The sequence below is a fragment of the Chanodichthys erythropterus genome, chromosome 17 (assembly GCF_024489055.1).
Source record: "Chanodichthys erythropterus isolate Z2021 chromosome 17, ASM2448905v1, whole genome shotgun sequence".
Taxonomy (NCBI): Eukaryota; Metazoa; Chordata; class Actinopteri; order Cypriniformes; family Xenocyprididae; genus Chanodichthys; species Chanodichthys erythropterus.
This window is the reverse complement of record NC_090237.1, coordinates 25882381-26017500: the sequence shown is the minus strand read 5'-3', so window position 1 is coordinate 26017500 and position 135120 is coordinate 25882381. Positions and strand designations below refer to the sequence as shown.

Here is a 135120-nt window from a genome sequence, read left to right as displayed (position 1 = left end):
TCTTCTTTAGTACTTCTTAAGATGATCTAAGAACATTTAAGTGTACTCAACTGTGCTATTTTGAGACACCATGAAATATGAACTAAAATGAACTTTTAATATACTATCTCTATATTTAAAAATGTATTTAGTTACCACTTATAGTACACTTGAACCCATAGTGTACTATATGTGGTAACTTAATAGAGCACTTTAAGTACATTATTGAAATGTACTTTTTTTCACCTGGGAACCCCTGGTAAACTAATTGCATGAGATTGCTGTTTGATGTCATTAAAGGATTTTTTTTATTGCAACCTTCCCAAACAATTGTGGTTATATTGGTGAGGTCTGTTCATAGTTTGAGATTTTCTGGCCCCAAGATCAAGTAGCATCTGTATTTCTCCAACTATGATCTTTACAGTTTGTTTGGCGACTCAAACCATCCTCCTCAGTGCTTGTGCGGCCAATATAGACACGCATCCTCTTCCAGGTAGATTGTTACCATCTCCAGTTGATTTAAAGGGGACCTCTAATGCCCCTTTTACAGGATGTAATAATAAAGTCCCCAGAATGTCTCAAAATACCCCACAGATCATTTATTATAGCTTGTCAAATTTGCACCTATTTGTGTGTGAGCAAAAACACACTGTTTTTGTGTGTGTTCCCTTAAATGCAAATGGGCTGCTGCTCCCGACCCACTTTCCAGAAGAGGGCGGAGCTTTAACAGCTCGTGCTTTGGTTGCTCTACAACAGGGATGGACAACTCCGGTCCTGGAGGGCCTGTATCCAGCAGAGTTTAGCTCCAACCCTAATCAAACACACCTGAACCAGCTAATCAAGGTCTTTAGGATTAGTAGAAAGTTATAGGCAAGTGAGTTTTTATCAGGGATGGAGATAAACTCTGCAGGACACTGGCCCTCCAGGACCGGAGTTGTTCATCTCTGCTCTACAACAACAAAGCTGGAGAATCTCACGCAGCCAAAATGACAATTGTCAGTAACGGTGTTCAGCCTTACATTGTTCAAACCGGAGTCGGACACTGATAGTGGATAAATTAATGTAGTTGCTGTGGAGTTGATTCAACTCCTCGACTAGCATGTGCCGTCATGTTAATCTTGTGTGCAAATCCAGCATTGAATTGACCCTCGTTTGTGTAGCAGTCAGTATAATAAAGTGCCACCACTATTATCTTATAGCCATTTCATGATTTGTGCAGCTCAACAAACTTTTGTCACACATTATTACTGTATTCTCGGGTCTTTCCCACAGTAATGGATGACTATAGGAATTTAGCCTGTGTGTCACTTCATATTTAGAGCCCAGTGAAACAGGAAGACTTGACTTCACAAGTGTTCCTGATCACTAAGGTGAACTTAAAAATATAGATATGAACGGGATTATACTTGTTAGATTTTTACTCATTAGAATTTGTAGGGGTGCCAATAATTGTGTTATTTATATTTTGGAGAAAAACATTTAATTTATTCCACATTTATATTTTTTTATGTTAATTTAATGTTAATTTTTGGAATATTTTGAATGAAAGATTAAGAGACGAAATGGCATAAACAAATGTTCATAGTCAGTTTTGCTCATATTTACCAATATTTGTGGAGCCCACTATATAGTGTTGGTGTTGAAAAATATGGCCACGCCTATAAAAATTGAATGAATAGATTGACCAAAAATGAAAATCTGGTCATCATTTACTCATCTTCATGTTGTTCCAAACCCATATTTCTTTTTAAAAAATACATAAAAGCATACATTTTCCAAAACTTCAAAATCCTTAATAGCTTTTTGATAGTGTTATTTTTTATTGTAATTTTATTGTAATGTTATGTGCTTTTGTCATATATATATATATATACAGTACAGTCCAAAAGTTTGGAACCACTAAGATTTTTATTGTTTTTAAAAGAAGTTTTGTCTGCTCACCAAGGCTACATTTATTTAATTAAAAATACAGTAAAATAAGTAATATTGTGAAATATTATTACAATTTAAAATAACTGTTTTCTATTTGAATATATTTCACAAAGTAATTTATTCCTGTGATGCAAAGCTGAATTTTCAGCATTGTTACTCCAGTCTTCAGTGTCACATGATCCTTCAGAAATCATTCTAATATGCTGATCTACTGCTCAATAAACATTTAATGTGTACAATTGTACAAAATATTTGTGTACAATATTTTTTTCAGGATTATTTGATGAACAGAAAGTTCAAAAGAACAGTGTTTATCTGAAATCTAATCTTTTGTAACATTATAAATGTCTTTACTGCCACTTTTGATTGATTTAATGCATCCTTGCTGAATAAAAGTATTAATTTCTTTAATTTCTTCTCAAAAAAATAACGGTAGTGTATAATGCTACAGAAGCTTTGTATTTCAGATAAATGCTGTTCTTTTGAACTTTCTATTCATCAAGGAATCCTGAAAAAAAAAAAGTACACAACTGTTTTCAACATTGAAAATAATCATAAATGTTTATTGAGCAGCAAATCAGCATATTAGAATGATTTCTGAAGGATCATGTGACACTGAAGACTGGAGTAATGATGCTGAAAATTCAGCTTTGCATCACAGGAAAAAATTACTTTGTCAAATATATTTAAATAGAAAATAGTTATTTTAAATTGTAATAATATTTCACAATATTACTGTTTTTTACTGTATTTTTAATTAAATAAATGTAGCCTTGGTGAGCAGACCAAACTTCTTTTAAAAACATTAAAAATCTTAGTGGTTCCAAACTTTTGGACTGTACTAATATATATATATATATATATATATATATATAATTTATTTATTTATTTATTTATTATTGCCATTTAGGTTTAATTTATTTTCATTTCAGTTTTAGTTTTTATTTCTAGTCATTGCCAAGGATGAAATTTTTTATTTTTGTTTAGTTTCTTTTTTTAAAGCTAATATTTATATTTTATTTTATTTCAGCTTTATTTCATTTAACAGAAATGTTTTTAATAGTTTTAGTTAATTATTATAACCCTCATAAAAAGCAAACACATTTTTAAGATATTTAAACTGTTATTAAATGAAAATATTGCCATCTATCATAGCTCAACATGAAGGTAAATAAATGATGACCATTTTTAATTTGGGGTGAATTACACTTTTATACCTCTTTAAGATTAATATGATCTATGATTGATTGATTGAGATTTACTATGCACCATTTACAGTTAAAACATGTGAGCTGAACATACTCAAAAATGTTTTTGTAGGAGCACAAGTCAAAAATTTTAGTGCTAGAGGAGCATATCTCCAAAGCCAAGTTAAACTACTCCAGCACCTTGCGCCAACTGGAGCAGATCAGCGAGGAGATCCATGCCCAGAGGGAGAAGGAGCAACCAAAGAACGGACCAATCAAAACATGCGGTGGACGGAGCTCTCCTGTTGGAGCAGAGACAATCAGCAACACTGGTACCGAAGGCGGAGCCTGTGGAGGCTACCCGAGACCAAGCGATTGGGTGGATGGGAAAGAAGGCGTGACTAATACCAGAGGGTGGGTGGAGACGCATCAAAACTCCAGGTGGGCGGACATGGGAAGAGCTGAGGTGACGAGATCTGGTTCAGACTCTCTTTCCATCGTCAGCTTCCGGACCATCATCTCCGATCTTGAAAAGTGCGACTCTGTCGAACACCTCGGTCATCTCAGCAGTGACGTCAGTCTCTCAGGGGAGGAGGGGGAGAGAGACAAGATGGAGGATGATAAAAACTGTCAAAAAAATCTTGACATTTCAGAGGAGTTTCTCAAACAACACATGAGAAGTGTCAGTTTATAAGCGCTTCCATGAATAATGTTCATTCTTATGTTTTCCTTACATGAGGAGCTTGTTTCTTGACTGACAGAGCAACTCTTTATTATTATTTATTGTTGAGCATTTTTATCAGTACTTGAAAAGAAGACAAAAGAGAATAATAATAATTATCATTATTATTTTGAATTATTTTTTTACCCAACCCTTACATGAGAAGTTGTTGTCCTGTTTGAGTATCTCAAATAAAGTGGTAAAAGACTGACAATATTTGCAAGGCTAGTAACCCTGCATAAAATACAATATATATTTTTTTTCATCCTAATAAGCAACTAATATTTTTCTATGCAAATGTATAAAACCGTGTCTTATACGCACGCTCGTATTATTATAGTCTCTATAGCTGACATAATGATCAAATGAGGCTTGTCGGATTTTACTGACTGCTGATTAACTTTAGTTCACTTACTGACATAATCACTCTTTAAAGGTAAAATGGCATTAGCTAATGAGCTCTAAAATGTCACTGATTTTTTTTCTCAAGTTATTTTAAAATTGATTTTCTTTTTAATGTATTAGTCCCATGCTGACTTTGAAATGGTGGTTTACTGTAGACTGCAATATATTTCAAATCAAATCCTATAGTTCTTAATGCTTGCATGAAGTTTGCTTTATGTTCGTCTTGTTTGCATTAGTGCACTCTGATCTTTTCATCAGAAGAAACATCGATTCGACAGAAGTACAGGTTTTGTGCAGTTGGAGAAATGAAGTGATTTTTATTCTCAGTGCAGGGTTTGTAAAACACCTGCCGCTGAACATTTGATGTTTTGCTGTTTAAGACAATCACTTTTCTATATTTCAGAATTTATTTTCATTTAATGAATTTCAGGTGTTTTTCATTCAGTGTGCTTTATACATCTTGGCTAACTCTCAGTGTGAGCATTGATATTATTGTCTTTAACTAGTGTTCTGTGTGAAGATGTGCACAGTGGTGACATTTGTGGCGTTTGATGGAACAATAAATGTATATTTATGAATTCATATTAAGTTTTTTTTGTGGGGGTAGGGGGGATTTTAATGTCTTCCTTTTTTAAAGGCAAGTCGGAAACAGATATTAAAATCATGTTTGCAGAATATATACATATACATACTGTACCTGTCAAAAGTTTGGAAAATTATTATTTTTTTTATGATTTTGAAATGCACACTATGCTCACCAAGGCTACATTTATTTAATTCAAAATAAAGTAAAAACAGTAATATTGCAAAATATTTTTACAAATTAAAATAACTGTTTTCTACGGAAGAGGATTAGGGCCAAGCAATAATAATAAAAATAAAATCATCTCGAGATTAAAGTTGTTAAATTTTGAGAAAAAAAGTTGTTAAATTTTGAGAAAAAAAGTCTAAATAAAATGTTGAGAATAAACTCATTAAATTACGAGAAAAAAGTCGTTAAATTATGAGAACAAATTCGTTAAATTATGAGAAAAATGACGTTGAATTTCGAGAAAAAAGTCGTAAAATTTTGAGAAGAAAGTCGAAATAAAATGTTGAGAATAAACTCATTAAATTTACGAGAAAAAAGTCGTTAAATTATGAGAACAAATTTGTAATTTAACAAATTTGTTCTCGTAATTTAACGACTTTTTTTCTCGTAATTTAACAACTTTAATCTCAAGATGGTTTTATTTTTTTATTATTGCTTGGCCCTAATCCTCTTCCGTAGTTTTCTATTTGAATATATTTTAAAATGTGATTTATTCCTGTGATCAAAGCTGAATTTTCAGCATCATTACTCCAGTCTTTACTGTCACATGATCCTTTAGAGATCATTCTGATATGATGATTTGCTGCTCAAGAAACATTATTATTATCAATGTTGATACCAGTTGTGCTGCTTAACATTTTTGTGGGAATGGTGATACTTTTTCCAAGATTCTTTGATGAATAGAAAGTTCAATAAACGGCATTTATCTGTATTGTATTAAAGACTTTATTAAATAGAAAATGTTTGTAATATTATACATATCTTCAGTCAATTTAATTCCATTTAATGCATCCTTGATGAATAAACATTAATTTCTGTTTTTTAATCTTAACACAAATATTTGAATGGTATCTTAATTTCCACAAAAATATTAAGCAGCAAAACTGTTTTCAACATTGATAATAATCATAAATGTTTCTCGAGCAGCTAATCAGCATATCAGATTGATTTCTGAAGAATCATGTGACACTGAATACTGGAGTAATGATGCTGAAAATTCAGCTTTGTCATCAAAAAAATAAATTACATTTTAAAATATATTCAAATAGAAAAGCTATTTCATTTTGTAATATATATTTTTGCAATATTACTGTATTTTTGATTGAATAAATGCCATTTTCAGCAACGATTTACAATTGAAACATGGAATGTTTTACACTCCAGGCATATATACATATATATACCCTAGTGAAAAATACAGTTTAAAATATTTGGTATTTTTCTTACAAACACGTATCGTTTCACTTCAGAAGACATTGATTCAGCCATTGGGGTCATGTGGATTACTGTAGTCATTGCTGTGTACGTGCCGTTTGAAGCTTCGACTTTTAGGAACACATGAGTGTTTTCTCAGAGATTATTTATTTTTCTAAAAACTTTTGTTTGTGTTCATCTGAAGAGGGAAAGTCGTATACATCACGGATGGCAAGAGGGTAAAAGATGAGTAAACGGTGAGGATGTATTTCTGGGTGTACTGCATTTTCTTTTAATAAATACAGAATTTACAGAAAGAAAATAATACAGACATGATTCCTTCTTAAGGAATCTCCTGCTCTACTGTCTAAATAAAGGCAAAAATACTGAAAATAAAAATGAAGTGAGATGTCATGTAAACATCATTGTTCTATTGAACATAATAACATTCTCATCTCTGTATATCTCACTGGCAAAATACCTCAACCTCACACAGACACAGATATGGGCGTTTAGCTACAATATTGACATATCGTCCGTTAACAGGTGCAAACTCAAACGATTTTGTGCCTCCATCAGGAATGGCCTGAAGTACTGCAGCCCTGTGGATAAACACAGACAGAGAGAGACAGAGGCATGCTTTATCCAAATATTAACCATCATATTCAATACCACTGAATTTATGGGACAAGCCTCTACTGGACAGGACTGACAACAAATGCATAAACATGTATGAAAACTTACAGTTGATTGTTGTTGCCGTTGTTTACCAGGCTGTTGCCGATACGGATCAGAGCCCCCTCCAAATCATTATATCCATATGTAGTACGAATATTAACAGTGATGGTAACCTTTCTTATGTTGTAGGCTTTCTTCAAGTCCACTCTCCACCAGGATGGTGTGCCGAAATTGGTGAAAGTACATGACTCGTGTCTGGTATCTCTACTTCCATCTACAGCTTTTTGGGCAATACGTCCAACTTTTATGGAAGACTGGACAGCATTGGCACCAAGAGCAAGATTGCCTGTTTCCCATGAGAAAAAAAAGTAAAACAAAGAACATTTAAAAAACAAAGAACATTGTAAGCAATTATATATTACTAAAAGCAGTTTCAAAGTTAAATATACACTCACCCGGAACACAAGTGGGATCATATTCTGTTAATAAAAATTACAGTAATAAGTGTTATTCACTCATTAATATATACAGAAACAAATGAAATCACAGATGTTTCTTCTCTCTCCGTCTTTTACCTGCATAAACCTCAACCTCACACAAACTGAGAGCTCTATTCATCCCATGGAGAAAAATGTTGACGTATCGCCCCTCCGTAGGCCTAAAGTCATATGTTCTCGTGCCTCCAGGTGGGACGGCCCAGACCACTGCAACCCTGTGGACACGGAGACGTGAAGAAAACATACAGCGTCTCTTTGTGTTCTTTCTAACCAGGTTTTTGACTGAGTAAAAAGAAATTTTGTAAGCCTTTTCAACTGTGTGAATATTGTGAGAACTCAAGAGAGAGAGAACAATCCTTACAGCTGATTGTTGTTGCCGTTGTTTGTCAAACTGTTGCCGACACGGATCTCGGCGCCACTCGTCTCCAATCCACCATTAGTGATGATGATCCTTCTGATCTGGTAGACGTTCTTCAGGTCAACTCTCCACCAAGGGTAATTCTGAAGTGAAGTACGAGTGCACAACATTTCATCTGCATCTCTGTTTCCATCTACAGCTCCATTTGCCATTCCGTAGGAAGAGTATGTGGAAGATTGGACAGCACTGGCTCCAAGAGCAACATTTTCTAGAAATGATATAAAATTTCAAATGAAAAGCCATCAATAAACAGGCCTAAGCACTGTACAACCAAACAATTCCAGTTCATGACCTGATATCCACAATATAACCTGCCGTTATATGCCAATTAATCCAGTTAAAACCTAATCCTGTGTCGTAGCTCAGGCTTTGAGCTTTTAGTGACCAGCTATAAACTATGAATGCATTATGATAAACATGTACTTCAAGACATACTACATGGCGTCAGTAACAAATACACTTGTACAACCCTAAACGTACTTGTCAATGCAGCGTGACACAGTCCAGGCAGTAGAGAGACCAACAACATCACAAGTACATCCATCCTGAAACACAACACACACAACTGAACAGATTATTATTACACCTGCAATCATAATGTCAAATTAACCTCATTATGCCAATGTCATGTCTGTCTGCTGGTCATTAGAAATACATCTGGAACTCTAGTGAATGTGTGTGACGTGATGAATGTCATGATCAGACACAGCCCTTACCTGTCTCTCCTCAGGGTAAGTGTGCTCGAACACGGCCTGAATGATGGCGATACACACGTGTGGTTTCTTCTGTAATCGCGTGTAAGCGAACAGTACGTGTGGCGGATGTATTGCAAAATAACATAAACTGCTCAATAACACCCACTTCTGCTTCAAAATACGAGATAACATCTGCTTTTGTTGCATAACTTATTTTCTTATCTGCACATGCAGCTTCGTCTATTTCCCCAAACACTGGTGACATGCACGGAAATTAGAGTATTGCCAAATGATTCTTTGAAAAAGGAAACTTTTGTAACACTGTAAATGTCTTTACTTACAATTTTGATTCATGAAATTAATACTTTTATTATGCAAAGTATGTTATTTATTGGAAAGTAAACATACAATGACATGAGAACGCAGCAGACCAATCAACAATCAATCAATTAATACAACAATCTTACATTATTATTGTACGGTTGTTAAGTCTGACGTCACGTGGCAGCACTTCCGGGTCCAAACGCTCTATCTCATACCACAAGAAAACAACAAATGGTGCTAATATCAAAGACTAACATCAAGACATGTCACTCATGAGCTGCGTTCCATTCGACAGGGTCCCTACGCAGTGTTCACTGCTCCCTACTCCCTGAGCATGGTATATCAGTTGAAGTGGACCTCGCTGACAATAATCGTTCATTTGGAACGCCCTGCAAACGTCATCAAAGAAAGTCGACAGTGTCGCGGAGATTGATGACATAAATAAATAAATAGATATTTTAATTTACTTTCGAATTTAAAATCGACTTAAAGGAACACTCCACTTTTTTTGAAAATAGGCTCATTTTCCAACTCCCCTAGAGTTAAACAGTTGAGTTTTACCGTTTTCGAATCCATTCAGCCGATCTCCGGTTCTGGCGGTACCACTTTTAGCATAGCTTAGCATAGTTCATTGAATCTGATTAGACCGTTAGCATCGCACTTAAATATCAAAACTCTTTGGTCATTTTTAAGCGCGATGCTAACGGTCTGATCAGATTCAATGAACTATGCTAAGCTATGCTAAAAGTGGTACCGCCAGAACCGGAGATCGGCTGAATGGATTCGAAAACGGTAAAACTCAACTGTTTAACTCTAGGGAGTTGGAAAATGAGCCTATTTTCAAAAAAAGTGGAGTGTTCCTTTAACAGATTTGAAGCTGTAACTGTCATGCCATATGAAAATAAATTCTCATTTGGTTAACTGTATAAATGTATTCTTAATCCATGGTCTCCACGCGCAGCCGCATAAACACTCCTGAGGTAACATTAAATAAAATAAAATAAATGATAGAGCCTTAGCTGCTTTTCAACACTTTTACTTTGTCATGCCTATTCATACAATAAAATATACAAATGTAACACTCATCGCCATAACCATTCATACTTTCGTTCGTATAAAATGTATAAATACTCAAAACCAGAGAGCCGTTAAACTCTTTCAACGGATCTGCTTCGTCGTAGTTCTGAATGGTGACGTGGTGCGCAATGACAGTTGGTTAATTTTACCTCTCTACTTCCTGTGAAGTGATGTATCGATGTTCCCTTATTCCCTATGCCGTTCGCAGTGCCCTTCAAACTGAACACGTTCGCTCCCTTCGGAATGGAATCTCACTTAAGATGGCGAAATACCGTGTGAAGTCCACTTCGCAGTCCACTTACGGTCGAATGGAACGCACCTGTATTGTTTTGAATGGGAGAAAGTGTAACGCGCAATATGGCGGAATAAGTCCCGCCTTCTAAAGCCAAGAGCCAATCGCCGACTGGAAAAGTCATCGCGTCACTTTAGCGGCCGTTAGAATCACCGCGCACCTCCGAAGAGACCAGTGTTGCCAGATTGGGCGGGTTCCCGCCCAATTGGGCTCCTTTTGGTCACGTCCGACCGGAAAAAAATGCATTGGGCGGGTCTTTAAAATTTGGGCTGGTTTTTGATGCAACAGGCGGGTTTTTATTTTTGACTATAAACAGTATTCTTTATTATTTTTTTAATGAAAACTAACTATAAAATAAATTATATAATTTAGGATGACATTTAAATTAGGTATGGTTCAGGTTAGCCAATAAGGTTCAGGGGAATCCTGTCCAATCAGACTTCAAGCTTGATTGGCGGGTTGTTGTAGGCTAATTCGTTATATCGTCAAAACTGCATTATCATCATCAGTGATCATCATTCATCATCATCATCATGCCAAAGTGGGTTAAATATAAAAAGTCCTACAGAAAGGAATGGGAGAGCGGATAAGTCAACAATGCTGACTCATCTCTCATCTCCGCAGTAGTGGACGCGCCTATATACAAGTTTCATATGGATTACATAATCTGAGAATATTTATTTTCCATTTGAATTGGCTCGTTTAAAAGTAGACATTCCAAGCTATAGATATATTTCTTGTGTCTGTGAGGAAAGCAGCCTATACGATGAGTTTCGGTTCATGCTTGTTACGAGCTCAAGTTCACCGAGACCGAGATCAGAAAACGCATCCTGATTGCTTTCATTGTTTTACAAAAGCACAACGTTTTGCTGTTATTGTGAGTTTACAGAAATAAAAGTAGACCCTTTACATTTTGCATTACTCTTATCTATGACCAAAAATGTCGGAGTATTTTAAGTTAAGTGCAGTGATCACACCGGCGCCTCCATGTCATGCAGTAAACACGCTCTCCACACAAACACTTGGATATGCCAAATGCACATTTATCTATAGGCAAACATTAAAGAGAATGGACTAAAGTGGCGACTTACATGTTTCAAGTGATAAGCCATATTTGAGGTCGATAAATGATAGGTGAATGTTTGGATTTCCTGCAGTTAATGATCTGTGCCTCTAGGACTGCGTGACCTCGCCACTTCCTGTGGAGATTTTTTTTTTCTGCGACTAACCGATTAATAAAATCTTGGTCGACCAAGCCTCTTCAAGCTGACTAACGGTCGACTATTAGGGGGCAGCCCTACTAGTGACGATTCAGTGTATCATTCAGTCATTATTTTATTTAAAATTAAAAGAAGGAAAAAAAAACGAGAATTCATGTTGAATCGCCCTTTGGTCTATAAGTTAAATAATAATAATAATTTTAATAATGATAATATAAAAAAATTAATTAGTTGGTAATTAAGCACAAATTTGTAAGTAGCCTACTAATACAAAAAGAAAAGTATAATGAAATGATTTGAGAATTGGCCTATTAGAAAAGAACTGTAGTTCTGACAATAGTAGCACAAGAACAATAAAAAATGTTGTCCCCTTCTGAGGTTTCCGATGTAGACCTAGTGTTTTAATAAAATTATCATTTATATAAAAAAAAAAAAAAAAAAAAGATGCACTGGATATACTTGAGGCGAGCCTGGTGCTCTCCAATGTGCGATGTGTTAGTCTGGTTGTTTAATAATAATAATAAAAAAAATTGTGTGTTTTATTCTATAACAGTTTTAATAACAGTATGTATTTTGGGCAGGTATTTTTTGAAATGGGCGGGTTTTAAGCTGTAGTTGGGCTGGAAATCTTTAGTCCAATCTGGCAACACTGGAAGAGACGCGCATTTAGGTATGCGCATGCGCATTAGCTTGATCCAGCCTGAAAAAATAGTTTTTTTGTCATGATTCGAGCGTTTAGAAACTAAATTTATGAGCCGGTTGTTGTTAGATTTCATTTTTGATTTCAAATATGAAATTTAATCATAAGGTTGACGAACAGTTTTGGAGAATCTGATGTTTCCCCATTTAAAGAGATAGGAGCTGCATGATGCCCAGGATGCCCGAGAGGCGTTTCAAAGATGGCCGCCGAGTTGAGGCTTGGACCCGGAAACGGCGTTCCTTACGTCACGACTTAACAAGCCGATAACCTTTATTTTACCAGGAAAAGAAGCACATCGAGATTAAGAATCTCTTTTACAAGAGCGTCCTGGCCAAGAGTGACAGCAACACATCTCACGTGGGTTTAACAAATAACATCCATAAGTACATATTTAAATACATACATAACTGATCAAAACATCAAACCGTTGTTTCGGTCTCCAAATCATTTAGCATCACTTTAAAAATGTCCAGTGAAATCAACTCCTTAAGTTTCAATGTCAATTGCAAGTTATTCCAAGCAGAGGGAGCAGCAAATTTAAATGCCTTCTTCCCTAATTCAGTACGTACCACTGGAACAGACAGAAGGAAGAATTCCTGGGACCGAAGGCTATAGCTACCAACATGTTTTTTACTGATGTACATATGAAGATATGAAGGAAGTAGACCCAGAAAAGATTTATAAATAAAAATATGCCAGTGTTTTAGTCTACGGATGGACAAAGCAGACCATCCAACCCGAGCATACAACACACAATGATGAGTGAGGGATTTAAGATTTGTTACGAACCTTAATGCACCATGATAAACAGTGTCTAAAGCATGTAAACACTGAGAAGATGCATGCATAAATATAACATCACCATAGTCCAGGACAGGCATAAAAGCCTCTTTTTAGCCTCGAAGGAAAGGCAGGATTCATTCTAGAATAAAACCCAATTTCACTTTCAGTCTTTTCACCAATTGCTAAACATGAAGGCCAAAGGAGAGAGCATCATCAATTAAAATCCCGAGATACCTATACTGAGTCACAAACTCAATCTCTGAACCTTGGGAAGTAGTAACAGAAAGAAGATTATTAGGGATTGTTTTTGATTTAGAAAACAACATGAACTTTGTTTTATCAGCAGTTAAAACCAATTTCAGTTCAAGTAAGTAATGCTGAACAGTATTAAAAGCAAGCTGTAACTGAGAGAGAGCCAGAATGGGTGTGGATGCTGAACTATATATAACTGTATCATCAGCATAACAGTGAAAATTTGCATTATGAACATTTTGATCAATATTATTTATATATAGTGTAAATAGAAGTGGACCTAGGCCTGACCCCTGCGGCACACCTTTAGTTACATTGAGTGAACCGGAGATAAAACCTTCTGCCTGAACACATTGAGTTCTATTTGAAAGGTTTAAAGGTGCCCTAGAATCAGAATTTGAATTTACCTCGGCATATTTGAATAACAAGAGTTCAGTACATGGAAAAGACATACAGTGAGTTTCAAACTCCATTGTTTCCTCCTTCTTATATAAATCTCATTTGTTTAAAAGACTTCCGGAAAACACTCGGATCTCAACATAACACCGACTGTTACGTAACAGTCGGGATCATTAATATGTATGACCCCAATATTTGCATAATGCCAGCCCATTTGACGCATTAGACCAGGAAAGGCAGTATTAACGTCTGGATCTGTGCACAGACAAGGTAAGCAAGCAAGAACAGCAGTGAAAAATGGCAGATGGAGCAATAATAACTGACATGATCCATAAAAGCATGATATTTTTAGTGATATTTGTAAATTGTCTTTCTAAATGTTTCATTAGCATGTTGCTAATATACTGTTAAATGTGGTTAAAGTTACCATCGTTTATTACTGTATTCACGGAGACGAGAGTCGTTGCTATTTTCATTTTTAAACACTTGCAGACTGTATAATTCATAAACACAACTTCATTCTTTATAAATCTCTCCAACAGTGTAGAATTAGCCGTTAGCCACGGATCACAGCCTTAAACTCACACAGAATCAAACGTAACCATCAAAATAAACACTTTACTCACATAATTCGAAGCATGCATGCAGCATGCATGACGAACATCTTGTAAATATCCATTTGAGGGTTATATTAGCTGTGTGAACTTTGTAAATGCAATGTATAGTCGAGAGCTCGTGTGGCAGAGGAAGCGCATCTCTTAAAGGGGCCGTGCTGAAAAAATCAGTGCATAGTTAATGATGCCCCAAAATAGGCAGTTAAAAAAATTAATTAAAAAAAATCTATGGGGTATTTTGAGCTGAAACTTCACAGACACATTCAGGGGACACCTTAGACTTATATTACATCTTGTAAAAAAACAATCTAGGGCACCTTTAAACAGATTAAACCAATCAATAGCATGTTTAGATAATCCAATACTGACGAGTCGTTGCATCAGTAAGGTATGATCAACGGTGTCAAACACTTTCGATAGATCAATGAATAACGCTGTACAGTGTTTCTTGTTATCAACAGATTCAATAAAATCATTAAGTACTTTTAAGGCTGCCGTAGTTGTACTATGTTGTTTTCTAAAAACCAGATTGAAAATCGGAGAGAATATTATTAACAAAAAGAAAGTCCTTCAATTGTTTGTTGACAAATGTTTCAAGGACAGACAGCTTGGAAATGGGCCTGTAATTGTTTAGGTGTGTGGGATCTCCGCCTTTAAACAGGGGAAGAGCAAAAGCTGATTTCCATATAAGTGGAATTTCATTTGAGACAAGTGAATGATTAAAAATATGAGCCAGAGGTGGGGCAATAAAATCAGCTGCTAACTTTAAAAAAGTAAGGTTCCAATTTATCAGGACCTGCCGATTTTGAAACATCTAAAGATTTAAGGGCTTTGCGCACCTCAAAAATTTCAATTGGTGAAAAGCTGAATGATTGACTAAACACTACTCTCTGACTGAACAATAACAGGGTTTACATGAGCACCATTACTTGACTCAAACAAAAAACCTGAAGCTATGAAGTGTTCATTGAAACATTTTTACTTTGTCAATGATTGTATGAGAGCCCTTCTTAATACATGATGGAAGTTCTATACCTTTATTATTTTTTTTAAATAAGTGTACCAACACATAAACCCTAGTGAAAAAAAAATCTGTTTGTAATAAATGCTGGATTAAAAACAATCCAAGTTGGGTTGAAAATGGACAAACCCAGCGATTGGGTTGTTTTAACCCAGCGGTTGGGTTAAATGTTTGCCCAACCTGCTGGGTAGTTTTATTTAAACCAACTATTGTTCAAAAATTGCTATATGGCTAGCTTAAAATGAACCCAAAATAGTTGGGAAATTAAAAACCAGATGCAATTAGAGGCAACAATAATAGACAAAAGGTGAATGTTTATTAATAAGCTTTAATATTTTATTAATATAAATTTAATAGTTTATTAATTTATTAATTATTAATTTAGACTTTAAGTGTACCAATCTGTAGCATGCCACAAGTACATTTAGTTATTCTGAAGTACATACAAATACACTGTGCTTAAGTATATTATTTTTTCACTAGGGTATACACACACATGCTTTATCTACCAGCAAACGTCGTTCCTGATTTTAATAAACTGGCACCATCAGAACTGCAAGGGCAGAGAAGGTGAGCAGTCTCTCCTCTGATATGAAAGTGAAACTCCAGAAGATGACTAAAATAAGACACTTTGACTGTAATTTATTCTCTCTGAAGTCATCCCTGCAATCTTTCTCTGGAAACTTGTGCCATCTTGTCAGTTTTTACACGGCATCTGCTTACCTTCCCGACTCCTGAGCTGTTTAGATGCTGAAAAAGAAAGAGACAAAAATATTTCAAATGGTGCTGTTGCAAAATTCTTTTCCTTGCCCTGATCTGATTATGACTGGCCTTTTTCCTTTTCCTACCTTTTTAGAATTATATAACATATTTTATAGCTTTTCATAATGTATAAGTTTGGTTTATATTTCTTAACACAAGTAATGCATCTCAGTGCAGATTTTTTACTATTATGATACACTCTTTTTTGTGAGAATGTTTATAACCAATCAGATCCCGCCCCCCATTGACTACCATAGTATTTATTTTTCCTATTAAGGTAATCAATGGGGGGCGAGATCTGCTTGGTTACAAAACATTCTTCCAAATATCTTCCTTTGTATTCCGCAGAACAAAGAAATTCACACAGGTTTGGAACTATGTAATCGTGAGTAAATGAGGACAGAATTTTCATTTTTGGGTGAGCTATCCCTTTAAAGGATTAGTTCACTTTCGAATAAAAATGTCCTGATAATTTACTCACCCCCATGACATCCAAGATGTTCATGTCTTTCTTTCTTCAGTTGAGACGAAATTAAGGTTTTTGATGAAAACATTCCAGCATTTTTCTCCATATAGTGGACTTCAATGGACTCCAAACGGTTGAAGGTCAAAATGACAGTTTCAGTGCAGCTTCAAAGAGCTTTAAACAATACCAGACGAGGAATAAGGGTCTTATCTAGCAAAACGATTGGCCATCAAACACAAAATGATCCCTTTGCACGTGCTTCCGCTTTCCGTATTCTTCAAAACGCTTACGTTGTATGTCCTACGCCTTCCCTATTCTACTTGTGGAAAAAAACGAAACTGGCGCCGTGTTCATTTCGTAAGTAGAATAGGGAAGGCGTAGGACATACAGCGTAAACTTTTTTGAAGAATGCGGAAACCTGAAGTATGTTCAAGGTGATATTTTGTGTTTATAAAGCATACAGTTGTATTTTTTTCTAAAATGGCCGATCGATTCACTAGATAAGACCCTTATTCCTCGTCTGGTATCGTTTAAAGCCCTTTGAAGCTGCTCTGAAACTGTCATTTTGACCTTCAACCGTTTGGGGTCCATTGAAGTCCACTATATGGAGAATAATCCTGTAATGTTTTCATCAAAACCTTAATTTCGTCTCAATTGAAGAAAGAAAGACATGGACATTGGATGACATGGGGGTGAGTAAATTATCAGGAAAAATTTTATTTGAAAGTGAACTAATCCTTTAAGTTGAACCAGCAAGCAACTGTTTGCCATTTTGACTTTGTTGATTCTGTTGTGATGTCAGGATGAGTTTGTTCCTCATATTAAAATAATCAGTTATCCTTGTCATGTTTCATGTACCAAGTACACTCTTAAAAATAAAGGTTATTTATTGGCATCTTAGGAAAAGGTTCTTCACATTGTTCTTCACTAAGGAACAAATAACTGTTCACCCAAAAAATGATTTATTTTTCAGGGTGTAAAGTATTTTATATGATTTTGTTGATGTTTTTTAAATCACAGAACACATGAGATTATGGACATGCTATTAAAAACAATTTAAAACTAAGTAAATAAAGAGAACAATTCACATAGCACTAATCATTGTCTTATAGTAGTAAATAGGTAATTGTTACAATGAAGGCAATTTACATTTTTAAGGTTACTTGACATTTTAAGTTCATTCATTCAACTTACACCTCATTTCTTTTACAGTGAACATCGTCTTGAAAATAGACTCTCCAAAAGGATTCATCTCTTTTCAATTATTAAAGCACAAAGTATATAAATAGACGACTGTGCCCATAATGAATAGCTTGGCCTTAGAGGAACAGAAGACAATCCTGGAGGAAGGGAAAACTAATATAAAATTTATATCTAACTGTGTGTTTGCACATACGTATTCACTCCGCAAAGCACTTAGTAAACAATAGGTTCAAAAGGTGTTATATAAATAAATATCAATATTGTTTACTGAAATGAAAATGTGACTTTGATAAGAATAAAATTGTCTGCTACAGTACAATATAATAATTAATGTTTTTAAAACTGGTTATTAAAGAACAATATTTTATATATATATATTTAAATATATAAGTAATTTCAATCACTTTGAAACTATTGCAATCAATTAATTGATACATAATAAATACAAAATAGGGTAAATCATTCATATAAATATCTTTTTTTAATTATCCACATAACAATAACATTAAAAAGTCAAAATATTACAAAGTAAAGTATAGAGAGAGAGGAAAAATAATACAATATATTAGTTCACAGTTGTACACTGATTACAGAAGATGCCTCGTGATGCAAGGATGAAATGACGTATGCTGCGTTCCCGCGTTACGTCACAAGTAAGTGAGATTGAGGAGGGAGTGGAAAAAAAGAAGGAAGGAAGGAGGAAGGATGAGAGCTATGTAGATAATGTTACTCTATGTAGCCTGTGATTTACACCTGCGATGATCCAATGAAAAGCAATACAGACCCTTCTCTAAAAGCCATAAATCAGTCCTCAAATGTGATGCACAGATCATCGCGCTCATATGTGTGGATATTATCTTTAAACTCTCACTGAACGGGAATTGTGCTTCTTTTCTTCGGGTCGGTCCTGCTGGAGCTTCACCGGGCCTTTGCTGTGAGTAAAACACTTTCACATGATGTCTGCGCTCGAGTTTCGTTTGTGTTTTGCGTGGGTTTTATTTGAAGAAGTAGCTCACGGCTGTTTTTATCAGGCATATTTGACAGATATCTTTTGTTTTGACGAACCCCCCTCGAAGTATGCTTTGTACGGGACACAAAACTTCACAAACGGTGCGCTTAAAGGTGTAGACTACGCTGACGACATTCGCAGCCATGTTAATATGGAAACTTCAGGGAAGCATCATCCCCCAGACAACATGTATTTTTAGACCAGAAAACGTCGTGTTGTATAACACAGAAGGTTATTAGAATAATAAAGCAGTAGGAGTGCATCTTTATGGGGACTAGCTGAAAGTACCTGTCCGTGGTGCTGAAAATGTTTCGCCAAACGGGACCGTAACCCTTTCAGAAAACATTAACCGAGCCAAAATCACATTCATGACACTGTCTCAGTCTTGTAGAGATGTATTTTGACTGTTTAATATCTGAAATATAAGCTAAAGCTGACTGTATATTTGTGCAACAGTGGAAATGATTCGTTTTATAGACTAAAATTTGGGTGTCAAAACAAAGCATATCGTATAAAAAACATTCAAGCATATTTTTTTAGGTTTTGTCAAACAAAAAAAAAGAAAGAACATTCTTAAACCTAAACCTACACTGTAAAAAAAATCCAGTAAAATTTACGGTAAAAAACCAGCAGCTGTGGTTGCCAGAACTTTACCGTAAAAAATACAGTAGCAACGGAAAAAAAAATTCTGTAAAATTTACGGTAAAATAACGTATTTCATTAACTGATATAATGTTATAATGTTATAATATAATGTGATATAATGTTAATTTACCAACCTAATGAAGTACTAATATCTGTTTTGTACCTTTATAATACACTGACAGTCACCAAACACAGTGGTGATAAGAGTCACATGATGAATCAAAGTTCATCACAAGCAGATTTTCCACAAGCTGAGAAGGAGAACACTAATATATAGAAGGTGCACACAGTGTCATTCACACACACACTAAACACCATCATGGTAACATGCATGAAATTTTAAAAATGCAATAAACATTAATTTTACAATATTAGATGTAACATAAAACCCTAATGTACATAACGAATTAGAAAAAACTGAGAAAAGCTAAGAAGAAAGTTATTTCAACGAAAATATATCAAATGTAAAGTGTCACGCAGGGAATTGTGGGAATGTCAATTTACGGTTTTTCACTGTAAATTTTACAATGAATTGTTTTTTTTCATTTCCAAAAACTGTGAATTTAACAGTATTTTACTGTAAAATTACATTAAATGTACCATTAGATCTATTACAGTAAGTAGTACGGAAACTTTCTGTAAACCAATTGACAGTGTTTCACCGCAGCAGTCTTTTACTGTTAAAATCACGGTAATTTTTTACAGTGTAATCAAAACCAGAAGGAAAGTCTTGCTTAATGGTGTCATATAGAAATCAGCAAGATTTTTTTAAAATTCTATAGAAATTCCAATGAAATTCTATATTTAGCCTATCAAATATAAATTTACCAGGAACATCTCTCATTATCTGATGAAGATTTGGCATAACAGACACTCACATATTGAATAAGACAAAATAATAACCTAATAATAATGGTACTAACAATAGTAAATGATGAATTTATGAACCAGCGAAGAAGAGTATGGGGTCAATCATAAAAAACACCAACATTTGAGCATATTTTGAAAGTTTTTGTCGGAAAAATGAAGAACACTGTTAATATAAATCCAAACAACTGTTTTAACATAAGAAAAAAAACTTCCATAATGCTGGGTTAAAAACAACCCAAGTTGGGTTGAAAATGGACAAACTCAGCAATTGGGTTGTTTTAACCCAGCGGTTGGGTTAAATGTTTGCCCAACCTGCTGGGTAGTTTTATTTAACTCAACTATTGTTTAAAAATTACTGTATTGCTTAATTAAAATTAACCCAAAGTATGTTGAAAATGAATATTTATTAATGTTCAATGAATAATTATTAAACAATAAACATTTATGAAATTGCTTATTAATAAATTTATATTAATAAACTATAAAATTTATATTAATAAAATATTAAAGCTTATTAATAAACATTCACCTTTTGTCTATTATTGTTGTCTCTAATTGCATCTGGTTTTTAATTTCCCAACTATTTTGGGTTCATTTTAAGCTAGCCATATAGCAATTTTTAAACAATAGTTGGTTTAAATAAAACTACCCAGCAGGTTGGGCAAACATTTAACCCAACCACTTGGTTAAAACAACCCAATTGCTGGGTTTGTCCATTTTCAACCCAACTTTGGTTGTTTTTAACCCAGCATTTTTTAGAGTGTATTCACTCCCTAGAAAACATCACATTCATGCAAATGCCACAGTTGCATAAAGTCTCGAGTCTCATGAAATTTTGACCTTGTTTAAAAGTGCTATGTAAAAATATGAACTACAGGGACAATTAGGATAATCGAAAAAGCTGAAAATCTATTTGTTCAACAGTGCAATGCAAACTAATCATTGTTAGTGCATCCTATCCGTCCTTTGCATGTTTGGATTACTATAATCTCTGAACTCTGGATTTTCAAGTGTCGTGCTCCGCCGCTGTGCTGTACAGAATTAATGAGATGGAGTGCTGTGGAGACATGTTTAAAGTTTAACTGATCCCTCTGATCCTCACCTCCTGAATCATCTCCTGTCTCTTTCCCATGGAGTCTCTTTTCCCCTTACATCTCTCTCTGTCACTTCATCTATCTATGTATCTATGTATCTATGTATCTATCTATCTATCTATCTATCTATCTATCTATCTATCTATCTATCTATCTATCTATATATATATATATATATATATATATATATCTATCAAGTTACATTGACCTCTAGGTTGAAGTGTATTCAATACAGAAGTCAATATTGATGAAAGCGCTCTCTGTTCAATGCTTTGTGCTCTTGAAATGTCTTTATAAGAAGCTGTGTGTGTGTGTGCTTATGTTTGTGTTGCATGCTCTTGTTTGACCCACCCTGAATGTGCTTTTTCACTCTAAGTGTGGTTGAGGGAAAGCTCATAAAATCTTTACAGTGTAGGGACGGCAAACTGCCTCCATATTCCACGAATCCTCCTCCTCCTCCACGGCCGCGTGTGGTGTAATTAAATGAGACAGCAGGTTATTATTATGTTTAACACATCTGAATGCCAACAAGATCTTGTCATGCCACGAGCAGATTAATTGGGTTGAATAGAGCATGAATTGTGACCTGCTGAAATCAAGCATATTATTAGTCATCTCTCTTTCTCTTTCTCTCTCTCATTCTTGTTCAGATGCAGTAATGGAGCAGCTATTATTTCTAGTAATTTTCTACTTGCTTCCTACTCTCATCTCGTCCATACATAATTCAACGACCGGAGGTAATGTGTGTGTGTGTGGATGATGTCTGGTCCGTGCATGTTGAATTCAACCACAGAATGTCAAAAGTGGCCCACCTCTGTTGCTTTGTGAGATTAGAGGGCGTTCTGTTTAGATTCTGTAAACTGATGGATTTCAAACAGCGATCTGCCCTCAGTCCTCGTGGGATCATGTTCTGCCGGAACTATAGAAGGAAAAAATGGATTGCAATGTCACGTCTCCTTTTCTTTGCGAAAGCAATATATAGCCTACACAATCTTGGTGAATCAAAGCAATTCATTGTTATAGTACTCATTGTTATAGTCTCATGGGTTTACATATACCTTGCAAGTTTTGTAAAATGTGTGTGTATATATATATATATATATATATATATATATATATATATATATATACAATATATATATATATATATATATATATATATATATATATTGTATATATATATATATATATATATATATATATATATATATATATATATATATTGTATATACACAACAGTTCTGCCTTTTGCCGAGCTCATATTTATTTTCAATAAAAATGAAAATAATGTTCTAAAAGTGGAAATAATAAACTGTGAACAAGTGTTTAATAATATAAAAAGTATTTAATGGTGAAGGTGTAGGGAGGGTTTTTATTCTCCCAATAAGGCAGCATCATTTAATAATTTTAATAAAAATAATAATTTACACTCTATGATATTATTGCATGCATCCTGTTAATGTACAAAAATACTGAGGTGCAAATAGTATCTTCCAATCCTGGATCAACATCTTTGTTGATCCTGGAACAACATTAATCGTTTGCAAAATAAAAGTCTGTGTTTACGTAATAAATGTGTGTGTTCTGTGTATAATAATTATGTATATATAAATACACACACATACATGTATAAATTTCAGAAATATATGCATGTATAAATAAATATATATATTTAAATATATTGTATATTATATATAAATATACATATTTTATATATAAATATAAAATTTTTCTTAAATATACACATGTATGTGTGTGTATTTTTATATACATAATTATTATACACAGAACACACACATTTATTACGTAAACACAGACTTTTATTTTGCAAACGATTAATCGCGATTAATCATTGTGCAGCCCTACAACATTCCAGTCAATCGGTCAGATTTGAGGAACAAGTTTACCATTTATGTCAAGTTTAGGCTTGCAACCACGGTTAGGTGCTTCTACATCAACGTTATTCACCTATCTTTCCCCTCTGATTTTAGGGATAAGTTATAGGTAGACTGGAATGTTGTTCCAGGATCAACAAAATATGTTTTACTTTGCAAAATCACAGTGACCAAAGTGCAGATAGCATCTAATTACTATTTACTCTTATTGCAAAGAAGTGATACTTTTACATTGTAAATAGAATCTATTGCTATTTTCACCTAGTATAAATAACATATCACTAAGAAAATGTTTCTATAGACCCTTTTCACATTTCCAGGTTTCTCTGAAGCGGAAGTGGTCATAGTTGGGTTAACTTTTATAGTGGTGAATGAGAGACTTCATTAAATATATTTTTTGTGTTTCCATTTGCACAAATAGCAAAAGAAAAACTCCACAATAGTGTTTTTTCACAACTTTCAAAAGGATGGAAAAAATAGAGAGAGATTGAAAACGTCAGTCAGAATAGAGAAAGACATCATTTTTACAGTCATGATGACCGTTAAAATGCGTCATCACAGTCTGTGAAAAGGGACTATTTTCATTTAGTGTAAATAGCATCCAACTTGCATTATATTGCAATTTCAGCTAAAAACTTTTACTGTTCTCTTGAAGATAAAAGTCACCTACATGTTGGATGGCCTGAAGATGAGTAAATTAACTGCAAATTTTCATTTTTGGATGAATCATCCCTTTTAGGAACGAAACAAGCGACTGACGTTATGAGTGAGTCATTGAATTGTTCATGAATTGATTTTGTTCATTCCACACCAATTCATTCAGGAAGGAAACACCACTGATGTGTGTTTTTCAGAGAAGTTTGGATTATTGTGGGTTTGTTTAAAACTATTTTTGAAAATTGACACATACTGGCAATATTCTGTCTAAAATGCAAGTTCCTCTATTTTTAAGTTCACTGAATTGTGAACTAATGCCCCTTTCAGAAGATGTAATATAAGTCTCTAGTGTCCCCAGAATGTGTCTGTGAAGTTTCAGCTCAAAATACCCCACAGATCATTTACTATAGCTTGTCAAATTTACCCCTATTTGGGTGAGCAAAAACACATTTGTGTCCCTTTAAATGCAAATGAGCTGCTGCTCCCGGCCCCATTTCCAAAAGAGGGCGGAGCTTTAACAGCACTTTGGTTGCTCAACAACAACGAAGCTGGAGAATCTCACGCAGCCAAAATGAGGATTGTCAGTAACGGAGTTCAGCCTTACATTGTTCAAACCGGAGTCGGACACTTATTAAGAGACTCAGGAAGAAGTTACAACTTTGAGAATGCAACTGGTCGTTTCTGAATGGTTAGTGGATAAATTTATGTAGTTGCTGTGGAGTTGATTCAACTCATCGACTATCATGTGCTGTAATGTTAATCTTTTGTCCAAATCCAGCGTTGAATTGACCCTCATATGTGAAGCAGTCCGGCGTAAAATGACGGCATGATAACAACACTCTACTTTAACATCTCTTCTCTAAAGCAGCCCAACATGGCCTTACCCCCTTGTTGCGTGATTCCGGGGACAGGGTTTATGTAAATTTTGGGGTTAGTGATGTCACCAACTAGTGACGAAGCTCATTGTAGTTCCTACCAGCCGTTTGTTGTAGTCCTTAAGAAACAATTTCTGTAAAAGAAAATATCTCCCTTTGCTTTGAACTTTGAATGTCGTCACTTTGCAGATGTTGTTTATGCTCAAACAGCAACATTACACACTAACTAAAGTTAAAGGATTAGTTCACTTTCAAATTAAAATTTCCTTTAATTTACTCACCCCCGTGTCATCCAAGATGTCCATGTCCTTCTTTTTTCAGTCGAAAAGAAATGAAGGTTTTTGATGAAAACATTCCAGGATTATTCTCCTTATAGTGGACTTCAATGGACTCCAAATGGTTGAAGGTCAAAATTACAGTTTCAGTGCAGCTTCAAAGCGTTCTATACGATCCCAGATGAGGAATAAGGGTCTTATCTAGTGGAACAATCACTCTTTTCTAAAAAAAAATTAAAATTTTATACATTTTAACCATAAATGCTCATCTTGAACCAACCCTGCGTTCCATTCGGAAGGGCGTTCCATTCAAAGGGTTTACCCTCCGGAGTGAGAACTTTGAAGGGATGAAGGGTTTAGGGGTTAAAAAGCTCTTTTTTTTGGAACGCACTTCTGCATCATCTTAACGAGACAGTCACGGAGGATAGATTGTGAAAGCTGCACCTTTTGTTTAACGTTAGTTTATATATTTATTTATTTTTGGTTTATTGCACCATAATGTATGTTGTGTCTATGTATTTGAAACATTTGAATGGACTGATATGTACAATGTCATTTTGACCATAATAATGTACTAAATCTAACTCGTATAAATATTACAGTAGTATAGAAAAATATTATACATACATTTATAGGTAAAATCGAACTCCTAACCGCCTGTACCTATTCTGTGACGTCAAAGAACTTCCCTGTGCAAAAGGATCATGGGGGCCCGAAGTGTCCATCCGTTGTACCCTTCGAAATCCTTCATTCCGAAGGGCCCTTTGAAGTGGCCAGTTTTGAGCACTTTGGTTTGGAACGACCCTTCAAAATGACGGCCATGATTGTTTTCACTCCAAAGTGCCCTTCGGAGGGCGATATATCCCATTTGGAACGCACCGTAGCTCTCTTATTCTTCTTCTCTATTAGAATTCCAGCAGTGTAGACACTGCGTAGTGTATTACTGCCCTCCACAGGTCAAAGTTTGAACTAAATGTTATATACTTGCACTAGCATATTGTATATGACAATTTAGTTCAAACTTTGACCTGAGGAGGGCAGTAATACACTACGCAGTGTCTACACTGCTGGAATTCTAATAGAGAAAAAGAAAGATGCGTATTTATGGTTAAAATGTATAAAAAAAATTTTTTTTTTTTTTAGAAAATCACTGATGGTTTCTCTAGATAAGACCCTTATTTCTCGTCTGGGATCATGTAGAACACTTTGAAGCTGCACTGAAACTGTAATTTTGACCTTCAACCGTTTGGGGTCCATTGAAGTCCACTATATGGTGAATAATCCTGGAATGTTTTTATCAAAAACCTTAATTTCTTTTCGACCGAAGAAAGAAAGACATGGACATCTTGGATGACATGGGGGTGAGTAAATTATCAGGAAATTTAAATTTGAAAGTGAACTAATCCTTTAAAAAAGTGAAATCATAATCAACCGCCCCTTTAAACATTCTCCAAGCAGTATGAGCACTGTATTTTGATATGAGACAGTACCATTAAAGTCATTATGAACTATCAATGTGTTACAGTCTTGCAAGAGGACTCATATTTAATATTTCAGATGTAAATTTACCCAGAACATTAGTCATTCTCTCTATTCGTTTCATCCTCCCCCATCTCTCTTACTCTCTTTCAGGATGTGCAATCATTCGTCCCCCCAGAGATGGAGGGATACGCTACAGAGGACTGACTCAGGAACAGGTAAAACTCTACGGCAGCACATTAAACTGGCAGCCATAAACATCACTGTCAGTTCTGATGGGACTTTGACCCTTAGCAACATCTAATTCAATCTACAAATGTCTGTCTTTCTCTATCTCTGTAGATCCGCAGTGTGCAGATCTTGCCAGTAGACTATGAGATAGAATATATCTGTAGAGGAAGCAGAATTATTGTGGGGCCCAAGGTCCGAAAGTGCCTCCCCAATGGCACCTGGACTGACATAAACCAGCTCAGCAGATGCTGTAAGTGCCCTTGCTGTCCTGTTCTATTGATTAATATCTATATTTATTACACGGCTCTGTGGAATACTGATTCTGATTGGTCAATAACAGCATTCTGAGGTCAAAAGCATTTGTATAATGAACTAAACTCTATAATTGAACAATTTCACTTGTGTTATGTCTTGTATTGCTCCCTTTCTTCTCACATAATAAAATTACTGCAGATCAATACATCCATTTATTAATTTATTTAGTAAGTATCCATGTAGGGATAAAATGTAATTTATTAATGTGATGGAAAAGCTTCATGAAGAAATCCTGAGAAATGTATGAATTTACACAAAAATATTGTGCAGTGAAAGCTGTTTTCAATATTTAAAAAAATAAGTACCATTATTAAAATTTGAGCACCAAATTGGTATATTAGAATAATTTCTGTGCTATATTATTCAATTTAAAACCCTATAAAACAAATCATGTTTTATTTAAATGTAATTGTCTGTGTGTTGATGTGATAGTGGCATAACACTTTAAAGCTGTGTAATGTCAAGTTAATATAAATGTGCTAAAGGGGTGTCAGCATGTGCTTACGCTGTTGCTAAAATCCTCAGTATTGGTTTGCCCGCGATCCTGGATGTCTCTGGAGAACGGGAGGGCGATTCTGCAGCCCTCAGGACAACCAGTAGAGGGCACAGTTCTTCATTACAGCTGTCATGCTGGCTTTCTATTGGAGGGTTTCAATATCTCTCACTGCACCAAACTGGGCAAATGGGACTCACCTAAACCACTCTGTGTCTGTGAGTATATGATTTGAGTTAACTGTCAATCACACAAACACATTAATACAAACACCTTTTATTAATATGAATGATTAGTTTAACTTTATGTGGCTCTTGTTTTTTCCCCCTTATATTTGCACATCATCAGATGACAGTAACTATACAGGTAAGACATAAGATCATCTCAAAGAGTTGTTTAATTTCTCATGTGAGAGGTCACTTTTCCACGGACTCAAAATAATATTTTACATCCCATGATAATCTATTTATCACTTAATAGTCCACTTTAGTTTGCTTCAAATATGTAAAAATAGCAGAATGTAAAATGAGAATGTTAATGTTAATATGCTATATTTAAAAAAAGTCTTACCACAACTCTCAATGAGTGAAAATCTAAATAGTAATGCTTTATTTACCCACAAGGGGGCTGTATTTTACCATCAGTCTTGTGATTCTCCATTATTTTAGTGATATATACTGTCTGTATGTGTAGCACTAAAATAATTAAAATATTATATAGATTTATAAATTCATCTTGTTTCACCATCCAGAACATTTCTGTTCCTATGGTTATTGCTACTTTAAATATTTTATGCGAGAACTGTTGTTTTATGTGGATGTACTCCGTGATCCTGTTTATTTATAATTTGATAAACAACAAGATTTTTAGATAAAGTTCATATGCATATGTGAAAGTGACCCTTTAACTTGTCACCATTTTTTTTTCTTTTTTCTTTTTATATTTAAATGCCTCTGTACCTTCATTAGTTCTTTTGAATTGGCTATACAGTATAACAAAGACATTTTTGACGCTGTGGTGCTCTTTGTTCACTTTTGACTGAAAATTTTACGTTTTGTTTTTTATTTTTTATTTTTTATGTCATCGGATTGATGCTTGGTGTCATTTGTGGCACTTGCTATGTGAACAAAAAAAGGATCCACACACAACAAATAGGGCAAAGGCTCTCCAACTGTTTCGTTTGTTATACTTCGACAGACGTGCCACAAAAAGACGTGCAAAAAGATGCTACATTTTTTGAGAACTCTTCATAAGAGCCATATAACTGCGGATACACACCTGCATCCATTTAAAATGCACAATATTGCCGTAGACATCCTAATATCTATGCATGCAAAGTAACAAATTGTGGAAACAAATGGGTAATAATTATTGCATACACATCAAAATCCCCAGAGTTGAATCAACTCTGCTCAGAGTACATATGGTCCCTCTCTAAATAGTGTTAAAATAACACTGAAGCAGAGTTAAAGTTAATGAGATAATTAAGCAATTAATAAGGCTGTGACTGAAGTCACTTGTAGTTCTTGTGTTTCTCTTTTCTTCAGTGATTCTGCTTGTTAACAGCAGGTGTTCATCACTAATGCATAATCATTACTTAATTAATTGCTTAATTATCTCATTTACTATAACTTTGCTTCAGTGTTACTTTAACACTATTTAGAGAGGGACCATATGTACTCTGAGCAGAGTTGATTTAACTTTGTTGATTTTGCTGTGTAAATATTACTTAGTAGCATACAATTCCCTCAAAATATATCAATAAATATAAAATAATATTAAACAAGATTATATGATGTTTTTATATAAAAAAAAAGGTTACATTTGAGATGTTCTGCCACTTATGACTGCACTGTAAACCCTAACGCTCAAAATACTTAATTGGTTTGAGTAGGACAAACTTACAGTAAGTTGAACAAATTAGTTCAGTTAGATTAACAGTGTTGTGTATATAAGTGTCATATAGTGTTTTTTTTGCAAGATTAATGGTAAGGGAGATTTAGTAGAGATGATTCTCATCTTATTGATGAACAGGAATTGTGGTTTGCGAGTAAAGCTGCAAGTTCCTCCATTAACGTCAGCTGCCTTCGTAATAATCCTCTGAAACCTGCTATTGAAAATCGCTGCGCTGCATAAATTATAAATAGCCTATATATTAGGCAGTATCTTAGCAAAAGTGCATTTCTTCATGTTTTCTTCCATTCAAAAAGTTGCATCGTATATGACGTAAGCTTGCTCCGGCCTGGAACGTTTAGTGCCGTGTCACGTGTGAGTACAGGCCAGCGGGGGAGGGGGGACAATCGTGCTCGGGCTCGTTTCAAGGCAACCGTGCCTAATGTGAGACTGTGAGTACACCCTAAGTTACATTTTTTAAGTTGCTGTTCTCATTCAGAAAGGTCTACACTATGCTATTGTTAACATTATAAAATTAGCATTTTGGCATTTTCTGAATTTTCTTATTAGGGTTTACAGTGAAGTAAATAACTCATTTAATTTGAAAGAACTCAAAATAAAAAAGTTAATTAAATAAATCTTTATGTTATTTGCTATTAAAATGTATGAGTTCACTAACTCAGTACTTCAAGTTAACGCACATGAGTACACACTGCTTACTTAAAATTCGGAACATCATTACTCAAGAAATTTGATGTAACTGTTTACTTCAAATTTTTTGAGTTAGCCCAACTTATTCGGGTTTACAGTGTGGGAGAAGTATGAATGTAACCCCTAAATGAGAATTAAAGGCCTTAATGGAGGGCCATTCTCAATAGAAAGCATTTGATTGGTCAAAAATCTGTGTAGTGCAGGATGAGTCATCAATATTTGTTCTCTTTTCCCAGAAGATAAAAACTGTATATTTTAGACGTAGTATACAGTACAGTGTACCACTAAGATTTTTTATGTTTTTAAAAGAAGTTTGGTCTGCTCACCAAGGCTACATTTATTTAATAAAAAATACAGTAAAAAACAGTAATATTGTGAAATCTTATTACAATTTAAAATAACTGTTTTCTATTTGAATATATTTCACAAAGTAATTTATTCCTGTGAAGCATCGTTACTCCAGTCTTCAGTGTCACATGATCCTTCAGAAATCATTCTAATATGCTGATCTGCTGCTCAATAAACATTTATGATTATTTTTAATGTTGAAAACAGTTGTGTACTTTTTTTCAGGATTCCTTGATGAATAGAAAGTTCAAAAGAACAGCATTTATCTGAAATACAAAGCTTCTGTAGCATTATACAATACCGTTCAAAAGTTTGGGGTCAGTAAAAATTTTTTTTTTTTTTTTTTTTTAAAGAAATTAAAGAAATTAATACTTTTATTCAGCAAGGATGCATTAAATCAATCAAAAGTGGCAGTAAAGACATTTATAATGTTACAAAAGATTAGATTTCAGATAAACACTGTTCTTTTGAACTTTCTATTCATCAAATTATCCTGAAAAAAATATTGTACACAAATATTTTGTATAATTGTACACATTAAATGTTTATTGAGCAGTATATCAGCATATTAGAATGATTTCTGAAGGATCATGTGACACTGAAGACTGGAGTAACGATGCTGAAAATTCAGCTTTGCATCACAGGAATAAATTACTTTGTGAAATATATTCAAATAGAAAACAGTTATTTTAAATTGTAATAATATTTCACAATATTTTTAATTAAATAAATGTAGCCTTGGTGAGCAGACGAAACTTCTTTTAAAAACATTAAAAATCTTAGTGGTTCCAAACTTTTGGACTGTACTGTATATCTGAACTTGTCCATGTTTACACTAACATATCCAGTTGATGACTTAAAACATAACACACAAGATCCAAAAGATACTCATTTTGATAACATAGGGACTTGAAAAGTACTAGTATTCTATGTATATCCTAAATCCTATTTAAATGAGATCATATAAGTTGCATGCATAAAAATAATAAAGAATAAGCTAAATGAATAAGCTGTTTGCAATAGTTTTAAATGCAATGTAGTAGTAGGACTTCATGTTAACTCCCAGACTATTGAATCTCATTATAATTCTTCACGCTACCAGAGTCTCTCAGCATTAGACTCCTGCAAGCACTCTCTCATTCATCCATCCCTCCCTTTAATTGCCTTCCATTCCTCTCAATCCCTCTGTCCTTTATTTCATTTCCCTTCGTTTCTTTCAGCTCTGCTGATTTAGACTATCAAGCTACGCAAATGCGCTCGCTCTCTCTCTCTCTCGACTCCCTCTGTTAACTCACAGCTAGAGATCACCGCCTACTTAGTGCACTCTCAGCAGGCTGAAGATTAACACTCGGCCAGAGTGTGTAGATATATGTGTGTTTCTGCCCTGTGTTTATATGAATGTATATGAGGTTATGTGTGTATCTCAGCACAGTGTGTGATTATGTGTGTGTGCACAAAATCAAGCCTGTGTGTACGGGGTGGTGATTACATTGCTCTTACTGTGCTTGTTAAAGGATAATTCAGCATAAAGGTGACCTTTTGTTTGTCAGCCCCCTATAAACCCCTCTCTTGCTTTATGAACAAGAACATAAAACATCATTCTGGTTTATAAACATATTTAGTTATCACATAAACTAAAGGGTAATTATATATCATCACAGGAGGCTTCTCCAGGCTTTCTTTTATTAAATAACAACTAAAGATCAGGGATGAATAATTAATGACTGACATATGGAGAGAGCGGATTCAAAGGGAGCTCCAAATGTCACCGGAACGTCTCTGGTCCTGAAGTTCACGGTGGCTCAAGTCATGAATTTCAGCGCTACTCTGTTGTTTTAGAGTATTTAAAGTGAATAAGTGAATGCAGAGGGCTGTGGGGGCAACAAGAGTGACATACATGTTGTTTAAAGGGATACTCCACCGTTTTTTCATATTAAACTATGTTATCCCCTTAACTAAGACGAGTTGATACATACCTCTCTTGTCTCAGTGCGTGCACTAAATCGCTCTGTCTTGCGGCGAAACTTTGTTAGCACTTAGCTTAGCCCAGTTCATTCAATAGGGGCCAAGCAGAGAAGCTACCAAACACCTCCACGTTTTCCCTATTTAAATACAGTTACTCGAGTAGTGTAACTCGACCTAGGACGGTGACACAAAACAAAACGTTGCGCTTTTCTAAGCGTGTAACATGGATAACTATATTGTATGGCGGAATAATCCTGTAAAAGTCACGTTGGTTCTATTGACCGAAATGAGAGGGAGGAGGAGAGGGAGCGGGGGCCGGTGAGAGGACTTTTCACGAGTGAAGATATTACTGCGCCTAGTCAAAGTGCTCCCGAGCACTTGCTATGGTATTCCGCCATATAATATAGTTATCCATGTTACACGCTTAGAAAAGCGCAACGTTTTGTTTTGTGTCACCGTCCTAGGTCGAGTTACACTATTCGAGTAACTATATTTAAATAGGGAAAACGTGGAGGTGTTTGGTAGCTTCTCTGCTTGGCCCCTATTGAATGAACTGGGCTAAGCTAAGTGCTAACAAAGTTTCGCCGCAAGACAGAGCGATTTAGTGCACGCACTGAGACGAGAGAGGTATGTATCAACTCGTCTTAGTTAAGGGAATAACATAGTTTAATATGAAAAAACGGTGGAGTATCCCTTTAAAGTGTCATTATGGGCAAGTATGCAATTGCACTACAGATGAGATCGGATGGATGGATGGATGGATGGATGGATGGACAGACAGACAGATGGATAGGCAGATCCTGGTTGATTTAACTGATAATGAAATAATTGTATTTGATCACATACACCACATTCCAAATTATTGACATTAAGATTTCTGTACAATAAACATTCAGATTTTAGTTTTTCTAAAAAAAAATGTTTGTTTGTTTATTTATCCATGTCTTTTTAGATAACTAGTATCAATCTCAGACAAAATAATTTACCAGGTCTATGGAAACCCTACTTAGAGGTTGTTCCACATTATTAACCAAGTCACAGTTCTCATGCAATATGGAGAGGAAGAAAGATCTTTCTGAAGATGAAAAGCATGAAATGGTGCAATGTTGTGCAAAAGGCATGAAAACAACTAATATTGTGTGAAAACAGATAAAGGCTTATTAATGAAAGTTCACAAATCTTAAGATAATTTAATTAACTTGGATAAATAAAACAAACATTTTCTTAGAAAAAATAAAATCTGAATGTTTATTGTACTGAAATCTTACGGATATGTCACTTGTGTAATAATTTGGCATTCAGTGTATGTGCTCAAATGCATGTAAAAAAAAAAAAAAAAACCCATCTACAAGAATTTTCGGACACAATCGCCTGATTGTAATCAGTGTTGGGGGAAAGTTACTTTAAAGGTGAAATGTGTACATTTGAGGAGGATCTATTGACAGAAATGCAATATAATATACATAACTATGTTTTCAGTGGTTTATAAAGACCTTACATAATGAACTTTTATGTTTTATTACCTTTAGAACGAGCCATTTCTATCCCATACACCGTGGGTTTGTGGCGGCATGTTTCTACAGTAACCCTAAACGGACAAACTGCTACAGAGCGCGTTTGCTTGACTGGCTACTCTCTGCTGTCTCAGACAATGACATTTTTGTCCTGTGTTGGTCACAATAGCTTCTCTATATTGCAATTCACAACCTCACTGCTAGATGTCGCTAAAATTTACACACTGCACCTTTAAATGTAATGCATTACAATATTGCGTTACTCCCCAAAAAAGTAACTAATTGATTGATTGATTTACTTTATTAATCCCCAAAGGGGAAATTCAGTTGTCACAGCAGCACAACATACTACAATAAATACATTATTAACAAACACATATCAAACATATCAAACTCAGGTCATGATCACAATTGATTAAATAATCTCACAGCAGTTGGGAAAAAAAGACCTTCTGTAACGCTCCCTAGAGCAACATGGATAAATAAATCTGTTACTAAATGAACTGCACATAGCCCAACCATCCTTGCTTGCACAATTTCATCAACCGAGGGCAAAGAGCACCCTATAACTGAGCCTGACTTCCTAATCAGATTGTCAAGTCTGTTTTTGTCTCTCACAGAAATCCCCCCACCCCAACAAACCACAGCATAAAAAATAATAGAGGCTACTACGGTATCATAAAAAGTCCTTAACAGGATTCGACAAACCCCAAAAGATCTCAACTGTCTCAACAAGTGAACACGACTCTGGCTCTTTTTGTACAAGTAATTAATGTGGTCACACCAATCCAATTTATTATTTAAATAGACTCCCAGATATTTGTAGGATTTCACAATTTCAATATCCACACCCTCAATATTTATAGGAAGTACAGACTGCGTGTTCTTTCGGAAATCTATTATAATTTCTTTGGTTTTACTTGCATTAAGCTCAAGACAATTTAGCTTGCACCAATCAACAAAATTCATAATCAATTCTCTATATTCATCTTCATTATTATCAGTTATACACCCAACAACTGCAGTGTCATCTGAAAATTTCTGAAGATGACAACTAGCCGAATTAAACCGAAAATCAGATGTATATAAAGTAAATAAAAATGGAGCTAAGACCGTCCCTTGTGGAACCCCTGTACTACATCTCACAACATCAGACACACAATCCTGCAACCTGCTATCCTGAGTTGCTTAGTTACTTTTTATGGAAGGTAATGTGTTATGTTACTTCTGCATTACTTTTTCCCATCTGGGCTGGGCTGTTTGTTCATTTTTGCTTTTTAGTATTGTTGAATTGGATAATCAAAAGTCAGCAGCAAATACATTGCTTTATAAAGTGAGATTAAATACATGAAGTATATTTATATTATTCAACTTTATTGCAGGTTTGCAAAATATTCTGAGTTTGCATTTCACAGTTTTTATTAATTTTAAGGAATACTGAGTCTATTTTTGTGCAAGTGGGATGAGTAATTGTGTGCTCACATTTAGTGTAGAACTAGAATAACAATTGCCCTCGATTCCTCTCAACATGGGGACAGGAGAGCTGTCAGTCAATAAATGGGAAAAAAGAGCAACCTTTCGTTACTTATTTGAAAAAGTAACTCACCTATTTTGTCGTAAATATAAAAGTAATGAGTTACTTTAGTTTTAGTTACTTGGGAAAAGTAATCCGATTACATAGCCTAACTTACTTTACATCTAAGTGGCATTTCAATGTAATTTGTACAAATAACAATTTAGTTGTATGAATAAAAGAAATTCAAGTACAACTGACAAATGTTTTTATACAAGCATTTGAATTTGTCACTGTTGCGTAATATTTATATGTGCAGTTTACTTAATAATGTTTATTACTTAAGGTGAACACATTTAATGACTTAATTTATCTTATTAAATTAACTATTTGCTCTACAAAATTGCATTTAAAAATGAACTCATTGAACAAACTCAGATGAATTGAGAGCAGGAGATCTATCCTATAATCATGCGTATATGAGGCTCACTCTTCTGCATAATGGTAACCACAAAATTCAAAAACATTACAGAAACTCCACTAAATGTCCAACATAACTGAACATTAAACACTAACATAAACTAACAACATCTTTCACTTTACTGAAAAACACATAAAATACCACTTTAATCCCTACATTTTCTCTCCTAAGTCACTTGCAAAGCATGGAAACTATGGATCCACTGCCCAGTTTATGTCAACATTAATTTGTGTGTTTCACTCAGCAATGTTAAGTTGACTGACAAACACTTATTAAGTATCATTTTTAGTAGAAACAACTTAGTTAAATTAAGTTCATGTAGTTACATGAGTTTTTTAGGTAATGTGAACAAGGATGGTTTGAGTGAAACTAACAACAGTGAAAGTTCATTTTTTTGAGTGCTGATTGTAACAGGTAAGTAGATAGATAACTTAGAAAGAAAGAAAGAAAGAAAGAAAGAAAGAAAGAAAGAAAGAAAGAAAGAAAGAAAGAAAGAAAGAAAGAAAGAAAGAAAGAAAGAAAGAAAGAGGGATGGACGGATGAACAGGTAGATAGATTGCATGACTTTTGAAAATGATTCTGATTCAGTGAAAGTGATTCTGATTCAGAAGAGAGCGTTAACTTTAACCCCGCCCGCCTTCCTGCTATACAACAGTACTGTTCGTCTGTCAGTGGTTCAGTCAGTTCTCTGCTGTCTGCTCTGAGTACGGATCTCTGTGTGCTGCGTTTGGTGGTCAGTTTTCCCCCTCTCCTGCCGACGGATTAAAGGATTATGCCGCAGCACAATTGTTATTTTTCTATATTCTGATCAGATGCCGGGATAATATGCTCGACAGCTTAAAACTTAATCACGTTTCGCGAGCGGCGCGGTAAATAAAGCAACGCCAGAGGATTTGCGGAGCGCGTTCTGACCGACAATGTCGCTCAACGCCACCTGTTTTTCTCTCCTGTCGTGAACCATGAGCCTAGCTGTACTACAAACACACCGACTGTGAAAGGGAAAGAGACAGAGACAATAACTGCCCGATGGCGCATTTGTTTTTACCCAACAATGAAAGCGTGATTTCTGTAGTTCATGCTTTTACATATCTGGACAGTTGGTTAATCTTGAAGCGCTTTCTGTGACAGGACATTAATGATTTGGTGTCGGAGTCTAAACTATTGAGAAGATTCTAAAAGACTCCAAGATAAAGATTCTGAAGACTTTAAAGATTCTAAACCATTCTGAAGATTCTAAAGAATTCAAAGATTCTGAAAACTATATTCCTAAAGGTTCTGAAGACTGAAAGATTTTGGAAGACTTTAAAATATTCTGAAGGCTCTGGAAAGTCTAAAGATTCTGAAAGACTCGCAAGACTTGAGCTACAAGAACTGTACATTAAGACGATAAGAGCTCAGTGCTACTGATTCCAGCCATGAAATTATAACTACTGTAAACATATCAGTCCCAACTAGAGTCCAGCATTTTCATATTTTGACAAGGACTGACATTTGCGCGTCTAAATATTACTACTTTACGCTTAAAGTGTTTTTGCGCGTTCCAAACACAGAACCGTGTTTTACTTTAAACTGGACACGTCGCACGTGCTGACACTTTCAGCTTTGCAAGTTTAAGGCACAGTTTAAGTTCAGAACGTATAAATTTCGAATTGGATACTGATGGCATCCAAGGAGAGGATCCTGGGGAGAGTTTGGAGAAGCTTGGCTCTCCTTTACGCATTGCTTATCTTCCTCTCTTGGCCGTGTGCGGTTGCAGGCAAGAAGAAACTGTACATCGGAGCTCTGTTTCCCATGAGTGGAGGATGGCCCGGTGGTCAAGCGTGTCTCCCCGCAGCCCAGATGGCTTTAGATCTCGTGAACAACCGGAGCGACATTCTGCCGGACTACGAGCTGGAGCTCATTCATTACGACAGCATGGTAAGAACTGGCCAACACTTCACATTTACAATTTCCATATTATATGTATGTGTTTTCCTGATATATATATATATATATATATATATATATATATATATATATATATATATATATATATATATATATATATATATATATATAGCCTACATGTTTTGCTCAGCATTTAATCATATCATTTCATTCAAAATTGCAGTTGACATGAAAGCTTTTGTAACATTATACACTACCGTTCAAAAGTTTGGGGTCAGCCATTTTTTTAGGAAAGAAATTAAAGATATTACTACTTTTATTCTGCAAGGATGCATTAAATAGATCAAAAGTGACAGTAAAGACATTTATTTGTTACAAAAGGTTTTATTTCAAATAAATGCTTTTCTTTTGAACTTTCTATTCATCAAAGAATCCTGAAAAAAATCGCATCCAACTGTTTTCAACATTGATAATAATAATAAATGTTTCTTGAGCATCAAATCAACAATGATTCCTAAAGGATCATGTGACGCTGAAGACTGGAGTAATGATGCTGAAAATACAGCTTTGATCACAGGGATAAATTACATGTTAAAATATAGAAAACAGTTATTTTAAATTGTAATAATATTTCACAATATTGCTGTTTTCTTTTTGTATTTTTAATCAAATAAATGCGGCCTTTGTGAGCATAAGAGACTTCTTTTATATATATATGACACACACACATATATATATATATATATATATATATATATATATATATATATATATATATATATATATATTTGTGTGTATGTGTGTGTGTGTGTGTGTGTGTATATATGGGCCGTGTGTGTGTGTGTGTATTATGTAATTAATTTACCACCATGTGCTTACCTTGGAAATCATTTAGCACATTTTATGCAAACATTTTATACAATAGCATACAAGACAAGTAAGTTACTGAATACTTGCCAAAATATTCTAATATATGTCAGTAAATAGATAAACTTCTTATTCTATATACTTTCAATCTCCTAATATCAATGTCATTTTAACTAGTATATTTGCATTTTATCAGAAGTAGTGTTTTTCATCCATGTAGAATGAATAAATATTTTTCAAGGGCTTTTGCTACTTTAGTAAGAAGACATGTCGTTGCCCTCTTTACCGTCTGCTAATTTATTCAAATATTTCATGTTCAAGGACTGAAACAGAGATAAGTACCAGATGTTAATTGAAGATGGCATGAAATTATCAGTGTTTAGCAGGTGCTTCATTAATGTTGTGGCACTGATTGTATCTTGAGATTCAGGGGTTGGTGTCAAGTTGACATTGCAGTTGTTGGTACATTAATATTTCACAACTCACTGCACTTGGCTGTTATCAACAGCCTGTAAGGCTTCAGCTGCATAAAGTAATTTGACTTCCTAAAAATACTCCCAAATTCATGCACCATGAATGCTTATGTATGCCTTTAGCATTGCAGAGTTTTCGAAAGATCACCCCTAAAAGTGTATTCCTTATTCCTAAATACAGTTTTTTTTTTGTGCAATATGCATCAAGAGAAAATTTTTCTTACTTTTGTAAAAAGTTGGTTTCAGTTCTGTTAGCACCCATAGACGACCGCACTTTTAAATATGTCATAAGAGCTGGTTTGATATCTAAAATGTCCGATAGTAAATATGTGCAAGAATGTGCATTTGTGACGTCTCTCTTATCACTGCCAGTGAATACGTAGAACTTTCAGAAGTTCAAAGCGGGCCAGTTTAGTTTAGTTTGGTGTACTGAGCACCCCATATAGGTGAGGAAACAGTTAAAGAGTGCTCTAACTGGACAGAGATGTGTTGTATCATGGTTGTGATTGGTGAACCACACTCTGCATTGCAATCGCACTCAATATAGAGGAAGAATCAGGGAGAGGAGGGTTGGCATGGCAACAGCCACCAGTGAAACCACAGTTCAAACAAACTTGCATCCCTGTAGATCTTGTAAGGATAAGGAGGTTCTTCTGCAGACTCCTGTGTATTTGCAGTACCTGTCTGACCTCTCACGATTGAAAGGTTCTTACAGATGAATCATAACTATCTGTAAGATGTCAAGATAATCATCATCTTCCAAGTTAGTTCATTAAAACTCCTACTGGCTTAAGAAACCACGTCCACCTGTGATTCTCGTGCCGAATTTGACCCACATTGAAAAGCATTAAAAATCCATTAATGATTTGGATACAATGGGTGTATTTTTCTGATCCCAAAATGTGTTATGATAAAAAAATTATATTGATTAAGAGATACAGTAATTACATCTAGAGGGCCGTTTACACAACACCTTTTTGTGTGAACTGTGTAGAGATCATGTGTAGAGATTGTCTACAAGCTATCAATGGTCAGCTAAACAACTGTATTTAAACACACAATACACCATCGCATTATCCATGGATAACTTTTGAATCACTATAATGAATATAGCGTATGAATGATGAATAACGAATTTATGAATTCACTACGCTTGTGTTGTTTACATTACGTTATATGCACTCAGGCGCCTATTGCCAACAAAACAAACATTTGAAGCAGTTTTACTCACCACCTGCGGTTCCGACCGGGATCGTTATCGCTGGGACTGCTCTATTTTTCAGTTTCAAACGATCTGTTAATCCAGCACTGAACTGGGCCTTGTTTATGAAACCATAAGCGCCGATCCTGAGGGCTCGAGCAGCCACGGAAAAACATGCACTGTAAAAAATATCCCAGTAAAATGTACGGTAAAAAACCGGCAGCTGTGGTTGCCAGAACTTTACCGTAAAAAATACAGTAGCAACATAAAAAAAATCTGTTAGATTTACGGTAAAATAATTTCATTAACTGATATAATGTTAATTTACCAACCTAATGAAGTACTAATATCTGTTTTGTACCTTTATAATACACTGACAGTCACCAAACAAAGTGGTGATGAGAGTCACATGATGAATCAAAGTTCATCACAAGCAGATTTTCCACAAACTGAGAAGGAGAACACTAACGTATAGAAGGTGCACACAGTGTCATTCACACACACACTAAACACCATCATGGTAACATGCATGAAATTTTAAAAATGCAATAAACATTAATTTAACAATATTAGATGTAACATAAAACCCTAATGTACATAACTGATTAAAAAAAATGAGAAAAACTAAGAAGAAGCAGAGTTATTTCAACGAAAATATATCAAATGTGAAGTGTCACGCAGGGAATTGTGGGAATGTCAATTTACGTTTTTTCACTGTAAATTTTACAATGAACTGTTATTTTTCACTTCCAAAAACTGTGAATTTAACGGTATTTTACCGTAAAATTATATTAAATGTATGGTTAGATCTATTACAGTTATTCACCGTATATAGTACGGAAACTTTCTGTAAACCAATTGACAGTTTTTCACCGCAGCATTTTTACAGTCTTTTACTGTTAAAATCACGGCCATTTTTACAGTGCACATTGAAAAGCATTAAAAATCCATTAATGATTTGGATACAATGGGTGTATTTTTCTGATCCCAAAATGTGTTATGATAAAAAAATTATATTGATTAAGAGATACAGTAATTACATCTAGAGGGCCATTTACACAACACCTTTTTCAACTAAAAAACGAAAATGCACATTTTTTTATGGGACCTTAAAATGCAAACTTTTGAAAACAGGGTGCAAAGTGCAAGTTTTGAAAACAATACCAGTGTCACCTTTGTTTAAACTGCAAAAACGCAAATTTGTGTAAACCGTGACTTCATGCGTATTATGTGTTCAGTCTATAGGTGTGTAGTGTTTCTTTACAAAGTGACATCGCCAACTACTGGCCTAGCAGCATAATACAGTGTTTTTAGTCATTCCGCGGATCCGTTTGAACGGGAATCGTTTTGATAACATTGTCTTCTCTATGCGAAAAACGCAAAGGAAATTTTTGTTGCTGTGTAAATGTACCCTTAAAGGTGCACTAAGCAATTTCTGAGAAACGCTGTTGAAAGTGGATTGGACTGAGCAGCACAACACACTTTTAGCCAATCAGTAGTAGGGGGCGTGTCCACTTGTGATAGGGGAGTGGAGAGTGAGCAAGAGGGAGATTTAAAGGGGGGGTATCATGCACAGTTTCTGCCAATCACATGCCAATCTTGAGTACCTATAGAGTAGTAGTACATCCTTTATATCTCCAAAAAGTCTTTAGTTTAATCATATTTAATCATATTTATAAAACATAGATACGCTGTACCGAGTCTTTCCGAAAACAGCCAAACGCCTGGAGGCGTGCCGTGTGAGCGGAGCTAAAGAGTGACGAGCATGCGCAGCTTTTGTGTAGAGATCGTCTACAAGCTATCAATGGTCAGCTAAACAACTGTATTTAAACACACAATACACCATTGCATTATCCATGGATAACTTTTGAATCACTATAATGAATATAGCGTATGAATGATGAATAACGAATTTATGAATTCACTACGTTTGTGTTGTTTACATTACGTTATATGCACTCAGGCGCCCATTGCCAACAAAACAAACATTTGAAGCAGTTTTACTCACCACCTGCGGTTCCGACCGGGATCATTATCGCTGTGACTGCTCCATCTTTCAGTTTCAAACGATCTGTAAATCCAGCGCTGAACTGGGCCTTGTTTATGAAACCATAAGCGCCGATCCTGAGGGCTCGAGCAGCCACGGAAGAACATGAGATATTCTCCATTCATTTTAACCAATAAAAAAGTGATTGTAACTATCAGTTTCTATAGTTATTTTAATAACAAATGTCGAGAGCGGATCAATGTATTGCTCTCAGCTCCACTTAATGCTGGGTTCTTTGGGAAGCAAGATTATCTTTCCCTCACAACCAAAAACACAGTTTTTTGGTGACATTGTTGATTTCGTGAAGTTTTTGGAACAGAAATACTCTGTCAAGATCTTTTTGATGAAATCTGATTGGTATATGACTCGTCCATAGACAGCAATTTAACCACCACTTTCAAGGTCCAGAAAGGTACTAAAGACATTGTTGAAACAGTCGAAGTAACTGCAGTGGTTCAACCTTAATTTTATGAAGCGAGGAGAATACTTTTTGTGTGCAAAAAAAAAAAAAAAAAAAAAAAGACTTCATTCAACAATTCCTTCTCTTCTGTGTCATTCTTGTACTCTGTTTACATTCAGCACTTCCAGGTTCTACATCAGAATCCTGGCTCAGCATTGGCCAAAGATGATCACGTGGGCAGCACGACACATGCGTGTGATGCTGACGCAGGAGCCGGCCAATAATAAGTCGCCGTTCTGACGTAGAACCTGGAAGCGCTGAACGCAAGCAGCGTATGATAATAAAGTCATTATTTTTGTTTTGTTTTTGCACACAAAAAGTATGATCGTCACTTCATAAAATTAAGATTGAATCACTGCAGTCATGTCGACTGTTTTAACAATGTCTTTAGTAGCTTTCTGGAACTTGAAAGTGTTGATTATATTGCTGTCTATGGATGAATCATATACCTCTTGGATTTCATCAAAAATATCTTAATTTTCGGTCTTACGGGTGTGAAACGACCATGAGGGTGAGTAATTAATGACAGAAATTTCATTTTTGGGTGAACTAACCCTTTAATATATCAATAGTGTTTCTCAGAAATTACTTATTGCACCTTTTAAGGGCCTTTGTAAACAAAATATTTTTGGGTCAAAGTTGTAAGGCTATAATGGGTTCATATTAGAAAAAGATGGAACTAAAATAAATAATTTTATAAAAACCTTTTATTTATTTATTTTTATTTATTTTAAATATTTAAATGAATAATTATTGTATTAAAAGTGTATTAAATGTATATAAAAACTCCTGATAAAAAGTCACCGGAATACTAGAAAGACAATAGAAAAAAACATTCTCCATTTCTTATACTTAAAAATGATTTAATGATTTAATTCACCTTAATTCATGATTTAATGAAATGTATGTGTACAATTCCTGATATTATTAACGGCTTTCTAGAAATGTCACTATATGGTGCAAGTCTCTGTTTTAATTTAGCATTAATCCTAATAAAAATTTGAGGCATACTGCAGGTGAAAAAGTAGAAAAATGCAATATTCGGAGAGGCCAAGTGTGACGACGTATAAATGTCATGTCATGTGTTGGTTTGCCGTGGAGATGGAAGAGCAGGTGTGAAGTGCTCAGACTCGTTGACATTTAAGCCGGCAGATATTTTGAGAATTTCCTCTTGATTGGTGAGCACTTCATACCTGGATGAGATTCTAATCAAAATTGCTTTTGGGTGTCAGAAATGTAATTACAAAGGGAGAAAATCGAATTTGATGTGGTTTTGCATTTAATTATTGTTCAAAGAATCTCAGGCGTGTTTGGGGCATTCGTTTAATCTCTCTCAAATAGCCAATTATCACGCAGAGCAACGTTTGCATAGAAACATGAAAGTCACCTCAAAATTCCAATTTCATTTGACATTTAATAAATATTTATTTCATAAATGAGTGTTATTATAACCCCTGCAATGCTCTGCCTGCAGAACACAGATTTTTTTTTTGTCTAATCCATTTTTTCCCTTCACTTTTTGTGAATTTGTGATTTGTGTTGTCTACAGTATTTGGTAGTCGCCAGGGCATTGTGATTGGTTGCTAGGTTTTTGCTTAGTGGCACAACTCAAAAGAACTGCCAAGTTTTTATGATTTTTGAAGATATAGTGTGGGCCTTTTCTTTCATCTCCCATCATCTGATCACTTAGACAAGTAATATCAAACATCTTTCTAATATTTTGAGGTATCATTTACTTAATATCCATAATACAAACAGCATGTAATTGCACAACAAATGTAATACTTACCCTTAGGGGTTTGTTTAAAAGTATAAGCAATATTTATGCTTGCATTAGCACACACCACTGTTGTCACTATAATTAGAATGATACAAAATTGCACATTTTATAATAAAAAACTGCCTTTGGCTTTTGATTCATTGCTATGATATTGGTTAAAAATGGAAATCACAAAGTCAGAGCTGTTCACATGTGCTGGTGCTACAAGTTGTGGTCCATCGTGTGTGTGTATGTGAGATATTTCAGATATTTACAGGGACCCCCTTGCACAGATACACTCACCCTCTCCAGACAGTTGCCATGGTTATATCAAAGCTCAGCCTGCAAACTTTGATCAATTATTAACCGTTATAGAGCGAGACCGAGGTAGAGAGAGAAAGAGAGAGAGAGACTGATGCCCTGATGAGATACTTGTGCTTTCCCTGTTTTAATTGGCATCTGTTGTATCCAGATTGTAACGAGAAGGATTTCCATATCCGAATGCATGCTTTATTCATTCTCATCAGGGTTCAGGGATGCAGAATCGCAGTTTAGAAATAACAAATCAACACTTGCGATTTAATATAAGGCAGAACAGCAGATAAAGACTCATTCATGTTCTGAGTCACGGGAGGATGCGTTTTGCTTCGTTGGAATAAGACATTTAGCATTTGAATCTGTATAGTAAACAAAGTCAAAGCTGCAGATCTGGCTTCCAGCTTGCGCTGTATGCGATGATGTCTTTATTTTTATGCACAATGTGCTTACATTCACTAAATATCCTTTATGTCTCAATCATAGTCATAGACATAATGGAAATTATTAGCAAGAAAGAAGGACTGGGATGTTATATTTTAACTGCGGTAAGAAACAGGATGCAGTATTGCACTTCAAATTTAAATCTAAGGAAGTATAAATAAAATAAACTAGAATTTGAGTAAATTAATATAACTGTAGTTTTTACTAGAATAGCAAAGTTTGTCAAGGCTATCAATTGAATGCTGGCTTGACAAAGCCTTGTTTGAAGGTTTTGTAAAAAAGAAAAGAAAAAAAGAAAAACTTACAGGAAATAAATATAATAATAATAATACTACAAGTAATCAAGTAATTAATTGCAAAGACCACAACGGCCACACTGGCCTTTTATTTTATTTAAAAAAAAAATATACTCCAAGTGCACATTCAACACGCACTTCCTAGAAAGAGGTTAGATAGTGAGGTTAGTCGAACTTCCTGTGAGGTGTGGCCAAATTAATTCAAATCCCAAATCGTCAACTGGAAGGCAGCCAATTCTTCAATTCTGAATTTTGCCCAACCCTGCACTGTCATATCAGACCCAACAAAAACAAAATTGTCATTGTGTCCAGCAGCAGTGAGAAAAGGTCTTCTTGCCCTTTTTAGCTGACACTCAGTATTCTGGTCCTGAGACCTGCATAACCTTCAGCTCCAGGGACTTTAAGAACACAGATGCCTCCCTCACGTCAAGCCACTTTCGATGGCTGCTTCTCCGAGCCCGTGGACTGAATAAAAATGCTTCAGCTCCCCGGAGATACCAAGAGAGACTGAAGCAGAGAAACCACACGTGGCTCTTTCAGAATTGTACTAGATCGATCCAATGAAAAATATAATTATTAGCTATTGCTAGTAACTACTCAATTCCCTGACACCTTCCACTTCATAGAGAAAGACGAGACTGTTGCACTGAGGCTAACTGCAATAACCACAGAACCATTTTCATTACTGCCAGTACTTGGCACCACTAGTGTATCTTTATCAATATCTGTTTACAATGTTTTATTAATATTTCTTCATATTATACAGTATCAGTGAATTACTATAACAATAATTGTTACCTGCAATTTAATACCTCAGGTTTTTTACGCACTGCTGCTACCACTGCAAAAAAATCACCGGCCAGTTTGATTCCATCACTTGTATTATTATTGTATTGTACACTGTACACAAGTACGGTTAAGCTCTGATCACTGTTTGTATGTCAATAAAAGCCTAAATTAAATATGTTCATCATATAAAGCCATCATGTCTCTTCAGAAGAATTCGATTAAACTACTCGATTCAAATGTTTTTTGTTTTTTTTTAATTATTATTATTATATCTTTATGAACGTTTTGAAAGATAAGAGTTTTGGGTGAATATACTTTCAATGGAGGGACAGAAATCCTTGTCTGACAAGTTGATCCTTTTCGTCCGCAGCACAAAGCATTGTATTACAAACATAGTGTGGAATACAAAGAAATGGAATATAAAGATCGTATCGCTAGCAATGCATCAAACTGAGCCACTGACATCCTGAAGTAAACTTTGAATCGTTCGGGATAATACTGGAGCTCCTAGTGTTCTACACGATCTCAGGATTGGATGAACCCAATATATCTCTTTCTTTTTCTCTTTTAAAGAAGAGAGAGAACAACAAAATCATCCTCACTGCTTGAAGACTCCATATTGTACTGTTTTGCGAATTTTTTCGCAATGTATTAATTGATAAGCATTGGATTTGGTGTTTAAGGATTCTGTGCATGACAGATTTTTAGAATGACAGATACGTAAATGTCGGACTTAAAGGTGCAATATGTAAATTTTTTGCTGTAAAATCCAAAAACCACTAGGCTAGTGTTATACATTTTATTCACTTGAGTAATTACGATATCCCAAATGTGTCCAACTATTTGTAAATCATGAGAAAATTGCAATTTTAACCAAGGCTTCGGGATGTGTGAGGAGTCGCCTGTCAGTTGCGTCATACCTGCGTTACCCTCGGTTTTTCCGGTTTTATTTTGTAGAAACCATGGAAACATCAAAGACGCTTTAATATTTACATGTTTAAATAGACAAGGGAACAACTGTTTTGATATTTATAGACAGAAAACTAATTGTTGTTATATAGCTCAACATGTTTAGTCTGATTATTTAAATCTAATTTTCTTGATTTTTTGCGAGTACCATGCTTTACCATGCCTCAGAGAAAAACACTATTTTGTGAAGTAGCTAACATAGCATAATCAGATGCAGTTTTATTTTTAGTAACAGTAATACAGCATTTTCTCCATCATACAATACGTTTTAAAATGAATTTCATGACATTTATCAACACAAGCCATCCAGCATTTAATATGATTAAAATCGATCTATCTTACTGCAGTGTGTCTCAAACAAGTGTCTCACAGCAGCGACCGAGTGAACGCACAGAGTAACGTTATAACATTTTCAACACTCTTAAATGTATCTACTATGATAAACAGAGCTGTGTTACCTCATACTCATGACCGGAAAAGCGGAAGCGGCGCCGGCTGTGTCATAATAAAAGTTCCGCTGCTCGTGAGGTGAGTGTTTTGCAATCGCTCCAGCTCCTCGTTCAGCTCCACAACACTCGTTCCTGCTCTGCTTCATACTACAATAACGTTAATAATCGCATCCATGAACATGATTTCTTCCTGACTCCAATCCCTATTCTTTTGCACCGTCCGTTGAGGTTGTAGCAAATTAGCTCAAAATAAATATGAATAATTAATCATAACTAGTTATAATTAATTATTAATATTTTAATCAGTCAATAAAATTAACTTAATGTAATAAAATTAATATTACAATCAATTAACCTGTTGTTCAATGAACACACAGTGTTAATTGTTTATTAACTAAGAAATGTTCATTTCCAGGTTATGGGAAATAACAATCTTATTCTACTAACAGCCTGTAGTCAGGACCGACATGAATAGGGACTCCCGTACATGAGCGCAAAACACGGACAACCTTACGTGTGACATGAACAAGACTTTATTAACTAGACTAAACACTTAAACTACTCTAACATTCACACACATACATGCATACAGTTTACCAAGAGAGAGAGAGAAAGCAGAGTACAGGAAGCAAGAAGTTACAGCATTGTTGGACATTCAGCAGATCAACAGCCTTGATCAAACCATCAGTTTAGTTTTAACAGGCCCTTCTTTAAAAGGGGTAAGGATACTCAATGTATCCGATAATGAGACTAAGTTTGATACTTGCATGTCTCTCCAAGTTGAATTAAAACTGGCTCCTGTTGAATCTTTGCTGATATTTTCTTGACGAAAGAGAACCGGCTGGATTCAGAGGATCTTTGGTGAATGGAAGGTCTAGGCCGAGGCCTGGCACAAGCTTGGGGTTCCTTAGAAGCTTCTAGCTTCTTAAAGCATCATCTTGACGTCAGCATTCATCAGTAAAAGAGAAGAAGAGGAGGAAGAGCAGGAAGAGAGGGGGTTCCTTGTGATCAGTGAATATAAGGGGTGAAGATGTCACACCCTCTTGAGGTGTCTGAGCCAATAAGGAGTTCCCCTTTCAGAGGGAAGTTTTACGAGTCTTTGTTCTGTAGCAAGATATTAGCATAAGACACTGGATTGGATGAATGAGAGAATAACCTTCTAGATTCTTATAATACTAATGTGTCACAGAGTTAGTAACATGTGACATAAATTACCAAATAGGAAATGAAAGTTGGAGTCCGTAGATACCAAGCATGCTGCCAATGTGATCTCAGTTAACTATACATTTGCAACTATGGAACATTAATACCAAAATAGTTCAAAAGAGAGAATTAATACATAGAATAAAGCCTATAAAAGGAAAGTCATGAGATGGGAAACTTGGATACATGTTTATACATTTCCCAAGTGGTTATATAGAGAATACATAGGATTAAGAGAGTTTATTTGTCCTTCTCAGGAAGAATGAGTCACTAGTCTCTCCAGAATTCTTCTGGATCATAAAAGTACCATATAACTGTAACAGGACACCTAGGTTGGCCTGTGTGCTAGCAACATTGGGATGCTGGTTACAGTTTTAGGGGGATGAGTTCAGAGAACTTTGATAGCGAGAGTGAGTTTATGGGTAATTCATTAAATACAATGAATAATTGTGTGGCTGATTGGTCCAGACGTTACAAGGTGAAGACCACATGTCCCACGATTCCGCTCTCAAACTTGACATCATCAAGCTACGCCTTTGTTTTGAATAGGCCTCTAGCAACCTCTAGCGGACAGAAAATATTACATATTGCACCTTTAACATATAATATTTTGGTTTGTACTTAAAGGGGTACATTGCTGGCAAAATGGGCTTTCAATCAAAAGGCATTTTATTACAGCAGACAGCAGAAAGGTGAAGCATTTTTTGAATTCAATGCTACCTGACCAAAAAAACAGAGAAAAAAGGCATTTTTGTCTTTCCTTTTGCCAAATAGGTAGGAAAACACCCATAATGCACTGGGCATATTGCTATCCAAGGCCACTCCCACCATCTGCTATGGATACGCTTATCAGAGTCAAATTCCACCTTGCTTTAGAAGGAAATACTTCCGAGCAAACTTTTAGTCATAATGGTGTCGACTTGTATTGTTACCAGGTGCAAGAATTCAAAGAGTAAAAGTTTAGTGGGAGTGAGTTACTATTGGTTTGGGATGACAATAAACTCTCTCTATTCTAATCTACTCCTTGTAAGACGGATCCAAAGTGGTTCCTTTCTGACTGTCATTGTTTTTGAGGCCAGCACCATGCCATTTAGTTCTAACTTTAACAAAAATAAAACTGTACATTACACTCCTAATTAAGTGTTTCTGCTGATTGTTACCAAGGGCACCATTTTAGTGTGACTGCATCTGCTGCTTTTAAGCAGTCACCCCCTCATTTGTGAATCACTTCCTGTTGTATTTGTCACACTGAACTGCAGCACGAGAGGTCTTTGGTGACAGCTTCACTGCAGTCCAAGATCGTTTTTCTGGGCAATGAGATACTGTGTTTCTGTGCTGATTTCATTGATCCCTTATAGATTATGACGCACTCAAATGAAGCTTTTACACCCTGCAAGCTGCAGTTAACTTTTTCAAAGACAGTAGGCTAATTATGACTGTCTTGATGTTGTTTTTCTCTTTCCTTCAGTGTGATCCAGGAGAGGCCACTAAACTGCTGTATGACTTGCTGTACACAGAGCCCATAAAGATCGTCTTGATGCCGGGCTGCAGCTCCGTTTCTACGCTGGTGGCTGAGGCGGCACGCATGTGGAATCTAATAGTGGTGTGTTTGCTATGTGTCTAAACTCCTTATATATTTATTGCTATCATCGGTTTCTCCATACACCTGGATTTGACTATCAAACATTACAGAGTTTCATATTGAGAAGTTGGTTTACTGTCCTTTCCTGATTAAACAAAATGATAAAACAGTTGTTTTACAGCTTTTGCTACAACTAGATTAGAGATTTGGATTAACAAATGTGCCACACAAAACAAGAGGTTCTGTGTTGTTTTTGGGTCAAGGAACAAAAAGAATTTGGACTTGTGATCTTATCGACTTTCTGTAGTTTGTTTACACTATTAAAAAAAGCTGACAAATTAAAACTGTCAAAAGTGGAAGGAAGTCAGAGAACTGAAGAGAGTGTGAAAGTGAAAAAAGAGGGTGAAATACACAAGATACCCTTAGTAATTATTTTTTCCAATTATTCTTTTTCAATCATCTGGCATCCGCCGAGGTTTGCAGGAATTTGGTAAATAATGTTCTCTATCATGACTTTGTTCTCATCAGATAAGTTTACTTGTGTGAAGTAAGTTGCATTTGCTGCATGCAATTTAGAAAAAGTTGGAAAAGTGAGTTGTGAGTTTGCTTTTAACAAATTAACTCTCCAAGGAAACCTTCTGAAAGACTTCAGTGGGTTTGTACTCAAATAGATTACGAAATAGATTCTCTCGTGTTTATATGCGACAGTTTTAGGTAAATCCATCCTTGTGAAAAAGAAGTACACTTTAGCATACTTTTATAAAGATTACTTATTATTACAGAAATTGTATATACTTAAGTGCAAACTAAATGTAATGTTTTCTGCCACGTTAATGGATGTTAATTACAGATAAATAAAAAATGTATTATAGTTTAAAGGTGACCTTTAAACTAAAGGAGAGCCGTCGCTATTTTCATTATTAAACACTTGCAGTCTGTATAATTCATAAACACCACTTCATTCTTTATAAATCTCTCCAACAGTGTGTAATGTTAGCTTTAGCCACAGAGCATACTATCAAACTCATTCAGAATCAAATGTAAACATCCAAATAAATACTATACGTGCAGGGAGTGCGCGATTTAAAGGGGCCGCAGCCTGAATCGGTGCATATTTAATTATGCCCCAAAATAGGCAGTTAAAAGAATTAATAAAAAAAAATCTATGGGGTATTTTGAGCTGAAACTTCACAGATACATTCAGGAGACACATTAGACTTATATTACATCTTGTAAAAACTGGTTCTAGGGCACCTTTAAATTCATATTATATGGAATTAGCTGAATTTAGGGTGCTAGTATGATTTAAGTACATCTTCATATGTAGTGTAGCTTTTTTAGTCAACTAAAATGTACTTTAATGTAATTTCTATTGAATTCTGTATGTTGTGTATTTAAATATAATTGAAATAACACATTATTAATGATGACATTGCAATTTAGTACATTTAACCCTCTGGTGCTCTTCGGTCATTTTTAGTTCATTGGAATGGTGTGAAACTTGTCAAAAATGACAGAATTGGAAATAAATGGAAAGCAAATTTCATCGAGTGGAAACGATTGGTACTACGCCCAAACAAAATCTTACTGAAAGCTAATTTTTTTAGATATCCACCTCAAATTTGGAACACAACTTGTTTAGATTTATAGCTTTGATTTTCTCACAGTTTTAGAGTAAAACATGTTTTCTAAAATATATACAGTCAAACCAAAATGTATTCAGACACCTTGAACATTTCATTCATTGATACAGTTCATTCACTATAGTTTAAAAAAATGGTAATAAAATATGAAAAGATTTCAGAGTTAAACTGTGTCAGAAAACATTAATCTTAATTATGTCATATAGCACATGGTCAGGTCAAAGTGTCTGAATAATTTTTCATTCCAAATTTTTAACATAAAATCACCTAAAAATACAAAATATTAAATAAAAAAACATTATGAAACTAAAATATAGTACATTCATTGAAATAAAAAAAAGGTGAGGAGCACCAGATGGTTAAACTATATTAATTTTATATTCAATATTGAATAACACACTACAGTTGAAATTATAATCAAGTACTTTACATGTGCTTTAGTATGTTAGTCAACAAATAAAAAGAAGTGTACTACTTTAAAGCATGACAAAATATTATTAAAATATGAGTAAATGTTTACTTATAAATAATATAATTAAGTAAAACATTTATAAGTAAAATTATTATTTTGACTATGTGTTGTTATTTGGTTATTAAATATTATTTTATCTGCAAGTACATTACTTTTAAGATTTGAAGTACAAATTCAATACAATGAAGCACACTTCTTTTTCACAAGGAAATGTTTTTTATTTATTCATTTATTTTTAATCAAGCAACCTGGTTCATTGCTTGAAATACAAAGATTTAGTTTTGAAAGTCTGAAACTGGTTAGCGTTCCTCTGCTGTACGTTTCTAAGTACTGACACATCAACATTGGATGAAGAAACAGATTGGCTTATTTATTCAGGTTTGCGCAGAGCTTCTAGCTTCCCTGGGTTGACATTTACCCTTCTTACAGTGTGCACAGAAATCTGACTCATATTTTTGCTCTGTGTTTCACTCTTTTTAGGGGTATGAAATAAGGTCAACCATATAGCTGAGTAAATCTTTTCAATGTGCTCTCTCTATCCTTCCACCTTTTTACCTACTGTTTCTCTCTTGCTGTCTCTCTGTAGTTTTCATACGGCTCTAGTTCTCCAGCATTATCCAACCGCCAGCGCTTTCCCACTTTCTTCCGTACGCACCCGTCAGCAACTTTGCATAATCCTACACGTGTGCGGCTCTTCCAGAAGTGGGGATGGACAAAGATCGCCACCATCCAGCAGACGACTGAAGTCTTTACCTCGGTCAGTGCTGCTTGCAGAGCTTTCTCTCTTATTTATCTTACTTAGTACATTCATACTGTGGTTTTCCTTTTGTTACCAGGGGTCGGTTGCATAAACTGTTAAGACAAGTCTTACAAGTGTAGCACTTTTTTTTTTTTTTTACTTTACTTTAAGAAACTTCCTCCCCTGATTAAAAAAAAGACCATTTATTGAAACTAAATTGTAAAAATCCACATAAGGTAACATTGAATGCCTATTTGGTGACTTGACATGTCTGTAAGGAGGAATTAGAATAGACAGGCCAGTGTTATTCCTAAACACCAAAATATTCATTGAACACCTGAAGAACTAATAATGAGGGTAAATGTAGTCAAATCCATCTTCTTGGCTGTGTGTAGCACCTACAACTCTGCATATCCCAACATTAGACAAGACTGTCACATTTTTTATGGCACATTTCAGCTTTGATTGTTTTGTGAACATGTAAAAATGTAATGCAGGCTTTGTAAAGAGGCTACATTCGACTCATTTCACATGCAAAAAAAGTCACAGCAAAAATAAATAAATAAATGTCATTAAGAGGATGGAAATGGATGGTTATGATTATAAATTATGACTGTGTTTACACAAAAATGCTGTATGTGGACCTCAGGGGGGAAATTAAATGTTAAAAACTGATATGACCCCTTTAAAGGAAGTCATTTCCCAGAAAAGTAGTTTCTTTTTCCTCTTAAAACCGTTAGCGAGCTTAGCTGCTCCTTTACTCTAAGGTTAATGTCTTAGATTTAATGGCAAAGACCGTGGTTGATTATTCTCTCCTTAGGTGATGAAGGACTCTTAAAGTAATTTTTCTTCATGTTAGCTGCTAGGAATATTGAACGAGTCATAAATCTCTCATGCATTGATTCAGTATTGAGCTAGTGTAATTCCGCTAGGCTAATGATCCCCCTCCATCTCTTCACCAGCTCATCTCTTTTTCTCATTTACTTTCATCCCAATCCTTCTCTCCTGTTCACATCCTCTTTCACCATTTCCTCCATGATGCAGGATGTCTCAAAGCACTTTTCCAAAAAAAGTAGCTGGCTTCTATAAGTGAGTGTTTGGAGTAAATATATATATTTAGTAGAGCTGTCAAGCAATTAAAAATGTTAATCTAATTAATTACACGATGTGGCGCACATCAAATTTGGCTGAGAAATTACCCCCAAAAGATAATTTAAAGTCATTATTGTGTTAAACAAGAAAATCATCAAATAGACATTACAAAAAGCAGCTTTAGAAAGAAAAATTATATTTGATTTAGTTTATTACACATAAACTTTTAGGCCATGGGGGTGAGTAAATGAGGACAGAATTTTCATTTTTGGGTGAACTATACATTTAATGTGTGTTGTTGTTGTTGTTGTTGTTGTTTTGTTTTTTTTAGATGGAATACAGCATTATTTTTTAAATGAAATGATACTCTAAATAAGAAACTAAAACTGCCAGTAGGTGATGGGAAATGTCTAAATAAGTAAGTCATTGAATCATTCATTCCATCTTTTCATTTAAACGGCTGATTCATTAATTAATTAAAGGTCCAGTGTCTAATATTTAGGACGATCTTTCACAGATTTTCCTAAATAGTAGACATCTTTCTATCTACATACACCGCGGGTCCCCTTACATGTTAAGTCGCCATTTTGTGTAAGTCGTGTTTGTCACTGCGTTGTTGTTGTTCTTCTTCGTTGGTGTTTTTAAAGAAGTAGTAGTAGTAGTAGTTAGTGTTGTCAAAAGTACCGACTTTGATACCTAGTCGGTACTGAAATTTTAAAAACATGACGCTTTGAGCGCTGATGAGTGGATTCGTAAACATCTCTGATTGGCCGTTGTTTTCACGGCTCATCGGATATGTCTGTGATATCCTTTAATGATCAACGCTGTAAAAACGTTGTAAATAGTCATAGTTAATCTCTTCACTAAGCGCTTACACAGATACACACGGGAGCGTTTGAAAGCAGGCGTCTATCGCGGATCGGTCCACTGTTAGACGCCTGCTTTCAATCGCTCGCGCTCCCACTTTCAAAACGCTTCCGTGTACTTTCAAATGCTCCCACGCGTTGATCATTGTAGCCAATCACAGGCATATCCGATGAGCGCGTCAACACAATGGCCAATCAGAAATGTTTACGAATCCGCTCAACAGCGCTCAAAGCGTCACGTTTTTAAAATTTCAGTACCGATAGGTACCGAAGTCGGTACTTTTGACAACACTAGTAGTAGTAGTCGTAGTAGTAGTAGTCGTCTAGTTTATTAGGCAGAGACAATTGTTCATTGTTAGAAGTAAGAAGAAACCTCATTGCTTGAATGGCTACTAGGGATGCTCATTTCGGTTAAATTTCTCGACCGACAACCGACGCTCGTTATCCGATTATTAACCGTTAACTGATAAGATTATAATATTGTATAGCCTATATGATGATAATATGACATATATATGACATTAAATAAAAAATACAATTGACGAGTGTCTGTGTCTTCCACGGGTTTATTTTAACATGCAAACAGCAGCATAGAACAGATAAACAACAGAACCTGGATTCACATTATCAAATTGTCACGCACCTGCAGCGTTTCTGACAACAGAAAAAAAATAATTTAAATAAAAGGTATAAAATAAATAGGCATACACTAAATATTTTTCACTTAAATGTTTAACAAATTAAGATGACAAAACAAAAACACGGTGAATCCATTGAAGCTTTGAACAACCGGTATTTTAGAATTTTTTTCCGTCAAATAAAAATAGCAGGCCTACCTCAAGGATTGTTATTGTTATGACCACGGACGGTGCACATGTGCATACCGAACGCGTCTTTCCGCGCTCATGGGCAAAGGAGTTTCTTTGAAAGGCTCACGCACGAGACTGAGCGTAATGCGGGAAATGAAGTATACCCTGGCCCTGAATTGTAATGGACTGGAGCTCACGGTTCACATCGAGAGAAATGGGAACGCGGGGGCACCGCGATGCGACCGAAAAAAAAAGGCACTTTCACTTTCGCGATCAAAGTGTATGCCACTGATAAGCTTTGTAAATGCAGTATTACACTATACACATACCAATTAAACGCGCAGGTCTCCTCTCGTGCGTCCTCCACTGTGTCGCCGGTCGAGGCAATAATTTCGTTTTGCTTTTAGATATCTCTTTTATAGATGCCATCAATGCTTTTAACTGTCTAGATGTAATTACCGAACTCAAAACAGTCCATAAACTACAAATCCTCACGAAAACTTCAGTCAAGCCAGCTCGCGCGTCAATCTGAGAGATCAGCATCTTACCTTAAAGTGTCAAATTTCTCGGTTTCTAAATGGGCGGTTTTGCTTGATTGACAAAAGCTAACGTTCGGCCACGATTTATATACCATCGACCTGTCCTAAAACGTTAGCACGCTGTGATCGATTGCTTGGAGATCGCGTGTTTCTCTGTTCGAGAGCGCATTTCCTCTTCACATTCGCATTTCCTCTTCACGACAAAACAGTTGATTATTTATGAACGAAAGCTCACAGAAACGTGAAAATGGTCTCATTTGAAAGAAAATATCCTAAGCTAAAAGATGATGTATTGTGACTGATTGATTGAAGCAGCTCTTATCAAAAGTGCGGGGGTCGATTTCTGTCTTTTCAAAACTGCGGGGGTCCTGATCCCCCTGTCCCCCGTGCCAACGCCTGACCCTTTCTATCGAAATGGTCAGTACTTCTTTTCGCTCGCTTCATTTTGCTTGTTGCTTAGCGAAATATGTCTGGCACGTGTGAAACGCCCCGCGAGTTAACAAATAAGCATATATGTATATATAGCATATTTTTTTTTAACCATGCAGCAAACAGCAAAAAAAAAACAAAACAAAAAAAAAACGTTTAACTGATAGTATTAATCGGTTAAAATTCTTACTTTCGGTTAACGGTTAAACGGTCAATGTGAGCATCCCTAATGGCTACTCTCTGTAGTCTCAGGCGACAACATCTTTGTCCTGTGTAGCTTCTCTATATGCTTTGAAAGGGAGGGTTGAGCATTGGTCTGAGTCGTTAGTTGCAATTCGTAACCTCACCACTAGATGCAACTAAAATTTACACACTGAACCTTTAACTAAATGGCTGTCTTTATTAATGGGTCATTGAATCATTCATTCACCTGATTTGTTCAAAGTGCGAATTCATTCAGAAACACCGCTATGTTGCTTGGAGATACACAATCGTTCTGCTGTGGCTTTATATTTTGTTGACAAAAATAGACAATATTGTGTCTCAAATATAAACACAATATTCACTTCTAATTGATTTTAAACAACAGTTCACATTTGCACTCATGCTAGTCAGAAAACAAAAACAGCACTTGTGTGATATTGCGCTCGTTACTCGTGTGATATTGCTTAACTATATCATGATATAAATATGAGACGACAACTCATACAGGGGCATTTTTGCCCCAGTATCTTGAATTTTATGGGCATTTAACTGCATTCTATAGACTACATCACACTGTGAGCTGTTGCTCCGCTTCATGTTCATCACATCAACTGAATGAAATGTCAGATGACAGGTCTGGAGCGGGGTGTGTTCATCAAATGTGTTAATAATTTTAACATGTTATTTTTTCCATAACTAATCAATTAAATTAACGCATTAAATTGACAGCCCTAATATTTAGCTTTTGCATCTAGAGTGGTCAGTAGGTTTTGTATCTCCAGTTTGTATCTCCTTTATTTTTCTATTTCCTTTACTTTGTCATTTTCTACATTGGTCTGCGCTTTGACCATTCACCTTTTGTTCTTCTCTTTCATTCGCTCCTTGATCTTTTTATGTGCTCTCTTCCTGTCTGTCCTCTACTCTCACAAACATCACTCCTCTCCTGTCAGTCCCGCTGTCTCACCGCTCTCTCTTTCTCTCTCTAGACTTTGGATGATCTGGAGGAGCGTGTGAAGGAGGCCGGCATCGAGATAAGCGTTAGACAGAGCTTCCTCACGGATCCCGCAGTGGCTGTCAAAAACCTGAAGGTGCTTTGATGAAAAATTCACCAGCTGCTCACTTCCTCTCCTCAGCCCATGTCGGGTAGCTAGCTAGCAGGCAGAGCGCATGAAAACCTTATGTGAAATAAATCAACACTCCGAAGGATCGGTTTCCTTCGTCAGATCAAGTGACGGTTCGGATGCTGTCTTGGTCGCTACTGGCAGCTATTATTGAATAGTTAGACAGCATTATTTATTGTAAAATTATATTGCATGAAGATCTCATGAGAATAGGACTGTCTTGTTAAATGCTTGACTTGTTTTGGCATATATCTAGCCTTGTGATTTGAATATTCAGACTGACATTATATAAAAATCTATGTTTTTAAAGGTGCGTAATTTGTTTTTTCAGTGCAACAATACTTTATTTTCCCACCTTAAAGGATGTTCACTTCAGAATTAAAAATTTCCTGATAATTTACTCACCCCTATGTCATCCAAGATGTTCATGTCTTTCTTCAGTTGAAAAGAAATTAAAGTTTTTGAGGAAAACATTCCAGGATTTTCTCCATATATTGGACTTATTGCATTGAAACTGCAACTTGGACCTTCAACCCGTTGATCCCTGGTGAAGTCAACTATATGGAGAAAAATCCTTCAGTGTTTTCCTCAAAAACTTTAGTTTCTTTTCAGTTGAAGAAAGAAAGACATGAACATGAACAAATTTTAATTCAGAAGTGAAATAATACTTTAATACACAGAACAACTGTAAGGTATCCGGTATGATTTCTCTAAAATTTGCTCAGGAAAGATTTTAAAAACAGTCATCATTTTAGCAATTCAGTTTGGTAATGCTAATGGTGCAGAAATTACACACTTCACCTTTAAAGCATGTCATAAACAGAGTAAATTAAAGCAATAAGTCACAAGAAGGTGTTCTTACCCATGGCAGAATCACACAAGTGGATTATTGCTTTAATATAGAAATGTTCAATAGAGCGTCAATTATAATATTAATAATTCAGAATAAAAGCAAAATAAAAAATTATCCTAGTATAGTCTATTTTCTGTAGGCTGTTTGCGGTTGCCAAGCAACATAGCATCCTAGACTGCAGCTCATTAAACAAATCATGGTAAAGTCATTATAAATAATCATTCTTGCAGTTTGTTATCAGTTGCTGTTTCCATTCAAGCTATGAATTTAATTTATGTTTTAAATCTGAAGAATGCTTGCATAAAACCTCGGTTCCAGTTCCATCCCAATGTTTTCAAGAGAATAAAATTGTCACTTGCACAGAAAATAGTGAAAAATAGAAATGGTAATAAATTCTTAAATATATGGATGTAAATCAGGTTAGTGACACTTTACTATATTGTCTATATTGTCTTGTCTTTTAACTTTTTTTTTCTCTAAAACGTCTCCAGCGTCAAGATGCTAGAATCATAGTTGGCCTCTTTTACGAGACTGAAGCCAGAAAGGTGTTTTGTGAGGTAAGTGACAACTGCGAATCTTTTTACAAATACATCTGAGCTGTCAATTCAACACAATTCAGTTTAATGCTTCTACTCAGCTTGAGTTAACTCATTGGGGCTTAACTGAGATTAAAATATTGAATACGATTATTGCTTAAGCACAGACCTTCAAAACATGGTGTCATCTTTGGCAGGTCTTCAAAGAAAAACTCTTTGGTAAGAAGTATGTTTGGTTCCTCATTGGCTGGTACGCAGACAACTGGTTTAAAATCAAAGATCCGGCCATCAACTGCACAGTGGAGAACATGACGGAAGCCGTGGAAGGGCACGTCACCACAGAAATCGTCATGCTAAACCCGGAGACCGTCCGCGGTGCTTCCAACCTGGTGAGTGGATCTCAAGACTAATTCAGACAAAGGCTCTGACGACTATGAAAATTTCACAATGGGATCAATCTTCCACAGACCTCCCAAGAGTTTCTGGTGCAGCTGATGTCACGTCTCGGGGGCAAAAACCCAGAAGAAACGGGCGGGTTTCAGGAAGCTCCATTGGCGTATGATGCCATGTGGGCTCTCGCACTGGCCCTCAATAAAACGGTGGCCCCATTGAGGGCCAAAGGCTGGGCACTGGAGGACTTCAACTACAACAACAAGGAAATCACTGCTGAAATATACCGAGCCCTCAACACCAGCTCGTTTGAAGGAGTGTCTGTAAGTTGATGAAAAGCAATGGAGAAATAGCTGTCAAGTAACAATGAGATAAAATACTCCAGACATTCATTTCTTAGACCTGTCAGAACGCCTTTTTAAATTTTAAACTCGCTGTGGCACTCATCATTCTCAGATGATTCTGTTTTTATAATGCACACAATGAATCGGAGCTCAAACTCATTATAGGATGATTCAGCCTTTATTTTTCCACAGATTTTATGCTTCTGTTTTCATGATGAATCACAAATGGATTTCTTTTATGATGATTTTGTATTGACGTGTCTTTATCATAATGTCTTTTAACTATTTATATTTATGCATATGTGTCTCGTAGGGTCACGTCGTGTTTGACGCTCAGGGTTCACGTATGGCTTGGACTCTCATTGAACAACTGCAAGGTACAAACAAAACGGAAAAACTCAATTTAATACTAAACTTAATTGCATTTTAAAGGTGCCATCGAACGTTTTTTTACAAGATGTAATGTAAGTCTAAGGTGTCCCCTGAATGTGTCTGTGAAGTTTCAGCTCGAAATACCCCATAGATTTTTTTAAATACATTTTTTTAACTGCCTATTTTGGGGCATCATTAACTATGAGACGATTTATGCTGTGCGGCCCCTTTAAATCTCGTTCTCTCTGCCCACGGAGCTTGTACTTGCCTTAAACAGCATAAACAAAGTTTACACAGCTAATATAACCCTCAAAATGGATCTTTACAAAGTGTTTGTCATGCATGCGTCGGATTATGTGAGTATTGTATACTGTTATATTGTTTACATTTGATTCTGAATGAATTTGAGGCTAACGGCTAATGCTGCACTGTTGGAGAGATTTATATAAGGAGGAGGAAACAATGGAGTTTGAAACTCACTGTATGTCATTTCCATGTACTGAACTCTTGTTATTCAAATATGCCAAGATAAATTCAATTTTTCATTCGAGGGCACCTTTAAAGGGTCACATCCATCATTTTTGTTGTATTGTTGTCTGTTTTGATGACTGTTCACTTATGATTTTTGTAAAATGTACTTGCATCAACTAACCAGTAAACATACACTATTTCAGTTTTTTTATGTGAAAAATGTGCCAGTTCAAAGACTTTGACTATCACACCGCTAATTTCCAATCAAGCTGTAATTTTGTCAAATTATGCAGAAAAGTGAAAAATGGAACACTTACCTGTACTCGACTGCATTTTGCTTTGGGTGGAACTGACAGTTTTTCCCCTCCGTTTGGCCTAAAACACTGTGTTCATGGTCATCCAGTTTACAATACACTGGATCCTTCACTGGAGACCTAAAGTAACTCCTGCTAAACGTTTACTCTTTGAATTCTTGCACTCATTAACAATACAAGTTGACATCATTGTGACTAAAATAGAGGTCTTCACGGGTCCAAAAATTCGTACACAAAACCGACCCGGACCTGACTATTATTTTGAAAGTTGGACTTGGACCCATGCAGAACCTAGAAATGCCATAAATGTACTACTGATAGGTCTATTCCACAGCAAATGGCTATTAATAAGTCAATAAGTTGCGAAAATAAAATGTTTTGTCTTACCTATAGTAGCCTTCTGCCTTGTACCTGACTGTGATGCACAATCCTCCTTGCCAAGAAAGTTCCATCCATGTTATTCCTCTCTTGCCAATTGAAATGCTTAATCCACCCATTGATCCACTTGCTGTCACAATGACAAATGCGACTTTGCAGTTTTGCATTTTGTTGTATCTCAAATAATAAAATAATGTGACTGTTTGACCTTTTGAACTATAATAACGATTGCTTGTTCAGTGACATGGCCGCTGACTTTAGCATTACTTATTTGCGATCATTTCTGTTCTTTCTGAGCCGAGTCTGACCAAAACTTTAGATATAACAAGACTTCATACATAATATTATTATAAAAATGGGAGAAAGAAAGTGCGCTCGCATGAGACTGCACATGCGCGTTAGCTGGAGCAACCTGAAACACAATAGGAATAGGAAAACTCGATGATCACCGTTTGCTTGCATTAACTTTGCCCGCTCTGCTTCTGATGGCTGGGGTCACTTGTGTTTTTTTTTTTTCACCTTATTTCCTGGCTCATACTGTGCCAGTTACAAAACACACACAAACGCTGACTGACTCTTAACATGGCCAGTCCAATCAGCTCGAGTATTACACACAGTGTTAAACAGACCCGGGAACCGAAGTAATAGATTGGGACCGGACCCGGACCCGGCTGACCATTTAAAATATAGACCCGATCCCGTACGGGTCCCAGGTCCTTGGGTCTCGGGTACTCTTTGTAGACCTCTAGACTAAAAGGTTGCTAGGAAGTATTTCCTACTAAAGCAAGGCAGTACTCTAAGTGTATCCATAGCAAACTGCTGGGAGTGTCCTTGGATGGCAACATGCCCAGTGCATTATGGGTGTTGAAGTTTTCTTTCCTATTAGGCAAAAGGGAAGACAACAGCCTTTTTTCTCTGTTTTCTTTAATAAGGTAGCACCGATTTCAGTTTTTTCGCCTTTCTACTACATAGGCAGCCAAGTGTACTTAAAGAGAGTAACACTCTCTCTTTAAAAATACACTTTATAATAATGTCACATTTTTAATAATTTTAATCTTTTGTTGTACTTGAAGAGAACTTATTTTTATTTTATTTTTTAACATACCATATTTTAAGGGCACTAAATTGCAACTTAGATTTTTACAAACATAATTACAAATATTTTTAAATACAAGACATAGAGGTTAGAAATGACATTAAAATTAAATTTAAACATAAATGCTTGTCAGTTCATTTGGCGGTATTAAAGACTGTATATGTAATTTCATAATTATTTCTAAAGATAATAAATAAAAAATCACTTTAAAGGTAAGGCTAATTGCATTAAATATAAATTAATACTGTAATAAATTTTCATTTAATTGCATTTAACATGCAGTTAAGTTTCCAAAAAAACTACATTTTGTTCTCCATTAAGTATATTATTTTCAAGTATATTATTTCCATAATAAGCACCCTTTTTAAAAGTGCCCTCGAATTAAAAATTGAAAATTATCTTTCTTGTCTTCATAGTTGAATAACAAGAGTTCAGTACATGGAAATGGCATACAGTGAGTTTCAAACTCCATTGTTTCCTCCTTCTTATATAAATCTCATTTGTTTAAAAGACCTCCGAAAAACACTCGGATCTCAACATAACACCGACTGTTACTTAACAGTCGGGGTGTACACCCCCGATATTTGCATATGCCACAAGGGCAGGACGTCTGGATGTGCACAGCTGAATAATCAGACTAGGTAAGCAAGCAAGGAAAACAGCGAAAAATGGCAGATGGAGCAATAATAACTGACATGATTCATGATATCATGATATTTTTAGTGATATTTGTAAACTATCTTTCTAAATGTTTTGTTAGCATGTTGCTAATGTACTGTTAAATGTGGTTAAAGTTACCATCGTTTCTTACTGTATTCACAGAGACAAGAGCCGTCGCTATTTTCATTTTTAAATACTTGCAGTCTGTATAATCCATAAACATCTTCATTCTTTATAAATCTCTCCAACAGTGTAGCATTAGCCGTTAGCCACGGATCACAGCCTCAAATTAATTCAGAATCAAATGTAAACAATATAACGGTATACAATACTCACATAATCCAACGCATGCATGATGAACATCTTGTAAAGATCCATTTTAAGGGTTATATTAGCTGTGTGATCTTTGTTTATGCACTGTTTAAGGCAAGCGCAAGCTCTGTGGGCGGAGAGCACGAGAATTAAAGGGGCAGCAGCCTGAATCGGCTCATATTTAATTATGCCCCAAAATAGGCAGTTAAAAAAATTAATTAAAACAAATATATGGGGTATTTTGAGCTGAAACTTCACAGACACATTCAGGGGACACATTATACTTATATTACATCTTGTAAAAAAACGTTTGATGGCACCTTTAAAGTATGTAGAAGTGTATTTTTTTTTTCACAAGGGACAGAATGCTATTAAATTGATAATTTTAGTTGTGGTGGAAATGACACTGTGATGGGGAAAAAAGACATAATTGACCTATGATGTATGAATGTCCACTGTTATACATTGTTATTAGACGAATCAAACGAGTGAGAGTGTGAAAAGTGGTTTTAGAGGGAAAAAAAAAATTAAGAAACGTTCTAAAAGTCCACAGGGCAAAAACAGCCTTTAGTTAAAGAAAAGCCCATCTATCTTACTTACTTCCTCATTACTTCACTGTGTCTGCGGTCGCATTTTAGTGTTTAGGATTTCAGAATGACACATATTTCCTGTTTAGTTTCAATGAATGCTCTGGACTGGTAAGTTTCACAACTTTTATGGTGCAAAAATTTGCCTACATAGTACATCAAAGTCTTTGAAGTGCAAGAAGGGTTTTTCTACAAAATGTTCCTTTTCAGACTAACTTTGATCAATGCAGTTGGGCTTTTTTTTTTTTATCATCGACCTATTGATGCAGCTTTAAGTCGACTACTTTTGCAGATTTGTTGAGTCAGGCCTCTTTTGAAGCTTTTTAATGCAGTGCTTGGTGAAAGCAGGTTTTGTTAATGTGACCTTTGGTTGACACATTGTTAATTAAATGCTATATTTACACAGGAAAACTTTTAATACAAACCTTCAAAAATAACATTACTTTTTCGTTCTGTCCACCCAGATAACAAAAAATATGTTCTAAGAATATCTTGATAATGTTCCCATTAAGTTATGGAAATGTTATTTCTGAACGTTCTCAGAATGTAAAAAAAAAAGCCATTAGCAAAACCATTAAGGGTTCCATTTAATAATTTTACAAACAATATTGTAATGTTACTTTTTGAATGTTTTGAAACAAGTAATAAGTAGTTATGTTTAAAAATATTAGATGAATGTCCAAGTGAAACATTTCATGAGCAATGAATATAAATGCATAATATAAATAAATATAAATTACTGGAAGAATGTTTGTTCATAGCTTTGAGAGAATCTTGCCCGAATGTTAGCCAAAGTTCTGAGAACGTTTTCTGTTAGCTGGGTTAGTCTATCCATTTATAATTTCACAGACAGATGAGGGTCTCTTTGTTTCAGGAAGATGTCGGCATGAGAAGTGGTTTCATATTCACTTTTTCATGTTTAATTTCAATTCCTTTTTTTCCTCAGGTGGAAGCTACAAGAAGATTGGGTACTACGACAGCACAAAAGGCAACCTGTCCTGGTATGGAAACGACAAATGGATTGGTAAGAGAAACCAGCCTTTTTTTCTGCACATCAAGACAGCTCTGTCCATTCCACTCCCATCACCTTTCACAGCCGCACTCGGCCCGTCGAGATTGAGGCTTACCAGTATTGATTTCTGTTAGCTCAACAAAGCCCTGTCGCGCTCTTTAATACATCGCTAACAATTAGCTGTCCTTTCTGCTAGAGGAGGCCATACAGTCCCTGGGGAACGGAGCCGCTGTGCCGTTCGTGGCTCGCTCTGACCTTTGTGCAGCTCTGTGAAGTTTCTCGATTGACAAACTGGTATTGATGAAACTGATGTAAGGCACAGTGTGGATCAAATGAAAATGTGTGATGCTCGCCGATAAATGGGAAAGTTCAAAATGATGGAAAGAGTGTGAAATTGAAAAAAGTAATTTAATCTTCTTGTGGAAAGGTAAACCTAGGTTTTGTTCAGACAGGCATCAAAAATCCGATATTTTGACACCTTTGACTCTGGTCCATTTAGTTGTTTGTAGTCTGGAACGAAGGCTCAAGGTGTGATTTGTTAGCAAGGTTTACTGTGGCTCTAAAAAGCATCTTTTTCCATTGACAGTCATTCATAATATCCTTGTATTCTGGCAAAACATTTTTTTTTTTTTTTGCAAGCAACATGTTTATGTGATTATTTCTTTATGATTATGATATGATTTTTTAAATGTTTTTTGAAAGAAGTTTCTTATGCTCAGCAAGGCTGCATTCATTTGATCAGACATGGTAAAATAGTAATATTATGAAATTATTTCTAAGGATGCACCGATACCATTTTTTAAGGACCGAGTACCGATACTTTTTTCAAGTACTCACCAATACCGATACCTATACATTTATTAATCTCGCTCTCTCTCTCTCTTTTTTTTTTTTTGGGATGTTGCAGTTTTCCAATACTAATGATACTAATGAATGTAGGACAGCTTCTTTATTTTTACTCTAATGAAAAAATAAATAATTTTTATGATCTTGTCACAAACTCAAAGAACAAAAATGTCACACTGTTCCATAACCTTCAAAGGGCATAATTACCAATATATATATATATATATATATATATATATATATATATATATATATATTGTTATATAAAAAGAAATTTACAAACAATACAACAAATACTATATAAAGAGATAAAAATTAAATAAACTTGTTTTTCAGATACAGTAGGTTTATTTACCATGTATACATTTATTTAACATCTTTTGTTGTTTTATTAACATTTATGACAAATATAGGCTACGGTCCCTTTAACAACTTTTACGGTCCATTTTGACAACTGTGTCCATTTGACAATTCAGGCGTGAGGAGAACTGATTGCATGCTGTCTGAAAGAACTGGGATCGCGTGCGAGAGAGAGAGAGAGAATGCTTCTGGTCTGTGTCATTCAGCGCAATTCACGTGAGGTATCGGTCTTTGGTATTCAGGGTATTTTCACGAATAAGAGTACAAGTACATGAGCTTGGTATCGGTGCATCCCTAATTATTACAACTTAGAGTTAGTTCATTCGAAACTAACCTACCACTTTGATGCCTCAAAAAGTTCATAAAGAGATCATTCAAACTAATCCACATGAATCAAGCAGTTTAAGAGACACAATCACTTTATATGATGAACAGATTTACTGTAGGCTTTTATTCACATATAAACATTCATCCACACACACTTCAGTTATGGTAAATGGAGGCTCAAGCATGCGCGAACCAGTGAGGTTCATTCTTATGTGTTACGCATCACATTTGAGCTTCCTCAAGAACCAACGAGGTTCATTTTCATGTTAAGCAGCACGTTTGAGCTTCCTCAAAAACCAAATGATAGGGGTGTGACGAGACGGGTATCTCACGAGGCGAGACGAGACTCGAGATTGAGTTCACGAGACAAGATTTTTACACACTATTTTTAAGAAATCCTCAATGGCGAAATACATGACTAGAAAAATATTCTGCAGGTGTATTTTAAATGTTTTAACTAATCATCCTGTAATGAATGTCATTCAGTTCTACTTTGAGTATGAATTATATGTATGAGTATAATCATATGCAGTAAAAGACAACAATACTCAAGCACTGTAAAAGGTTTTGCCACAAACTCAACTGACTGACTTCTCTTCTGTATGATTTCAGTCTCTTCAGACCTTACTGTACATGATTTATGAGCTTCTACAACTTTAGACCTCCTAACTGAACTCCTTTCCACAAACTGATCATAGAAATAAAAACAGTATAAATAAAAATGGTAACACTTTACAATAAGGTCTCATTTATTAACATTAATGTATTAACCAACATCAGCTAACAATGAGCAATATATGTGCTACAGTATTTATTAATCTTTGTTTATGTTAGTTAATAAAATAGTCATTTATTGTTAGTTCATGATAGTTCACAGTGTATTAACTAATGTTAACAAATGAAACCTTATTGTTTGTGCTGCTTAAGATTAAGAGAAAACTGTTATTCATTTTTTTATGGTAATACTTTACATTAAATGCAACCATAATCGCACTCAATATTCAAAGTGCAAATAAGACCACATTTTTCTTTGATACAGAGCTAAGAGATGATTACAACTACTCTGCCCAGCCTAAAATAGCTTTCATATTGAGAGATATTTGCATTCATCAGGGAGCCGCTTTCAAATGCGGAGTATTGAAATCGCGTTTGAACACGTTTACTTTCACTTTCACGATCGCGCGTAACTCTGTAAATATGGAGAGATGGCGACCGTTATCCAACTGAATTAAATGTTTTTTATTTAAACACAAAGCAAAATGACAGTGAAGGCGTAATGTAAACAAAGTGGTGGCATATTCCTTCCTAATCATCCTAACACTCTGTCATGGCAACATCACGAGACTACTTTTCGCCTCGACGAGAAATCTCATCACATATTAGTCTCGCGAGATCTCGTCACACCCCTATCAAATGAGGTTCATTCTCATGTCTTATGCTTGTACCAGCAAGAAACAACAAGGTTCATTCTCTTCTTGAAACTTTTAGTTTTAGAAATGGTGATAATCTTTGAAGGATGAACAAATAATGTTTTGGTCATCACATTAAAAATAACATTTAAATATGATAATTGTGGCATTTGAAGTGCCGGAAAAAGATGTGTGAAGTTCTTGAAAGCATTTGACTATTCCTGCCACAATACCATGCAGTTAGTGCATTAAATCCATGGTGAATATTGGTGATTTGTGGATTGAAAAGCCTTCTATAACTTAGTCATTCATGGCACAATGTTTCTCCTGGTTTCCATGTCAGCGCTGTTTGATCTGATATCTATGGTTAATAATGAAGAACTCTGCAGTGAATTTGAATGCTTTGCAGTTTCGTTCCGCTTTCATTTTATTTGCCATTTGATGTTGGGCAATGCTGTGGTGGTCGTGCCAGTCTGGAGCCCTGAGTTGTTATTCGGGATGCAAGGTGACTATAACGTCACAAAAAGTGCAGTGTCTATGGCTGTGGATGAATTCACTCATTTACGCTCACATCATTTGCACTCAGAGTGTGCTGAATGAGCAAACGGATGAGTGGTTTCACACTCAGCATATGCATGAATGTGTCAATAATACAAAAATGCCTTACTGTCTCATGCAGCCCATAAATTAATTTTCACTTTCCTATCCTTTTTTGCCAGTTAGTCCTAAAGATGCTGTGTGAACAAAGCAAAACAAATGCTTTACTTTTTTTTTTTTTTTTTTTCAAAGCCTCCTGTCAGGTGTAATGTCGCCTCACTAGAATAGCTTTGATAAAAAAACACAGTTCTTGCTTAACCTGCTCCTTTTCCTGTGTGGATGCTGGGATACTATTCTAGTAAATCATTTGCAAAACACCAAACGGTGCCTTCCCTATTACCCCACAAATTGGTTTTCTGCCAAGAGATGGGAATTGAATTGCCACCACCAAAATCCTGTATTTTCTCTCCCAAGAGATACAGAGGCGATTATTTGCAGGATTTGCCCGGTCCTCTTCTGTGAGTCATTCTTGATTTAGGCTTTAATCAATCCTTCATGCTGTGATCCCATTGAGTGGATTCCACCAGCGTGACTGTAACAAAGCAGCACTGCCCTACATTAGACGAGTAATGACCTCACACTTCACCAGTGCTTGTTTTTGAACGGCTACAAGGTGAAGATCAATGCTACAGGCAGAAGTTTTACTGCGAAGTTCCAGGTAAAAAATTCCCCCTCTGAAAGTACCTGCTTTCTAGGTAGTACTTTTTCTAGTTCAGGAACTTTCGGGGGTGGGACTTGGGTGCTGAGCATTTTGATTGGTTGACTCCACACAGCATTTTATTTCAACCATCAAGTCTGTTGCGGTGTTTGCAGTTGTTTGCTATTCGAATTAACAGTGAAGTTTAAAAATAAGACTGATGAACCGACGACGAGGTTCAGGCTTTATTAAGCTTATATGCGGAAGATGAAATCCAGCGGGAACTGGAAAGTTGTGCTATGTAAAAACAGCAAGCAATAGATCTGGGGGAAAAAAAGTTCCTGGGACAAATTGTTCCGGGTAATTTCAGTGGAAACTTGGCGTTGTAAAGATTTAGCTTGCTTTATTATTGGATGAATCAGCTTTTTTTGTACAAATCTCTCGAATGAATAATTCAATGACAGCCACTTGTCACCACCTACTGGTGTAACAATGTAATTGATTCAATCTTTTTAAAAAGCATCAAGTTACTTTCAAAAGGTACTTTACTCTATTTTGATCGCTACCATAGACATCAGTGTTTATATCTAAACTATAAACTTTTATCCCTGTATTTATGTGATATTTCAAATTATTGTAACACAGATATAATGATACTGTGTGGTTGAAAAGACGGTTTGTGAAGCTGATTTATACATATACATGACAACTGCTCTCTGCTCAGTGATAGCGCTAACACAGATCTGAATGATCCGGTGTGATCATACTTGTCAGATGTTTAAGAGACATCTAGCCGAATCATTGTCTTTAAAGAATAAGATCCTGTGACCGTTTGAAATGAAATTGCAATTTTTTTTTTTTTTTTTTACAATTAATCATGCAGATATACTTTGAGGCCATATATAAACTCAAAAAAAAATAATTGTTGGATTTACTTAAAAAAGCAGTGTCAATTGGGTTCCATGAAACTATATTGAGTAATTTGTACAAACAACAATTTAGTTGTATAAACAAAAGAAATTCAAATAAAGCTGACAAAATTTATTTGAGTAAATACAAATCATTTGAATTTGTCACTGTTACATAATATTTATTTGTGCAGTTTAATTAATATAAGGTGAACACATTTATTATTTTAATGTGAACATTAAACACTAACATAAACTAACAACATCTTTCCCTTTACTGAAAAACACATAAAATAACACTTTAATCCCTAAATTTACTCTCCTAATGCAGTCACTTGCAACGCATGCTGGGAACCACGGATTCACTTCCCAGTTAGTTATGTCAACATTAATTTGTGCATTTCACTCAGCAATTTTAAGTTTAACAAGTTTAATAAGTTTAAGTTTTTTTTTTTTGTTTTTTTTGTAGAAACAACTCCGTTAAATTAAGTTCATGTACTTTACATGTGTTTTAAAGTAATACAAACAAGGATGGTTTGAGTGAAATTAACAACTGTAAAATTTTTTTTTTTTTTTTTTTTTTTTGAGTGTATATAACCAATTGGGGTCAGTAGGATTTTTAAAAAGAAATTAATACTTTTATTTTTTTGTGATTATTTTTTTATTGCAGAATAGAACATGGTCAACTTGTGTGTCACAGCTTAACTATACAAAACCAGGGTTTGCATATGTAAGAAATAAAATAAATGAAAAAAAAATTAAATAATAAATGAATAAAAATAAATAAAAAGAGGAGGGAGAGGGGTTGAGTAGATAACACCAACACAGATCTAAGAATCCAACTGCACCTACTTCCTGGACTTATAGAGCGAGCAGTACAGCTGCTCTAATAAGATATTAACTGGGAGATTTTCCTAATAAATTCTGCCCATGCCTTAAGTGTTTTTGGTTTGGCTTTATTAATTCTCGCTGTTGTGCATTCTAACAATGCAATATTTTTGAGTTCTATAAGCCACATTTTAAATGCTGGGGATGTGGGTTCATGCCAAATTTTAAAAATTATCTTTTTGGCTGCAGTTAAAGCAGCGTGAAGGATCTTTCTCTGATTAACATTCAGATTGAGCTCACTATCATCATTCAACAGAAAAAGAATGGGATGTTTAGGGATAACCACGTCATACAGCTCCGTCAAGGCTTGAAAAACCTTATCCCAAAATATTCCAATAAGTTGACACCCATAAAACATGTGCATATAGGTCCCCACAGTATTTGAATTACAAAGTAAGCAAAAAGGGGTAGGCAGGCGCTTCATTTTGTGCAGGACATATGGAGTAGCGTAAGCCTTGTGGATGAGTTTATAGTGTATTAGTTGGTGGGCGAGATTTTTGGACATCGTTGGAAACTTTTCCAAATCCAATTCCAGTTTGGTTTGTAATGCGCCAGTTCCTTTTCCCATATAGTAGTGATAGGGAGTGTGCCACAGCACTGCTCGAGTAATCTGTTATAAATGAATGACACTGCCCCGCGTGCCTGAGAAAAATTCACACAGTCCAACAGAGGATGAGAGTCCAGGTTACAGTTCCATGGTACACCATATGCACGCATTGCGCTTCTCAACCTTAAATACAGAAAATAGGAGTGACCAGGAAGATTATAGCAGTCTTTCAGATCCTGAAAGGACCTTAATCCGTGAATGTTGAATAAATCACCCAGAACATGTACCCCTTGGTCAGACCATGGCTTGAAAACAAAGGGTTTGTTATCAGATTGTAAGTGATGATTATGCCAAATCGGGGATTCAGTTGTAAACTTGATAGAACTTCCCATAAATTTGCAGACATCGCACCAAATCTTAAGAGAATTACCCACGATTGTGTTTCCAAACTTCTGGGCTTTCTTTGGTAAACCTGTAAATAACACATCCTGGAGCCGATGCAGAAGCACTGTCGATGCTTCCATGTCACGCCAGGCAATCTTTGTATCGGTCTCTAACCAAATCTTGAGAGAGCGCAGCTGACATGCCCAGAAATACAACTGGAAGTTTGGAAGTGCTAAACCTCCTTTATCAGGCCTTCTCTGTAGCGTTTTGAGTTTAATTCTTGGGCGTTTCTTGTTCCATATGAATTTTGTAATCAAAGAGTTTATTTCCTTAAAAAAAGTTCTATAAGGAGAAAGAGGGATCATGGAAAACAAAAATAAAAGTCTAGGAAGGATATTCATTTTGATGATTGCGATCCTGCCTTGTAGTGAAACTAGAAGAGCATCCCATCTCTGCAGGTCTTGTCTAATAGCAGTGAATAAAGAGATATAATTTTGCTTGAAAACAGCCTGTATTGGGAAAGATCTGAATTCCTAAATATTTAAAGGTCTTACTGATTGGAATTGGGGTGGACACTAATGCAGTATCAACCGAAGCAGACGGGGCATTAATACAGATTTTTCCCAGTTAATTTTGTAACCACTAATTTTGCTAAAATCTTTGGGGGACATTGGGGGAGAGAAGTGGAAAGGTTAGACATATACAGCAGGATATCGTCGGCAAAGAGAGAAATATAATTTTTGGAACAGCCTATAGTTATAGGAGAGATTATGTGATCCTGACGAATTGTCTGCGCCAAAGGCTCTAATGAGATTGCAAATAGCAATGGCGACAATGGGCAACCCTGTCTCATGCCTCTCTTCAACTGAAAAGCGGTTGAGCAGCATAAACCTGTAGATACCCGTGCGGAAGAGTTGGTATAGAGAGTCTGGATCATGTGAATAAAACGAGAGCCAAAACCGAATAGAGTTATGACAGACCATAGGTATCTCCACTCAACGCGGTCGAAAGCTTTCTCAGCGTCTAGTGAGAGGATAGCACGTTGTTCGTTTGTCAGGTCGGATGAGTCAATAATATTCAAAAGTCGTCGTATGTTATCCATAGCAAAACATCCTGTGAGAAAGCCTGTCTCATCGTGGGAAATTAAGGAACTGGCAACTGTTTCTAAACGATGGGCTAGAACTTTAGCGTATACCTTAGCATCCGTACCAATTAATGAAATCGGCCTATAGCTTGAACAGCAAAGAGGGTTCTTCCCTTTTTTCAGAACTAAAGAGATAAGGGCAGTATTCTGATCTCTGTGAAAATGTCCTGTAGAAGTGGTCCAATTAGATCCCATATCACCAAGTACAGCTCCGGGGGTGAACCATCCAGACCAGGTGCCTTACCCTTATTCATCGACTCTAAAGACTCCTTTAGTTCTTTCAATTCTATTGGAGAATCAAGAAAAGTCTGTTGCTCATCACTTAGGTGAGAGAGATTTAGTTTTGACAAAAATTCAATACCAGGTTGTTCGTCCGTTCCCACCTCTGATCTATAGAGATACTCGTAAAATTATCTATTAAATATAAATATCCTGTTCACTTCTCCCGGAGCTGTATGAAGGTTGCCTGCACTATCCTTAATGGCTGTTATAGAGGACAGGGCCTCGTTGTGCTTCAACCTTAAAGCCATTAGTTTACTAGGCCGTTCTCCATTAAAATAGTACTTTTGTTTAGTGCGGTGTACGAGAAATTCTGCCCTTTTTAGTAAAATTGCTTTATAATCAGTTCTTAAATTCCCTAAAATCCTACTCTTCTTTTCCGTAAAAGTTTTTTTAAGATCCTTCTCTAATAATTTAATCTGACTCTCAAGGTGAGATAACTCTTTTACTCTGCATTTATTTATATAAGAAGCAAAAGAAATACAGTTTCCTCTCAAGAAGCATTTAGTTGTTTCCCATACTATTTGTGGATTAATAAATGAGCAATTGTTTTCTTTAAGAAACAAAGTCAACTTGGAACGTAGCTGCTTAACAAAGTCTTTGTTTTTTAAACGGGTTGTATTAAAACACCACCTTTTTGGACTTTGAGGTATAATTGGAGAAGATAGATTACAAACTACAGCGGAGTGATCTGAGATAAGAATGGGTAGGATATCAGTGTGGTTAACACATTGAGTAAGGTATTTAGAAATTAAAATATAATCTAACCTGGAAAATGATTTATGACGTGCAGAGTAAAATGTATAGTCTCTACAGTTCTCATTCTTTACTCTCCAAATATCACACAGGCCAATATCCACAATAAGATCATTTAACGACTGAGAAGCCTGATCGCCATATACAGTGGAACAAGATCTATCAATTAAAGGATTGCAAACTGTATTAGCGTCCATGCCAACAACCAAATTGTAATAAGAAAACCTAAGGAGGAATTTAGTAAGGGCTGGGAAGAAATCTGCCTAATTTATTAGGGGAATAAACAGAGAAAAAAACAATTTTTAAGTTATACCATGATCCAGAGGCAAATGTAAACCACCCATTTCATCCCCACCCGTTTCCTCTATTGGGAATGGGAATTTCCTGTTCTGAAGTATAACGACTCCTCTAGAAGCACTATTATGAGACGAGTAAGCTATCAATTTATAATGTCTATTCTGACACCGAGTTGCATCGGAGGCCTTAAGGTGGGATTCTTGTTTAAGGGCTATGTCAGCTCGCTTGCGATGTAAATAGTCTAGGCATTTTGATCTTTTTATGGGAGAATTCAAACCATTGATATTCCACGATATCACATTAAAATCCTTCATCCTGGAATAGTCACGATATAAACAAACGAAAGGCAGAGGTAACCATGGTGACCATACACATAGACAATAATCCCGCCCCTTTGATGCACATAAATAATTATAACAAATACTGCAAACCCTGGTATTTCTAACAATGTAAAAGTTAAACTAACCAAAGAACATAATAACATACTAATGTAGGCAGCATGCAGAGAGGTAAAACACACCCTCTTACCTGCCTGGAAAGTAAAAGTATTAGAGGCCATACACTCGAACTGTGTGGATATACTCAGATACCAGCGTCCCGCACATCCAGATGTCCAACAAGCTATACATAAGCTTATATCCCTACTTATAAAGCTAACAAAGAAACCAAGAAGGCCGTGTTTAGTTCTTAGACATCTCTACAGATGAGGCGGTATTCGTCTCCGTAGTGGCGCCTAGCGACGTGACGAACCTCTCAAGGTCTCCAGGGGATTTGAAAAGCAACTGCTCCTGGCCGTTTCGCACTTTGATTAGCGCAGGAATGACTCAATGCCTAGTTGTTGGAGACGTTTTCTCCCTTCAGCCATGGCTTTCCTTTTTTGAGACGTTCCCTTGCTGAAGTCTGAAAAGAACCGTAAGTTGCCCCCTTCGTAACTCAGCGACGACGAGTTTCTAGCTCCCTGTACGATCACTTGTCGGTCGTTGTAGCGAAAGTGCGCGCCTTTTTCCTGGCAGAATCCTCGTTCGCGTACAAACGGTGCGCACGTTCAATCTCAATCATCTTCCCTTGGAGTGCCGGTATCCACTTCGGAATATGGGTCTGCAAAAACTGGATTGCATTCCCTCCTTCAGCTCCTTCGCGCAGCCCCACTAGCCTTAGATTATTTTGTCTAGACTTATCTTCGTACAGAGATAACTTCTCCTGAAGCTCTTCTAGGCGGGACTTGCTAGCGATCGATTCCTTTTTTACATCCCGGACAGTGGCCTGCATGTAGTCAAATCTGTCGTTGAACGATTTAACATCAGTTTCCAACGAGTCCAGGCGCGTAGAAATTGTTGATATCTCTTCACGAACAATCGCCGTCATGCTTAACTTTATGGCGCTCAGTTGCTTATCTAGCATCTCGGCAATGGAGTCATGAAGACGCTCGTCGTCTTTCGCTTATTCTTAGCAGGTGAATGCATTAATTCCCGTTTGGGTGCCATCTGGAATGACTCTAGTACAAAGGGAAATACTTGGAACTCGGCTAGAAACTTGGTAGGGGAAAATATTTTAGAAAAACTGACATCTGAGGCGGACCGTCGATATCATGCAGCCATCACCGTTCGTCGCGCATGCGCATTCCGAAATTAATACTTTTATTTAAGAAAGATGCATTAAATAGATAAAAAGTGACAGTAAAGACATTTACATTGTTTACTCTTTCAAATAAATTGTTTTCAGCATTGAAGCATTTCAACATTCAACAAGAAATGCTTCTTAAGCGGCAAATCATCAAATGATTTCTGAAGGATCATGTGACACTGAAAACTGAGTAATGATGCTGAAATTTCAGTTTTGATCACAGGAATAAATTTTCAATTATATTAAAATAGAAAACAGTTATTTTAAATTGTAATAATATTTCACAGTATTACTGTATTTTTGATCAAATAAATGCAGCCTTGGTGAGCATAAGAGACTCCTTTAAAAAATTAACACTTTTAAAAAATCATACCAACCCCAAACTTTTGAATGATAATGTGTGTGTGTGTGTGTGTGTGTTTGAAAAAAAAAGAAAGAGACAAGCCCTCCCAAGATGATCTGGTATGTCCCGCCCCAACTTCCCGTTTAACAATGTCAGCATGTGAAAGAAAAACGCTATCGCAAAGCCATTTTTTTGGGGTCTTGAGATGTATTTGACACAGAGCAGAAGTAGCGCACATGGTTATGACACTTAGAGACAGTGAGAGCTTCAAGTCTGGGCTGTGTCATGTCATGATCCCATTCCTGTCACCATTTTTCTCTCTGCTAAAGGGCATAAATCCCTCCAAAAAGCCATTTGACATAGTTTCAAATGTTTTTCTTCCCTCAGAAGCAAATTTACATCCTTTTTAGCCAATCACGGCTATTTTCAGAAAAACTGAGTTATGGCCTATTTATTCACTTCTTCCGCTCTCCCCCACTGAGAAAACAAGAGCGTAGAATGGGTGACATTGCTTGCCATTTCTTTGCCCTTGATAACAGCAGAAGCAGCAGATGTTCTTTCCAAATAATGCAGAACCTCCTTCGGGATCCACTGGGTGAGATTCTCAAACATTTATGGAGTTTTTAATTTTTATTAAAATAAAACGGTAGCCTTTAAAACATATATGTAAGCTCAGGTCAGAACTCAGGACTTGAGTTCTTATGTCTTTTTGAACCATATGGCAGTGCCCTTGCTTTTCAACAATCTCTTTGTAGCTCCTGACAACCACTTTAGTATGACTTTCTCTTCCAAATTGCTGTGGAAACTGTTGTTAAGCCAGGTCTCCATAGCAACACCCTGTCCTGATTCTTAGATCAAGGACGACGGAAGGTTTACTGTGAGAATGCATCAACTGATGGACAGAGCTTTGTAACACTCTCTCTATCTCTCTCTCTCTCTCTCTCACACACACACACACACACACACACACACACACACACACACACACACACACACACACACACACACACACACACACACACACACACACACACACACACACACACACACACACACACACACACACACACACACACACACACACACACACACACTTATCTCTGACAGTATTGCTGCCACATTGCAGTAGCAAATGTCAGGTGTCACTCTTGACTTGTCAGTGTTCTGACATTCTGAAATGTATCAACAAACATTGTGTCACTCTGACAAACCCAAGGACCAGCTGTCTTTCACGGACACATTTCCCTCACGGTCAGCTTTCTGTCTCTGGTAATGATTGCCTCTGACAGGGGAGAAACTCTTAATTTAACTATTGCTCATCATTAGATTCCTGTCAATTGCTTATTTTTCTATTTCGAAAAGCTTTACACACACAAGACAGCCATCATCACTGTAATTATTGTTCCCACAGGAATCCTGTTTTTGGTTATAATTATAGTGACATACTGAACAGCAAGAGGTGTAAATTTATAATTATAGTCACAGTTCCAGTGAAGAGTGATGACATTAGTGTGAGGAGTGATAACAACGTTTTTAAAATGCATTCACTGTGGTACTGTGAACTCTCAAATTAATTTATTATTTACTATTATCATGAATTACCATGGATCAAATGTGCGTGTTCTTCATGATGTTCTACGTGTTTGTTTAGGAAAGAGGTGTTTAATTCACATGTTAAGATACAATTTATAAATTTGGAAAAATACTTCTCCAAACTCGCACTCACTCTCTCTCTATATAAATTGCATATATAAAAGTATTAATTAAATATATAATCTACAAAAGATTTCTATTTAAAATAAATGCTGTTCTGTTCCAACATTTATAATAATCAAAAATGTTTCTTGAGCAGCAAATTAGCATAATAGAGTAATTTCTGAAGGATCATGTGCCACTGAAAATTGATAACGGTCATTTTAAAGTGTATGTTTCACAATATTACTGTCTTACTGTATTTTTGAACAAGTTAATGCAGCCTTGCTGAGCATAATATACTTTTATTTTAAATAAACTTTTATTTTAAATAAAAAATAAAATAAAGGCAGTATTCAGGTACGGAATACAGTACTATATAATGTATAAATTAAATGTATATTAATCCTATTAAAGCTACAGTTATTCAGTCAAAAGCAGATTTGAGCATTTGAGGGTTTTTTTATTCTTTAATTAACACTGACACAAGACAGCAGCAGGTATATTAGGCTACTGTCACTTTAAGACCAAATGCAACTGTTTACGTTCATTAATACTTTTTATTTTTACTCAGTGAAGACTGCTAACAAGGATACTCGCCAAAATGAGCATTTTGACATCATTTTTGTGTGTATTTGTCCATTTAAGACTCAAAAGAGAACTCAGTTCAGTAATGGCACGCTGAGGCGCAGCTCTCTGTGTGTGCGCACTTTTTCTTTCGAAGTTTTCAAGGCTTCTTTTGTGTCTTCCTGCGCTTGAATGGTTTAAAGGTGCCCTATGTAATATAAGTCTAAGGTGTCCCCTGAATGTGTCTGTGAAGTTTCAGCTCAAAATTACCCCATAGATTTTTTTTAAATTCATTTTTTAACTGCCTATTTTGGGGCATCATTACAAATGAGCCGATTCAGTGTGTGTGGCCCTTTAAATCTGGTGCTCCACGCCCCAAGAGCTCGCGTTTGCTTTAAACAACATAAACAAAGTTCAAACAGCTAATATAACCCTCAAAATGGATCTTTACAAAGTGTTCGTCATGCAACATGTCTAATCGCCTAAGTACAGTGTTTATTTTGATGTTTACATTGAGTTTGAGGCTGTGCTCCGTGGCTAACGGCTAATGCTACACTGTTGTAGATATTTATAAAGAATGAAGTTGTGTTTATGAATTATACAGACTGCAAGTGTTTAAAAATGAAAATAGCGACGGCTCTTGTCTCCGTGAATACAGTAAGAAACGATGGTAACTTTAACCACATTTAACAGTACATTAGCAACATGCTAACAAAATATTTAGAAAGACAATTTACAAATATCACTAAAAATATCATGATATCATGGATCATGTCAGTTATTATTGCTCCATCTGCCATTTTTCGCTATTGTCCTTGCTTGCTTTGATGCAGCTGTGCACATCCAGACTTTCTGCCCTTGTCTAATGCCTTTCATAATGTTGGGAACATGGGCTGGCATATGCAAATATTGGGGGCGTACATATTAATGATCCCGACTGTTACATAACATTGAGATTGAGATTCGTCTGTTCTTCGGAGGTCGTTTAAACAAATGAGATTTATATAAGAAGGAGGAAACAATGGAGTTTGAGACTCACTGTATGTCATTTCCATGAACTCTTGTTATTTAACTATGCCAAGATAAATTCAATTTTTAATTCTAGGGCACCTTTAAAATCATTTGAATGTTTGTCAGTATATGTGTGCATTGACATTAGTCTTCCTTGGAAACACTTTATTTCGATGGTCCACTTTAGACATTCTACTTGTAACTACATGTCAACTAACTTTCATTAGAGTATTAGTAGTAGACTGTCTGCTTGATATATGCTAATACTTTACATGTCAACTTATTCTACTAACCCAAACCCTACTAATACTCTAATGAGAGTTAGTTGACATGTAGTTGCCAAGTTACTTATAGATAGCAGAATGTCTGAAGTGGATCAAGTGGAAATAAAGTGTAACCTCTTCCTTCAGCCTGTGCCCTGCTCTCTTCCACTTCTCTTCCTGTCACAAAATGTCTCATTCATTAGCCATTTACAATGTGTTCATACCAGATGCCATCATTAAAATATCCCTATTTATTCTCATTTTGCAACATTTTTAGTGATTAACCCGCTCTGACCCGCTCAGAATTAGAACAGCCTTCAGGCAGTTTTACACTTTCCTTGTCCCTTGTATGTTTGCTTATTAAATATTTTTAATGTATTTGTTTATTCTTTTAGCTAGCAAAAAAGTGTAGTACTCCCATTTAACACATCTTTAAATCTGTTTCACAGAATTCCCTCCAAATCGAACACTGAAAGTGTGAAAAGTGTTAAAGTCAGATTCCATCTGGTCCTGCTAATGTGTGAACGTTGTGAGCTTCCTTTTCCCTTGAATTTTTCCAGACACTTGACGTGTAAAAACGACCCAGTGGCCCTGTTTCACAGAAAATTGTCTGCCAAAAAATTCCATTAATATTCTCTCTTAGTTGTGTTTCTGAAGTTTGACAGCACAGACCTAGCTAATGACTCTCCGAACTAATCCAGAATACTTCTTTTTTTTTTTTTTTTACTCAAAACTGTCAATAAAGTCAATCTCTTATTTTTTCAGCATGTTTTTATGCATCACCACGCTGTGATCTTTACACTCTTATCTGCCATTCTGCTCTCTCTGCTCTCCATCGGGTTTCTGTATTTCCTCTGATATTTTCTGACTGGATTCTCTCTTGACAGGCCTCGGCCCTCCGGCAGACCAGACCAAGGTGATTAAGGAGTTCCGTTATCTTTCCCAGAAGCTCTTTGTATCAGTGTCTGTCTTTGCTGGGCTGGGAATCCTTCTAGGCATAGTTTGCCTTTCTTTCAACATATACAACAGTAGCGTCAGGTCAGTATCCTGTGCTCAAAAGAAATCCACATGCAAGTGATCTGAAGTGTTGTGTAAAACATTACAATTATTGATTAATCAATTAATAGGCATATTTCTCAACACATTTTTTTTATTTTATTAATTTTGCCATACAATAGAAAATAATGTCCCTAATATCGTTTCAGATAACTTTGTAAAAGATGACATCAAAATTTGAATCTATTGATTTTATATTTATGTTTGACTGCTAGAAAAGGTCTTGTCAGTGTATTTATGCATTGACATTAGTCTTCCTTCAGTCTGCTCTCTTCCTCTTTGATCTCCTGTCATGTAAAACAAATGTCTTACTTTGTTCAAGATATGTTTTCAAAAAAATAAGCCATCAAATAATTTTATCTTATTTTAAATTTTATCCCTTAAAACATATCTTTGATCACCAAAATTACATATTTAAATGTTTTTTCCTTTGAAAAAATTCTTAATGCCTTAAAATAGCTTTAATGTAACTCTACACCCTTGCCTCATTTAATATACATGGATCTATGAATATGCAAATTAGCTCTGCCTCCACTCACTTGCACAAGCTCAGAGATCCACTCAGTAAACCTACTTTTGAGACCTCCTTGCACGCTGCGGTCAGTTAATTATATACTAAAGCACGCCGGTACATTGACGCGATTGGTTACGAGGTTGTTTGTGATGTCACAAACACCAGCGATTTCTTTTTTCACTGCAGTTTTAAAGAGAAAATACTCAGCAATGGTGTTGACTTAAGAATTTGCACATTGATTGTCTTAAAGCATGTTAAAAACACCAGATAGACATATAACAACATTAAAACCTTGATTTTCACCACAGGGGGTCTTTAAGGGTGATTTAGATAAAGTCATTAAATTGCGAGAAAAAACACGTTAAATGTAGAGAAAAAAGTCGAGATAAAATGTTGACAAACTCATAATTTAATGAGTTTATTCTCAACATTTTATCTTGACTTTTTTCTCGAAATTTAACGAGTTTTTTCTCATACTTTAACGAATTTGTTTTCATAATTTAACAACTTTTTTCTCGTAATTTAATGACTTTATTCTCAACATTTTATCTAGACTTTTTTTCTCAAAATTTAACAACTTTAATCTCGAGATGGTTTTATTTTTTTATTATTGCTTGGCACTAATCCTCTTCCGTAGGTAAATTTTTAGAAGATAAAGGAAATTCAATGTTTTCGTCCTTTAAAGGTGCAATATGTACGAATTTTGCAGTAAAATATCCAAAAAACCACTAGTACAGTGTTATATATTTTGTTCACTTGTGTACTTACAATACCCCAAATGAAACTATTTGTAAATTGTGAGAAAATTGCAATTTTAGCCAAGGCTCCGGGACGTGTGAGGAGTCGCCTGTCAATTGCGTCATACCCGCTCCATCATAGGTTTTAAAATTTAATTGCCTGCCATTTATCAACACAAACCATCCAGCATTTAATATGATTATCTAAAATCGATCTATCTTACTGCAGTGTGCAACAAGTGTCTCACAGCATCCACTGAGCAAACGCACAGAGTAACGTTATAACATAATTTTCAACACTCTTAAATGTATCTAATATGATAAACAGAGCTGCGTTACCTCATACTCATGACCGGAAAAGCGGAAGCAGCGCCAGTGACTGTGGCATAATAAAAGTTCCTCTGCTCATGAGGTGTGTGTTGCATTCGTCTCTCATTAACAATCGCTCCAGCTCCTCGTTCAGCTCCTACAACACTCGGTCCTGCTCTGCTCATACTACAGTAACGTACTCGGTTACTAACGTAACCTCGGTTCCCTGAGATACGGAACGAGTACTGCGTATGGGGAAAGGTCTCCTTTTTCCCCGTTACTGAAGCCTTTTTCAATAACGCAGTGTAACTGCATCGTCATTGGTTCACTCATAGACAAGTTGTTGAACCAATGACGGCGCGGCATAGCCGCTCGCTCTATGGCGACAAGCCCGCGAATATTCCCGCCGAAATGGGCGGGGTAGCTGTATAAGCAGGCGCGTCACCATAGGATTTCAGGTCATTCGACTGAAGCGACGACACTGAAGCCGCAGCCTCGTGGCACGGCATGTAACGCAGTACTCGTTCCGTATCTCAGGGAACCGAGGTTACGTTAGTAACCGAGTACGTTCCCTTTCGATACTTCACTCGTACTGCGTATGGGGAACGAATTCAACCGCGCCGTGCCACAGCAGGGAACGACTGGACTTGTCTTGGACACCGCGAGGGAACCAGAGGACAAGTGAGAAGGCTGGAGCCGTCGAACCCTTGTTACACTACCAAAAGGGGAGTTAACTCCCAGAGTGGCATGAAGCGGAGCTCAATAGAGGCCGCTGGATCATACCGAGATGACCGAGCTTGTAAGGTCGGGACATCCAAATGATAAAATCTGACAAAAGTGGACGGCAAGAACCAGCCGGCTGCCTCACAGATGTCTTTAATCAAAACTCCACTAGACCAGGCCCAAGAGGAAGCCATTCCTCTAGTAGAGTGGGCTCTAACTCCTATGGGGCAGTTGAGGCCCATAGAGGAGTAACAAGAGTGATAGCATCGACTATCCGACACGCAAGACGTTGCTTTGAGACTGAAGACCCTTTGGTGCAGCCACCAAAGCAGATAAAGAGCTGATCGGATTGCCGGAAAGCCTGTGATCGCTCAACGTAGGTCCTTAATGCCCTGACGGGGCAGAGCAATTCCAGCTCTCGCTTGTCCGACGAGGGAGGAAGCACTGAGAGGGAAATGACCTGTGCTCTGAATGGAGTCAAGACCACCTTAGGGACGAAGCCATGCCTAGGTTTCAAAACGACTTTGGAGTCGTTGGGCCCGAACTCAAGGCATGCAGGGCTCACGGAGAGGGCCTGCAAGTCACCAACTCGCTTAACCGATGCTAGTGCAAGTAGCAGAGCGGTTTTGAGCATCAGGGGCCTGAGGTCAGCTGAACGCAGTGGCTCAAAGGGAGGCCCTTTAAGAGCTCTGAGGACCAAAGAGAGGTCCCAGGTGGAAACAGTGAGAGGACGAGGAGGATTTAATCGCCTAGAACCTCTCAAGAAACGCACCAGGAGGTTGTTTCGTCCCACTGACTGGCCAGCAATAGGAGCGTGAAACGCTGCAATGGCTGCTATGTAAACTTTGAGCGTTGAAGGTGTGCGACCCAGACTCAAACGCTCCTGGAGAAAAGACAGTATCGGAGATACGTCACACTCCACTGGGTCTATGTTGCGTGTAGAACACCAGTCAACAAAGACCGACCATTTCTGGGCGTAGAGGCGTCTCGTGGACAGAGCTCTCGCCTGAGAAATGGTATTCAGCACGTCCCTTGGGAGGTTAGCAGGCTCCCGTCGAGGGACCAGAGGTGCAGAGCCCAGAGTTCTGGCTGGGGATGCCAAATCGTCCTGTTTGCCTGAGAGAGGAGGTCCCGTCTCAGGGGGATCGGCCACGGGGCTTTCGTGGAAAGCCTGAACAGCTCTGAGGACCAAACTTGGCTCCTCTAGAGCAGGGCCACCAGAAGGACTCTGTGCTTGTCTTCCCTGATTCATCTGATGATCTGCAAGATCAGAGCAATCGGGGGAAAAGCGTAAAGGAGGGTGCTGGGCCAGATATGAGCCAGCGCAATGTCCTCCTTTGAGAAAGAAATTGGGCAGTGAGAGTTGTCTTCTGAGGCGAAGGTCTACCTCTGCCTTCCCGAAGAACTCCCAGATCGTGAGAACCATCTGGGGGTGGAGCATCCACTCGTCTGAGGGGACATTGCTCCGGGATAGCATATCTGCTCCCAAGTTTGTTCTCCCGGTTGTGTGAGTCACTCTGAGCGACTGAAACCTTGGTAATGCCCATTCCAGAAGACGCTTCGCCAGAGCGCATAAGCGGCTGGACGAAAGACCACCCTGGCGATTTATGTATGACACCATTGTGTCTAAAAGGCGCGAAGGGCTCGAATCACTGCCAACATCGATGCAGTTGATGTGCAGATGGCTTCTTCATGAGACCACGAGCCGAAGGCTGGTCTGCCCTTGCAAAGAGCACCCCAACCTGTGTTGGGTGCATCTGTTGAGAGCACCGTTCTTCTGAACACCGCCTATAGGGGTACACCTTGACTGAACCATACAGGGTTCATCCAGGGTTTCAGAGCTGTCTAACAGGCCTGATTGACCCCGAAACGCAGGCGGCCGTGCCGCCAGGCGTGAGGAGGGACCCGGAACTTCAACCAGTATTGCAAAGGCCGCATCCGTAAGAAGGCCGAGCTGCAGAACCGGGAAGGCGGAAGCCATCAGCCCTAGCATCCTCTGGAAGTACTTCAGAGGGAGATAGGCTCTGTTCCTGACCAATGCCGCGAGCTGCTGAATGGCCAGAGCGTGCTCTGGCGATACTACAGCCGTTATACGGGCTGAGTCGAAGACTGCACCCAGGAACATTATACGTTAGCTGGGGAGCAGTGAGCTCTTGGCAAAGTTGACCCTGAGACCCAGACACTCCATGTGGCTGAGTAGCACAGATCTGTGATGCTCCAGCTCAGCTCGTGACTGGGCTAGGATGAGCCAGTCGTCGAGAAAATTGAGAACCCGGATTCCCAACTGTCTCAGTGGGGAAAGCGCCACGTTCATGCACTTGGTAAAAGTGCGAGGAGCTAGGGACAGCCCGAATGGAAGGACCATATATTGGCAAGCCACGCCTTCGAATGCGAATCTCAAGAATCGCCTGAGATGGGGGGCTATCTGGATGTGAAAGTATGCATTTTTCAGGTCCAGCAAGCAGAACCAGTCCCCGGGGCAAACCTGCGCGAGGATCTGTTTCAGCGTTAACATCTTGAACTTCCATCTCATGAGGGAAAGGTTCAGGAGTCTGAGGTCTAAGATGGATCTAAGACCGCCATCACTCTAGGGAATGAGGAAGTAATGGCTGTAAATCGCTCTCTGAGGGGAGACCATTTCTATAGGCCCCTTCTCGAACAGAGACATCACTTCGGCTCGGAGGACGTGAGCGTCGTCCGTGTTCACTGAAGTGGGAAGCACCCCGCAAAAACGCAGGGGTCTGCGAGCAAACTGGAGCGAATAGCCTTGAGATATTATCCCCAGAACCCCCTTGATACTCCGGGGATGGCCTGCCAGGCCCGCGTGACAAGGGGTTGAATGGTGCCGGTTGGCGGGCCGCTGAAAGGGGGGCCTGCATACCGGCTAGTTTTTAGAAATGCTCATGCATCCTCATGAACGTGGCTTGCGGGGTGAAACCGGCAAACGACACGCTGAGAAACTCAGTAAACAGATATATGCTTCTTGGAAAAATATACATGTGTCCCACCTGAGTCAGGGGAGAGCATCAAGATATATTCCACAGAGCGGTGTCAGAAGTGAGACCGCTCTACCTCAATGAACATGGTTTGCAGGGCAGAGCCAGCAAGTCACATGAACAGAGGTCCAGCATAATGAGCATGTTAGTTCCACCAAGCACAAGTGAGCATTGAGCTCGCTTTCAGTGAGCGCATACATCCTCATGAACGTGGCTTGCAGGGGCAGGGCCGGCAAACGACACGCAGAGAGACTGGAATAATATGCTACATCAACTGATATGCTGAATATAAATAACATAGGTCTCACGTAAGACAGGTGAGAGTGTCGTTATATTTCTCAAAGGACGCTTGCAGGGCAGAACCGGCAAGCAACGCGTTGAGAAATTCAGCAAACTCGGCGGAAATACGCTGTATCAACTGTATATATATATATATATACACACACATATACATATATATATATATATATATATAACATGTGTCTCACCCGAGACAGGGGGAGAGCGACATGTTATATTTCTCAATGAAGCGGCTTGCGGGGCAGAACCGGCAAGCAACGCATAGAAAAACTCAGCGCAAACAGCAGAATCAGCTCCATTAATACAGTATAAAAACATGTTTCTCGCCCGAGTCGGGGGAGAAGGTCACGTTATATTTCTCAATCGACGCGGCTTGCGGGGCGGAACCGGCGAGCGACGCGCATTGAGATAAGGAAATATACACTCACACAAATAGAAAATGTATCATGAGTCTCGCCTAAGTCAAGAGCATCATGTCAAATTCAGCTGAGAGATTGTTAACTTCTGCGAAAATCTGCTATATAAACTGAATGTTTATAACATGGGAATCTCCCAAGAGGGGGAAAAGTGACATGTTATATTTCTCAATAAACGCGGCTCGCGGGCAGAACCGGCGAACAACGCATAGAGAAGACTCAGTGCAAACAGCAGAAGGATGCTCCATTAAATTAAGCATATAACATGTTTCTCACCCAAGCTAGGGAAGAAAGACATGTCATATATCTGGATTAACGCGGCTCGCGGGGGAGATAGAAAATGTATCACGAGTCTCGCCTAAATCAGGGGAGAGCATCATGTCAAATTCAGCTGAGAGAGCGAGAGCTCGCACCCTCAACGAGCGCGGTTTGCGGGGGAGGACCCGGCAAATAACGCGTTCGGAGACGGCATTTGAAGCAAACGCCAGCGAGAAAGTAGAAAAATAAGCTCTGTACTCACCTGACGGAAGACGGCAGGGAATAAGCTGAATGCTCTCAGATGCTGAAGGCGGCACGAGGGCGGCGCGGTGAACAGCTGCTAGAGAACGAAGATCCGCGGAGCGATTGGCTCTGCATGTGCCACAGTTGTGGCGCGGCATTGTAGGCAACGCCGCCGCCGTGAAAACGGCGATTGTAGCTCTTTTAGAGCAGCGAGAGCCGCTGGGAAAGCTCTTTTAGAAAGCGACGTTAAGCCGCGGGAAAAGCTCTTTGAGCGGCGCCGGATGGCGGCAGGAGACGCGCTGAGAGGCGGCCGGAAGCGGGAAGCGGGCGGCTCGAGAGCGGCGCTCGAAGCGGCAGTCTGCGAGGGCGCCGGCGCTGTCTTCGCTCGGCGGTCTCAGCTCAGTCCGCTGCGGGAGCCTCTTCAACGGCGGCGAGAACTTCTCCCAGGCGAGCTTCTTCCAGGCGGCGAAGGCTTCAGCCGGAGATCAGCGAAGAGTGATATGAAGTCGTCGCTGAAGGAGAGAGAACTGAAATCCTATGGCGACGCGCCTGCTTATATAGCTACCCCGCCCATTTCGGCGGGAATATTCGCGGGCTTGTCGCCATAGGCCGAGCGGCTATGCCGCGCCGTCATTGGTTCAACAACTTGTCTATGAGTGAACCAATGACGATGCAGTTACACTGCGTTATTGAAAAAGGCTTCAGTAACGGGGAAAAAGGAGACCTTTCCCCATACGCAGTATGAGTGAAGTATCGAAAGGGAACGCTAATAATTGCATCCATGAACATGATTTCTTCCCGAGTCCTATCCCGATTATTTTCCACCGGCTGTGAGGTGGAGACCACATGTCCCAAGATTCCGCGCTCAAACTTGGCGTCATCAAGCTACGCCCTTGTTTTGAATAGGGCTCTAGCGACATCTAGCGGACAAAATCTTACACATTGCACCTTTAAATGTTTTTCTGAATACTTACAAAATAATATTTCAGCCCGACATAAATGCCATGTTTTGGATTTCTCATTTTGAAACGGTGTAATATATCTGTGAGCTCAGTTGTAGTCTGATCTAACCCTTCTGACAGATACATTCAGAACTCTCAGCCCTATCTGAACAACATGACCGCGGTGGGATGCGTGCTGGCACTGGCAGCTGTCTTTCCTCTGGGCATCGATGGACTCCATGTCCATAGATCACAGTTCCCCGTGGTGTGCCAGGTAGAGTCATAAATGTTATACTCAACTTTTATATTGCCGTTTCCTCTCGTTCAGCCTTGACCTTTGAGCACACTGGAGATTTGTTGTTAAAAATGAATGGCTGCTTTGGAGCTAAGTTGCCAATTGAGCTCTCTCTCTCTCTCTCTGATTTTTTTTTCTTAGTTTCGCCTGTGGCTGCTAGGACTAGGCTTCAGTTTAGCCTATGGCAGCATGTTCACCAAGATCTGGTGGGTTCACACCGTCTTCACCAAGAAAGATGAGAAAAAAGAGAAGAGGAAGGTAAATCGGTCTTGAGTGGGTACAAAATGCATCTTGCATTTAAAAGAATAGCTTACACAATAATGAATATATATATTTTTTTTCATATTCAATGATGTATATTACCATATTACATTTACTTGTGGACTACAATAGAAAGAAAATCATTCTGAATCACGAGGGTGAGCAATGGCAAACGATGATGATGGCAGGATTTTTGTGGTGAACTATCCTTTTAAGTTTTGGATTTCACATAAATTCACATTTTTTTAATTAGAGTGATGACAGGGCTGTAGACTTTGCATTTTTCAGTAACCTCTTAATTATTTTTGGATAATTTTGCAGAATCTGCAAATGTGACGAGCAGCACGCTTGCGTTATGCAGTGCTGCCGAGTTCACTGTTATCTACTGCATATTAAAGAATCCCACACCACTGACTCTACAGCGCTAGATGAAGCTTCCCAGCATGAAATGGAGAAGAACCTCCCCCCTCCTTTCACTTATTCTTGCTGGGAGAAGTCTGTTTCATCCTTACACAACACAAACACACTATTAGCATCTTGACATATGTGTTTACTCTGATCCTGTGTCCTAAAGCAATAAGACACGGCATTAGGGAAACCCTAAGACCTCATCAAACGACGACCAGATTACCCCAACTATGGAATATGGATGAATATGAATGAGCATTAAACTTCTTTTACGGAAATCCGACCTTCAGGGGGCTTTATTATTCAAGTGCTCTGCACGACGAATCGAGATGACTTTCAACTCTCCCGATGTCCATAATGGGGCAATTTGCCTAAGTGGTTCGACAGCACTTGAAGAAAGTTCGGCGCTCAGGCTGAATGTGGTAGAAACGGGGCTCTCGGGTCATTTGACGCCTTCACGGCGATTAAGGGAGAGAGAGAGAAAAGAAAGTATGCTGCGAAGCTTGGTTCTATCCCGTTTTCCCAGTCTGACGGCCCAGAGGGTGCCTGCGGCCACGGATTAATGGATGGAATGGGAACTGAAATATCACCACATTTGCAACACATGACTTTCGTCATGTTTGCTGATGATTGGCATTCCGCTTTCCTGTTGCCCTCCTTGCAATGGAGTAAACACAATTGTTATGGTGTCAGAGCAATTCCATCATTTACCTTGACAGGAAAATAAACGTGTTATTCAGAACAGCACCTTGAAGGCGCTGGTTCTTTGAAAGAGTTAGTTGTTATTTTCTCTCGCTTCGTGTCGTTCCAAACCGTATGCTTTTACTTTTTTCCTGTTAAACATAAAAGTAGAAATTTTTGAAGAATCATTATACAGCTCTTGTCATGGAATGACGTTTAATCTCCAAAAATGGCAAATACGTCTCCGTAAAAGTAGTTGATATGGCTTATATGCTGTATTTCAAGCCTTCTGAAATCATGCGATAGTTTTGTGTAAAACTGACTAAAATGTAAGTCATTATTTGCTGATCATTTTCATGTTTTGCAAGCTAAAACATCTGCTTCTCACACAAAGCTATACTTTATAATGCTTTTATGAGGTTTGTGTTGTAATTTTTTGGGCTTTTCGAAGCTTTTTCACCATTTATCAAAAGGAATCTGGTTCATGCGAATGTGGGTTGGCGTCTGAATTGAATGTGATGACGTAAAATCTTCTATTGAGTTGTTTTCACAAGCTGCATGCAAAAAATAAATACAGCATGATTAGTGTTGATTCACGAACAAATGACTCTTATGAGCTGATTCACGAGTGAATGACTCTTATGAACTGGTTCTTTGCTCATACAAATCAAACGAAGATACATTTTTTTTTTTTTTCAGGATGTTTTGAGGAATAGAAAGTTTAAAAAAACAGCATTTATTTGAAATTCAAATCTTCTGTAACATTATGAATGTCTTTACTGTCACTTTTGATCAATATAATGCATCCTTGCTGAATAAAAGTATTAATTTCTTAGTGTACTTAAGGTATGTAAAACTTAAATTGGCATCATTACTGACTGGTTGTTCACATGACAATGTGTAGTTAAAGATACACATTATGAGATGTGTAAAGATTCTTCAAAACGTATTTCTTTTGTGTTCCACAATAAAAAAAAATGATATACTCAGTTTACAATAATGTCTACAGCTGCTGTGACCTTGCATAAATGAAACTTTTATTTCCCCGTTTGTAGCAGTTGCTTGTTACTGTCTTGAAGTTTTGCGACTGTGTACCATTGACTAACGATTATGGTCTTGTTATTTCACCGCAGCACTTGGAGCCGTGGAAGCTATATGCGACCGTTGCAGTTCTGCTGGCTATTGATGTTCTCTCTCTGCTTATCTGGCAGATCATGGACCCACTGCACATAACTGTGGAGGTGTGGTGACACTTTATTTTTTCTTTTTCTTGTTGTTACTTTGATTTTTATGATGTGTTTCCTCAGAGATGCCTTAGAAATTTCTGCCGAGCAAGCGCATGAAAGTAGGTGTTAATGGTGAAGGATTGTAGTGCAGTGCTCTGCTGCATTGACCTCAATCTCTGTCCTTTAAAGTGCTCTCTCTCGCTCTCTCGTTTTCTCACTCTAAGCAGAAGTTCACTAAAGAGGCTCCTAAAGAAGATCTGGATGTGTTGATTCAGCCTCTTCTCGAGCACTGCAGTTCAGAGAAGATGAACACATGGCTTGGTACGTATCCAGTATTCACTCACCGTGTCCAGTGCTCTCTCTGTACCACTTTTGAAGTGTTTTTTACTAAGGATTTTTAATTTAAACAAACCGCTAATGCTAAATATGAATACATCATATATATATATATATATATATATATATATATATATATATATATATATATATATATATATATATATATATATATATATATATATATATATATATATATATATATCAGGGGTGTGCGGTCCATATAACCTACGAATGCTCTGCATACACAAGCCATTTCAGAGAATGAGTTTGGGATGTAAAATTAATAACATTAATATGAATTCCCTTGTCATTTTGAGGTGTAACATAAAACTTGCATTGTTGGGATTATATATGTAACTGACCGTAAATTATTTATTTGCTAAATTATGGTAATTTTCTGCAAATCTGTGGCAGTTATGGAGGGATTGATATAAGCAGATCCAGCTTTGGCGTATTATGAGTCGTTGCTTTGTTCTGCATTCTTAAAGTTGTCCTCAAATCACTCGCCCAAGCGAAAAAATGTGCTGTTGCTGTCAGATCTCGATACCTGAAAACCACATTGTGTTTGATGCACAACGAACTCGACTAAATCAAATAAAAATATGCAGTTAAGATTTTTTTCCCCCTGTTTTCTCAAGAAAAGCAAAATTACAAAGACCACTAGCACCAGCCATGAAATTTTTTTTAATGAAGGGGTGAAATGTAATTTTCGGTTTCACGTGTTTTTGTGAAAAAGGTGAGTTGAATGACACTAGCTTATTCACTTTATATGCTTTAAACATGTAAAACATCCCAGTTTTGCTTTATTTGAATGTTTGAGTGTGCACTTTCTTCTGGGATATATGTACGTAATAGTGACGTCATTGCGTTGGATGGCAATTTTTGGTTCAGTGAAATGAACTGTCTGAAAGAACCAGTTCGCAGAAAAGAATCGTACCTCCCATCAGTATTTTCTGTGTCTTTGAGTGTGTCTTAAGCAATGCAGCATTGGGGTTCCACTCAGAGTGTATATCTATATATATATATGAATGATCTATATGGTTGCTTCTCACTCTACACTGATATAATCTATCTTCGAAATTTAAATTAATAATTATTTGTTATTTGCTCTAGTTTCTTTTTTTTCCACCAGTTCATTTTGTATTCCTCTCAATATTTCACAACTCATTCTTTCCCCCTCTCTCTCTATCTCTCTCTCACTATCTCTTTTTCTCCTACTTTTCCTCCTGCCCTGTCTTCCTATCAGAGCGCCGCAGTGTAAAATTAAATTTTGTGGGTCAGTGCCCAGGTCTGGATCTCATAGCCTGACTATCTCGCACTGTACAGGAAGATAATATTACAGAGAAAAAAACCCTTCCCTGAACTCAAAACGAGATTAAACTCTAATGTGACTTATTGGTCCCTCTCTTCTCTCTCACTTCCTTTTCCATTCTTCCTGTATTTATTTATTTATTTTTGTCTTTTAATTTCTTTTACAATTTTTAAAATATGGACATATAGACTGGACAGAGATCATCTATCTTCATTTAGTCTCCAAGGCAGTGGCGTAGCTGATGTGCACACACTGCAGCGGGGACCCGCGATAACCTCCCTGAGCTGGGTCGACAATAGCCAGAGATATTGCCAAAAGCATCAAATATTGGCAATATTAAAGGTGCCCTAGAATTAAATATTGAATTTATATTGGCATAGTTAAATAGCAAGAGTTCAGTACATGGAAATGACATACAGTGAGTCTCAAACTCCATTGTTTCCTCATTCTTATATAAATCTCTTTTGTTTAAAAGACCTCCGACGAACAGGCGAATCTCAACATAACACCAACTGTTACGTAACAGTCAGGATCATTAATATGTACGCCCCCAATATTTGCATATGCCAGCCCATGTTCAAGGCATTAGACAAGGGCAGAACGTCTGTGCACAGCCGAATCATCAGACTAGGTAAGCAAGCAAGAACAACAGTGAAAAATGTCAGATGGAGCAATAATAACTGACATGATCCATGATATCATGATATTTTTAGTCATATTTGTGAATTATCTTTCTAAATGTTTAGTTAGCATGTTGCTAATGTACTGTTAAATGTGGTTAAAGTTACCATCGTTTCTTACTGTATTCACGGAGACAAGACTGTCGCTATTTTCATTTTTAAACACTTGCAGTCTGTATAATTCATAAACACAACTTCATTCTTTATAAATCTCTCCAACAGTGTGTAATGTTTAGCCACGGAGCACTATCAAATGAATCAAATGTAAACATCCAAATAAATACTATACACACATGATCCGATGTATGCATGCAGCATGCATGACGAACATCTTGTAAAGATCCATTTTAAGGGTTATATTAGCTGTGTGAACTGTTTTTATGCTGTTTAAGGCAAGCGCGAGCCCCGGGGCGGGGAGCGGGAGATTTAAAGGGGCCGCAACCTATATATCAGTGTATAGTTAATGATGCCCCAAAATAGGCAGTTAAAAAAATTAAATAAATAAAATCTATGGGGTATTTTGAGCTGAAACTTCACAGACACATTCAGGGGACACCTTAGACTTATATTACATCTTTTAAAAAGAAGTTCTAGGGCACCTTTAAGAGGATTTGGCATTTCCAATTAATGTAGGCCTGTTACATTCTTCTAGTCTACTATTATTACTATTAGGTTAGGCTACTTATATAATTAAATTAATATTATAATAAATTTGCCCCGCAATAATTTCATAGCGCATCACCGCATAACTGACGTTCTGTGAGGATAATAAAAGATTAGGCTATTAGCTCCTCTTTAAAAATGTTTTAAATTTTTTTACGTTTATTATACAATGAATTATACAGTAGGCTGCAGTCATCAATGAAAATTAAGAAATTAAGCTTTACTTCAACCACCGACTTTAAAAAACAACCTGTTTAACATGAAATACTATTCTTCTCATTTGTCTTATTATATGTACAGGCCACAAGAGAAATGATGGAATAAATTAAGACAGTTATATACCGTTATCAGCATATAATGTTGAAGTATGCTGATAGCGGTATATAACTGGATTTGCGCTATGCCACTGCTGCAAGGGTGAATCACATATACATGCCCGAGTCAAATTTTTGTCAATTGAGCACATTTTTACCAGCATTTATTACTGTAATATGAAAAAAGTACTGTAATGCACAAAACATTTTTTATTATTTAAATTGTAAAGCATTGCATACATCATCAAAATTTCCACCCCAGACTCTTCTTTTGTCTTTTGAGAAGTCTAATAGACTCAAACTCAAATCCCAATAGAATCATTCATTCATGACATCACTTGGAAGTATTGCAAATTATATATTATTAAATACCCTTTTTATATTTTTTTCCAGGTAAAATGCAGCCTTAGTTAATCTCTTTCACTGATTTCTGTTAGGTTAAAAATACAGTAAAAACAATAATATTGTGAAATATTAAATATTAAGTAAATATTTTCAATTTGAATATATATATTTTAAAGTGTAATTTATTCCTGTGATTCAAAGCTGAATTTTCAGCATCATTACTCCAGTCCTCAGTGTCACATGATCCTTCAGAAATCATTCTGATATGATAATTGGCTGCTCAAGATATATTAACTATTATCAATGATGAAAACAGTTGTTCTGCTTAATATTTTTGTGGAAACTGTGAAACTTTGATAAGTTCAAAAGAACAGCATTTATTTAAAACATTATAAATGTCTTTACTGTCACCTTTGATCAATTGAATGCATCCTTGCTGAATAAAAGTATTAATTTCTTAATAATAAAGATCTTGCTGATCCCAAACTTTTGAATGGAAATGTAGATGGTGTCATTCATCTCACCATTTTATTTCAGTGTTTTTCAAATTTGTTTCAGTTTGAAAGAATCATTAAAAATAACTGGCTCAATCGAACAATTTGAAATCATTTTTGAGTTATTCTGCCTGCATTGCTTTGTATGTTGCTGGACTCAAAACCCTGACAAATACCTCAAGTATCACAGAAAAGCATACAGTTTCCACATGTGACCAATGCTTAAACAGCCTCGAAGCTTTAAGAGCACTCACTTTAAGTGATGCCTGTCCCTTCAGGTGTGGTGTACGGCTACAAGGGACTTCTGCTGCTGCTGGGGATCTTTCTGGCTTACGAGACCAAGTCCATTTCCACCGAGAAGATTAATGACCATAGAGCGGTCGGCATGGCCATCTACAATGTAGCTGTAAGTCTGACTGTTGGCTGTTTGTATTTTCACAGTATATAATGTCCTCACTGTGTAGCCTAACGATAACTGACAGCTGGGCGAAACACCTTGAGATTGTTTCATCTATTAATATATCGCTACATATATTGTATGTGTATCAGTGTGTAGCAACAATACTGTGACCTACCAGCCAAAAAACTGTTTAACTATTATATCTTCCCCATGTGTTTTACTGTGTTTAAAAGGCCACAATATGTGACTTTATAAATGTATGACAAAAAGACAAAGTTAATTAAATGAAACTGCTAATGAGCAGTGGCGGGAACTGTCGCCCAGGGCTATAGCATTTTCTGGGCCGGTGTAATGTTGCTCGCCCGTCTCCTTGAAAATGAATTGAGACCCAGCAGGTGACTTTGCCTCCACCTCACAATTTATATGCTATCTGTCTGCACTGTAGAATTATGATAAATGGTTTGCTTATGAAATATGCCTCTTTACCTGCTAGAAGACAAAAATGAAGGAACACAATAGCGCTGTACAGCACGGGTCCAGTTAATCAAATCACTGAATAAAATGTGCACTGATGGCTATTATATATACCAGGGCTTTCAATTTAACTTAATTTAATTAAATTAATTAGTTATGGAAAAAAATGCAGTTGCTTCAAAATAGTAACACGCCAACAATGCCTACCACCGCATTGCGTCTGGTGTGTGATAGGACCCTAATATTTACTCATTTAGACATTTTTCGCCACCTACTGGCAGTTTTAGTTTCTTATTTAGAGTGTTATTTCATTTTAAAAAATGGCATTATATTTCCATATTAATAAAACAACTCATTAAAGGTCATTTTTGGCCTATAGTTCACCCAAAAATGAAAATTCTTTAATCATTTACTCACCCTCATGGCCATTGAAGTGTGTAAATGTGTGATAAATTCCATGTTAAATTAAAAAGCTTCTTTTTTGTAATGTCTATTTGATGCTTTTCTCATTTAACAAATAATGACTTTAAATGATCTTTTGGGGTAATTTCTCAGCCAAATTTGATGTGCGATTAATTTGCCACTAATTAGACTAATTAATCGCCACATCATGCGATTAATCAGTCTAATTAGTGCACTATCATTCAAAAGTTTGGGGTCAGAAATTAATATTTTTATTCAGCAAGCATGCATTAAATTGATTAAACTTAAAAGTGAGACACAGTGTCACAAAAGATTTGTATTTCAAACAAATTCTGATCTTTTAAACTTTTTATTCAACAAAAAGTCCTCAAAATAGTTTCCAAAAGCATTTGACACAGCACAACTATTTTCAACATTGATAATAATTAGGGATGCACCGATACTGATACTAAGCTCATGTACTCGTACTCGTAAAAAATACCCCCGATACCAAAGACCGATACCTCATGTGACGTGACTGACAGAATCATCTATGCACAGAGACACCGGCGGCAGCAGCAGAAACAATGTCAGCCTCAGAGGTGTGAAAATACTTCAGAATTACTGATGACAACCGAAACATTGCGAACTGCACGCAAATCGCGCTGAATGACAGAACAAGCGCTCTCTCTCTTTCTTGCGCGCGATCCCAGTTCTCTCAGACAGAGCGCGATCAGTTCTTCTTGCGCCTGAATGGTCAAATTCACACATAGTTGTCAAAATGTCCATCATGTGGAGTATCTCACGTAAGTACAGTCGGTTATGGCTTAAGTGGACGTAAACATTTGGGTGAAAATAGGATATGTGTCAGTATCCATGGATTCAGTCTTAAAGGGACAGTAGCCTATATTTGTCATTAATGTTAATAAAACAACAAAATATGTTAAATAAATGTATACATGGTAAATAAATAAACTTGTTTTTCAGATACAGTAGGTTTAATTTTTATCTCTATAGTATTTGTTGTATTGTTTGTAATTTATTTTTATATAACAATAATTATATATATATATATATATATATTATATATATATATATATATTGGTAATTATGCCCTTTGAAGGTTATTGGACACTGAAAATTTTTGTTCTTTAAGTTTGTGACAAGATCATAAAAATTAGACAGTGAGTAATAATAAAGAAGTCTCGCTGTGTTGTGCTTGGAAAACTGAAACATTACCAAAAAAAAAAAGAGAGAGAAATTAATAAATGTATAGATATCTGTATCAGCGAGTACTTGAAAAAAAGTCGGTACTCGTACTTGGTCCTTAAAAAATGGTATCGGTGCATCCCTAATAATAATAATAATAATAATAATAAATGTTTCTTTAGCTCCAAATAAGTATATCAGAATGATTTCTGAAGGATCATGTGACACTGAAGACTGGAGTAATGATGCTGAAAATTCAGCGAATTTTGCACTATTGTCAACAAGCAGCAGTTCGACATCAATAATAATATTTTGTACTTAGAGTTTAATTCAAGATACATTTTGTCTTTTATTCTTACTTTATAGCTGATGATTAATTTTGTTAGTCTATTTTGATAGGTTGAAAAGTATAAATAGAATAAATATTCATATGGGTGTATTAAAATGATCTATAAGCTAAAAATAAAGGCTCACTGTGAAAACAAAATAATAGTTATCAACATGATGCTTACTTTAAGTATATTTATTTTTATCAACATCAACATGTCACCTTGTGTTCGAGCCTTTTTTAGCACATGTTTTGAATGAAGTGTTGATTACTGTCACTCTGAATTGCTCAACTGCTTGAAAACAGTTTGATTCCGGCAATGACTCCAAGTGCTTCGCAGGATGATTTGCATAATTGCACCCATTTGCTCAAACCCAGACTAAAACATCTTAATGAGGAAACAAGTAACACTTCACTGGTAATGCTTCACGTCAGTCCTACAGCTATTTTACATAAGATCAGATTGAGTCCCAGAACTGCACCACGTTTCTGCTGTGTGTCAGTAATAACATGCTTCCTTTGATGCTCCTCAGGGGTTGTTGTTCAAAAGCAAAGGATTTACTGTTTTTACACTACAGTGATGCAAGATTCAGAAACGAGTCAGGAAATTTCACCAGGGAAAGTACAAATCTGCAGAAAAACATAGATTTTAGTTGAGCTAGTGATGGATGTTGTGTGACTAAACGGTAGGTAGAATAGCACAGAATACTGCAGCTCATATCGCTCCAGTGCTGTTGAGGTCAGAGCGGATGGTGCTCTGGACGTTGTTTTGACTCCAGACAGTCGGTTCATTGCTCCCAGTTATCTGTCCGTAGTCATTCTAGGCTGTTGAAAGTAAATACCAGCTATTTTTCTACACTGTTCACCAGATTTGACATCTCCAATGATCGTACAAGATCTTCATCTCTCTGCTGCAAGTGTTTTGACAAAGTGACCTCTCTCTTTTTCATCAACGGTTCTCACTCTCTTTTTTCTTTTTCTCTCGTTTTCTTTTATTTCTCCTCTTCACTATCTCAATCTCAGTTTCTCAGTTCTCATTCATGGCACACATGAACTTTTTCTTAGTTAATTATGCCCTCTAGTGGCCGTGATAGTTTGGTACACAGGTCTTATTTAGACAGCAGGGTTTTTTTTTTTTTTTTTTTGACATTTAGTTTTTTGTAGTCTGAACAGCAGGAAAAAAAAGATTTTAAAAACAGTAGGTGGTTTAAATTTTTTATTATTAATTTTTTTATTATTTAATTTTAATCTAATTACTTGCAAAAATAGAGAAAGTGTGTCCTAAAGATCTGATTTAAAACCGAATCAGTTATATTTTGAAAACATGATTAACGTTATTCTCTCTTTCTGTCTTTCTCCAGGTGCTGTGCATGATTACTGCTCCAGTGACCATGATCCTCTCCTCTCAGCAGGACGCTTCATTTGCGTTCGCCTCTCTGGCCATCATTTTCTCAGTCTACATCACCCTCGTGGTGCTCTTTGTGCCCAAGGTCCATGCACTTCAACAATCCCCTGCTTTATATCACTTCCACATTCATGCTGCTTCGTCTTTATGGTGGACACGGATTTCTCGTTTTGTCTAATTTCGGTTCTTTCCCTTAACACGGTTTCGTTTTTTGTCACTGCATAAATGTATTAGGTTAATCTGCGTTTCGTTTTCGATACGAAATGGTGTTTTTACAAAACATCTTGGAGAATGCTCTCTTTATCATGCATTATTTTTACACAGTGCTCGGGAATGTTTGATTATTACTGGTCATTCATGGCATTATGCAGTCAAATACATTTATATAATGCCCGTTTAACGGTGTAATTTTTTAAAAATGTTTATTTTATAATTTTTTTTAGTGTTTCATTTTTCTGTTTTAATTAAATTAATGTTTTTATTAAAATTTAGAATTGTGTGTGTGTATGTATGTGTGTGTGTGTATATATATATATATATATATATATATATATATATATATATATATATATATATATATATATATATATATATATATAATTTTATTTTTATTTTATTTATTTTTTTCCCCCAGTGTTTATTTTCATTTGTTTTAAAATATTATTATTTAGGTTTAAATCATTTTATTTCAGTTTTAGTTTTTATTTTCAGTAATTAATTTTAAAATGCGATTTTTGTCATTTTTTATTATTATTTTTATTTTAAATTTTACAGTTTAGGTTCAATTCATTTGTAGTTAATTTTTTGCTTTATTTCAGTTTAATTTTTCTTTATTTACAGTTAGTAATTTTTTTGTTTAATTTGATTTTATTTCAGTTTTAGCTTTATTTCCATTTTAGTTTTTATTTAGTAAGTAATTTTAGTGCTTCAACCTATTTCAGTTAGTTGCTAAGAAACATTCCACATTTTGTTTAGTTTGTCATGTAATATTTATATTTTATTTTATTTCAGCTTCATTTCAATTATTACAAATTTTTTTGTTTTTTCACATATAGTTTTAGTTTTGTCAATAATAATGGTCCGTGTATTTTTAGGTCATTTGTTTTTTGATTTAATATTGAAATCGGAAAATTAAAAAAGGCACCTTTTTCGTTTTTCATTTTTTCAAACAAAACGAAAAACAAGAATTTGTCTTGATTTTTTTGTTTTTCATTCAGGGGTAGAAAATTATAAATAACTTGAATATTTGATCTCAACATGTGGACGGGAATGAAACGCCCTTTCCGCTGATTGGTCAACCAAACATTAAACGGTGCCGTCATCAGCTCTTCCGCAGTTCAGCGCAGCAGAATAATAGTCCTTCGCTGCGATGGATTTAACGTGTTTATTGCAACTACATTTAATCTTTTTCTCATCAAACAGCCAGACTAACGAATGGCTTAATGAGGCAGAGCCTAGACAAGGCTTTCTTCTGTGTGTCCGTAGATTCGACAACCGTGTTTATCTCAGAAATATTATTATCATACTCAGATATAATAAATTACTTCGCACCTGCACTCACAACTAAGCCTACCTAATAGCCAACACCTTTGACACACTGCCTGATTTATTATTGCTGACCACCTATTAAAATCTGTGTGGCCACACGACAAGCCTAAACCAGTATCAATTTAAGTCATCATACACAGAAGTCATAACTTTTGTTTTAGGCAATACGCTGAGATTATATAATTAATATTAAGTATTGGCCGGCTAACTGATGGCAGACAGAATGGTTATTTTCTCGCCAACTAAACTTCCAAAGCAAATAAAGTCACAGAACCGTTGTGTGACTAACTAAGGCAACAGAGTTGTTTCATTCCTGTATGAATAAGAGTCTTAACAACCCATAGATGTCAGATGATAATTCAGTGACCAATTAATATAAACAGCCACTTGATTTTATTCCTTTGAATGAAATGACGAATGAATAAATGACTCCTTCTTTAACACAATGACTTACCGCCTCCTAGTGGCGTTATTACTTTCATAATTTAAGTATCATTTCATTCATATTTCTGCATTAAAATGTTGTTTAAAATATTTATCTCATTATATTATACAGTTATAATTGCGGTGTAAATTTATTTACTGTAAGTAGCTACATCTGAAAGCAATTTCATGCAGTTGGTTGATACTGATTTAAAGGAGCTCTAAGCGATGTCACGTGTTTTTAGGCCAAAACATTTTTTGTCACATACAGCAAACATCTCCTCACTATCCGCTAGCTGCCTGTCCCCTGAACACACTGTAAAAAAAACGCGGTCTCTGTAGTCGCCACAAGCTCCAAAAACGGCAACAAAAACAAACTGGTGCAGCCTGGACCACGAATCATAATAAACATGCTCCAGCCAATAACCAACAAGAATGATTTTAAATGCGCGTTCATGTCTGTTTCAGGAAGCACGGAGGGGAGGAGGAGGGAGGAGGGTCTAGCTAGCTTCTGTTTTGTTTGACAACACCTCAAACGCCAACAGGAAGTTACTTCACCCAGGATCGCTTAGAGAACCTTTAAATGCTAACAGCCTAGTGTCATATTATTCAATTTATTTGACAAAATTTAAGAATTTAACATTATATATAGCATACATTTTTAATAAGATTAGGAAATAAATTCTATATAAAAGGTAAAAGTTTATAAGTTCATCGTTATGTCAGATTCATATTTCATTAAATTCAGTCACATCGGATGTACAATGTCACATTCTGTGAGATAACGGCATTATGATATCCATCTTTTGTATGAATAAAAATTATAATAGAACTATAATAGATGTGCTTTGAACATAAACTACGATACAGTGTCATTTCTTTTCATATCTGTCATATTATTTCAAGTTCCTCCATTATCCAAATCGCAGTGTATTGCCTAAAAAAAAATTGACATCTGTGTATGATGACTTAAATTGATAGGTGGTCAGCAATAATGAATCAGGCAGTGTGTCAAAGGTGTTGGCTATTACGTAGGCTAGTTGTGTTTATTATTAGTTAATTTTCCGATTTCAATATTAAATTAAAAAAAAACGAATGACCAAAAGATACACGGCCCAATAATCCTGCTTTTTGGTCTATTTCTTCTCACATAAGTTTCTACTCAAATCAGTATTTCATGTCCACTTATTTATTTATTATGTTGGTAATGTTGTACTAATGTACAGAAAACCGATCTTTATCTCTAAGTACACCCTTCAGGGTGATTTATGTTTTGACTGGCTGGCTGTAAATTATCCCTTACTTATTACCCGTTCTCTCCTGCACAGTATCACCCATATGAACTATTGATTTTAATGATATTTCATAAATTCTGTGATGTTTTCCTGCGGTGCCTCATAGATTATTATGGTCATTTCTGCAGATACGGCGTTTGATCACTCGTGGCGAGTGGCAGTCGGAGCAGCAGGACACGCTGAAAACCGGCTCATCTACCAACAACAACGATGAGGAGAAGTCACGACAGCTTGAGCGTGAGAACAGGGAACTCCAGAAGATCATTCAAGAGGCACGTACTCCTTTTCTCTCTCTACATCCGTCACTTCCTCTTCTCCTCATGTGCGCACAGCTTGCGACTTAAAAAATGAACACACCAGAAATCCGTAGGGTAGGATGAATTATTGAAATGATATCATGCACGTCCTTGTCTTTGCCCTTCTGAGCACATGACTGTTGTCCGTTCCGTAAGGCCAGAATATGCTTTATATGTAAGTTAATATACAAAGGAAAGAATAGTTAAAAGAATAGTTCACCCAAAATTGTAAAATTACTTAGCCTCACATGGTTTCAAACTGTGCGACTTTCTTTCTTCTGTGGTACAAAAACACATACAGTCAAACCAAAAATTATTCAGACATTTTTTTTTTTTTTTGTGAACAGTTGTTTTTATTGAATAATCATTTAAATAAAAAGGATACAACATGTCAAACTACTTAGTAAGAAAAGTCAAAACCATATCTTTATGTAACAGGAATGATAAGTCATGAGACCAGAAAGAAACAAGTGCAGAACATTCTCAGAAAATATGTACCTAGAACTCTCTGCGGACACAAATTACAGTTCGGAGAAGGTGACAGATGCATATGGAAATGGTTTAATGGAGACAGTTAGAGTCTATGCAGTAGTTTCCAATGGATTATCTGATGATTTGGGTTTTTTTAAGATAATGTGATTGATTCTCAAATTTGATTAGTAAATAAAGTTTACATGTCACCACTGATGTCCTTAGACCAGACAGTTGTTATGGAAAGTGGCTTGGCAGGCAGACCTAATGCGAAGATACATGAAAAAGTTTGTGGTATATCAAAAAGAGCATGAAATGATTTCAGGCCTTTGTCATCATAAATGTCACCAAAGCAATTTATATTACATCTAACCCACAATAAAATGGAATCTTTCCTGATAAAATATGATTATTATGAAACAAAGGTGAGTGACGATGCCAAATAAAATTTGGTTCTTTCTGGTCACCATTCTCCAAGTAAAAAGAAAATTATTCAGAGATTTTTGATATATTTTTACTAGTGGGTGCAGGACACTGTAGTTCATTTATGTAAGTGAGGATGGCAAAATAATTTTGTGACACATTCTACCCAAAAAATTCTTCATACAGTGGACTACCAGTAAAATTGAAAAAAAAATTGGGACCAAAAATTACACACTTTGACCTGACCATGTTTTGCTTAAAGGTGTCATCGAACGTTTTTTTTTTTTACAAGCTGTAATATAAGTCTAAGGTGTCCCCTGAATGTGTCTGGGAAGTTTCAGCTAAAATACCCCATAGATTTTTTTTTATTCATTTTTTTAACTGCCTATTTTGGGGCATCATTAACTATGCACCGATTCAGGTTGCAGCTAACGGGCTAAAGCTAACATGACACATTGTTGGAGAGATTTATAAAGAATGAAGGTGTGTTTATGAATTATACAGACTGCAAGTGTTTAAAAATGAAAATAGCGACGGCTCTTGTCTCCGTGAATACAGTAAGAAACGATGGTAACCACATTTAACAGTACATTAGCAACATGATAACGAAACATTTAGAAAGACAATTCACAAATATCACTAAAAATATCATGATATCATGGATCATGTCAGTTATTATTGCTCCATCTGCCATTTTTCGCTGTTTTCCTTGCTTGCTTACCTAGTCTGATGATTCAGCTGTGCACATCCAGACGTTAATACTGGCTTGTCTAATGCCTTGAACATGAGCTGGCATATGCAAATATTGGGGTCATACATATTAATGATCCCGACTGTTACGTAACAGTCGGCGTTATGTTGAGATTCGCCAGTTCTTCGGAGGTCTTTTAAACAAATGAGATTTATATAAGAAGGAGGAAGCAATGGAGTTTGAGTCTCACTGTATGTCATTTCCATGTACTGAACTCTTGTTATTCAACTATGCCGAGGAAAATTCAATTTTTAATTCTATGGCACCTTTAAAGTGTTGTCTGACATAATTTAAGATTAATGTTTTCTGACACAGTTTAACTATGAGATCTTGTCATATTTTATCACCATTTTTTAAACAATAGTGAATGAAGTGTAATAATGAATTAAATGATTCAACAAGTGATTCAACAAGAAATGAATTAATTTTGGTTTGACTGTATTTATGCAAGGAATAATTGACCACAGGCCATTGAATTCTTAGAAAATAATGCAAACCCGGTGGTAATGCGGCCATGACATTGCTCATGCATTATTTTCTAAGAATTCAACAGCCCCTGTCAGTTATTCCGGCTTATGCTACAGTTTTCACACCTCAAGACACTATTTCCTTAAAACAGTCTTGTGTGTGGGACTAATTTCTTACGCATCTCATCCCAAGCCTCCGTTGCTAATTCCAAAATGTCATTTTCAAACAAATTTTTAGAACTTGATAGCAGAATAATACCTTTGATACAGTTATTAATGCAGTAGAGAGAGAGAATGAGCATATATGAATTAGCCTACCTGAGTGTGTGTGCCTCTCTCAAGGCAGCACTGTCTCTACTAATAGAGAAACGAAACTAAAGTTGATCTACCTCATGAATCGCACAGTTATTACCTCACTGGTGAGTCATTTTACTGATTAATTCCTCAGAGCAGCGCTGCGAGTGTGTGCCTATACTATACAGTATGTGTGTAACTGTTAAGTTTGAAAGAGAGCGAGAGAGAATGTGAGAGAGAGTATGCGATTTCAGGACACAATAAAATGTATTTTGTGCCATAAACCATGACACTAATTTGACGTTTCATCCTATTGTTTACTTTATTTATTTGCTTGGCCGGTGTCATTGTGGGTTTTGTTTCTTTTGCGGTTGTAGGCTGTAAGGAGCTATTGAGATAAATGGAATTATTTGTTGAAGTAATATGGAACTGTAATGTGGACAAGACCTGCTAGAACTACTTTAGCCGTGCATTTCCCTGAAAATAAATCCACACCTTAGAACGTTGATCAACCAATCAGATTTGAGCATTCAACAGCCTAGTAGCATATATATATATAAAGTCAAGATATGTTTTTAATTTGATTGGTAATTTATTTATTTATTTTTTTGTACAGAAGGAAGAAAGAGTGACAGAGCTGCGGAATCAACTTGCAGAACGTCAGGCCTTGCGTTCTCGCAGGCGCACATCCGTCCAGAATCAGAACCAGAACCACAGCGTCCCGTCCTCTCACGTGGAACCCCCCAGCTACTCCCCCGCAACGGACAAACAATCCCTGCCTCAATCCTTCTCCAATTCTTCCAACCTCTACCAGGGCGAGGGCAAACTGAGTCGGAACAACTGCCACAACAGCCGTCTGCCCCTGCTGTACAAATGAGTCTGGGACGGTGCAATCTCAAGAAGGCAATGTAAAGTTGTATCTAGAAACTGGTAATTTATGTACTTTATTTTGAAGTTGATGGGTTTTTTTATCTCTGCTTTTAGATTTCTGACATTCCTGAACCTGACTTCTTTGTTTACTTTTGATAACTCCCTATCTCAGCTATAAAATACACATATTATTTAAAACATTTTCACTGTATTTATATGAATTCACACTCTGATCCGACTGCACTATCATTCAAAAGTTTGGGGTTGATAAGATTATTTGTTTTTAAAAGAAGCCTTTTATGCTCGTCAATGCTGCATTTATTTGATCAAAAATACAGTAAAAACATAAATATTGTGAAATATTATTACAATTTAAAATAACTCTTTTCTATTTTAATATGTTTTAAAATGTAATTTATTCCTGTGATGCAAAGCTGAATTTTCAGCATCATTACTCCAGTCTTCAGTGTCACATGATCTGAGATATTTTTTTAGGGTCTGTTGAATAGAACAGCATTTATTTGAAATAAAAATATTTTGTAACATACTGTATATACCTTTACTGTCATTTTCTGATCAATTTAATGCAAACTTGTTGAATAAATGTATTCACTTCTTTCAACAAAAAAATCTTAGTGACCCTAAACATTTGAATGATAGTGTGTACGAAAACTAATTTCTGTTGCACAGTCAACAAGTGCTTTGCTTTTAGCCACCAAAAACCAATGATGTCAGAAAATAACTTTTCTTGCCCATTAATCAAACCTTCTTTAAAGAAATATTCTGAATTCAGTACAAGTTAAGCTCCAGTGACAGCATGTGTTGTTTTATGTTAATTAGTATAAAAATGTTTTATATTGGCTTGTCCAGTTTAGTCACATGCAGTGGAAGTAAATTGGAACAATTTTTGGACCATTTTGTTCTGAAATGTGAAGCTTTTATATAAAAAAGCAATTATTCGGTGTATTATTTGAGCTGTAAAGCGGTTTAAAGTGAACCGGAAGTTGCAAACGACTTTTCTCCAGTGTTGTGGCGTATTTCCAAGTGAAACGAAATATTGAATAGAGGGCAGAGTTTTACTTTAGCGCTCCTCCTCTCCATATCTCGCTCATAGCAGACGAACGGTTTCAGAGGAGAGGTTTTACGTGTTTTCAACCCAAGCCGTCAATCTGACGTTATCAGAGAAGGAATGCCATTCCAGACCGGAAGTAACTTTTCAGATTTGTGGTTTTTTGATTAAAGATTACAGAAAAAGGTTAGTTAGCAATTTTATCACTCTAAAATCATATTTAAGTCACCCTTTCCATTCATCCATTCTCTGCTTTTCCTGTTGGGTCACGGGAAATTCATCCTATTTATTTTCTAAATGCATATTATAGATCTTATAATGAATAATTATGGCATGTACATGTCTCATTGTTAAAAAACCATTTTGACCTCATAATACTTAATCAAAATGTCATAACTAGACCTTCCGGTGAAATTGCAGACTTCTCTCTGGTGGCGTATGCATGATTTTAGTCATTTTGTCAGTGTAAACTCAACCCCTGCGAACTCTGCCTCCACTTTCAATGTGCAATTGATCCATCCCACATCTCAAAGTCCAAATCGCAACCGATGCATACAACTAAGTCCACGCCCTATATATATTTCCTTTTCGAGAATCCATTACACTCTAATGCAGTGTTTCCCAACCCTGTTCCTGGAGGCACACCAACACTACACATTTTCCAACTCTTCCTAATCAGATACACCTGATTCAACTTATTAGCTCATTTGTAGAGACTGCAAGACCTAAAAATGTATGGGTCAGATAAGGAAGACATCAAAAATGTGCACTGTTGGTGTGCCTCCAGGAGCAGGGTTGGGATACACTGCTCTAATGTGCATCAAAATACAGAAGAAACCATCTGTCGCTACTTCCATTTCATCGCGACTTCAAACATATAAAGATTTGCCTATTCACTTCCATTGTAAATGCCTCAACGTAACCCAGATATTTGCTTTTTTTATAGAAAAAAGGAGACAAATGGCAATTTTTGTGGTAATGAATATTGTCAATTGAGCTTAACTTTTTCTGAACCTGTAATATTCTTTGAAGAGCTAACAATGCTAACATAAAGGCCAAACTGCTGTCTGAATGCTAGAGGTTCTGGTAGGCGAGCCGAGAGTTACTTAAATCTCGTTTGTGCTCTGTCATTATTTTGCCCTTGACCATAGCACTCAAACCGGAGTTCTTCAAGGGGAACTGACTATTTTTGCAATTGGACTGCCGTAAATCCCTTTGGATAAAGGCGTCTTTTAAGCACTAGGACAGGGGTGTTTAGGAAGGATTGTGTGGGTGCTGGAGCCAGAACCGGTCAAACATTTCTTTGAATTATTGTGTTGAGTGACAGCGGAGGAAGAAGAGCGTGTCTCCGTGCTTCACTTAGCATTTGAAGAGACTGTCACTTTAATGAGACAGACCTTGCATTGCATCAACAGACAGTATCAGATGAATTGCTCTCACTCATCCAGCTCACAAAGGAAATGAGACAAGGTTTTAGCCGCACCTGTGATTTACTCACTCCTAAAGGTATGACCCGAGTCTGGTCGATACTCTATTTTCTTCCTCTGCTTTCTCTCCTCTAATGTACGGTGGCCGAGAGAGCTCAACGCGCTGCAAATAAAGAAAACATCTTCATCAGTTTGACAACACACGCGCTGCAAACTCCACAACACTTACAAATAGTGAAACGCGCTGCAAATAAAGAAAACATGTGGAGTTTGCAGCGCGTGTGTTGTCAAACTGATGAAGATGTTTTCTTTATTTGCAGCGCGTTTCACCATTTGTAAGTGTTGTGGAGTTTGCAGCGCATGTGTTGTCAAACTGATGAAGATGTTTTCTTTATTTGCAGCGCGTTTCACTATTTGTAAGTGTTGTGGAGTTTGCAGCGCATGTGTTGTCAAACTGATGAAGATGTTTTCTTTATTTGCAGCGCGTTTTTCTTTTTGTAAGTGTTGTGGAGTTTGCAGCGCGTGTGTTGTCAAACTGATGAAGATGTTTTCTCATTTGCAGCGCGTTGAGCTCTCTCGGCCACCGTACTAATCCCTAAGGCTGTGTGCCAGGGTGCTTTAATGGCTTTTCTGTCCTTGTCTCAACCCCTCCTGCTCCCATTTTTTACAACTGTAGTTGTAGAAGTGGAGTGGAATGAAATGGAAAAGAAAGAAAGTATGTTTTGGCCTGCACTGTATAAAGATGAGCATCATTTTGTTGTCCATCATATTAGCGTACAGTCACAAATACTCCCGAAAAAATCGTCTCTAATGGCTTCTTTGTTTGCCAGGTCATCCATGATGTTTGTGATTTGTGTTATGTCACAGTTTGAGTGAAAAATAAGCACAGGCCTATGAACAGCTTCAGTAGCTTTTGCACTTTCGGGCCAGATTTATCACACATCTCCAACACACAACATTATAAGATGATTTGTTTTGTTTTTTATCTCTTTGAGCACTCTGTCCAGATTTACGGAAGAGGATTAGGGCCAAGCAATAATAAAAAATTAAAACCATCTCAAGATTAAAGTTGTTAAATGTTGAGAATAAAGTCATTAAATTACGAGGAAAATGTCGTTAAATTTCGAGAAAAATGTCGAGATAAAATGTTGAGAATAAACTCGTTAAATTACGAGAACAAATTCATTAAATTATGAGGAAAAAACTCTCTAAGTCTAAGTCTAGATAAAATGTTGAGAATAAAGTCATCATTTAATAAGTTTATTCTCAACATTTTATTTCGACTTTATTCTCAACATTTTATCTTGACTTTTTTCTTGAAATTTAACGAGTTTTTTCTCATAATTTAACAAGTTTATTCTCAACATTTTATTTCGACTTTTTTCTCAAAATGTAACGATTTTTTTTTCATAATTTAATGACTTTATTCTCAACATTTTATCTCGACCTTTTTCTTGAAATTTAACGATTTTTTTCTCGAAATTTAACAACTTTAATCTCGAGATGGTTTTATTTTTTTATTATTGCTTGGCCCTAATCCTCTTCCGTACAGATTATTGGTCTGTGGGGGTAACAAAAAAAAAATTATTTTTCTAAATTCAAGACCATTACTTGGTCTGTGCAATATTTATTTATTTATTTATTTATTTTCTCAAGTTAAGTCATTGTTTAAATATTTCTTAATTCATTAATTTTTTTATTGATGTTTTATTTTTCACTTATTGTTTAAAAATGATTTTGTGCCTCTTACAAGTATCATTAGACAAATGAGTGCTTTTCACAATTGTTTATATGCATTGTAAGGGATGCAACCACTTTTTGTACAATTTTAAGATTATATTTATGACCATTCTGTGACATTTAAACGTAAATGTTATGCTTGAAAGCTTTCCCAATTATTTATCACTTCATAAACACTGTCATAGTGGCAGAAATCATCAAAACTATAACCATACTTAGATCTATAAAATTTTATTGACTCTCCTCTTGTATTTTTTATTTTTTTATTTTTTTTATTTATTACAAGTTGAGTCAATGTTTAAAAATGTTTACTTGTGGACAATCTCTATGTATATTTGGATTTATTGCAATATTACATTAATCTTTATTTCCTATAGTAAGACAATCATGTAATACTTGTTTACACAGTAATACAATATTCGGGGATTTTAATTTCGGACAGAGTTGTGCATTGCTGCATGTTTCATTCTTGTATGAAAAGTACTCATGTATAAACTAACATATAACAAGCAATGATTCACAGACTGGACAGCTAAGCATAGTACAACACATCATTTCCTCTAGTATATCAGCATTCTAGTAATGTAGCTCAGGGTGTGTGACTATATACTGTAACACTTGACACACGGTAAAGGTACAATCTGTAATTCCTGAAACAGTGCCTTTTGAACGGATGGGAGGGGTTCTTTGTAAACATCTGTGTGGAGTCACCGCTGACGTACATGGAATGGTTGTTATTATTCGGAGGCATTTATTACTCTAAAGGCCCTGCTGTTGCAGCAGTTATGGATTTCCTTAAATGTACTGTTTAGTAGTCAGGTGTGTACACTGTACCACAAGGAGTTTTTTAATACTTCCAAGTGTCTAAAAATAATGTAATTCTCTTGTAATTTTTCAACTGACAAAAACTATGTATGTTAAGCTTTAGAAAGTTTCTCTAAATATGCAAACTTTCTGGATGTCAACATTCAATAAACTCATTATTTTGCACTGAGAGTGCAGCCAGGATTGTTCTTGATGAAGCAACAATCATAAGAAGAATGCAAGACGTGTGAAACCCTAGGCTTGAACCCCACATAGGAAGTCAAAACAAAAGATCATGAAGGTCTTTAAAAGTATGTGTACTAAATTAGGCAAATAGCCTTGTTGGCAGCGTTCCAACATGTAGCGCGGTTGCACTTTGGGCGACCTGAGTTCCAGTCCCGGCTTAAGTACCTTTCCTGATCCTGTCTCCCCACACTCCCCCAAATTACAGTTTCAGTGTAGCTTCAAAGGGCTCTACATGATCCCAGACAAGGAATAAGGGTCTTATCTAGTGAAACGATCAGCCATTTTCTAAAAATTATATACTTTTTAACCACAAATGCTCATCTTGCACTGCTCTGTGATGCGCCACACATTACGTTGAAAGGTCATGCGTGTTGTAGACGGAAGTACTGTGAAAAACTTTCCAAACTAGGAAAGCAAAATCAATCGGTAGTTATTAATATAATGAGACACAACCCTCTACATTCAATTACGGTGGGTCCCATTTATTTTAAATCACAGTGCATACGCATACAATCTTTTAGTCCAAAAGTGCGCAGATTTGTAGAAATACACGTTTACCTCCTATTTCGTTAGATAGAATATAAGCCGGGCCGTACGCAGGGTTTCATAATTACCGAGGTCAGAAAATGTTGTTTGCTAGGGGGGTACGGAGGCATGCTCCCCCGAGAAAATGTTGATTTCCCTGGTGTACATATGTGCATTTTTAAGACATTTAAATGCCAACAAATTGGATAACAATAGCATTAAAACAACAGTTTTGAGGCAGCTTTAATCACATGTTTGGTAATTTCATGACTTTGGGCAGTTGTCAGTTGTTTTTAGGTCAGTTGTTTCCCACTGAGGTAAGCCTAGTTATTTATCTATTGTGGTACTTTGCAGGTCATGTCAAAAAGTTGTTGGGGGGGGGGGAGATAAAAATAATTCAGCAGAGGTAGGGATACATAGACCAGAAGGTGGGAAATCCCCCCCGTCCCCCCCTACAAATCGTATCCTGTATGTATATATATATATATATATAAGCAACTAAGCTATTTCATTTTGGATTTTAAATAGTAGTTTTTAGACACATATCAGAGTCTGTTCAGTACACTTCCTTTCAGATCAAAGAACTCCCTGGAATTCACAGTTACATTGTTGCACTAAAGTGTGAGATCTCCACCCTTCACGAGAGTAACCGGAGAGTGATGCAACTCAGTTAATTCAATGCTCTGGGCTTTTTTCTAATCACACCTGTGAAAAAGCAGCAAACATTCATGAGAGAAAGAAGCAGTGACCTCATTTTTGACAAATAAAAGGAAGTCAGACTTCAGGAGGATAAAGAACCACGAGTCACGTACTGGAATACAAAAATTCCCCATTGTGTTCATATGACCTGTCACAAGCTGCTTCTGCTTTTGAGTGGAATGAGAAAAATCAAGTGTATTGCAGTAATACTTCTTGTTTATTCACCATTAAAATGTCAGAATCACAGATGAGTTTCAACAAGCAATTTCAACACATTCATTTTCCATATGATAGCACATTAAATCATTAATAAATATATAAATATAAATAACACAATAAAATAATTTAAATACACTCAAAAGTTATAAATAATTCTATAATCCACAAATAGAAAAAAATATTTTGAACATCCTTGCTGTTTCTACAACGAAATATGCAAGATAATAAACATCACATTAGCTTAAAATAAGTATACGAGGTGTAGTGCCCTTGCAATAGTGCTCATGACTGAGTACATGGTATTCAGTGCATGGCTCTCACTGCATCTAATGTGTTTTAGAACCCAAACATAATTTTCATGATGCAATAAGGACTTTCATCATTAGTCAAACAACAAATAAAGCAAATGCCCTGAGAACATACTTTGTGAGTTTTAACATAAAACACTTGTCTTCGTACCAGTGCCACTCGACTCATTTGGCTAATAAATCACAACGCAAACACACCAAAGAATGTTTTGGCATAATCTTCCTCGATGCTTGCCACACGGTTGGTTTTGGTTGACAACCTATCACCCTCCATTAGCTGAAAGACCGCACCGAGGTAGACGGTGCTGTAGGTGGTCTTCTCGTCCTCGTGTGATTGGCAGACGGAGTGAGCAGAGCTCTGCAGAGGCATCGGCTTTCCCACTGCCTCCGTATAACGCCAGATGCTGTGGCTGAGGAAGTTCTGAGCCGCACCGTCGTCGCTTTCGTCCATATTGCACTGTATGGCATAGGACACCTGGCTGTACACAAAGTAAAGGCCTTCGGCAGGAATGTGAATCTCGTTCTCCTTCAGCTTAAGACCGCCCTGTTCAAATGACTGATCCACGCCGGTGACCCATTTCAGTGATTCCTGTGTGCTGCCTTTATGCTGACCTGGGTATGGAGAAGATAAATGTGTGAGAAGGTGGCACTTAGAATGTATCAAAATGGTGAAAACAACATTCAAATTCTTTCCTGTGAGAAATCTTTAATATATTATCTTAAAATCTTAGATCATAAACTAGTGTTGAAGTGAGCCTGTTTCAGGTTTTTTGGGTGTTTGGGTTAATGATCACGGTCTTTATCTTCAGTAGAGCATGCAATGTAGTAATCACACATTTTATTGGAGTATCCCCACCTCTTGGCAAAGTAAATATGTGTGAGGAAGCTCTATTTTACTGTATTTAGATACATTTCCACCAGACTAGGAAATCCACATTAGCTAATGTTTGATTAAGCATTCAGTCTTGTTGCAACCAAAAGGCCATTTAGCAGCTCTACGCCAACAAATGCCTTTTAGAAATCTCAGATTTTTGAGTATCTGATAAAGATGATCTTGACTAAGAATACTCAATTCAGTCCCTTGAAATGAGATAACCTATGACGTGTATGAGACCGGTGCACAGAGAAAGTCAAAGACAGTTTGAGACTCACCATGTAAATGAATGGCTGCCTTTGTTTTCTCAGCGATCTGCATTAGCGTTTTTCCGTGCTCTGTAGAAAAGAGGATTGGGGTCAGTTTCACAGTCTGAATCTAACAACAGAAGCTAATTAAAGTGTAAAATAACTAGAAAAGCAAAAAACTGATGTAAAAAGAACATTTCATGGCAATTACTATTTTGACATTTTGGCGAACAGATTGCTAATTTGTACGATTTAATTCGTATCTGCTTTCGCCCCTCTGACAGGTTTTAAAAATCGTTCGTTTCCATACAAATCACATCATACGAATTCATACACCTCGTAAAATAGTTGTTGATCAAGACAGATTTAGCTTTGAAAAGTGCTAGGAATGTTGTTTACCTGATGGTGTGCTGATTTGTTTCTCTGAAAAGAATGGAATTGAATCTCCTTGGATTGGTTTCTGTGAAAGAAATGGCAAATGTTGCTTATTAATGACTCATTTGAAATAAGGTCACAGTGTAATGCACTTGAATAATGTCTCGTCTCACACTGAAGTTTCAATCTTACCGTCATATGCCAGGCGAAGAAAACCGCTGCTGTGGCGCACAGGCCGAGAAAAGCGATTACAACGACTGTCTTCCATATCCAGCTTTTGGAGGACTTCTCTGGTACAGGTGCCACCGTTGTCTGATAAACTCCCCCTACGCCGGCTTCCAGATCTAATGTTGTTTCGTATTTCACCATGCTGTTAGCTGCTGTTAGTTCTCTGAGATCTGTTCCTTATTGTGTGAGTTTGTAAAATGAAATCTGCTGGTCAGTGCAGTTTATAAACACTGCCGATGGGGGAAACTCCAGTGATGTCAAGCAGGCTGAGGAACAGGTTGGTTTGAAAGGGGAAAGAACACCCTCAGCTCTCGAACACAACTTTCCACCCACACACTTATACACACTCGCCTACAAACGCAGCACACACACACCCTCACACTCTGCATGCTCAGTAGCAATACATATTACATCCTCTTTACGCTTTCAGAAACGATTACACTTACATTAAAATAATGCTTTTGTTCATTGTTTGTTTATAAGTTTCATTCAACTTATATTGCATTTATATTATGCTTAACAGACCATTAGTTAACTTTTAAATTAGAAACAACATTTGAGATTGTGATTTATGTTTTTTATATTGTAAATTACTGATCTGCTCATTAATGGCTTTTTAAAGATAGTTAAGCATTTAATATGCCATTAATAGTACAGGATTATATTAGTAATAAGGAATTTCAAAATCCTTTCTCTGACCTCGCAATAAAACCCGATAAACCAGCTCCATGTGGTTAATGTTAATATGCCACTGGCACTTTCAGTTTCCATTTGGTGATGTAATAACAGCCAGTCCAACAATACACAGCTGACTTACTTCCTATTGGGAGATTCCATGTCCTGAAATTCTTCTGGCCTTTACAGTCTTGTTTTTGTTTTCTCTCTCCTTTTCACTCTCGTTCACTTTCTGTATCAAAAGCTACCATACAGGTTTTTGTTAGTGAAGTGAAAGTTTATTGGTGTAACTTCTTTCTTTTATTTGTTCATGTAGCAGTCATAAAAGCTTTCTAATGCAAGACACAGTCCTAATACACATGAGCCATTTCGCAATATTTGCAGACTCTGAGATCTAATCTTTTGTTTGTGGTCTCTTAAAAACCCCATGAAAAATAGTGTGAGATTACTTTAATTCTTTTATTTCGTAACGTGCCACAGCATTCCCCACAAGAAAAAAAAAAAAGAAATGAAAAGGGGAACACGCTGATTAAATTTGAAATTGCTAAAAACAACCTCACAGTCAGCTGAAGTAAAAATCCTGATAAATTTTGGATTTTTACTTCAGTAGCCTAGCCTATGTATCCACATTTTTTATGTTGCAGACCTACCATAGTTTCCACTTTAAGGCTATGTTAAAAGTTTGGTATTGACAACAATATTTTATGACTCTCAAACCAGCTTGCTCACAATAAACTTCCATACATTATTCGAGTCGCAAATGTGAACGAATTCAATATCAATCCAATGTCGAGTAAATTTCTCTTCTCGTGCTAGCCTAAATGAGTAAAAATCAAAGATGGCGACCTCCCTCATACAGAAAATGCTCGCATTTGACACGAAATTTGCGGCGCGAGCTCACCCGTAACCGAAAGATACTTTTTTTAGCCTACCTGAGTGGAAGTTGTGGAGCTGAGTGGAAAAGAGGAGTCACGGGCACATCGCAAAACGGACGTTAGCAGATCCGGTCGAAAAGAAATGACTGGATCTAAAAACTCTTATGTACGACTCTGCAAGTTACCGTGACAAACATGAAAACAAGCGACAACTAGCTGTCCGGTACAGTTCCGTTCAAACAGCACACCGTTCATCATAACGTGTCGTATAATACAGTGATGACCGATAGATGTACAAATAAACATTTCCCCAAAGCCATTTGTATCTAATTAGGTAGGCTACTTCTAAAATATGAATCAATCAGGTTACAGAAAGCATGTAGATTGTCAACAGGTTTTTCAGCAAAGTTTTGATCATGTTGACAATTTAGTCAGTGTAATGTAATATTTTGAAATGAGAGTTGAAAATATGACCTCTAGACCAAAAATGTATATATATATATGTATATGTGGATCAGTGGTTCTAATTTATTATTTTGCATGCCTGCAACGTAAAGAGTAAAGGTTTTAATGTGGTTAATGTGCTGCCTTGCTATCTTAAATGAGCAACAATGCTATTATAGGCCAATTGCATTTCCTTTTCTCTAATCACTGAGAAAGGAAATGAATTGCCACAGCCCCACATCGCTCCATCATGCTTTCCCCTTCCGCAAAAGCTTGAGTGAAACGCCAAAGAAAGCGTGTTAACTCATTCCTCTCTTACTCACAGTATCTAGTTTATTTGTTTAAAATGAGTCATCCCATTCAAGCTGCTTCAGTCTTATGAAATTATTGCTGCGTACTACGTAAATAGCATGCAGATACATGAACGACATGGGAGGATTGCTTCCATGATTGCACCATGTGGCTCACGTACTGTACCATGTAGTAATTCCTCATTCGGTTGTTGCCTAATTAAGGAAATGCATTGGAAACTGTTTGCTCATTATGGCCTCCTCAACTTCGTTGTGGATTTCAGGTCTTGTTTGTGGTTTCTGCTGTAATGATACATTGCGTGTCAACATGAAGTGATATTTATCAGGTCCTTTTCTGTAGCCGTGGGGCGACGTGACATTTTCGTACGGTGCTTTGGGTCTATATGTAGGCACTGAAAAGTTGTCCCTGCATAAATGTAAATGACCTTTAACATTATATTTCTCATCCATGTTCAGTGATACCGGCAACAAACAACCCTTCTGGAGTTTCTGATATAAACAAAGTGTTATGTAAATGACATCAGGGAGTGGAGAAATGAGCACTATATATATATATATATATATATATATATATATATATATATATATATATATATATATATATATATATATATAGGAGTAAAGCAACTTTGCCTGTAAAGGAATTGATTACTCAATAATGCTTATCTGTCATCATTGACTCATGTCTTTATAAACATATTTGACGTTCTTTATGTCTTTAATTGACTATAAAAGGAGATGACAGATGAATCTTCACACTGTTTGGGATGAACACTGTTGAGCTTGAAAAATACTGAAAAGCACCATAATTTAGTCCATACAATTTGTGTGCTATATTCAGGTATTTTGAAGAAAAGATAGAAATGTGTCATTATTTTGTCATTATTTATGCAAAGGAAAATATTTTGGTTTGCACTTTATTTTATAGTATGTGTACTTACAGCGTACTTTCCTAAGAAAATACTGGGTTACATAAGGTAACGTTGGTTAAGTTTAGGTTTAGTGGTAGGTTCAGGGTTATTACCTAGTTATTACCGTAATAAGTACATTGTATATACATGGGGAACAGGGATGTGAAATAAAGTGCTACAGATATATTTAATAAAACCTGCGAGTTTTCTGTCCTTCCATTGAAGGTTAATTTCACCTAATTTTTGAAGCATCTAAAAGTTCGTAACGACACCAGAAAAGTACTCCGTATGAATCGAGCAGTTAAATTCAAGTCTTCTGGAGAGACACAATCCTTATTTACCGAATACCTTGCCCTCTATGTCTCAAGTCACACTTTTGTATTTTAAAACTGAATTGCCACAAATGACCCTTAGCAAAGACCCGCCCCCTTAGTTACTGTTGCTATGTCCGACAAGCCATGGCGCTCTCACGCCACACTTCATGTTCTCACGTAGTGGAAAATACATTGTGGAGCAAAGTGGACACTGACAACGCTCGGACAGACAAGACAGAGAGGTTAATTTTGGTATGAAAAAGTCTTAGCTTTCAAATTTTGTCATTTTATTTAAGAAATTCAAATAATATGTCATGACAGATTGCTGAAGTGCCTCAGTTCAAGCGTCACATAAACCGATCGTCTTTTCCTAGTTTTTGCATGAAATAAACATTAATGAACATCAGAAGGTATGTCATTTCAACAGCGAAAATGAATGAACATCAGAACTGCGGAAAGACATCAATACACACCAATTTTCAAGTCCATCGACTTCTACTAACCCTCCTGTCTGGTTTGTTTGTTGGACAAAATGGCGAATTTGGCGTTATGATTGGTCAGGTCACCTATCATTCAAACTCCCTGTGAAGGGCGAATCAGTTACGAGAACCAATGGCATGTGACATCTGCAACTGGGAATGAGATTTGAAAGCTGTGGCAAAGAGATTATCAGTAAATAACAACTTATATTTCTATCTGTTTCTCACACAAAGCTAAAAGACGGCTTTAGTAGTCTTGGAGTATTTATATATATATATATATATTGTGATGTTTTTGTCATTTTTGGAGCTGGACAGCATCAGTCGCTATTCACTTGTATTCTAGGTATAGGTAACTTCCAACAGAAGACAGATGGGTGAGTAAAATTTTACACTTTTTTAACCTTTGGGTGAGCTATTTGTTCAATAAACTTTACTGTAAAACCTTCTTATCATATTAGCACTAAAATTGTTGAAATTATTATTATTTTTTTAATTAAGCTTCACAAATCTTCAAATTCTTAAGTTGACAAGAAGTAATTTTTTATTACTCCATGATTATGTGAGATTATGTTTCATGTTTTCAAGCTGTGTTGAGAGTCCAGGATTTGCTTTAAAATTTTCAATGTCATCATAGAGGTGCATTCATGCAGTGCAAATCTGTGACCATAACAGGTGCTCTGTGTAGAAACCTTTAGAGAGCACCACGTTGAAAGAGTATCTGTGATGTAACATCAAAGGGCAGATCTTTGAGAGGGGGAAGTGTGGGAAAACCCCATTATTTTAGGTCATTTTAATGTGGTTATGCAGTGGTATGTCTGGTTGGTGATTCTGTAAGGATTCCCTCCATGTTTTCCACATTTATGACCCCTCTCCATTTTCTCTTTTCTCTTTTCCCCATAATGCTCCACGGGGGAAGGGATATGTGACGTAGAACATGGTTAGTTTCACAGCTCCACTCTGTATATGGGTTAACACCTCTACCACGAAGAAGAAAAAAGCACCAATTCTCTTTTCAGAGCATGATGCACAGAGTAGCAGAAGTTTCTAACCTGTAACTCTCCATGTCACCATCATTATCACCTGGCACCTTATTTTTTGTTGCCATGTGACACATAAATTTGATAGAAACGCATGGGAGGAAATTTTCAGAGTGGATTTGTCTATGTGTGTTATGAGTACAACTCTCTGTAACTATGAGGTTTTTGAGTCAAAAGTCCAATTACGTTAATGTATATTTTAAGTGGTTTTGCATGTTTTCAAATATCTAGTTCAAAACCCTTTTCACAGTTTGTGAAATTTGTCCAAAATAGTCACATTCTTAAATGCTAGAAATGTATTAAATGGGGAAAAAAGAGTATTTACAAGCCAAAAAACTTATTTAATATTTTTTAATGTTACCTTTTAAACTACCTTTTGTTGTTTGTTGCATAACATTTGTACTATTTAAAGGGATAGTTTACCCCCAAATGGAAATTCTGTCATTAATTATTCACCCTCATGTCGTTTCAAACTCATATGACTTTAGTTTATCTTTGGAACACAAATTAAGTTCTTTTTGATAAAATCAAAAAAAAAAAAAAAGTGTTTCTCCATTGACAGTCTATGCAACTACCACTTTGATGAACTGTATGAACTTTTGAAAATGATAGTTGCAAAGGCAGTCAACGGAGGGACAGAAAGCTCTCAGATTTCATAAAAAAGATCTTCACTTGTCTTCCAAAGATAAATGAAAGTCTTACGAGTTTGGATCGACATGAGGGTGAGTAATTAATGACAGAATTTTCAATTTGGGGTGAACTAACTCTTTAAGTTGTAAATTTTACTGCTGAAAAACCTATAATATGCTGTTTAATGTTAATTCTCTTTGTGACAACTTACCCCATTTAGTATGACAACATGTGTTTTAAAAGCTCAAAGAGTAAAGCATGGCTATAGCAATGCCAAGGTCATGGGTTCGATTCCTAAGGAATGCATGAACTGATAAAATGTATACCTTGAAAGCCTTTGGATAAATTTAAACATTCACCGCTATTTTGGATATTTTGGCACATTTTATTGTTTGAAAAAAAGTCCATGCATTTAATGAACTGTATTTATGTCTTGTGGAATAACAGTGGAAGGGTTGGAGCTGTTTTTTTTTTTTTAGCCAAGACTTTATGGTTTGTTTCTACTGAAATCTCAAATATAACTCCACAATATGCACTGGAGTAAAACATGTGAAAATATAGTATATGTATATTGCACAAGGCATGAGTCTGTGCATGAGTGCAAAAACCACAAGCTAACAGGAAACGGTTGACAGTGCACAAACAGACATTCACAAATAAAGGCTAAGTTCAATTGCTTTGCATACCGCTAGAATTATGCTGTCAAACAGTCCTTCCAGTCCTACATGCTAAAGTAAGTTTTTACATTCAGGTAAAGTTTGCATTTTTTTTTTTTTTTTTTTTCTGGTTTTAATAACACACTTAAATAGTCCTATGTCCATAAACGTAACAAAAATGTGCAAGGGGCTAGTTCATCACAGGACGCAAGGGAAGCATTGTTTACGAAACTAAAGATATGAAAAAAATGTCATTTTCAGTGATACTGATGACTTTGGCGAAGTCAGTCCTATGAAAGAAGAACAGAAAAACCTACCCAGAAAATATAATGTTTGTTTAAAAATGGCATGATTTGCTTCCTCAAATAAGTTTCCACATCGTTCAACTACTAATAGAAAGAGAGGAAGTAAATAAACTAAGTCTCAAACTCTCAGAAGCTACACTGTAGTGAACATGAGGGTCTTACGACTAAGACATTAAAGTCCCACTGTGAAGATAAAGTCAAGTTTGTAATGCTGTTCATATAGATAGACTCTGGTGTTTTTAACATGCTTTAAAGAGTTTGTTCACCCAAAAATGAAAATTCTGTCATTTATTACTCACCCTCATGTCATTCCACACCTGTAAGACCTTCGTTCATCTTCAGAACACAAATTAAAATATTTTTGATAAAATCCGGAGCACCAAAATCACATGATTTCAGTAAACGAGGCTTCGTTATGTCATAAGTGTTTCGAAATTTCAATGGTTCATGTGACTTTGGCACTTTGATACACACTCCAAACCAGTGATTCGAAACAAATGATTTGTTAAGCTTCGAAGCGTCATGAAGCAGTGTTTTGAAATCACCCATCACTTGATATTGTTCAATAAAGTTGCTATTTTTTTTTTTTTTTGGAGCACAAAAAGTATTCTCATCACTTTAAAATATTAACGGTGCCATAGAACGTCTTTTCGAAAGATGTAATATAATGCTGCGTTCACACCGAACTAGAACACCGAATTTGACGCGCCAGACGCGTCTAGTTGGACGCTTGAACATTTTGAAGTCAGACGCTTCAGACGCGCGTAAAATTCGCTCAATTCGCGCGTCTAAACAAAGTGTGTTCAGACGCGAATTCGCGTCATGGGAGGGGCTTTCATCTCTTTCTGCACAGATCCTCTGAATAAACACATAGTCTCATCAGTTGGAAACCTGTAGCGCCAATTTAACTCGGTTATGCCGGCCGACTTTTGCTAGCTAGAAGGTGGGCTAGTATCAACGACTAAAATCATGCAAAAAGTTTTACAACTAACCAGATTGTCCGATTTCTTCGCTTATTCTCTTCCAGGCAAGGTCCTTTTTATTCCTGTCTCGACAAAAATATAATGACACATCATAGAGCTCAGGGTGGCCACACACACAGTGACATCTTTGTTCTGGTCTCCACCACTGATCACATAAACACGTTACTACTAAAGCAGAGTCCCTGATTGATAAACGCGTCGCAAATTTACGTCAAAGTTCAGATTTTTCAACTCGGGCGTTTGAGCGTCAGGCGCTCAATCCGTGCGTCAGCCATGTGAACGCTCAATTCGCGCGTCAATGGCCGATTCGCGCCGCAGGACACCTAGACGCACGTTTACATTGACTTAACATGTAAATCAGACGCCTCAGACACATTCGGTGTGAACGCAGCATAAGTCTAAGGTGTCCCCTGAATGTGTCTGTGAAGTTTCAGCTCAAAATACCCCATAGATTTTTTTTTTATAAATTTTTTTAACTGCCTATTTTGGGGTATCATTAACTATGCACTGATTCAGGCTGCGCAGCCCCTTTAAATCTCTTGCTCCCTGCCCCCCGAGCTCTCGACTATAAAACAGTGCATAAACAAAGTTCACACAGCTAATATAACCCTCAAATGGATCTTTACAAGATGTTCGTCACGCATACTGCGTGCATGGATCGGATCATGTGAGTATAGTATTTATTTGGATGTTTACATTTGATTCTGAATGAGTCCATGGCTAACGGGCTAATGCTACACTGTTAGAAAGATTTATAAAGAATGAAGTTGTGTTTATGAATTATACAGACTGCACGTGTTTAAAAATTAAAATAGCAATGGCTCTTGTCTCCGTGAATACAGTAAGAAACGATGGTAACTTTAACCACATTTAACAGTACATTAGTTTCAAATCGCTGGTGTTTCTGATGTTACGTCCCAGGCAACACAAATTACCTTGTAAACAATCACGTCAACGTGCTGGCAGGATTCAGCATATCATTAACTGACAGTGCAAGGGAGTCTCAAAAGAAGGTTATCCCGGTATATTTTTCTGCTGATATGAAAAATTGGGTAGATTTAGCAATATAGCGGGTGTATGAGTATATTACGATGTTATGATGAACTACATGCCTTTCTTCACTGACGTAGAGTTGTTCAAAGTGTTTCTTTTTTGTGAACAACTGTTTTATTGAATAATCATTTAAATAAAAATTATACAACGTATCAGAATGCAGTCCCCGTTTCTTAGCAGCAGTGAAAGCAGCTAAAAGTACGTTTCTTTGTTGTGAAGACGATGGCAATTCCGAGAAGTTACTTAGGAAGAAAAGTTCTGGAGTCAAAACCATATCTTTATGTAACAGGAATGATAAGTCATGAGACCAGAAAGAAACAAGTGCAGAACATTCTCAGAAAATATGTACCTAGAACTCTCTGCGGACACAAATTACAGTTCGGAGAAGGTGACAGATGCATATGGAAATGGTTTAATGGAGACAGTTAAGAGTCTATGCAGTAGTTTCCAATGGATCATCTGATGATTTGGGGTTTTTTTTAGGATAATGTGATTGATTCTCAAATTTGATCAGTAAATAAAGTTTACATGTCACCACTGATGTCCTTAGACCAGACAGTTGTTATGGAAAGTTGCTTGTATGAATTTTTGAGAAGAAAAGAGTAAATAACTGAGGCAGAAATAACAGAATTATCAGTTGGAAGAATCACCTTTCGCAAGGAATGTTCAGGCAATGTACAAAGTGTTTCTAAGGATACTGACTGTTGAAGGCAGCTCTCTGACATTAGCAATACATTATTAGCTGTTTGATAACATAGCAAAACGCTAATCGTATTAATTACTGTTATGTGTCCGATGTTGTAAAAAGCGGTACCATTGTGTGCAGCGTTTACCTCAGTAAGTTGACAGAGTGGATCTCGTCTGAGCTCGTGCGAGCGAGTGGAGGCGGGGCTAATTATCATATTCATAGATCCGTGTATATTAAATGAGGCAAGGGTGTAGCATTACATTTAAGCTATTTTAAGGCATTAAGAATTTTTTTCACAGGAAATAAACGTTTAAATATGTAATTTTGGTGATCAAAGATGAGTTTTAAGGGATACAATTATTGATTACAGGAGGACAAAATCTTTCTGAAATAAAAATAAATAAAAACTGTGAATTCATGCATTAATTCATTTTTCCCTTAATAATAAGTGAAGCACCACATGCTGTTGTCACATGCTCTTTATACATTTTGCAACACAAAGGTGAGATGACTTTTCAGTGTGGGCCGAGGAATAAACTAAAGAAGAGGATTTATAGATACGGGGAATTCAGAATTGTGACTCACAGCACATGAAATTAGCTGTCAGTGTCTTTTGCGGTTACAGTTTGTCAGCGAGGGTAGACTTTTGGAAATATCTTCGACTTCGTACAGTAGCTGTACTCCATCAAGATTAGATACTTAAAATGTCAACATTGTTTCAGGAGACTATAACCGAAAAACCAAAACTAGACTTTGTGCTAAATATTGACCTTGACATACACCGTTCTCCCTGACCTTAGGTAGTTCTGCAAAGCGGGGAAGCTTCCTCATATCTCTGGCCTTCTAGATATGATGCATGCGTACGCAATCGAAACACAATGTTTGGATCTGCGGCGAAAGTGGGTTTAAGTTTCGGTGGTTTGCTTTCAGAAGTGACCAAGGCCACTGTTCCTGTGATGCATGACTCCCTCGTGTGGCTGTTTGTAGTAAATGGGAAGCTGTTCATGCTAAATGAGTAAGAGCTTGTACTAAAACTGTTGTGCTGTTGCTCAGAGTAGGGTTTGAGTTCAATTCAAGCAGGGATACAGATGTATGTTGCAGTGAAAAGACTTTTATTTTGACATAGCTTACAGGTAGAACAACATTAGTTCACAAATAAATTATTTTTAAAAAAAAGTTCATTTCAAAGGATGACTTCAGTTCATCATGATTTATGTATTAAATTAACAAATTACTGGACATTTTGAAGACTATTTACAGCACTTTACTTTATAAAAGAAATTAAATAAAATTAAAATAAAATACACAACCTGAGAAACCATTTGCAATTCAGCAATAAATCTCTAAATATTTAAACCATTACTCTAAAATATGTCATATAATATAAAAATACTTTATGTTTGAACACATATAAAGAAGAAAATATTCCCTTTGAAACCCATAAACGGCTTGAGAACTAACCATACAAACATCTTTTATTATTTACTTTTGTAAATATAAATACAGATGGATTTAATTCTTTAGGCGAAACACCTAACAAACACTTAGAAACTGAATTGTGGGTCGTGTAATTCTTTAAGGAATACTGAACTGTTCCTTTAAACCCTAAATCCCTTTAAAAGAATCTGAAAGATTTACACTTATTCTTTGTTATAAAGCAAGATTTCCCAGTAAGTATGGTAGTCATTACTTGATAGGACGAGGGATCCAGGTTCTATATTCAGGCTGATGCTCTCTCCCTCTGTCAGCCTGACCATCCTGATCATTGTCAATGATCCTGGTTCATAGCCTATGACCTCACTCAGTTTTCTGGCTTGTGTCCCAGGACCACTGTTTTTGAGCAAATAAAAATTTGCTTCATTCTTCGTCTTTGGTGTTGATTGATGACTGGGTTTTTGGAAGGTTACCTGAGCATGGATATAGTAAAGACCGCTGGTTGTAATATTGACTGTGCCGTTATTTAAGGAGAGGAAGCTTCTCTGGCGTGAATCACTACATATCCAGTTTTTTTTCAGGTCTGAGGAAGAGAATGGAAATATTAGGGTGCAGTCTGAAAACCTTTCCCAGTTATTAACACTTTATTGTGTGCTTTCAGGAGGAACACAACGCTTATATTAAAAGTGCCCTAGAATTAAAAATTGAATTTATCTTGACATAGTTAAATAACAAGAGTTCAGTACATGGAAATGACATACAGTGAGTCTCAAACACCGTTGTTTCCTCCTTATATAAATCTCACTGTTACGTAATAGTCGGGATCATTAATATGTACGCCCCCAATATTTGCATATGCCAGCTCATGTTCAAGGCATTACACAAGGGCAGAATGTCTGTGCACAGCTTAATCAACAGACTAGGTAAGCAAGCAAGAACAACAGCGAAAAATGGCAGATGGAGCAATAATAACTGACATGATTCATGATATCATGATATTTTTAGGGATATTTGTAAATTGTCTTTCTAAATGTTTTGTTAGCATGTTGCTAATGTACTGTTAAATGTGGTTAAAGTTACAATCGTTTCTTACTGTATTCACAGAGACAAGAGCAGTCACTATTTTCATTATTAAACACTTGCAGTCTGTTTAATGCATAAACACAACTTCATTCTTTATAAATCTCTCCAACAGTGTAGCATTAGCCGTTAGCCACGGAGCACAGCCTCAAACTCATTCAGAATCAAATGTAAACATCCAAATAAACACTGTACTTACATAATCTGATATGCTGCATGACGAACACTTTGTAAAGATCAATTTTGAGGGTTATATTAGCTGTGTGAACTTTGTTTATGCTGTTAAAGGCAAGCGCGAGCTCCGTGGGTGGGGAGCGTCAGCATTTAAAGGGGCCGCAGCCTAAATCGGCTCATATTTAATGATGCCCCAAAATAGGCAGTTAAAAAAAATTAATAAAAAAAAAAATCTATGGGGTATTTTGAGCTGAAACTTCACAGACACATTCAGGGGACACATCTATCTATCATCTGTGTCTGTCTATCTTATTTTTTATTAGTAAGGTCAATTTAAATTAAATTGATCAAAAGTGAGTAAAACATTTATAGTGTCATAAAAGATTTTTTATTTCAAATAAATGCTGTTCTTTTGAACTTTCTATTTATCAAAGAATCCTGCTTTACTCACTTTTGATCTATTTAACATTAACATTAAACATGTAAACCTGCTATTCAAATAAAAATAAAATAAAATAAGAGTTGCTATGGGGCTCATTCATTTTTTAATTCTAACACGAATACATTAAAGACTCTTATTTTTTATTGTATTGCCCTTTTCATTTTCTTGTGTAAATGTTCCATTTGTGGGGGTCGGAGCTGCCATTCATCCCACATATATATGAAAACACACTTCACACAGGACGTGAAGTGAGGTCAGGGAAGGAGAGACTTTTAAAGGAACGTTTCCACCTCCTTCCTCATACATAGAGCCGTGCACATTTAGCCTAGACTAGTTAAATTTCCACTGATTCACAACGCCTCTGCAATAAACATTCAGCACCACCTCAGAAGTGTCACTGTGGTCACTGAATCTGGTTCATCTTATAAGCATGTGCAGGCGACAGTCACACGAATGAGATGTGAGTGCTTTTTTTTTTTTTTTAAAAAAAAGGTACATCCTCCTACTTGAATGGAGTGAAGGTGAACCAGGTGACCTCAAGTTACCTCGCAGAAAACGACTAGGCCGAGCTTTATTTACAGATGTGATGTGGATATTTGAAAGTGGTAACTTGACTTTAATCACTTTTATACCACAAAAGATTCTTTAAAAGCAGTGAACCACATGTCCAACTTCCTCAGTGCAGCAGAGACACCAAGAGACATAATGACACAACCAAAAGTCCCAATGTCTCTTGTTTTTATGATATAGAAAGAAGCAAGAAATGAAGAAAAGGGAAAGTGCAAAATGGGGAAATGAGAAAGAGAAAAAGTGTTTGAGCTCCACAGAAGAAAGATGTTACCTCACCTCTGATAAGATGGATATAGTCGTTAAAAGATGGATCGTATGGGGATCCTGAAAGTGCAACATAAATATTTTTACTTTACAAATTAAAAAAAAAAATTGTTTAAAGAGATAAAAACTGTCCCTAAATAGGAATATTTCCCAGAATGACAGATGATAGCTTTGGAAACAATTAATTAACTAATAGACTATGGACAGATCTGATACTTTTCATCTATTGTTTACATTTCTTTTCACATTGGATATAAATGTTCACAATAAAAAGTTCAACATTTCTCACCTATCTGTTGGTCAGTTTTGCTGTTTTCTGTAAAAGAAAATTAGATTGTTACTTTCATGATGAAGTTATGCAATTTTTCATTAAATTGTACTTTTTAAAAGTGGAGGAAAACAGATTAATAAGCAAACCTGTTGAATTGGACTTATTTCCTGTCGTATCATGCTGAAAAAAATAAAAATAAAATCATGTTTATTTCAAAATGATCCAATCTCACAGGAAAACATAACTATTTTACGTGCTGGCGATTAAGTATTAATCCGTACAATATGAATTGTACAAAAATGTAAAAAGTGAGCATAAAGGTCCACCCCAAACCACCTCTGGAACATAAGCAGGTATTACCAAAAAAAAAAAAAAAAAGGGCAGGAATTAGATTGTACGAATGTAAAATGTAAAATTGTTACAAATTGCCATGAGACTGTGTTGGAAAATGAACAAACAACTTAGAAATATCAAGTAATATTGCAGTAAAACTGAAGTGAGCCATTACAATACTGTCCTGACTTTCAAAACATTGTTCTGTTTATCCCAACCACTTACATTTGCTCAACCTATAGCATAAGGTGGGACCATTGGGTATACCAATGCCAGATGGGAGAATATGCTTGAAAACAGGCTACACTAAAGTTTTTCTACATGATAAGAGGCAGTGAGGTTGGATGGAATCTCAGGTTTCCTACCGTTTTTTGCAAATGTTCAATTGCAAGATATACAGTCACTATCAAAAGAGCTGAAGTCATCAGGCAGCACCAGCCAACCAAGAGGCGGAACCTGGGGTTATTCGAGCTGGTCATCTCCGTGACTATAGTAGAGACAGAGAAAAAGCAATCAAATGCATTAGTGAAACCAATGATACATTCACAGTGAATGATGTGGCAGAAACCACCATACAGCCTGCTGATCTAAATGCTTAGTATCATGTGGTGAGTAAATATATTTAAACCCATAGACCATCTACTCTCTCTCTCCACGCTGGTTTCTAGTTTTGAATGTATGTATGGCTAAAAGAGCAGTGGCATGTTTGTCTCAAAGGTGAATTCCCATGTTGCCCACAAAGATACCCAGTCTTAACACCCAGGTGGGTAGAAAGTAACCTACCCAGTGTTCTTTGAAGTTGGAAATTTTTCTGTAAAGTCAGTTATCTTCCAAAATAAATGTTTTAGTACTGATGTGAAATATTTGATTTGATGACAGAATTGATTAGTCTTGTCAATATCTATGCTGAGTTTTCCAAAGAGTTTCCCATTACTGTTCCCCTCAGCTCTCTGAGAACCAATCAGCAATTCAAAATGAACCTTCATTTACTAAAATGACCAATTAACTAATGACCAACTAATTAGTCAAGTTTAAAAATAGTGTCATACTGCATAATAAATGTATTTCAAACAGGAGACTCCTTGAAGCCTGTAGATGGCCATTGTGTTCAAGAATGTAACCAAATATAGGTTTGGGAGAAATCAATAGTTAAATTTTAAGAACTGGTTATTGGAAATTGCATATTGATCAACTTCTAATCTGAATGTTATGGTTTACGCATGGTGGATATGGCAAATGTGTTGTTGTTCAACTAAATGAAGATAGACTGCACATGTGTCACTGATCTATGGCTAAATTCAAAACCCAGTGGAAATTAATTGTTCAATTAAAATCTGCAGTAAGCAATATAAAGAATGACAATCAAATGGCAATATTCATTAAGTATAATCACTAAGCAATACCATTAATTTTTGACTATTAGATTATAATATGAGAGAGAGAGAGAGATTACTTTACTCACCTTAGTGTGTGCTGTAGTGTGAAATGTGGCTGTGAAATTGAATGAGCATCTAGACATGGTCTCTCCCACAGGGTTTCCCCTTTCATGCTCTAATTTAGCCTTGGACCTTCTCTCTCTCTCTCTCACGCTCTCTCTCTTTCTGTGTGTGGTGTGCTTCCTCTGTTTCTTTCACTAGTGGCTTTGGTTGGAAACATAAGAGAAGGAGGATGGTCAGAAGAACATCAGTGACACAATTGCTAAAAGTGACTGAACATACACTTTAGCTATCAAACACCCCTATTTGTCATAACAGGTGCAGAGATTTCAGCGGCAGCACAACGGAGAGGAAATGAAGAGAAAAGGTCAATGACATGTGGCTGCTGTTTAGGCAAATACTGTACATGTCAGGCCTAAAACATTCACATCAAGCACTTTTTCTCCAAACATCTGAAAAAGAGGAAAATGTGGTTTGCCTGAGGAGATATTAGTGGATATGATGTTTATGCATGATTGTGGTTGGCGGGGTTTGGCAGGGGCTGGTGTAGCTATCATGTTTATACTGATATGAAGTTTTTGTTTTTTTTCACACAGATCCAGTGCATTTCTCTTGGATGTGCTGGGACATCCCCCATTCATGCTTGTACTTTCCTATGAAGACATGCATACCACATACTCCTACACAGCCCACACAAAGACAAACACTTGTACTGTCCCTGTCACTCTGTTGTAAATAGTGAAGTGAACAACCCTGGTGAACATCAGTATATAAACATAATATATGTGGAAGAATACTCTAGGCTAAATGATTAGATGTGTGAAAATGAAGATGTGTAAAGGGTTAGTTCACCTGAAATGAAAATCCTGTCATTAATTAGTCACCTTGATGTTGTTCTACAGCTATAAGACCTTCGTTCAACTTCGGAACACAAATTAAGATATTTTTGATAAAATCAGATGGCTCAGTGAGGCCTGCATTGCCAGCAAGATAATTAACACTTTCAATACCCAGAAAGCTACTAAAGACATATTTAAAACAGGTCATGTGACTACAGTGGTTCAAACTTAATGTTATGAAATGACGAGAATACTTTTTGTGCGCCAAAAAAACAAAATAACAACTTTATTCAACAATATCTACACTCTAAAAAACAATAAGTAAAATTTACTAAAGTTTTTGCACGCACATTTTTTAAGTAAATTTCAAATATGGAATTAAGTAACTCTACTTAACTAAGGTAAGTAAAATTAACAAAGAAAATATGTAATTTTAACTTGGCCAGTAAAAGGTTGATTAATTTCTACTTTGTTGAAGTTTCTTTTGCAATACATTTTACTCAAACAATATAACACTGAATTAAACCATGCTTTTAAAGTGTATGCTTTAATTAGAAACATCTAAGTAAATAATACAATAGATACAGTGTAGACACCATATCTTCATATTAGAAGTGCGGCACCTGAACAGAGACCTCAATACTTGGTACACAATGACGGTAACATTAGATGGAGCGAGTGTGAATGTGGCATTTTGAGTAGAAAATGAACTCCAAATATCACAAAATGGCAAACATAACTACAAAAGAAATTATAAAACAGTTGGAAAACAGCAAAAAAAACAATCGACCTCATTAATTAAGGCCCAGTACAGGATGGGAACACCAGTATCAGAAAAGTTAAGTAGTTTTACTTAATTTTATAATGTTGATATTTACACTTTAATTTCTACAAGCTTAAATTGAGTACTAATATAGAATTTACTTTGTTTTTTAATTCTTGCCTGAACTAACTTTTTCATGTAAAAATTACATTTGTTTTTTCAGTTGTATTTACTTCACCACTGCTTCATGAAGCTTCAAAGCTTTGCGAATCTTTTGTTTCGAATCAGTGATTCAGAGTGCGTATCAAACTGCCAAAGTCATGTGATTTCAGTAAACAAGGCTTCGTTACGTCAAGTGTTTTGAAATTTCAGCGGTTCACCACTGGGAGGCAAGACTTTGATTCACGCTCCAAACCACTGATTTGAAACAAAAGATTTGTAAAGCTATGAAGCTTAATGAAACCGTATTTTGAAATCGCCTATCACTAGATATTGTTGAATAAAGTCGTTATTTTGTTTTTTTTGCGCACAAAAAGTATTTTCATCATTTCATAACATTAAGGTTAAACCATTGTAGTCACATGAACTGTTTTAAATACGACTTTAGTAGCTTTCTGGCCATTGAAAGTGTTAATTGTCTTGCTGTCTATGGAGGCCTCACTGAGCCATCGGATTTTATCAAAAATATCTTCATTTGTGATCTGAAGATGAACGGAGGTTTTACGGGTGTGGAACGACATGAGGGTGAGTAATGACAGAATTTTCATTTTTGGGTGAACTAACCCTTTAATGTAGAAAAATAACAATGCCTTTAAAGGTGCCCTAGAACTTTTTTTACAAGATGTAATATAAGTCTAAGGTGTCCCCTGAATGTGTCTGTGAAGTTTCAGCTCAAAATACCCCATAGATTTTTTTTAATTCATTTTTTAAACTGCCTATTTTGGGGCATCATTATAAATGAGCCGATTCAGTGTGTGTGGCCCTTTAAATCTGGTGCTCCACGCCCCAAGAGCTCGCGCTTGCCTTGAACAACATAAAAAAAGTTCAAACAGCTAATATAACCCTCAAAATGGATCTTTACAAAGTCTTCGTCATGCAACATGTCTAATCGCGTAAGTACAGTGTTTATTTTGATGTTTACATTTGATTCTCAATGAGGTTGATAATGCTCTGTGGCTAAAGCTAACATTACACACTGTTGGAGAGATTTATAAAGAATGAAGTTGTGTTTATGAATTATACAGACTGCAAGTGTTTAATAATAAAAATAACGACGACTCTTGTCTCCGTGAATACAGTAAGAAACGATGGTAACTTTAACCACATTTAACAGTACATTAGCAACATGCTAACGAAACATTTAGAAAGACAATTTACAAATATCACTAAAAATATCATGATATCATGAATCATGTCAGTTATTATCGCTTCATCTGCCATTTTTCGCTATTGTCCTTGCTTGCTTTGATTCAGCTGTGCACATCCAGACTTTCTGCCCTTGTCTAATGCCTTTCATAATGTTGGGAACATGGGCTGGCATATGCAAATATTGGGGGCGTACATATTAATGATCCCGACTGTTACATAACAGTCAGTGTTATGTTGAGATTCACCTGTTCTACGGAGGTCTTTTAAACAAATGAGATTTATATAAGAAGGAGGAAACAATGGAGTTTGAGACTCACTGTTTGTCTTTTCCATGTACTGAACTCTTGTTATTTAACTATGTCAAGGTAAATTCAATTTTTGAATCTAGGGCACTTTTAATAGGATGAGCCATATTCAAAGCAGTTAGAAAATTAAAAATTATATTTTATAGATAGGCCTATATACATATATCTGCTGAACACAAAAGAAGATATTTTGAAGAATGTCAGAAACCAAACAGTTGAGACAGACTTATTGAGGGGTTTTTTTTATACTATGGAGTCAATGGTGCCCATCAACTGTTTGGTTAGTTACCCCTATTATTCAAAACACTTTCTTTTGTGTTCAGCAGAAGAGAGAAATTCATACAGGTTTGGAAAAACTTGAGGGTGAGTAAATGATGACAGAATTTTCATTTTTGGG

At 36.4% G+C, this 135120-nt stretch overlaps 5 protein-coding genes across 7 annotated transcripts in view; 2 read left to right on the top strand and 3 right to left on the bottom strand.

The window, feature by feature from the left end:
* Positions 1–4999, top strand: part of sh3bp5la (SH3-binding domain protein 5-like, a) — a 13415-nt gene extending 8416 nt beyond the window's left edge. Inside the window, exon 6 of the mRNA XM_067365942.1 lies at positions 3232–4999. Within this exon, the coding sequence (XP_067222043.1) occupies positions 3232–3792 (561 nt within the window). The 3' untranslated portion in view covers positions 3793–4999. The remainder of the gene's footprint in view (positions 1–3231) is intronic.
* A 1372-nt stretch (positions 5000–6371) lies between these two features.
* LOC137005070 (uncharacterized) lies at positions 6372–8644 on the bottom strand. The gene is made up of 7 exons (XM_067365836.1): positions 8539–8644; positions 8303–8367; positions 7766–8030; positions 7483–7619; positions 7363–7386; positions 6974–7253; positions 6372–6831 (listed from the first exon to the last, which is right to left on the bottom strand). The coding sequence occupies exons 2-7, from the start codon at positions 8364–8366 to the stop codon at positions 6696–6698; spliced, it is 906 nt and encodes a 301-aa protein (XP_067221937.1). The 5' UTR covers position 8367; positions 8539–8644; the 3' UTR covers positions 6372–6695.
* A 27952-nt stretch (positions 8645–36596) lies between these two features.
* On the top strand, positions 36597–120535 carry gabbr1a (gamma-aminobutyric acid (GABA) B receptor, 1a). 3 transcript variants are annotated; one of them, XR_010892136.1, is made up of 19 exons: positions 36597–37810; positions 50521–50655; positions 53336–53506; positions 58414–58515; positions 59893–59958; positions 60135–60326; positions 60405–60650; positions 60985–61048; positions 65808–65885; positions 81639–81789; positions 89386–89518; positions 89681–89797; positions 92023–92130; positions 92343–92436; positions 96541–96668; positions 100437–100565; positions 103875–104018; positions 107065–107378; positions 120436–120535. XR_010892136.1 is itself a non-coding variant. In XM_067364810.1 (18 exons), exons 1-18 carry the CDS (start codon positions 37553–37555, stop codon positions 107323–107325), a joined length of 2577 nt encoding a protein of 858 aa, XP_067220911.1. In that variant the 5' UTR covers positions 36597–37552; the 3' UTR covers positions 107326–109928. The 3 variants fall into 3 exon arrangements, 2 of the variants coding, with proteins under 2 accessions (XP_067220911.1, XP_067220912.1); XM_067364810.1 differs by lacking the exon at positions 120436–120535 and having other exon boundaries at positions 107065–109928; XM_067364811.1 differs by lacking the exons at positions 53336–53506; positions 120436–120535 and having other exon boundaries at positions 107065–109928.
* Positions 114011–116316, bottom strand: tnfb (tumor necrosis factor b (TNF superfamily, member 2)). The gene is made up of 4 exons (XM_067365287.1): positions 116045–116316; positions 115877–115937; positions 115508–115567; positions 114011–114967 (listed from the first exon to the last, which is right to left on the bottom strand). Exons 1-4 carry the CDS (start codon positions 116219–116221, stop codon positions 114537–114539), a joined length of 729 nt encoding a protein of 242 aa, XP_067221388.1. The 5' UTR covers positions 116222–116316; the 3' UTR covers positions 114011–114536.
* A 6549-nt stretch (positions 120536–127084) lies between the features above and the next one.
* Positions 127085–130495, bottom strand: lta (lymphotoxin alpha (TNF superfamily, member 1)). The gene is made up of 5 exons (XM_067364394.1): positions 130378–130495; positions 129826–129859; positions 129698–129724; positions 129421–129468; positions 127085–127461 (listed from the first exon to the last, which is right to left on the bottom strand). The coding sequence occupies exons 1-5, from the start codon at positions 130489–130491 to the stop codon at positions 127085–127087; spliced, it is 600 nt and encodes a 199-aa protein (XP_067220495.1). The 5' UTR covers positions 130492–130495.
* Between the last annotated feature and the right edge of the window lie 4625 nt (positions 130496–135120).

Coding starts and splice junctions, on each gene's coding strand:
- LOC137005070 (XM_067365836.1), bottom strand. CDS start 8,366: ATGGATGTACTTGTGATGTTGTTGGTCTCTCTACTGCCTGGACTGTGT. Junction 8,031..8,302: donor GTGTCACGCTGCATTGACAA/GTACGTTTAGGG, acceptor TATCATTTCTAG/AAAATGTTGCTCTTGGAGCC. Junction 6,832..6,973: donor AACGGCAACAACAATCAACT/GTAAGTTTTCAT, acceptor GTTTATCCACAG/GGCTGCAGTACTTCAGGCCA.
- lta (XM_067364394.1), bottom strand. CDS start 130,491: ATGACCAGCTCGAATAACCCCAGGTTCCGCCTCTTGGTTGGCTGGTGC. Junction 129,860..130,377: donor TTGAACATTTGCAAAAAACG/GTAGGAAACCTG, acceptor TATTTTTTTCAG/CATGATACGACAGGAAATAA. Junction 129,469..129,697: donor CAAAACTGACCAACAGATAG/GTGAGAAATGTT, acceptor TTGCACTTTCAG/GATCCCCATACGATCCATCT.
- tnfb (XM_067365287.1), bottom strand. CDS start 116,221: ATGGTGAAATACGAAACAACATTAGATCTGGAAGCCGGCGTAGGGGGA. Junction 115,568..115,876: donor ACAAATCAGCACACCATCAG/GTAAACAACATT, acceptor TCTTTTCTACAG/AGCACGGAAAAACGCTAATG. Junction 114,968..115,507: donor GGCAGCCATTCATTTACATG/GTGAGTCTCAAA, acceptor CTCCATACCCAG/GTCAGCATAAAGGCAGCACA.
- gabbr1a (XM_067364810.1), top strand. CDS start 37,553: ATGGCATCCAAGGAGAGGATCCTGGGGAGAGTTTGGAGAAGCTTGGCT. Junction 50,656..53,335: donor GCATGTGGAATCTAATAGTG/GTGTGTTTGCTA, acceptor GTCTCTCTGTAG/TTTTCATACGGCTCTAGTTC. Junction 89,519..89,680: donor AGTTCCCCGTGGTGTGCCAG/GTAGAGTCATAA, acceptor TTTTTTTCTTAG/TTTCGCCTGTGGCTGCTAGG.